At 36.2% G+C, this 121,896-nt stretch overlaps 1 protein-coding gene and 1 non-coding gene across 3 annotated transcripts; one reads left to right on the top strand and one right to left on the bottom strand.

The window, feature by feature from the left end:
• Positions 1 to 6,298: 6,298 nt before the first annotated feature.
• Positions 6,299 to 6,405, top strand: LOC126002211 (U6 spliceosomal RNA). Its single transcript, XR_007492976.1, has one exon. It is a non-coding gene; the product is annotated as a U6 spliceosomal RNA (small nuclear RNA).
• A 4,152-nt stretch (positions 6,406 to 10,557) lies between these two features.
• VCAN (versican) lies at positions 10,558 to 118,743 on the bottom strand. Of its 2 annotated transcripts, XM_049766037.1 has the most exons (15): positions 118,440 to 118,743; positions 108,043 to 108,118; positions 99,392 to 99,769; positions 96,098 to 96,272; positions 95,831 to 95,958; positions 74,917 to 75,210; positions 66,432 to 69,107; positions 46,606 to 51,747; positions 42,934 to 43,047; positions 40,414 to 40,527; positions 33,501 to 33,659; positions 31,832 to 31,914; positions 17,018 to 17,162; positions 11,806 to 11,988; positions 10,558 to 11,668 (listed from the first exon to the last, which is right to left on the bottom strand). In XM_049766037.1, the coding sequence occupies exons 2-15, from the start codon at positions 108,110 to 108,112 to the stop codon at positions 11,547 to 11,549; spliced, it is 9,783 nt and encodes a 3,260-aa protein (XP_049621994.1). In that variant the 5' UTR covers positions 108,113 to 108,118; positions 118,440 to 118,743; the 3' UTR covers positions 10,558 to 11,546. The 2 variants fall into 2 exon arrangements, with proteins under 2 accessions (XP_049621994.1, XP_049621993.1); XM_049766036.1 differs by lacking the exon at positions 46,606 to 51,747.
• Between the last annotated feature and the right edge of the window lie 3,153 nt (positions 118,744 to 121,896).

The following is a 121,896-nucleotide window of genomic DNA, read 5'->3' as shown; positions in this document are numbered from 1 at the left end:
GAATTGAACTTGCCATGACAGGTTTGGGGATGTTGCACTGGTAAAGGGGGATATTCTAGAACCCAACTACAAACATGCTTGTAATTATGGTGCTTAAATAAAGATTTATATTAAAAAAGAAACTGTCATTAATATAGTGGAAATGATCACTCTAGACAAGAACTGCGTGCTGGAAGGAGGTAAAGCGATATGAATGCTACTTCTTCAATAACAATATCTCAGGGGCTGGAGCAGGGGTCTTCAAACTATGACCCGCGGGCCACATGTAGCCCACAGAGGAGTCTGATTCGGCCTGCCAGCAGTAAGCGCTGTTTAGTTGCCAAGATACCTGCCAGCATATACACTTAGTGTCATGGTTTCTCAGGGATGGTCAAACCACCTCCGCCATGGCATGTTGTGTGCTGGGAGGGTGGGCGTGAGGGCGGTGTTGAGAGGGACACTGATGTGCCCTTGCACCTGGAGCTTGGCATCACTGGAAGGCGCCGGAGGCTGTGTGGTGAGGAGTACCACATGTGGGTGACTATATGATGTAAAAAGGCACCTGCTCCACCCCCAGGCAACGTGGTGTCTGTGTGCTGTGCCTGCCTGTCAGTGAGGTTTTCCTCCACTCCCTCCACTGCCAAAGGTCAGTCAAAAGTGCCATAGAAATAAATTTTTTCCAGATGGGGGGTTCTGTCCGATTGGGCTGTGGGTGACTAATATGAAAATTCCCCTTTGGGGGTGGTGAGGCGGTCAGTGCTGAAATCAAAGTTAGGGGGTGGGCGGTGATTGGGAGGTTAGGGGTTTGGTGCTGAATTGCCCATTCGGAAAATTAGGGGTTTGATGCTGAAGCATTTTAAAGGGGTTACATTAATAATTTTATATGCATTTTGCAATTCCTTTTCAGTATTAACATGCTGATTCCGAACATATCAATTTGGGCATTATATAGGGAGATATAACTGAATTATCAGGGACTGAGCTGCTCTGCTTGGAAAAGCCTGCAAGGGGTAAGTGTTCACATCAGGGACTAATGGGGGCTCATACACTGTGTGTATATATACAGACATATTTGTATTTCACTAATATCAGTTTGGAATCCCTAGGAAACAATGATGTCAAGAAAAAGAAAAATTGACGGCGAGTGTAGGATATTCAAAGAACAGTGGACTTATGATTACTTTTTTTATGCGGTACAAAGAAAAAGCTGTGTGTCTGATATGCCAGAATATAGTTTCTGTGTTCAAAGAATACAATTTGCGACGCCACTATCAAACTCAACATAAAGATAAATATGATTGTTTGGTTGGAGAAGTGAGAAAAGATAAAATATTACAACTGAAACATACACTGACAACTCAGCAAAATACTTTTGTGAAGCAGAAGCAGTTAAATACTTCCTCACTGCAGGCAAGTTTTCAAGTTGCCAAGCTAATAGCGTGCAATGGCAAACCAACTGATGGTACTCCTAGCATGGTGGGGTCTAAGAGGGGAGTAATTACTCACATTACACAAGAGATGAACAAACATAACCATCCTCATCCAATTGCCATACACTGACTGCCTCATCCACCAACAAGCGCTGTGTTGTAAATCACTGAAGTGGGACTCTTATAAAAATTGTGGTATCTTGTGTTAATTACATTAGAACTCATGCACTAAACCACAGACAATTTCAGGAATTTCTATCTGAGGTAAATGTTGCCCATGAAGATGTTCTGTACCACACAGAAGTCTGTTGGCTAGAGTAGAGGGAGAGTTTTGAATCGTTTCTATGACTTACTTCTACAGATTACAGCTTTTCTACTTTCAAAAAACCAAGAAGTACCAGAGCTCAATGATGCAGAATGGAAATGGCACCTTGCCTTTCTGATAGATATAACAGAGCTACTCAACAGGTTCAATCTGCAACTTCAAGGCAAGGGGAAGCTCATCTGTGATATGGCATCGCATGTGAAAGCATTTGAAGTAAAATTAGGCCTTCTCATCAAACAAGTACAGGAGGAAAACTTCAGTCATCTAACAACTCAAAACCTGTCAGCGGACAAACCATTGGTTGCATTCCCAAAGGAAACATGTCTGGCTTCACTAGAATTGTTGCAAAAGGAGTTTCAATTTAGATTCAAAAAGCTTCATTTCCATGAACAGGACATACAGCTTTTTCATAACCCATTTTCTGTTGAGATTGAAAATGTCCTTACAATTTACCAAATGGAACTGGCTGAACTGCAGAATTGTGACTCTCTGAAAGACGCATTTAAGTCAAGTAACCTTTTGAATTTCTATGCATCTCTCCCCTCTGAGACATATCCAAATATCAGGGACCATGCACTCAAAATGGTAACCATCTTTGGTAGCACTTATGCCTGTGAACAGACTTTTTCAAGAATGAAACATCTGACTTCTCCAACCAGATCAGGATTAACTGATGCCCACTTGCATCACTTGTTATGGCTGGCAGTGACAAATATGGAACCGGACATTGACCATCTCATTAGCCAAAAGCAGGCCCACAGTTCCCATTGAAATACTGGTGCGTGATCTGTTTATTTTGAAATGGTTTTCATTTTATTTATATAAGATATGTGCAGTGTGAGTAGGAATTAGTAACTCATATAAACCGGCCCTCCAGCTCTCTAAGGGACCATAATCCGGCCCCCACTTTAAAAAGTTTGAAGACCCCTGGGCTGGAGCGATAGCACAGCAGTAGGGTATTTGCCTTGCAAGCAGCTGATATAGGACAGACCTTGGTTCAATCCCTGGCATCCCCTTTGGTCCCCCAAAGCCAGGGGCGATTTCTGAACTTATAGCCAGAGTAACCCCTGTCACAGGGTGTGGCCCCCCAAAAAAAACAAACAAAAAAAATATTTCAAACTAGTATCTAAAATATAAGGTAAAGAAAAAGAGAATGAGAGAGAGAGAGAGATAGAAATATCTGCCATAGACTCAGACTGGAGTATAAATGGGGTGAGAGTGGAAGGAAAACTGGAAACATTGCTGGTGGGAATGTGTGCTGGTAAAGGGAATATTGTACATTCTGTAACTGAAACTCAATCATGAATAACTTTGTAACTGTTTTTCTCAGAGTGATTCGATTAAAAATTTTATTTATTTTTTCATGTGTCTTTTGGCCATTTGTATTTCTTTGAGGAAGTGTCTGTTCATTTCTTCTCCTTTTCAAATTTTATAAGCTGTGTCGTTAAGTAGTTATGTAGGCCAGTTCTTTCTTCCTCATGAATGTTATCAAAACTATAAATTTTTCTCTTATAACAGCTTTAGCCGTGTCCCACATATTCTAATAATTTTTTGTCTTTGTTCTAATTTTTTCCAGGAATCTTTTGATTTCCTCTTTGATTTCATCTCTGACCCATGGTTGCTCAGTAGTGAGTTGTTTAATTTCCAGGTTTTATATTTTTTCCTGTGTCTGCTTGTTATTCTCTTCTAATTTCATTGCATTATGATCTGAGAAGGTAGCATGAATAACTTTCATCTCCTTTATTTTATTTAGGTATGTCTATGGGCTAGTATGTGATCTAATTTGGAGAATGACCCACGTGCATTGGAGAAAAATGTGTATCCAGTTTCCTAGGGATGAAGAGCCCTCTACACTTATCTACTAAACCAATTTTTTCTATTGCTCCTTTCAGTTATAGTATATTCTAATCAGGTTTCAGCCTGTTTGACTTATCAGGTGGGGGCAAGTCAATGTTGAAGTCTCCTACTACTATTGTGTTGTTACTTATATCTCCTTTTAAATTTGTCAGCAGTTGTTTTAAATATCTTGCTGGTCCCTCGTTGGCTGTGTTTATGTTTAGGACTGATTTCTTCCTGTTGTACATATTCTTTAATTATTAAGAAATGTGTATCTCAGTCTCCTATAACTTTTTTCTTTTTTAAAAATTATCTTTATTTAAACATCATGATTAAAAAGAAGAAATACAAATGGCCAAAAGACACATGAAAAAATGCTCCACATCAGTTATCATCAGGGAGATCCAAATAAAAACAACAATGAGGTACCATCTCACAACACAGAGACTGGCACACATCACAAAGAACAATAACAATCAGTGCTGGTGGGAATGTGGAGAGAAAGGAACTTTTATTCACTGCTGGTGGGAATGCCATCTAGTCCAGCCTTTATGAAAAACAATATGTAGATTTATAAAAAAAAACTGGAAATTGAACTCCCATATGATCCAGCTATACCACTCCTAGGGATATACCCTAGGAACACAAAAATACAATACAAAAATACAAAAAAAATCCCTTCCTCAAACCTATATTCATTGCAGCACTATTTACAATAGCCAGAGTCTGGAAACAACCATGATGAATGGCTAAAGAAACAGTGGTACATATACACAATGGAATATTATGCAGCCATCAGGAGAGATAGCTATATGTGGATGTACATGGAATCTACTATGTTGAGTGAAATAAGTCAGGGGGTGAGAGATAGGAACAGAATAGTCTCATTCATCTATGGGTTTTAAGGAAAATTAAAGACTTTACTGTAATAAGGCCCAGAGACAATAGAGTTAAGGAAGGACTGGAAGGACCAGCTCACAATGAGAAGCTCACTACAAAGAGTGGTGAATGCTGTTAGGGAAATAACTACACTAACAACTAGCATGACAATGTTAAAGAATGAGAGAAATAGAATGCCTGTCGGAAATACAGGCAAGGGTGGGGAAAAAGGGGGCATTGTGGTGGTAATGTTGCACTGGTGAAGGAGTGTATTCTGTTTATGACTGAAACCCAACTACAAACATGCTTGTAATCATGGTTCTTAAGTAAATATTTATATTATAAAAATTATTTAATTTAAAACACCATCATTAACAGTATTCTAAATCACTTGCTTCCAATATAAATAGGTTCTGAGGATTTGCAGATTGGGTTTTTGTTTGTTTTTTTTTGGGGGGGGGCACAGGTGACTGTGCTAAGAGTTTGCTCTTGGCTCTGTGCCCAGGGATTACACCTGAAGAGTTCTGGGTACTTTATGGAATGCCAGAGTTAAAACATGGGTTGGCTACATAGAAGGAAGTGTCCAGCTCATTGTAGTATTTCTCTGCCAGAGATTTGTATTCTTTATAATTCCCTAGGCAATGTTAATACTATTAAATATTGAAACCAAATTTTGACAACCAAAGATAATATAATTGCTCTTTTCCCACTTTATAAAGAGCCACCTCTGCATATCTCATATTCATCCCAAGTTTTAAAATGTACTGCCATGGAATGTAAAAACTATGAACAAAAAGACTTTTTGAAATAAATAGTAATTGATAGCACTATACATATCATATCTTGTATATGGTCAGCTGCTACCCCCTAAAATAGTTTAATGAAAGGACCAGAGCGATAGCACAGCAGTAGGGCATTTGCTTTGTAATTGGCCAATCCAGATTCAATCCCCAGAGTCCCATATGGTCCCTCTAGGCAGGAGTAACTCCTGAGCATCACAGGGTGTGACCCCCCAAAAAACAAACAAACAAAAAAGAAAGAAAAAAGTTTAATGAAGTACTTTATTGAGTGAGCAGCTGAAAAGAAAACCTTTGAGATGTTACTATATGATTTTTGACATATAATTCAAAAATTAGTTAAAAATAAGTAGCACTGTGTAATGAAATTATCATTTCCATCTGCTTTAATTGCAAATTGTTAAATCTGTGAAAACAATACAATAATATTATTGATGCTAAGTTATGGCAATTTCTACTTTGAAGTAGTATTTATTTGATAAAGTGTAAATTGAAAAAAATCCTTGGGCCGGAGTAGTGGCATAAGCGGTAAGGTGTCCGCCTTGCATGTGCTAACCTAGGAATCACCTTGGTTCGATCCCCTGGCAATACCCAGCGTCCCATATGAGACGCTCCCCAAGCCAGGAGCAATTTCTGAGCGCATAGCCAGGAGTCGCCCCTGAGCATCACCGAGTGTGGCCCAAAACCCAGAAACAAACAAACAAAAAAAATTCTTTATCATCTGATTGAGATATTTTTCTTTTTTTAATTTTTTTTTTGTTTTTTGGGTCACACCTGGCAGTGCTCAGGGGTTACTCCTGGCTCTATACTAAGAAATCGCTCCTGGCAGGCTCAGGGAACCATATGGGATGCCAGGATTTGAACTATCAACCTTCTGCACACAAGGCAAATGCTTTATCTCCATGCTATCTCTCCGGCCCTTTATTGAGATATATTTCTAATAAATTCTTACTATTTGTATATTGCTTTAATCAATTATATATCAGTAAACTAACATGATAAATCTATCTCTGTTAAATATTTGTACCTTTTGCTTTCTAGAAAAACATTTCGTGATCATTTCGGCAGCACATATACTAAAGTTGGAATGATACAGAGAAGAATAGCATGGTTCCTGCACAAGGATGACACACAAATTCGTGAAGCATTCCAATATTAAAAAAAAAAAGAAAAAAGAAAAGCATTTCAAATTGTAAGTAAAAATTATGATCGATGTTTAATTATTAAAAGTATTTTGGTCATATTTATATATTATACATGTTTTAATAAAGCATAGAATGTTTGGAAAAAATCGTTTGGCATGCTTGTGCAAATTCTGAGAATGATCTATGAAGACACTAAACACTGCAGGACATGAACCTTGAACATGGAGCTGAAATAGTACCCTAGCACTGCCAGCTGTATCATAATCCCTCACTGAATAAATCTAGAAGGGGAACTATTTTTAATTCCAAAGAAAAAATAGATAAAAAGTTTCTTGAAGGAGTACATTTATTCAAGAATTATTTTGTAAATAATGGCAGAGGTATCAAATTACTATGGAACTAAGAATAACTGACTATATTTGAGTGATGTTACACATTTGTTTTAGAAAGGCAATATGTGGGGCCGGAGAGATAGCATGGATGGAGGTAAGGTGTTTGCCTTTCATGCAGAAGGTCATTGATTTGAATCCCAGTATCCCATGTGGTCCCCCAAGTCTGCCAGGAGTGATTTCTGAGCATGGAGCCAGGAGTAACCCCTGAGTGCTGCCGGGTGTGGCCCAAAAACCAAATAAAAAAAAAACAAAAACAAGAAAGGCAATATGTAATATCAAAAAAATAATATCCTTTGTTAAACTTTATGTACAATTTTGACAACTTAAAATTCAATTGGTGTTCAGTTTGAGTCTTTAATTTTATAATAAATACTATAAAAATCATCTAAGATATTGCTTTAAAAGAATAAGCTTTGCATCTTTGCAGTAATCATTTGATAGACTCAAAAAATTTTTAATTAAATTCCAAGTAAAATTTTCAGGCTTTGCTTATTCTATAAGTACCTCAACAAAAACCATTCTTGTTCTTATTTGGCATTTGCTTTTCTCTTAGCTGGGATCCAAACATACAGAAATTAGTAATATTGGGAAAAGATTATACAATTTTGAATGACTCATTCCAAGACCTTTATAACAAATAGCAAAGGCAACCGAGAGAGAACTGCTCTACAAAACTGAGCTCACTATGGTGGGGTGAAGACAGGCATGGGAGGATGGAGAGTTGAGGGAGCAGGGAATACTGATAAAGGGTGTAATGTTGGAATCCAATACAGAAAGCAAGAAACCCTATCATTAACTTTATTGCAAATCATGGTGCTAAAATAAATTTAAAAATTTTTTATAAACTTTCTATTTAGAATTTTTAAGAAAAAAACCATTTGTGTGAATTCTGGTATGGTGAACAAATGGGAATTACAATACAATAAAATAAGAAAATAATGATATGCAAATTGTACAAAGGATCCATTTAGCCTTTTTTTCTGAAGCCATTTCACTGCATATATTACTAGTATATATATATGTATATATATATATATATTACTAGTATATATATATGTATATATATATAGTATATATATATATATACATATATATATAAAACACAACAAAACAATTCTGAAATTATCATTGGGTCCTTAACCACTTAATAATAATCCTTTGCCTTTTTCTATAAGTTATTATTGACACCTGGAGACAAAAGAGACAAGGGAAGGAGGACAGTCCATGGCAGGAGGCTTGCCACAATCACCAGGGGAATACAGTAAAGGCAGAGAAGGGAACCCTATGACAATGATAGTTAGAAATAATCATTCTGGACAAGAACAACGGTGAAAGGAGATAGTGCTGTGCACAATAACCCTTCATTAACAATATTGTAAACCAGTGTCTAAAAGGGAAAAAAAAGGAGAGAGGGAGACAGAGGTGGGGGGGGATAGAAGGAAACTAGGGATATTGATGGTGGGATATGCACTTGTGTAGGGTCTTGTACACTATAAGACTGAAACTCAATCATGAATAACTTTGTAACTTTGTGATTGTGAGAGAAAAAAACAACTGTATCATAAACTTGTAAATTGTGGTTTTAAATAAAATAAGTTGAAAAATACATAGCAAAATAACAAATGTAGATTTTATTTTACCTTATTTTTGAGAAACTGTTGCATAGACCAGGCACAAAATCAGTACTGAACATTTTTGGTAACCTCTTAAATATTACTTGTCCATTTCCAAAGTCCAAATTTATTTTGCACAAAATGACTTCTAGACAAATATCTCACAGTTAATCTAGCTCCTACTTTTCCCAGTGAAGGTCTGATTGTTATCTTATTAAAGTGACATATCCCTTCTGAAACTTTTCTTATTCTTTTTGAGCTATTCTAAAAGATTGCCTCTTCTTAAGAGCCCCTATAATGGGGCACACTCTCCATTTGGTAAGCAACCTAGCTCTTCGAAATGGGCAGAAAACCATTTATGGCTTGAGAAGAGCAAGTCCCAATTTCACCTTCTCTCCCCATATTCTGGATAATACACCCCACAGACTCTATTGTATTTGGGTCAATAAAAATGTACTCGGCACATTTATAAATAACTAGAAATAGTACATATGCACAAGTGATGCAAATTCTCATAACTCCCTTCAGTACATTCTGAATAAAATTTTGTGTAAAAGATGAAACAAACTACACATACTGGAAAACCTCAGCAGCAAAATCAATCTTTTTATGTACCAATATATGCCAACTTCCATTTCTTTTTGACTATTCATATAACAAACTTCAACATATTTTGAACTCACCTTTGTCCTTCTGTACAGCTACAAAAATCATATATTTGTTCTTCCAGATTATCAATAAAAGTACTGACTAGGATAGACTTTAAAATAATTTCCATAAAATGCACCCAAAATAAACCTTTATTTGAGCATAAATCCCCTTAGCTCATTCACTGCTGACTCTCCAGAGCCTAATGCCAGACACATAGTAGGTTCTAAAATGTAGAATAAATTAAATAGTGAAGGATGATGGTCATGCCACACCTGGCCTGGTTTACAGAAAGCACGTGTAAATGCAAGGTATCATTCTTCCATTCTTATTTTTATGAGTAAATAAAGGAATGAAGAAATAATGAATAAATGTAGGTGGAAAGCATTATCAAAGTAACTATTCTAATTCTTGCAAGCATGTGTAAATGCAAGGTATTATTCTTCCATTCTTATTTTTATGAGTAAATAAAGGAATGAAGAAATAATGAAGAAATGTAGGTGGAAAGCATTATCAAAGTAACTATTCTAATTTTTGCAAGCACTTCTATAATAATCCTTCTGCTGGCCACTAAGTCATTTCCTCCAAGCCAGCAGTTTGTTTTCTGAATGGAACCAGAATGTAAAAAATGTTGGTGCACATTAGAATTTAAAGTGATAAATAACCAGACCAGTCACAGTATAGTAAAAGAAAGATTTTAGGTTTCTTTGGTGAAACAAAAACATGTATAAAAATTACAAAGATTTTAGATTTCATTCACAAAAAAAGACATTCACATTTTACACTATACATGTTATAAATACAAGAATGTATTATGTGCATTGTAATGAAAGAAAAAAAAGTAAAACCTAAATATTCAACACTCTATTACTCTGTACTCTAAAAGACCTAAAAGTGGATTACATTAACGCAGTACAATCAAGGGAACTTGCTTAAAGACATTATATGTGATTGTAGCTTATGTTACTCCTTCTAAGCCAAAGGAGCTTTCATAATAAAGAATCAGTGTTGGGTGTGCTTTTTTCCTGTTTGCATTTTATTTGTTGTCTACTCTTCTTAATGTCATTCTAACTAGAACTGGACAAAGACTCCTACATGTCTTCTTTTCCTTACAGATTTTTCTCTAAGCATTCAAATTAAGTGGTAATGATTCAAAGTTCTTCGGCAGTCACTTTATTCAAAAAGGGAGAAAACAGTGAGAAGGGATAGAAATTTTTAACATATACACTCCACCTAACAAGTAAAAATGGCCACACTATTTCTAAATATATGCCCCTTGCTTAGAATGGGCAGATACCATTTGCTGAAAGCAATACACTTTTCCACTCATAACAAACATATGCAGTCTATCCATCACATTATTCAATCAGGGACAAAATACCTAGGTTATAGTTCCAAACTTTGTGAGAAAAGTACTAAAGCTAACATTGAAAACATTAACTGGCATACTATGTTGATTTCAGGTTTGGGGTTTGGGGCACCGGGGGAAATAACATCCAATAAATTAAATCAGTATGGCTTACTTCATTTATTTATGTATGCTTCACAGCTGCAGCATTCATACATGGACATTCAAAACTTTATAAAAGATTAAAATGGTTATATATACAAAATTGCTTTCTTTTTGTGTTGTTTTAACAATCCCCCGCCCTCCAGAGCCCTGGATTGAAATCCGTCGGAAACGTGTAGATTGGTAATCTTGCGAGTTAGAGTTAAGAAATCCATTAAAAAGTAGACCTGGTTGAGTTAATAATTAGCACTTTGACCCCTATAAAATGCTCCTGGTCATTGAAAAGTCCTCCATACAGGCCTTTCTTGTAAGTGAAGAGAAAGGAATGCAGCAAAGAAAAGTTCCACATTGTAGTCCCAAAGTCCACCAGGATTCCATTAGCAAGGCTTTAGCAACACGGGGAAGCGGCTGCACCAATGGGAAGGATGGCGTGGTGACTGCTGGGATTCTGCATTGGTTAGTAGTCCAGAGAAGTTGTCTTTAGTCTTGCTGATGGTCAAGGGGCAAATAAAACCATTTCCAGCCTAAGCACACTACAAAAAGCAGCCGAACTAGTGATTAAAGACCAATAAAGGCCCATAACCATTATTAAATATGCCTGAACTCAAAGTGACTTTTTATTTTATATACAAGATTAAAATCAACATTAAATCATCTTATTTACATTGCCATTGATGCTAAAATCGAGCTTTTTAAATAGTACAGTAGGCTGGTATACATTATATAATAGTCTGCATTGGAGGCAAATAAAAAAACTAAAAAATAATTGGGCTGGAAATGGTTCCTTTATGCCTTCATTTTTTTTTGCTTGCCTACTTTTGAATGCCAACACTTTCAGTTAAAATGTTTTGGGAGCACAGCAACCCAAAATGACTGGACAGAGGTCCAAAAATTCAAACCAACTGGTAATACTTCTCAAGGTGATAGGAAAGGCACAAGAAGTTAGGACTTTGGCTGAAATGATGAAAAACATGTGTTCGCCATTTTAGGGCTCAGCGCCTGGAATCTTGCCACCTCCAACGATGATCATGTTTTGATGTATTTATTGAATTGTCCTTTGCTGATGAGGAATTTTTAAAGTATTTCTTAGAATAAGTCCTTTGGTATGCAGATGCTACATGGAAGGAAAGAAAGAAAGAAAAAAACACAACAATATTACTTGCTCCATACCCTAAACTACCGAAGTTGTAAATGAGGGTGTCTAGTAGTTGTTAGAGCACGGTTGTCCATTGTTTCTAAAGTACCACTTACGGTTCATGCAGGTAATTTTAGGCATAGCCCATCTTCCATTTCCTAGACAACGAATAGTTGGAAGGTGGCGTTGAATGAAACCATCTTTGCAGTGATATCTAATTAGAGAGTTGATTTCATAACGTGGTTTCATCTTTCCAAAGGTCTTGGCATTTTCTACAACAGGGGGTTGGCCGCAAGCAACTAAAGAAAAGTAAATTGAGTTATTTCCAAATAATCTAAATATTTCCATTAGTAGCAATATCTTTCTTGGTAAAATCCAAACAAATATCTCTAGTAATCACTTGGAAATTAAAAATAAAATTCAGAGAATCAAATATTGAGGTACTAAGTCTGTTTAAATCCCAGATTCTGCCATTAAAAATTGTGTTTCATTAAAAAAAATGGGGGTAAGTGATAAAGCATTAATTTATCAGTCTGACAGGGATACTATTTTTTGGCAAAAATTTCAACCTAAAAACAATTAAAAATCACCTTTTTCATGTCAGTCTGTGTTAAGCTAGTGTTATTTTTATAATTATCCCAGAGTACCTATTTCTTTCTTTTTTTACTTAGAACAATAATAGGTTTATTAGTAATTTATTATTATTACCATGAGCTCACTGAAAAATTATAATGATAGTATCATATTTTCAAAATAAGAATATAGGGACCGGAGAGATGACACAGCGGTCTTGCACACAGTCAACTCAGGACAGAACCAGTTCGATTCCCAGCATCCAGGAGCAATTTTTGAATACAGAGAAAAGAGTAATCCCTGAGTGCCACCGGATGTGACCCAAAATCCAAAATAAATATATAAAATTAATAAAATTAAAACTTTGAAAATTAAAAAAATAAATATTCTCCTAAAAGCTAAAAAAGTGACTCTTTACTATTTTATATTACAGAAAGGAGAGGGAAATGAGGATATAGTATTCAGGACTCAATTTTGTAATTAGTTCATAAATGTAACACCTGTCAGAGATAAGTAGCTTAATCTTTAACTATTACTTTAATTGTACAATAAAATTTTCTAAAAAATCAGCAAACCTAAAAATAGTAATAATAAAATATTAAAAATTTAAATCTTAGTTTTGTAATTCAAGAAATAGAGAATTGACTACATTATACTGAGTTATAGTCAACTCAGTATACTTAATATAAATTACATACTTTAAAAATTAGCTTATTAAATGCTGCATTTTATTAAGTATGACTAATAGAAACACAATATAACCTATAAAATTTCTCGGTCATTTACTTTCTACAATTTAAGTATCCTAACATCACAGTGCCATAAAAAATTGCCAGTCATTCTCTAAATAATTTAGATCTTACATAGGAAAATAAAATCGAAACCTTAGTGTCAAGGTATCTGGATGTCCACACAAAAACACTAAAATCTCACAAATATAAAATCTATTTACATATTCACAACTTTTTATTTTATAATGATAAATTAGATTTAATTTCTATTGAGTACTTCTAATTTGCTTCTGCCTGACATGAAAGTTTGGGTCATACTTATTCTATGATAAAGTTTATTTTAATGAAACACAATTAAGCATATATTTTTCATCAAAAAAGAAATTCTCACTGAGATATACATAACCTAAAAATAGATTCTAGGAAAATTGTCATCTATTTGCCCATCTGTTTTTTACAAATTCTTTTGAAATATGATAAGATTTCTATAATACTGTCATGTTCAAAGGATAAATTATACCATGTGTAACTTGCTGAAAACTCCAATATTGTTATTAGAGTCTGTACATTTATATTGTAATATAAAAAGACATGTAAATATGATATATTAATATAGGTACATAAATATATAAATAGAATATAAAAGTCTCATAATATAAGAGTCTATACTAAGATATAGATACAAGTATCAGATGAATGATATCAATGAGTGATGTGATAAAATGATCATGTATTATACTTACATGGTATTAATTATGACATATTAGCAGTTTTATTTATAATTATGAAGGGAAACATTCATATTTATTCTAAAATTATGTGTGATGGTCTTATTAATAATTTAGTGAGTGGTATTGGCAAAAGTAGGCAAACACTAGGAATAAATTCACACATAAATGTTTAGTATTGACAGAAGTAACACAAGAGAGCACAGCAAAGAGGAAAAAGTAACTTGTTTACAACAACAATGGGTATTAAAATTAAAAAAATTTGTACTTGTTTTCTTACCTTAGAAAATACATAGAAACTCAATTAGAGATGGTATAAAGGTATAGATAATGTGTATGTATATATATATAAAAAGAGAGAGGAATTGAGAGAGAAAACTGTAAAACATTTAAAAAACAACAGAATTTCTTTATGACTTTAAAATAGTTGACCATTCTTAAGATAAAAATTAGTTTGAAAAATGGAACAAAATGAATATTTGCTTATTTAGAAAAATCAGAGTTATAATAAAAAATACAAAATGGGGTATGATATTTACAACATATCTAAGTATCAAGGATTAGCAATCAGAATATATTTCTATAAGTTAAGAAGCAGCACATTCAAAACATAAGCAAAATACAGGCACAGAAACTTCACAAAAGAACTATAAATAACATGTAAGCATATAAAAATATATTGAGATAAAAAGAAATCAATATAATTAAACAACAAGAAATAAATATTCATACCCACCAGATAGGTAAAAATTTCAAAGTCCGAAAATACCCAATGTTGAGAAGAATGTAGAATACAGGATCTCTCACACATTGTTGGTGGGAGTACAAACTAGTACAACCATTTTGGAAAGTAATTTGGCATTTTCTAATAATTTTGAAGATATATAGACTATTATTCAGCAACTTCACTCCCGAAAAATCCCTATAAAATCTCAGAAAATCTACCAGGAACAAATTCCGAAATGTTCATAAAAACATTATTATTATAAAAACAAAAACACAGACAATAACCCAATTTCCCAATATTAAGAACTGGTGAATAAAGTGTTGTATAGTTATAGTTATACAATGAAATGGTACACAGCAGCAAAAATAATGACATACAACACATGCATGAACATAGATAAACCTCACAAACACAATACCAGACACAAAAAATCATACAGAATAAAGTTGAGAAATATACAAAACTAGTCATTTATTTTGTATCAATGCAAGTTTGTATTATAATAATGAAGAAAATTGAGCCATTATTTCAGGTAAAAACTAGGGAATAAATAATTTGGATTAGATGAAATTGAAGGATGCATTAAAAACATGTAGATAGTATTATTAAGGGCTTTTTAAAAAAACAGTTTGGTATATGTCATCTCTATCTACAAACATTTCATAATAGTAATAATTTCTTTTTATTATAAAAAGCATAAATTTCTTTGTCTAAAGATATTTGATCTATCTGAAATTTAAAAAATTAGCATCTTTTATAAAAATATTTTATATATATTATTTAAAAATATTTATAAAATTTTTACTATTGGAGTATTGATTAACAAAGAATTAAGTCTACATAAATATCAAGAAGTAAGAAGAAGAAACACAAGCTCTATCTGTTTATATTTTCTCCTTTAATTAAACTCACAATTTAATAAACTCTTTCCCCATTGACAAATGTTTGAAACCTTTTTAGCCTACAGAGCAGTAGGTTCTCAACCTGAGGCAGTTTTCTCCATTCATTCCCTCCCTAGAGACATTAACAATATCTAGGGATAGCTAAGGTTCCCACAAACAGATGAGGAGGATGAGGTCTGGAGAATGATGCAGCTGGATTTCAGTCCACAGAGGACAAAAACATTACTAACCTTTCTGAATGTATAGGCCAGGACCCCTTACCAAAGAATTATGTGCCCCAAATATGTCCTTCTATTGTGAAAACTCTGCTTTAGGGAAACATAACATGGGAAATAAATGAGTGTTTTGATTATAAAATGAAAATCATTCTTTCTAGGACTAATCAGAAATCTAAGATGACAAACATGACTTTTTGATAAAGACAAACAGTTCATTAAAGACATATTGCACTAGAAACACAAAAAACAGCAAATAATAACTTATTTGCTATTTTTGCAAATCCCATCACAGAAGTGATGAAGTAACGTAACATATACATAGTTAGAAAAGCTGCTCAAATAGAAAGAAAATTCAGAATAAACTCTAGGTAAGAGAATTTGAGTGTAAAATTGTCACAGTTAAAAAGAGAGTTTTACCTGAGCTTTGTGTATCTTAGTATCCTCATTATTTTAATAGATCTTTCATTATTGGTGTGTCTTTCATAAAATACTTATAGTGGACACTTTTTATTAATTTTATATTCAAAGACAATTGAATTTTGTCTATGTATTTTGTCCTCTTGCTTGAGGAAGCTAATTTTCTAAATTTTAAAATTTTATCTGTTTAATGTCAACTAAACAAATCTCATTATGGAACTTAAATTTAACAATAAAATTTACAGAACAAACTTTTTAAATTTAATTTCTTGAAAGCATTCCTGACACTCAGAGAATGGCTCTTAGGTCACATTGGCTCATAAGCAAATTTCTAAGAACAAAAGGTGAAAATGCATAAGAAGACCAGGCAGTTGAAAACAAAGGAAAAAGTGGACTACAATGAACTGAAGCCCACATTAGAGAGAGCACTGGTTTTTAAGTCAAATACTTTAATTTGTAGACAAGTGCAAACATGAGTCAAAAGGTATCAACTGTCCTTAATTTAGTTGAATAAATGGGTTACTCTATTCTATAGTCAATTTTAAAATACCAGCATGTGATTTTTAACACTCTATTAAAATTAATAGATCTATGGTTCTTATTTTCTGTAAGTTACTGAGGAGTTTTACTACAAAATGCTCCTCTGTTAATACAAGCACCTGAAATCTATAGTGAAAGTATTACTGAAAGCAAATTTTTCTCTTATATTTGAAGAATCAAAGATTTCAAAAACAAAAAAATAAAATAAAATATATTTTTGAGGAACCAGACCCACTGACACTCAGGGGTTTACTCCTGGCTATGTGCTCAGAAATCACTTCTGGCTTGGGGAACCATATGGGATGCCTGGGGATAGAACTGTGGTCTGTCCTAGGTAAGCACATGCAAAGCAAATGCCCTACCACTTGCGCCACCGCTCTAGCCCCCAAAGAGAAAATATTTAGTCTGTAGTTTAATGAGTGAATCTTAGTATTTCTGAACTCAACAACTTAAATGCAAATTAACTACACATTATTAATATATGATCATTACCTGTTCCTTTCTTGCAGGTATAAGTAAGATGGTAATTGCAAGGAACATCATTCCACTGACCATTTTCATGCCAAATAATTACAACACAGTCTTCTCCAGCAGAAAAAAAGCTGTCTGGCTGATTAGGTCTCCAGTTCTCATATTGCTATAAAAGTGAAGGGAAAAAACAGCTAATTACTTAATATCTAAAGTTAGTTTAAAATTGCCATCTACAGAGCTAATAAAAATAGAGGTTAACTTAGGCAAATCATAGGTCCAATAAGCAATCACAGACTAGTTGGAAGCATATGAAACTATAGGAAAAAAAATCAGTAATACAAAGTCTCAAAAAGTTCCCGCTCTTGGACATCATTATTCTACTAAAATTCTATCCTAAAAATAATCAAATAGAGGGACATTTTATTTAAAATACTATTTATACAACTAATAAATTTAAACAACCTAAAATGTGTTAAACTGGAAAAATAAAGGAATATTATGTATTTCATTACACACTCTGCTCATGAAGAGTATATAAGGGTATAAAGAAAATTATAAAAGCAGTGTTTGATTAAAATTAAAAAGCAAGATGTTAAAAATACACAACACAAATGTTATACATACTCTAGGTGCAATGATGTTTTTGTGTACGAAAAAGGTCAAAAGAAAAAGAAGTAAAATATTATCAAATTTATATTTGATTCAAATGGGACCAAGAGAATACTTTCTCTACATATTCTTACACATTTTCTAAATTTCCTAGAGTGAGCATGAACCATTTTCTGAATCAGTAAATGAAAATTATAAGATGATCAGAAAAAAACATACCAACTTCTTAGCCAGCAATTTAAAAAATCTAACTCACAATCACTTGCCCATCTCACTCGACCACCATTTACTTTGCATCCTGATATAAATAACGGTCTCATTTTTACTCTGACACAAGAGTCAGATTCCATGCCACAGAAATGATTCTTGGGGCTTAAAGAGCTCAGACTCATACCTCTGGCAAAAGATTTCACTGCTTTTGGTGGAAATTGCATTTGGCTTGCAACAGTGATTTAAAACGTGTGTTCTGTGTTGTTGCTTGGCAGAGCTCTGGCTTAATGGTGCAGGACCAAACTCTAGGTTTGTGGTTTTTACAAGAATGTCAGATACCCACAGGCATGTCACACTATTACCTCATATCTGATAGCTCCATTGTGGGGATTTATTTTGGCAAGGAGACTTTGATTTTGCTCCATGTTATTGCCAAAGTGACTTAGCAAAGGAAACCCCAGCTTTCTGAACAACTTTCTTTGTTTCCTCCTAAATTCTTTACAGCCTTACTTAACATCACTTTCTGGGAGAAAGAGTATGAAAATAAATCTTTGGCATTAGGTTCAGCGATATGTATTTTCACTGAAGTGCTCTGTTAGGAAGAAATCTGACCACAAGAAATTTAAGAATTTAACAAAGCTTTTTTACATAGCCAGAAATGCAGGTTCACAGAATGAGTAGAAAAAATGACCCTATTCTTTTTGGGATTACAAGCAAACATTCTGGGTAGTCTCTCCTAGATCAATCTTTATTCTAGAAGTAGATGACTAAGAATTTTTTTCAAAAAATCCATCACAATTTTGAGAGAATTTATTTCAACACCATTGGTTTAAATGCTGTCCCTGCCTTTTTATATTTGACTAGATATCAGAACCTAACTTTTCCCATCACAGCCCCCATACTATTGTTAATTTCCTCAAGAGCCAAAAATTAGATAACTCTTTTGCCTGGAAGAAAAATCCTATATTACTTTAATGTTTATTTTTTTCTGATAACAAAGTGTGACATGAATTTCCATTATTTTACATAGAAAAAAGTGAACTAAGATATAAAACAATTCTTGTCTTACATAAACAAACTTCTATTTTAGTAAGTATATTATTATGGTTAATAAAAAATTTTTGGTTCTATACAGTAGATGATAATGTTACTATATTTTAGAAGTCAGATCAAATACTTAATGTTCTATATCTGTTTAAAAAAGGGCACAGAGAGAGTTCAGTGTGAAGGATTTGTGTCTTGTTCACAGCACCCCAACTTTGATTGCTGGTACCATATCTGGTTCCCTGAGTACTGCCAGGAGTGGTCCCTGAGCACAGCTGGATACGGTAGCCAAATAAAATAAAAACAAAAAGACATCCATTTCAATTAAATTGAATTTAGTAACTTTTCAGCTATTGTTTCCATCTCCTTTTCCTCTAATTAGATTCAAACAAGTCAGATGCCAGAAGCATAAAATTAAGTTTCAAAAATTATATTTTATAATCCATCAACTAAGTACATGAAAATTGTCTCCACAAAACCAGAGAATTCATTTTGAACCAGTTCTAATATTGACAGAAAAACTCAGAGCAGACTAGACCTATTCTTCAAAATCTAACAAAGTTTATAACTGCTCAAGTTATTTTTCTCCAAATAATAAATATTTTATTGTTTACAAATTTATGTCTGGGCCAGAGAGTTAATACAGGGATAAAACATTTATTTGTCTTGGATGTGGCCCACCCTGGTTTAATTCTGGGTTCCTCATGTTTCTATAGGAATGGTCCATTAAGCCCCACCAGAAATGACCTCTAGTGTGGAGCTAGGATAACTTTTAATATCCCTGGGGACAGACCCCAATTCAAAATAAAACAGTATTACAAGTTAAAGAGAGAACTCTTGTGCTAGTCTCTGGCACTCACTGAATTTCCCCATTGCTAAAATCCTTCACCTTTAGAAACTTCCCTCAACTCAATTGATCAAAAAGGGACTGAAATGATTTTTTGCATTCTGAACTGAAGTAGTTTCTGTCATAAAAGATTGGATATAGAGCATATGGTATATATTCACAATGGAATACTTTTCAGCTCTTTCTGAAAAGAGAACATTTTACCTTTGCAGCAAAATGAAAGGCACTTCTGGGAATTAGGTGAAGCAAAATAAATTGGAGAGAAAGAAGATATAAGTATATGATGAATTTGCCCATGTGTGCAATATAAGGATGAAAAAACTGATGAACAGACTACAAAATAAAAATAAATAAGCAGACATGGCAGCAAACAAACTAAGGCTGTATCTAGCAAGAAGAGAAGTGTGTGACTACATGTGTAGGAAAGATAAGAAAGAGCAGTATCCTTCAGAATTTGGGAGGGAATAAAAATAAATAAAATACAGCAAACCTGGTTTGACTTACTGGCATATGGTCCCAAACATCACCCCAGGCATGATCCCTGGGTGTTGAACCAGGTATAAGCCCTGAACACCACTTGATGTAGTCCCAAAACCAAATAAAATAAACAGAATGTATGAGAGTTATGCTCTCCTCCATTAACCTTTCCAAGTAAGTATACACTTAGATTCAGTCAACAGGATGGGAATAAGGGAGAGAAAGAGGGAGAGGGAGAGAGAGAGGGAGAGGAAGAGAGAGAAGGAGAGGGAGGGGGAGAGAGGGAGGGAAAGAGATAATGTATAGGAAGGAGTAGATAGTCTAGAAAGGCTATCAACAACACTGACTTTAGACAGTGTTTAAGGCGGGTCTGATTTAAGTAGGGTCTAGAAATCCCAAGTGTCATTCAAGGGTACCAGAGAATCTTTTATCTTTCAAAAACACAACACATAGACATGATAACAGCCTAAATATTTAACTCAACAGAAAAATAGAATCAAAATCTTGAACAAAATAGACAAAAATGTAACTAACTAATCTTTTCCTTAGGCAGAGATGGATTTATTGCCTTTATTCTAAGGCTAAAAGGGCATCACTTCATAAATAATCACACATCAAAATCAAAGAAATTTCACTTTAGTTTTGTGCTCAGAAGTCGCTCCCGGCAGGACCGTATGGGATGCCTGGATTGGAACCAGTTCCTGTCCTGTGTTGGCCATTTGCAAGGCAAACGCCTTACCACTTGCACCACCACTTCAGCCCCATATTTAAAATTTTTAAGATGATTCCAAAACTTCCAAAAATAATAAGTGAACATTCCATTCCTTCTACATTCTACTTACAATCTTTTTTGTTTCCTCTTTATAGAAAATAAAAATAAAGAATTTTCACAGACATTAGATGAAAGTAAAGATCATCTGCTTTGAAAGTCATAAATTCAAATTTCTCAAACTGAGTAGGGCATTATCTAAGACCTTTAGGGACACCCCATTCACAGAACTGCGTAGCATATAAATCCTAACAATAAGTAAAATTGAGACGATCCAAAATAGTTAATTAGCAAAGTAGATAACAGAGCCCTTGAGATGGGTCAAACTTGAGAGCTAATCAAATAAATCTTATATATTTGACAAACCACCAGGTATAGTTCAACTGTGTGCCTGAGCAAAAAGTGTAAATGACTCTGTGGCTCTCACGTGTGATTGAAACAGCAAATATTGAGTCAGTAACTGCCAAATGCCAAACTATCATCTGCCCACCCATATAGTTAGCTAAAGGTTTTCAGTTTAAATGGAGTCACCTTTATTATTAATAATTCACTATAATTTAGGTCATCTGAAATGGCCAATTGAAGGTTCCATGTTGGGAAACTATTACAAATTTTTCCAAGCACACTCAACAATTAAGCCCACACATTCCATTGAATAAAGCAGTTTTTGACATTAGCGCAGCACAGCTATGCTATGACATAAAATAATATAACAGTTGGGAAACTTTACTAGAGCTTCCAGCTATAATTGAGAGTGTTTTTTTATGAATAGTGCACTCACTTACCTACTTACCTACTCACTCTTTACCTACTCTGCCCTCCCTACAAACACTATATTAATTGCTATAAAATATTTACATAAGGAAAATGAAAGTATCAAATATGTTACCAAGGAAACCAGGCAAGAAACCTTTCCAACCTCTCTCACTGCAATAATGTAAAGATGAGGAAAGGTGGGTTTTAATACAACCACTTCACAGTAGCTTCTATTTTACTAAGGAATAATTCAATTATAAAATTTCTTTTGCATTAAGATAATTTTATCTAACACTCATGCTCACAATGTCACTAAAATTTTTTAATTAGAATTTTGAAACTCAAAGCTATAGAAAAGGAAAGAATTGTATGGACGTCTGAAAATGTGAAGTTCTGAGATGCAAAACATAATATGGCCACTAGGTGGTGATAGCCATCCATCATTTTATTGTAAATTGCCAGGAAAGTCAAATCATAGAATTTAGAATCCTCCAAAAGTACGTTTTTAAGTGGACCTCAGCTAAACAACTTAATTATATTTACCAACCTGATTACATTTATACATATATTTACCAATATATGTTTTTACTCCAGCTGGAGATAAAAACAGGTAAGCTTAGAACAAGGCAAAGGCCCTGCCTGCTATACTATTTCTCCTGCCCCTTGTTTGTGTTTTAAGGCTAGTTTTAACATAAACTAACAATACCTCCATAAAATAAATTGTCAAATATTTGCCTGAAGGTCTCAGAGATGAGCAGGACATAAATGCCTATGTATGCACATGAATGTTTCTGGCGAAATTTCATTAGTTTATTTTAAGGTTAAACATTTATTAGAATTAGTTAGAAAATCATGATACCTATATGGAAAATTTACTTTTCTCCATTTATCACCTGAGTACAACACTGCCTCACCTATGTTCCTAGAACTTCAAATAAAATCCAAGGCTGTTAAGGAAAAGGATAAGCAGATAACCACAAACCTTGGTTAAATTCCCAATAGAAAACACTCTGCCAAGATTTCCTGTTTGAAACATTTGCTAAGAAGTCACCTTTTCTCTATTAAAAAAAAAAAAAAAAAAAGTGGAGGGGACGTCTCAGAAGAGCCAAACAGGGTTAACATCAGCCTCTCCTAACACAGGTCAAGTGGTTATCTGAAAGGCTGAAATCAAAACATTTGCTCTTAAAATGCCTTTTTTCCCCCCTTGGATGTCTAGAGCACACAATAGGATTTATCTACAGTCTGTGGGGTGCACATCTGACTTTGTTTTATTTTTTAACTAGTGAGGGGCAAAATAACCTCCATGTGAGGAAGTGATACTCTCTTTTGATCTTATTACTTCCTTAAGGTTACCCTGGCCCAAGCCCTTATTTGTTTATATCTCAGGAAGAGCTGAGCAGAGTCATTTGCTAATGGACAGTTAACAGACTGGGGCAGGGCAGCTTTGTTTCAAAGGTGAAAAAAGTTTCTCCTATTTGGTGTCTCTGCACTAGGCAGTCAGCAGGAGTCCGTGCCTCCAAATATGAATACGCTGAAGGGAAGAAAAATTAAGTTAGGTCTCCCGATAATTGTTCAAGTGGCAATGTGCCCATTATTTTCAGAGCTGGCAAATCTCTGCAGGAGCAATGATCTGCCAGCTCTTGAGCACAGCACTAATCTTGTGTAATAGTATGAGCTCACTGCCCTACAAAGCGGTAATTATCAACAGCATTTTCTGAAGGATGTGAGCTTCTCCCACTGTGAGACCACTTGGAGACAGGCCCCAGGCAGAGAGTCCCCAGAGCCCCTCGCATTTAATCCCATCATGAGCAGTGCCAGTGGGCTCCCTCGCCCCAAACTTGTTTGCACAGGTCTTCTCTCAGGAAGTGCTAAGAATTCAATGGTAGGACTGTCAAATGTATTCACCCTTTGGAGGCTTCTTCATGCAAGACTTAAAGTAATTAGCAATTACATTTAAATATCTGTATGTGATGCTAAATTTTGCATGGAGTTCTGTTGGGAAGGAACAGCTACACAGAAACTTTTTTTTATCCCTTTCCTCCCTCCTTCTCTTCTGTCTGTCTGTCTCTGTCTCTTGTCTCTTTCTCTTTGTCTTTCCTAATACTGTTTTTCCAGCTGTTTGGCTGCCACTACCTACTTTTCTGCCCTCAAGTTAAAGCAAGGTGGAGAGGAGGGGTTTGTGTTCTGAAGCTACTCTATGACTCATTAGATTTCACACATAGAGTCAGAAGAAAGAGTTCTTGGTTTCAAATCAAACTGAACCACAAACACCAGTGAAAATATCCATTAAGAGCTCGGTGGTTTTCTGCAAAAAAAGAGGCAGAATTCTTCCATTCATGAGTAATGTGCTAAAGGATAAGGAAACAGTATATGTTTTCCTTGGCTTTAAGGTTAATAGAATGAAGCCTGTAAGATTTAACCTAATCAAATTAATCTTGATATGCAATGTTACTTATTCACAGACAAGTGCCATTTGATTTAGAAGCAAGAATGACATTTCAGCCAACACACATTCATTCATCTAAAAATCCTTTATACAAGGCTTTCTTTTAAGGTATTCATGCAGAAGGAGCAAAATTTAAATTTGGTGTTGGAGATGGTGTGTTATATTGTATTCTGCCAAATCACATGTAGTCTTTACAAGGGAGCAGAAACCTACAAACAAGTTTAGAAAACACTAGGAATTAGTTAATACTGGTGAGTTTCTTTGCAATGGCAAATGGGAGATAGTAGAAGGACAGAAGCCTTTGTGTTTATAAAGGGATAAGAGCATTCATTCTTTTTCTTATTCATGAGAAAAGAATAATGGTCCATGGCCTATGATTTGTTGCTCCTTTCCTTTCCGTGAAAGGTCTCTTCCTGAATTAAGGGCTATTTCTTTATTATTTCTATCATTTTGAAAGCTACTTTTTCTCACAATAATTTGCTTGACAGGCTAATGTGTTTGTTTATGAAAAGGGGACTTTTGTATTTAAAGTCAAGTCCACAACCAATCTGGCTCTTTTCATGAATCAGCTCCAACCAAGAGGATGGGTGGGGTGTCCTGAAGCATTGCCTGACCAGCTAGCCAGAGCTGTTCGGGTTATCAAAACTGTTGGATAGGTCTGGATGGTAGGCAGAAAAGCAAAATATTTTTTTATCTCCAGAAATATTTTTTTGGGGGTCACACTCGGCAGTGCTTAGGGGTTACTCCTGGCTATATGCTCAGAAATCGCTCCTGGCAGGCTCGGGGGACCATATGGGATGCTGGGATTCGAACCACCGACCTTCTGCATGAAAGGCAAACACCCTACCTCCATGCTATCTCTCTGGCCTCCTCCCGAAATATTTTTAAAAAGGCATATATATATATATAATTATATAATATATAATGTATATTATATATAACTTATATACATATATATAACTTATATATTTATTTATGTAAAACGGGGATTTTATCATTTATATTAGAACCATCAAGAGGTTAAGATGAGTTGGTCAGAGCCAAAAAAATTAGGACATTTATGGATCTGTGATTTAAGAACTTGTTTAAAAACTTTCTAACTAGATTCAGAAAAATGCTGAGGAGAAAACATCTCCCTGCTTTTTCCAAACAGTAAAGCACAGAAAAAGTCCTAGAAAGCTGACAAGCTGGAATCTCTCTGCACTCAATATGGAGCACAAAGTAGAGGCAGTTGAGATCAAAGCGTCAAGGAGTTAGAGAAAATGTTTCTTAAAAACATAGCTGAGAGTAAAATCAGTATTTTTGTGTTGTTTGTGTTGTTGTTCTTTCCAAATAAACCAAACATTCTAAAAGTTCTTCAACATGCTAAAAGAATCAGATGTCTGTTATGCCCTTTCCTGCTACTCCAAACAAAGCTCTCTAAGGCAATACGTTCCACCTCTGAAGGAACAACTTCTGATCCACTGAAGCCTCATTACCTGGAGTGAAGGATAAGTGGATATACAAAAGGTGAAAAAGAAAAAAGGGCTTACAAGACCATGGAGAATTCCCCTAGTGAGAATTTTATTCATGGGGGCGGGGGAATAAAAGAGAGGAGAGGAGAAAATAAGAGGGTGTCTACTTTAAATCTCCTTTCTGCAGGCTAATTTTAAACTCCTGGCTGAGGAGACGTATTATAAAAGTGATTTGATTAAAGATGTTCCAGCAGGTCCCTAATTGTTAACACTCTATTGTCTGTAGATCAGAAAAATGTTGTGAAAATGTTTTTATAGGTAGTTATTAAGTAGAAAAATATAAACTATTTATCTCTTTAAATGTATATGTATATACATACACACATTATTTTTTATATCTGGTTTCCCCTATACCTGAAAGAACAAACCTTGAGGGTAATAAGTGAACTAATGAATAATAAGATTTTTTAAAGTAATTTTTCTTTAGAAAGCATACTAAAATAATATATGCCTATCTTGAGGAGGGAAAAATGTTTCTTCAAAGTTCCCTAAAACTTCCTGAAAAACCTGCCCTATAAAATTCAAGTTTATGGCAGCAGATGGTGACTTTTGTTTTACTTTTTTCCCCCACAAAACGTATTTCCAAATGTAATCTTAAAACAATCAAGAATAAAATTAACATCGTTTACAATACAAGCATCTGTATTTCTTTGATTAATAACTTTTGCAAGATGCTTTATCTTCAGCTCTATACTTCTGACTTGAAATTATTTCCTCTTTTCACCATAATTGAAAACTCTCCTGTTCTGTTTTAATAGTTTTCATCCTGGTTCAAAGCAAAATTTTAAAATGAGGCTGTGTGTGTGTGTGTGTGTGTGTGTGTGTGTGTGTGTGTGTGTGTGTGTGTGTGTGTGTGTGGTGCTTACATTGGAAGCTTGTATTCTATGAAGTATAACTCATAACTCACATCCTCAAATTCTAAAATACTTAATTTACACATAAAATATTTTAAAAAGACCAGAGCAAATGATAACACAGGGGATAAGGGACACATGTTACATGAGGACTACCCTAACTAAATTCAACCCACAGTCAAGCCCACACAGTCTTTCCTCGAATATTTTAAGTCATGGGTGGCCCTGGAGGTTTCTAAGTACATCCAGGGTGGCCCAGATAATACCCAGAACAGCACTGTGTCCATGGGCCCTCACAATAAACTTTTAGTTGAGCTGGCAAAGATGAGTTGGTGCGGTGACCCCAAGCACCTTTGGGGAAGCTCAAAAGAAATAAAAAAGGTCATAAATAAATTCAGTCAAAACAACTGTTCATTTCAAAGTCAAGAGAGAACAGAGAAGTTGGAGCCATTGTACAATGAGTAAGCATTTGCTTTGCTCCTGGCTGACCCAGGTTCCATCCTCCACAACCGAAAAGGTTCTTTCTTCTGGATGGTCACCAAGAAGTGATTCCTGAGTGCAAATCCAGCAGTAATTCCCCAGCTTCTCCAGGTGTGGCACCACAACAAAAGGTAACAAGATATGTTGAACAATGAATGGCTAATATCATTCAAAAAAATTTAAGTATCGTTTGTTGCTTGTTTTTGGGTCACAGAGGTCATGCTTAGAGGTTATTCCTGGCTCTATACTCAAGAATCAGTCCTGATGGACAGATCATTTAGGATGCCAGGGTGCCAGGGATCAAACCTGGGTTAGTTGCTTGCAAGGAAAATACCCTACCTGCTGCACTATCACTCCAACCCCACTAAAGTTTTTTTTTTTTCCTGTCAACTGCTTCTACTAGAAAAACAAAGGTAAAAGGATACCTCCCTACCTCTGAAAGCTCATTGTCAGGACAGGAACCCCAGAGGGGTCTGTAGTAGGAGGTATGACCAAAGAATTATAGAGAGACTCAGTCACACTCAGCCCACAAGTGCTTGAGGAAGGAGATTCTTTGCTCATTGAAGTATCCATGAAATTATTCTATGAAATTATGGCAAGAATCAAGAACATTCTAAGCAGTAGGGTGTAGTATAAATGTAAACTTATACTAAGTATAAGCAAAGACATAGTATCATGTAATGTCTTACTTATACCAGGAACTGAGATGCCAAAGCTTAAGAAGTGGAAGGTGGAATTGGTAGATCCTATGTGCCAAACTAATAATCAGAACTCTATATTGAAGACTGTAGAAAGACACTGAAGAACTTGGAGAAGGGAGTAATAAAGGTCACAGAGAGGGAGAGGGGGAGGAAGAAGGGGGTCAGGGTCACAGGTATTGAAAAACATATTTGAGAGAAAACACTCCAGACTAGCCATTCATTTAACAACAGGTTAAGGAAAAAACTTAAAAGTCAGCTAATAGTGTAGAAGCTAGATAAGAAGCATTTGTTTAAGTCTGCTAGCTTTAATGTGTATTTAACTTGGATAGTTTAACTTAGTGTCTTTGAAGACATGTCATGGTGACAAGTGAAGTAATTCATTACTAAAGTTATTTGTTAGGATTTCTATTCAAGCACTTGGGGCATTTCACATCAATAGTCAAGTTAAAGAATAACTCATTAGCAGAAAACCAAGTGACAAAGTGAATGTGTTCAGAGAAAATAACTTTAAAAGAAAACAAAAGGGTATGAGCCATTTTATTCAGGATTATATATTCATAAGATATCCGACAAGCACCCAATTTAAATTTAAAAGAAATAACAAAATTAAATGTTTGGTATTTTATTAATGAATTGTATTTATAGTCTATCTTAAGTTCAATAATGCAGAATGGGTTAAAAGTTGAACGTCAATTTAGATAACTCAGCTATTAAACTTGATTATTTTAGTATAAGAAGATAAAGTGAATTAATCTGGCTATAAATAATAGGCATCTTACATATGACATATTATGTAATTATTTTGCAAGAATATTTTTTCAATGAAACATAATTGTTTCAATGAAAATGCAAATGACACCTAAGATAAAGGTACTTGTTTTTACTGAATCTACCACTGAATAACAAAAGTTAATATCTGATAAAAATTAAGGTTACTTTTTTTTAATACTATTCGATCTCCCAAAATAGATAAGCTCTAGTAAATCTTTCCAACAACAACAGAATAGATGAGAGGGGGCAACTTCACTCTAATACATGAACTATGTCTTTAACATTGCACAGTCAAGTTAACACCATTTCCAAGGTAAGCAGATACCGCTTTTCCTGAGGAAGTATTTACTATCAGAGAAATTTTCAAAAGTAAGACATCTGAAGTAAACAGTGAAACAAAGGGTAACTTTTTTATTCAAAGGCCTACACACATGTGGAATACGTTAAGATGATGGTAGCTGAGGAGAGAACTACAAATGTGTTAAGACATACCTAAGCTGTTTGGGAAAGGAAGGATAAAGGAAAGGGTGGCTAAAAAGGCAAGCAAGTGGGCTAAAGATCAGTCAAATGGGAGGGATACACTGTGCTGGGCAGATGTTCATTTCTGGTCCAAAATATTCGAAGTCAAAGGTTACTCCTTTGTTCAATTTGTTTTTATACAAAGAATGAATTAAGAAGAAACCAAGGACCTGGTTTCTTCTACTTTGACTCATGTCATTACTTTGATGAACTTTGATTATTTACAGAATACATTTCCTGCTTCTCCAAACTTGAAGTTTTGACCTGATACTCTCCTTAATTACCCTGAGTATATCAGAGAAATATCAAAATTTCCTTTCTGTTATACTGCAAAAATCATTTATGAATTTGAGACCAAACTAGACTAAGAAAACAATAGTTTTTCAAAATATTTCCAAATTCACTCTACACTACTCCAAAAATCTAACTGACTTGCCTTAGCCTAGTGAATTGATAACTTCACCACTACATGGATGGTTTACTCTTGAATGACACCTGACAGAGAAGATGAATGTTTGAAGGTAGTCTTCAGACTTCACAGAGCTGCTCAATATAAACTAATACTGTTTCATTAACTAACCTTATTCCAGACACTGTGGGAAATAAAATGTACACAAGACACTCAATCCTTTGAACAGCTAAATTGTTAAAGGGAGACTAGAAGAAAACTAAAGTAACACAAGATGCTAAGAAGAAAACACAAATCAATTCTACATAACCAATGGGAAATAGTTTTGACTTAGTCCAGTTATTTCAGCATTTAGCCGATTGCAGACTTTACATATAGTAAACCTAGCCAAGTTCAGCCAGTCTAGGCTCAGGGCCAGAATATACAGGCACCCAGCCAATAGGTACACTTTGAGATAAACCTTTGTCTGGGTGTGCAAAGCATGATTGTCCTGCCAGAAAGGGCCACCTACATCCCCAATATTCTGTTTTTCATAGCAGAAAGGGGAACTCACATAGATCTGCAGTTTTCATAGGATATTTTTGTGGAAAAATTTATGGAAGTTTTAATAGCCAGTATCCTAGAAATGCAACTTATCCTATAGAAATAATGTATATATCAGACAAAGGAGACTTCATTAAATGCCTAAATCCTATAATAAACACTACATTACTATATTTAGGTATATAATCTATATAAATGTCAACATATTATGTAGCATATGCTAAATAATAAGTGATATCAAAATGATTTTAAAGGTTTATCTGTCTATAGTGATTAGAAAATATTCCTTCAAAAAAACACATGTGCCTATGGATATCACACTGATGGTTCAGGTACAGAATCAGCAATGGTTATTCTGGGTTAGCAGCTTAGCCTACCTGAGCTGTCTTTACCAGCAAAATGCCTAAATGTACCCTTAACATTGTTGTAGGGGAATAAACAAATGTGAAGTGCTTTAGTATAGTGCAGAGATGAACTGAGAAGGATGTCCAGAAAAGCCAAGATTTTCCTAGAGAGAGTAAACTTCCAAAAGCAGAGATTACTTTGGCATCCTTTCTAAGATGAACTTTACATCTTGCCAAATTCATTAACTCCCAATGAGTGGCAGCTAGTGAAAGAAATTTAAGCACCAAAGTAAGTCATGGAAAAGAGATCAAGACTTAATTTTTTAATTTTTATTCTTAAACTTATCCAATTTAAAATTTAATTTACACTCAGGTTTAGTTCAGTGGCTCCCAACTTTGGCTGCATTACAGAATCACCTGGGAGACACTTAGTGCTTTTCCCTTTAAAAAATCTGGCCTGAGACATGGGCATCAGCAGTTAATGACACCTCTCAGTTGAGTCTAAAAAGTAGTCGGTATCTAAAACCACCAATTTAACAAATGTCTAATGAATTAAATGTATGAGTTATTAATGGTGACTCAAAACAGCTTCATCAGTCCTGATGAAGTTTCCTGAAAAAATTCATTCTGGCCAACTCAAGGTTGTAGCCAGTATTTCCAAGCCATTCCTTTTATGTAACAAAGCTAAAGAAAAATGATTTAGGTAGTTAGCAATTTGAAAGAACAGAAATTTTCAAGATCATAATTGATCAATTTTTCTTAAGGTAGAAATATATGAGCTATTTTTATATTAATATCTTGATTTAAATACCTTGATTACAAATATGATGGAGCTATTTTGCTTATATAAAATGAGCCAACTTAGGCCAAGACTTGTAGAACAGTTAAAGTTTATGCAGCATATATATCTAACCCAGGATCAATAATATCACATATGCAGCATCTATTCAAGCCAGTTCGATAGCACAACAGGTACCACATGGTACCCTGAGCATATTTGGATGCAAGCTAGAGTCCCTGAGTATCAAAGGTATGTGACTATAAATCACCTACACCTACACCACTATTCCGGTATCTCTAGCATTGCAGGATCTGAGCTGAATTGTGTCCTCTAGACTTTGCTCTGAATTGCCAGTGGTATGTTGGGGCTTCCTCAACACTCCTGGGAAACAACTCACTCACAAAAGCCTCATGTTTGATAACAGATACCCAGTGCAATTATATAAGAAGGCAAGATATTTTAAGGTCCCTTCTTTACATTCTTTCTTTTTGTTTTGCTTTGAAACAATAACAAAGGTCTGAAAAATAGACTAAGATAATTCTGATTGATGCAGTTTTCCTGTTCAGTGTGAATCTCATGAACTCTATGTTTCTGAAAATTGCAGTGACTCCCAAGTTAGAGCAGTGTGAATAGAAATCTCTACTAGTGCATCTCTACCTCATAAGTAACCCTGTCTCCCAGTCAATCACACACTCTATAACATCCAATCAGTGCGCAGTACCAAGTTTCTAGAATTAAGGTATTTTTTATTAGCAACTTACCAATGAGCTGCCATCAGTCCAACGGAAATCATGTTCAAACATCTTGTCATTGAGGCCTATCCACTGATAATCATGGCCCAAGCCTAACAGAAGGGAAATAACACACGTAGTTTATTACCTTTTCTACCTATGGAATACAGGCCTCAAAAAAACCTTTTTTTTTTCAGAGTAAATCACACATCCTCTTTTCTGACCAGAGTTTTGTTGTTTGTAAAAGTGTCTCATAGTTCTCCCCCAATATAATTAGAACTAAAAGGCTAGCTTGCAGCTTCTGTGAAACATTCTGACATAAGTACTTTAACTATTTTTATCTTAATTATTTTTATTACATATCTCATGATAGAAACTATTCTTTTACATTACATCATTGGCAAAAATCCAGTGACCCAATAAACTATGCCAAATCATGACCACTATGTGTCTCACAGTAGAAGGCACAGATTTCTTCTCAAAGCATACAAATAACACCTATATCAGACCTTTCTACAAAACATGCTCAAAGATATTTCTTATAAGATAATATGAGTCACTGCAAGAATACCATGCATAAAAGTTATATGAACTTCTATCCAGAATGCAAGTTAACACATCAAACTCAAAGCATAGCAGCATCATGAGAACATAATTAATAGAACATCGAGCTTATTTCACAAGCAAAATCTTTTTCCATGTGTATTAACAATAAAAGAGCTAGCTACCTCCATTTTCTATAATATGTTATGAGGAGCTATTTTAAAATTCTGGTATTAGAGGGCAATAATGATGAAAGTAGGTTGGGAGGTTGCCTTGCATGTGGCCAACCTGCTCTCAACTCCCCCAGAATTGTATGTTTCCTGAGCCCTCCAGGAGTGATCTCTGAGTACAGAGCCAGGAGTAAGCCCCAGGCACTGCCAGTATGGCTCCCACACCCCTACAAAAACAACAAAAGCTACAATAAAAAGTTATGATGTCAAATTACTTTAGTTTTCAAACTTCATTAGTTCATATGAAGCCACATTTCTCTAGTCTAAAAGTATTTTTTCTCTGGTCTATAACAGTGCACTAGAATGATCCAAGAAATACTATAGTAGTATTGAGTACACATTCATTTTGCTCCACTTAAAGAAGACAGATTTCCAGGAAGTCACTGAGTGATTTTTTTTTCCTGCAAAGGAGCAGAAAGCCAAATAAATTTTGAAACCTCTGGTCTAAAAATTATAAGAAACTTGAATAATATCGAATTACTTTAGAGTATAAGACCTGATGCTGTTAATAATTTATTTTTAATGTGTTATAAAATTTAAAAAAAAATTTCTCTAATTTTAGACAATCTGTTCTTCTACTCAAAAAATGAGGCCAGAAGGTTAACAAGAAGAATTAGATTGATCAACAAGAAGTAACCAGTATCGGTATCAGTCAAAAATATTGATCAATAAGCAAGTTCATATTACAGCTTGTAGCAATGCTGCTCACAAGTTACAGCTGGCCACCCAAGCAATGTTTCTGTCATAGTCAAAGATTTCCCAAGTCAGGGAGGAGGCTCAAGAGAGAAGATTCCAAGTAGTTCAGAGATGAGGGGTTTAATAAGATTAATGGCAATGGAAAAAGCTACTTCTTTCCCTTAGATGTGAGAAAGCTGAGACCGTAAAGGGAGGGGAAGTTCAGGAAACTGTGCACAGGTGGTACATACGATTCACAAACATTTGTTCTTCGTGAGACAGAATACTGGTTAGATGGGCACCCTGCAGACGGCATTCCCTTTCAGCAGCATCCCACGTGCGACGATGAGCAAAGTATTTATAGCACTGTCCTTGGAATTTGTGCCAGCCATAGTCACAAGTCTCAGTGTCTGGGAGGAAACATGAGGTTTATTAAATTCTCCTTCATTGCTTAAGCTTGAACGGTACAGTCAGGTGTTAATAAAAAACCAAGCCAATGGCAATAGTGTCTCAAAGTAACATATTCATAAAATATGGTCCTGGTGACAAAAATAATCATGATTAAAAAGAGGCCCACTGATTCCTGTGACATGAAGGGCTGTACAATTTTTTGAAGGGGCAGTGGCTTTTTGCAATTTCCTTGATTGAAGCCAGTTTCAACAGAAGGGAAAATTGGAAGAGGAGACTGCCCAAATCTCTTAGTTTGCAGTGTCTATCCAGCCATTCAGGCTGATTCCTTACCAACAGGACTTTTCTAAAAAGAATCAGTCAAATGATAAGATAAGAATTTTGACTAAGAGGATTATGAATGCTTTGTTTGCACAAGGGCTTCAAAGACCAGTTATTTCCTACTTCCCAGGGTGATAGGTAGGTGGCCTTAGGTTTCTGTCAGATGAGATTTACAAAAAGAAAACATAGGGAGTTCTGGAAGGTAGTCAGAACTCTGTTTCCTTTTTCCCCAAAGGAATGGGAATAAGGTTAACACTCAATGCAACTGCACCAGAAATTTAAGAGACTTGTTTTATGTTGGTTTTGAGTTGTTTTTTTGTTGTTGTTCGTTTTTTTTTTTTTGGGGGGGGGGGGGGCATACCTGGTGATGCTCAGGGGCTACGCCTGGCTATGCATTCAGAAATAGCTCCTGGCCTGGGGGACCAGATGGGACACCGGGGGTCAAACCATGGCTATCCCAGGCTATCAACGACAAGGCAGATGCTTGCGTCACCACTCTGGCCCCAGAATTTCAAGATTTTTAAGAATGAAAAGCCTGAAGTTCTTTAACACTCTTTATTCATCAATACATATGTACATATATTTTTTCTCTTTTGCAACAAGCACATTATAACCCACATCCTGATATGATGAAAATATTTTTATGAATATTTAAACAATTATTATTGCCACATTTCATATTTCCACAAGAAAGAAGCTTGCTCCTAGCACCATATTCTCATTGGTAATCTCTCAGACTCATCCATTCAAAAGTAGAATTCAATGAGAGGTTTTAGATAATGCTCAATAGAAATAATTTTGATATTCACAATATCTATCTCAGAACATTACTTAAAACAATTATATGTAAAAGCTAAAAAAACTTGCCAAGTTTATAAATTTTAGCTTACAAATAACCATATTTAACTTACAAATAACCTAACAATCTCTTTCCTAATTTTACTGATATGGGCTGAGAGAGGGTAAGAGAGGAATATTGTGTTGTATGAAATCAATGCCTGTTTTACATGTTAGACTGGTGGCCAAACTGAAAGCCAAATTGCTTTTCTATAATTATGCAAAATATATATAATAAAAAAATATTTTTTCTTGACTATGGTGACTTAGGTCATAGTCACACAGCAGATGTAACTTATCTCTAGGAGCAGTTTTATTTCAGTTTAGTCTATTAGGCCTGTTGTTTAGTTATAGCCAGCTGACTAATTGGCTTAAATAGTGTGTATTAGAAGTTTGGAGTTTCACTGAAGTGTTGTTTGGAGATCACCAAATCTCATAGTGTTGTTTGGAGATCACCAAACCTCATAGGAAATGACCCAAGGAACAGCTAGATGATTTGGTATGAAAGTAGCACCCCCAGGTCCAGGGAGCTATCTTAAAGGACTTGAGTTCATAACTGGCAGCATGAGAAAATGAGTTTGATTTCTAGCACCACATGTAACCCCAGCACTGTGTCCCTGTGGCTGCAAAGCTCCACTAAATCCATGAAGTGTGGTATAGTGTCACTTGGCCAAGTAGAGAGACATGAGCCTTTAACAACCAGGCTGACTATTACTGGGAGTGGTGGTGGCAAGGCTCCCCAAGCATTGCTGGGGAAGCCAAACAAACAAACAAAAAAAAAAATGAATAGCAGTCTGTGTCCAAGAATGAATCATATTTTAGTTGCTTGGATGTAGCAATTCTCCTTTTTGTTAAGTTCACATGGAAGGATTTAGAGGTAACATGGGAGGGGTTGAAAAGAAACAGATCTTCATATATAAGGGAGAGGAATTAGGAACATTTTTATAATACCCACTGCCAAAATAAAATGTTATACTGTCTCTCCCTAACCTTGAAAATAATCATTTAATTTGAAACAGAGTTTAAGATTCCAGAGGAATCCAGAGTACTGAATAATATATTAGTAAAAAAAAATAAATATATATATATATTCCTTTTTTGTTATTTTTTGGGGGGGACATACCCAGTGATGTTTAGGGGCCACTCCTGGCCATGTGCTCAAAAATCACTCCTGGGTTGGGGGACCATATGGAACACCAGGGAATCGAATCCCAGTCCATCCTAGACTAGTCTGGACAAGGCAGAAAGAAGCCTTACCACTTGCACCACCTCTCTGCCCATATATGTGTGTTTGTGTATATATATATATATATATACATATATTCTGCCCAAAAGTTTTTATCCCATGTTAGCCCACATGCATTTTACTTCTATGTCTTTTATCATTAAAATAGATTATAATTAGATATTTTCCTCTTAGACATATAAAATTAAAGATTAATTTCAAAAATCAATCTAAAAATAAAATTTAGATTCCTGACAACAAATGTATTGCTGCAGTACATTTCCTGACTAGCAAGTCTGAATGAAACACAGGGTCAGAGTTCTGGTGAACCTAAACAGGGACAACTTATCCTCTGTACTATTTAAAATATTACTTCCAAATAATTATATATTCAAATAACACAGAATGACTTTTCAATTTTGAGAAAGCCCAAACTTCCATATGATTCACTTTTAATTTTTAGTATTCATGAGTACCATAAATGTGTAATCAAGGATGAGTTAAGCCACATCTCCAAGGATACTGTTCAGATAGGACAAATCAGAAGAAGTCTGCAGCATTTTCCAATTTTACCTAAAAATTGTGGTGCACAGGTTTAAAAGGTAACCTTCAGATGATATTGTCTTAACAATCACCTACCTGATGTATGGAACTATGCCTTGTTGCTTTACAATTCCTAGGGGCACAAATTATATTATAAAGTCTCAGAGTGAACTTTTCTCTTTTCTTTATGTTACAAAGGAAATATTTTCAATGCTTTAGACATATAGCTATCAAGCTATAAGGAACTGACATTTTTTTTCTCTCTAGAAAACTGTTTCTCTAGCCAGCTAGGACCACTCATGTGCTTTTTACTGCCTCACCTCCACTTTTCTGGATTGTACATGCTACCATCTCAAGAAAAAAATGTGTTCTGCTCCAGAGTTAGTGGGAGTGGGAAGTTCCTAATAAAGAGAAGAGAAAAGATCAACTCAAGAAACAGCGACAGTCATCACCAAAATTTGGATGTAAAACTGTTTAGACAACAGTGCTGCTATTAATGAAGAAAACATTTGTTCTTAGGCAACCTGAAAAAAGGAGAAAAAATATTTCTATGCCTTGGTAATAAATCATAGGCACACAGCTGCATCTGGTAAACAGACTGGAAGAATTGTTCTTCCAAGTAACGTGGGTAAAAGTCAAACTTACTTTGGGCCAGAGCAATTATACAGCAAGTAAAGCATTTGCCTTGCACACAACCAGCCCAGGTTTAATTCTCTGTCCTCCATATGATTTCTCATCCCTAGGAGTGGATCCAAAGTAGAGACCCAGTAGTAATCCCTGAGTACCCCTAAGTGTAGCCCAAAAAAGTGGGAAAAAAAAGTCTTTAAGTTATTTTTTTTTTTTTTTTTTGGTTTTTGGGCCACACCCATTTGACGCTCAGGGGTTACTCCTGGCTATGTGCTCAGAAATCGCCCCTGGCTTGGGGGGACCATATGGGACGCCGGGGGATCGAACCGCGGTCCGTTCCTTGGCTAGCGCTTGTAAGGCAGACACCTTACCTCTAGCGCCACCTTCCCGGCCCCTTTAAGTTATTTTTTTAAAAAAGGGGTAAGTGGTCCTTAAGCTAGACAGCACCAGAGGTAAAATAAATAAATAAATAAATAAATAAATAAATAAATAAATAAATAAATAAATAAATAAATAAATAAATAAATAAAGCTTTACTTTTTCAGTAATTTTTTAAGACTGGGAAAGGTAAATGGCTCTGAAGTCTCTTTTTAGTGTCTGTCAACACAGAATTCATCAGATGATTATATTCATATTCATATTCATTGTTTTGTTGAATAAGATAAAAAATACTTTTAGGAAGTATGAAGATAAGAAGAAAAATTTGAGCATTTAAAAACCACATCAGGATCAAGAGATAGAACAGTAAATGAGACATTTGTCTTGCACATGTCCCTCTGAAGTCTAATTCCTATCACCACATATGACCTTCCAAAAACCACCAGGAGTGATTTCCTCGGTGCAGATCCAGGATAACACTTGACAACTGCTAGGTGTGATTCCAAAGACCAAAAAAATATTCTATAGGTTCACTTTGTTCTTTCTCTTTCTCTCTCCTCTCTCTACTTCTCTCTCTTCTCTTTCATTCCTATCTCTCCTTTTTTTTCTCTTCTCTCTCTGTCTCTGTATTTGTCTCTCTCTACTGAGTCACCGTGAATCACAAAGTTACTTATAACCGACTTCAGGCATATAATGTACCAAAACCAATCCTTCATCAGTGTACGCCAATGACCCAGTTTCGCTTCCACACTGTTCCCTACCTCTATAGCAAGCACTTTTTATTTCCGTGTAGGCACTGTGTTTTCTAATAGTGATAGGTATCAGGAATGCCACTTTATCACCTTTCAGCACTCTTCTTCCTTCACAGTGACTACTTCCATTCACCAGTGTCTTAATATTCCCACCCATTATAGGCAAGCTTTGTACCAAAGACCAGTTCTCATGTTCTTCATTTATGTTACCTTTGACTTTGCTCACTCTAACCTGCTAGCTGTATAGCCATGAATTCTTCACTCTCTTTCACTGAGCCTCAATTTCTGACTTAATACTGGAATATTCAACCAATAAAAATGATGCGCTTGTAGCACTTGCTATGATAAACTATAGAATATATCTAATAGCTATATTACTTTTTCTTTATTCCTTGTCAATGATTATTTAGAGTTAACAAGATTAAGGACTGCTTAATTCAGAGCATTAACCCTTCCCAGACAAAAGCCTGGAACATAGATGTTCAACGAATACTTGATGATAAAATACTTTCTCAAAAAGCAATATTTATCCATGGAGCTAAGAGAACCAAAATCAATTAAATTTAGTAGAAAGCCTCGACTTTTTTTTTCATTTTCTTAAATTTCTCAAACAAATGACATTAGTTTTATTATTCAAAAATTCTTAGGGTTGGGGCAGGAGCGGTGGCACAGTGGGCATTTGCCTTGCACAGGCTGACCTAGGATGGAGCAGATTTCGATCCCCTGGCATCCCATTTGGTCCCCCAAGCCAGGAGCAATTTATTTTTGTAGTTGTTTTTGGTTGGTGGTTTTTATTGGGGGGGGGGGGGGCTCACCTGTTTGACGCTTAGGGATTCCTCCTGGCTATATGCTCAGAAATCACGCCTGGCTTGGGAGGACCATATGGGATGCTGGGGATCGAACAACAGTTCATCATAGGCTAGCACTTGCAAGGCATACGCCTTACCTCTAGCGCCACCACTCTGGCCCCCAGGAGCGATTTCTGAGCACATAGCTAGGAGTAACCCCTGAGCATCACCAGGTATGGCCCCAAAGCAAAAACAAACTAAATTCCTGGGTAATTTTTATATTTATTTTATAGTAAGTTTTTTAAATCCTAAGACAGATAACCTAAGCAATAAAGTGAAAGAAAACATCCTAAAAACTAAACCATCACCCATGTCCTTCAGTCGGCAATTCAACACAAGCTCTTTTTAGATTGATTTTAATTATGGTGATGTCTGGATTAATACAGCAAACATAATATGGGACCAGACCTATATGTCTGAGTGTCTAATATATTTTCAATGTGTCTAGTCGAATGGAAGCTTGGCACTAAGCACTTTCATTAAAGCCAAACCACTGAAAGTCTTTATGTAGAGGAAATTAATGTTCCTAAATTGAGTGTACTGGGCATCTAATCTGTTTCTGATTGATGGGTTAAGAAATGTTACCATGAACCACTCGGAATATACTCTTAGGTTAGACATAAAATACAAATTGCAGGGATCATGAGATTCAGGCAAAAAGTGATATAAACCTTTCTTTCATTTAGATTATAGTTCTTTAGAAGGAACATGACCTGATGAGTGGATTATCAGTATATTTAATATAGTGCTTGCTATGGTAAAACTAATGTATGATAACAACTATATTACTCACTTTTTAGTGATAGTAACAAAAAATAAGATCTTCATGTCTCAACTGTTTTGGGGGGTAAAGGTTGATAACAGCAACTAACAGTGGTGTATGCCTTCATACAAGTTACATACATAGGTTAAGATCCATACCTAGTCCCAGAAAGATAACATACAACAATATATCTTTAAATGGCCATAAGTCATTAAACTGAATTTTAGGTGTCACCTGTAAATCCATTCTATTGGCAAAATAACAATCATTAATTCAAACTGTTGTTCAGGTAACGTGAATTATAGACACTTGTAAAAGTAATCTGTGAATTTTCTTCGTAGTAAAGTAGATACAGTTTGATTAAAAATACTTAAACTTAAAAGTCATTATAACGAAAAGCAATCTTGAAGCAACACTTAAAATATCAATACAAATTATAATAAATGTTGCATTAGCTCTTACCTTGCTCACAAAGTGCACCAACATAGCTTGGAAGGCAAAGACATCTAAATGTATTAAATCCATCAATACACGTAGCTCCATTGCGACAGGGGTTAGAGTGACATTCATCAAAGTCTGAAATAAAATCATAACAGTAACAGAAGTACTTTCAAATAGTCATAAGACTAGTATATTCTTATACATAAGACACAAGAGAGTATTAATTTTGAATTTCAGTTTTTGGGTTTTGGGGGCCATGTCTAGCAATGCTCAAGGTTTATTCCTGGCTCTGTACTCAGGGATCCTTCCTGGTGAGGCACCAGGAATCGAACCCATGCTAAATGTGTATAAGGAAAATACCCATCTACTGTACTATCACATCAGCTTCTGGAATTTTAAAATTTTTAAAAATAAAAATAAATAAATAAAAACTTTAAAAAAATAATCATTTTAGGACCAAAGAGATAGCACAGTGGTATGGTGGTTGCCTTGCACGCAACTGATCCAGGCTGGACTATAGTTTGAATCCTGGAATCCCATGTGGTCCTGCTACCAGGACTGATTTCTGAGCACAGAGCCAGGAGTAACTCCTGAGCGCCACCCCTGAGTGTGATTCCCCCCGAAAAAATCATTTCCAGTAAAAGTATGTCCTCTATTATAATGAGGGCATACTTATTCTAAGAAACATAATTACTTTATACAAAGCTCAAAAGTGTTTTAAATGTTAATGTTAAAATTAAGAAAAATTCAGTTCTATTGATGGTCATTATATTCAGTGCTTTTAGTTGAACCAAGAGTCCTAAAATTACTAGAGTACCCCTAACCCCTTTACTTCCAGCCTTAGCCCATGCTCTGTATACATCACATATGGAATATGAAAATGTGACCCCTAGCCTCACTGTCTGTGGGCTCTTTCTGCACTATTGCATCCTTTCCCTTGTTTCTTACTGTCTATTTTAGACGTGATTACAGCACTTTTAATTTTTTGCTTCCAAACCTTCTATAGAACCCAGCTGTCTGGAGCAGAGATTCTCAAAGAGTGGTATCTGCAGGAGTAGCATCAGCATTGCAGAAGGATGTTAAAAATACATTCACACCAGACCCATAGATGAAGCAAATATTTAGAGTCTTAGACCAGAAATCTGTGCTTCATCTAACCCGTCAGTTGAATCTCTGAAATCTGCATGCTCAAGTCTCAGAATCATTCAACATAAATATGGAGTGAAACTATTCACTGCACTAAAATCAGAACCTCTCTAGATCCAGTTTTCTGTTATTTTCTTTGTCAATATATTTCTCTCTCACAGCACATTTTAAATTGACAAACATGAAGACAGAATGCAATGCATTCTTCAGTTTGTGGCTCTGTGTTTTAGTTAGCTGTGTTTCAGTGTTCCAATAGTTTTGTATACACTTATTCATTATGCTACCTTAATTTTTTTTTTAATTAAAACAACCTTGGGGTCAGATGTATACTAGTGTTCATATATATTTAAATGTCATATATTTTTCTATATTTATGTTAGAACACAATAGAGATTACAAACTCTGTGGACTCTTTTTAAGGCAAATAATCTTTTTTTTTCTTTTTGGGCCACACCCAGTGACACTCAGGGGTTACTACTGGCTATGCACTCAGAAATTGCACCTGGCTTGGGGGAACCATATGGGACACTGGGGGGAAAAAACTGAGGTTCATCCTCGGTTAGCATGTGCAGCCAAACTATCTACAGCTTGTGCCACCACTCCAACCCCCAAATAATATTCTAATATAAAGTTTGGATTCATTCTACTCATTGTTTCAGTTTAACAGAAAGGGTTACCTGTGAACTTTCTTTCTGCGGTCATTAAAAAAAAAATTAAGCCATTTCCGAAAAGAGCACCTTGCAAGTATATGGAATTACTTCTATACTCAGAGGTGAGTTTTATATTAAAGTATAGAAAAACTGGCACTTTTTAAATTAGGAATCTAAATAATAATGGGAGTAAAAGTAAATGATTGGTAATAAAGAGTCAAATTATATTCCTTGGAACCAAAAACAGGAGGCCATAAATCTCAAGAATTCAGCAAAGCAAAAGCAATTTGGATGCTGGGAAGAATCAGAAAAGATTATCAAAACTTTAAACTAATTTTAACTCATTTTAAATTAATTTAACTTTATGAAATTTTGATATTTAAATTGGTTGCTATTAATGTGTATTAATATATAATGACAAATTCTATTTTGGTTAATATTTATATAATTTGACAATTGGAAGGCCTACCTATAAGACACACACACACACACACACACACACACAAACACACACAAAGAGATAGCTGATAACAGCCTGTCTGACTGAGTTTTATGTTTAACCAAATTCAATAAATATCTGGTCCCACACCCCAGATATTAATTAAAATACTTCATGAAGCAACTTAATTAAAATTTTCCTTCATATGCTGTACTCTAACAGTCTCAAATTGATTCTGATCATGAGAACTCTATATATCTGTATGTCTTCTAAAAACATTTACTCTTTCAATCAATAATATCTTACCTAGTTCACACTGGTCACCACTGTATCCTGGTACGCAAGTGCACACATAGGAAGTTTCAGTAGGATAACAGGTGCCTCCATTAAGGCATGGATTCGTTTTACAACGATCAGGTCCTACCATGTGCAGGAAAGCAAGAAAAGCAATTAGTCTCATTGCCACATATCAACATTTTAGCATAAATGGCACTTATTATTAACACAATATAAGCTTCACTTAACCAGATCAATTTAGTCTTCACAGAAAAATCAGCACTAACTTAGCTCTCTGGAGTGTTTCTTGACATTATTACTAACTGTTTCAATTTTAACTATTCATTTCTGAAATTAAATCAATATTCTTTTAATGTAAATGCTGTACAATATTTAACAACTACTAGACTCTACTGCAGATTTAGTTGGCATGATGATGGCAATTGATTTTAGTCAAAAATGATTACACGTGAATGAAAATGTATTCTTTTAAACAAGGTTAGTTAATGTGAAATGACTGGATACACAAAACATGCATTCTGTTTTAGAGGATTGGCTTGTTACCATCATTTGAATTATTATTGCCTTTTACCACTTAATACTCAGAAACCTTTTCTTCGAAAGAGTGCACTGAGATGTCTTCTGCTACAATAATATGCTCTTTTCCAAAAACACGTTCCAAATGTACTCCTTTAAACTATACTTGAAGAAAAGCAACACATCAATTAAACTCTACTGTATAAAACAAACCCCAGCACATAAACCTCACCTAAAACAAAATCCTGATTTTCATTATACCATTTTTTCTTTAAGACACACATAAAATAGACATTCCAAGCAGAAAAAAATACAAAGGTCAAAACCAAACATATAAAATGAATTATTTAAAATTCATTTTCTTAACACAATAATCTATACTTCTTGAAGCACATTCTTTATTATCTAATATTGTTTGGACAATTTTTACAGCAAGATTATGCATAATTTAAGTGCTTTTTCAAATTTGCTTAAAATTAAATATGTTCAAGAATTCAAATGAGTTGCATTTTAGAAAATAACTGGAACATACAAGTTGTGCATGAAATAAACCCCATATTTCAAGAATATGCCTCAAAGTTCTGAAAGATATACAAAGAAAAAATAAATTGCCTACTTATGAAATATAAACAGAAAATATCTATAGGAAAATCAAACTTTCTGAGTGCTAAGTAAATTCTGGATATTAAAAAGACTTGATAGATGCACATCATGTATATGTAGTTTAACTTAAAATGTAAGTTCAGATGCTTAAACCTGCTTCCTTGAAATCTATTCTAATTTTCCAAACTCTTTTCTTATAATTCTAATATGATCAATAACAAATTTACATGGTATTCTCAGTGCAGAATCAAGTTGAAAATTATGTGAAGGCACTAAAATCTGTTTGCCACAAGGGTAGGAGTGATAGTGCAGTGTGTAGGTCATTTGCTTTGCACATGGCCAACCCAGGTTCGATTTGCATATGGGCCATCTAGGCATGACCCACAGTAATTCTTGAGTGCAGAAACAGGAGTAACCCCAGAGCACCACCGGGTATGGCCCCCAAAAGAAAACAAAAACAAAAACAAAACAAAACTATTTACCACAGATACGTGACGTTCTAATATTATTGCCACCACAAACACTAACCACCATGCTGAGACTATAAAACAAGATCTGGAAAGAGTGTGGGTTTTCTGTAAACCTTAAGAGTTTTCAACTAGGAAAAATCTGTTGTGCTTTGATTTTTTTAAAAAATAAATTTTGTTCTTATCTAAACAGCTTTCATTATTCTGTGAGAATTTAATCTGTAACAGATAGACCAGGTAACCCAGATGAGCTTTATGGGATTAACTAAAAGTGACTATTTATTTTGCAATGAAGACGCAAGTTCTAATCTTGGTAAATATGGACTAGAAAGTTAGTTAATATGCAATTCTTCATTTACCAAGCCCATCATCTCTCCTCTATGAATATAATGATTACCAATGATTTTAAACTGAGATAATATTTTTCATTAACCCAAAGTTTACCTCAACTAAATTAAAAAAGAACAAAAATTGATGCTAGAAAAATAGTACAGCAGGTAAGGCACTTGCCTTGCATGCATTGACCCATTTTAATTCCAGGCACCTCCTATGGTTCCCGGGTCCCCAAGCCCACCAGTAGTTATCCTTAAGTGCAGAGCTAAGAGTTAGACCAGAGCACAACTGTAGACCCCCAAAAATCAACCAAAAAAAATAATGTTACCCATGTTATTAGATTATCACTTACTGATTATATAGAAATTTATAGTAAAAAATATCTTTTAATGACCTTAGATCAACTTTATTAATAAAACATTTTATGAGAACTGAATATCATTACCATTTTATTCCACCTGAAAGTACATCAAACTGAGGCCTGAGTGACACAAAAATGATGTTGATATGATCAAAGAATACTTTATAATTATTCTAATTTAAAACATTGTTTTCAGTTAGCACAGTCTTTGATGTACTGTTTCATATTGTCCCTTTTTCTAAGAAGCAACAAAATAGTTATGACTACTTGTGAATTCTACTGACATTTTAATTTAAATGATGCTCCTAGAAGGCAACATTGATTTTGCAGCATTACAATGCAATATTAAAAGAAAAAAAAATCTTACAAAGTAAACTTCTATCCTTTCCTGTTTACACATTAAAATATAAATGATTAATTTTTATGCTATGCAGGTAGGTAATCAACATAGAGTGCTGGTCTTTATAGTCAGATTGAACAAGATTCGATTCAAATCCTATTTTTTTCTCATTGTGTACAGCTGTGCAACTTTGGGCATATTACAGAACTTCCCTGAGACTTCCATCCTACTTCTTTAAATAAAATCAAATTATAGTTGATACTGAAACTTTATTAGATTTATGTTTTCTGATAATAAAAATAATTCATTCTTGACAGAACATTATGTATGCACTGAATGAATATCAACTATGGCTAGACATTGTATTAAAAGACTATCTCAAGAAATAAAATTAGATAAAGGCTTACACTGATAAAGGCATAACTGTACAAACTCAAATATTTATTAGAGCTATTTTTTACACTCACACACTCAAGATCTACCATACTGCTTTTGCCTATTAAAGAAAGTTTTTTAAAAGTATCTTTGTGTTTTGGGGGCCGGAGAGATAGCATAGAGGTAAGGTGTTTGCCTTGCATGCAGAAGGACGGTGGTTCAAATCCCAGCATCCCATATGGTCCCCTGAGCCTGCCAGGAGTGATTTCTGAGCATAAAGCTAGGAGTTACCCCTGAGAGCTGCTGGGTGTGACCCAAAAACCAAAATAAATAAATAAATAAAAGTATCTTTGTGTTTTTAAATTTGAGATATATAATTATAAATGGTAAAGCAACACTTTCATGGTAAATAAACCAAGGTTTTGCACCATTAAATATTTCTATTCTTCTTCATTGTAATTATATGTTGTTTCCTAAAGTCCAGAAAAAATAAATATTTATAAAAACCAGAAATAAAACTGCACTTACTTTTTCTGTATCTCAGTTAAAAGCTCAATATTGTAGCCTATTATGTAAATAATTTTTAAATCCACAAATTTAACATCACAATCAAAATTATAGATAGAAAGAGATCTGTTAGGCTCTTGGAAACCTTGGAAACAGATTCATCAATGCCGTAACCTTACCTGGTAAATAGATCGCTGTGCCTTCCACTGACTCTTCATTAATGCCAAGCAGGAAACTGGTTTCATTAGAACTTTCCAGAAGGGGAAATGATGATGTTGTAAGCTCAGTATTCAACCCCGAAGTGCTTATTGTTGCCTGGTTGTTGGAATCAAGAATTCTCGCTGATACTTGCTGTTCTGTTGCTGCAATAGTGGGGTCTTCGCCTTTGACCAAAACTGCTTGGGTTTCTAGGTTTATTTTCTCAGAAGGAACCTTGGGCCTCTCAGAAGTGTATGTGCTCATCTGAGGCATCATGTCTGCCTCAACCTGGTAAGTCACAGAAGGAGCAGTAGGATTTGGCCACAGCATAGCATCTTGTACTTTCATTTCACGACCAAATGTGCTAACAGCTCCAAACTCAGGGGTTGTAACACTGGGAAGTACTTTGATTGTTTCCCCAGAAAGTTGAACATTAGCTTTGTTCTGGGAATCTGGGATACTCTCGGTTCCTTCTTTAATGATTAGTTCTGTCGGAAAAGCTCCCATTTGTTCTAATAACTTAACTTGATTTTGATCTTCCGAGGGGTCAGATTCTGTGGTAGGAGAATAAGACAGAGGTTCAAGTATGCGAAAATCCTCTTCACTGGGAGGTTTGGAAGGCACTTCAAGATTTGAACGTTTTCCTGGAGACATTTGAGCTATGCTGGCCTCAGTGCTTTGCAGAACACCTAACTGGGCACCGTCTATGTGTTCAGAGGCTCCCCAGCCTACATGGACAGTAAAAGGAGATGCCGGTGTATTTGAGGACAATGTTGCAAAAGCATAAATTGCTGATGTCTTATCACTGTTATCTGAGAAACTGGATCCTTTCACAAGATTATCTGGTGCTTCTGTTAAATTCTGGGTCATTTCGTGGATACTATCAATACTTACATAGGATGCAGGATCTACCAGTGCCTCTTCAGCTCCTGAGGAGAATTCTGGTTGAAATGAAGGACTTGCATATTTCTTTTCTTCATACTCATCCCGTGTTCTTTCCAAATAGCCCAGTGTTGATATTATTTCACTTTGGTCAGCAATAGCTTGACCATCAGACAATGTGCTAGATTCAAATATGTCATCCAGGGTTTGTGTTTCCATTGCGGCTTCTTCAATAACTGGATTAACTGTAGCAGACTTATTAGAAACAGGTAGGGATGATGCTGTGGGAAGTAAAATATCTGATTCTATTTCTGTCAGAGGAAGTAAAATATCTGAATCTGTTTTTGTTGTAAGAACAGGGAATTTGGTGGTGAGGACAAAGCTTGTGGGATCTAATTGGCTTCTGTCTTCAGAAGTCATCAATTCAGTATGTGTTGCCCAAGTGTAGCTAGTTAGAATTTCACCAGAACTCTCATAGTTTTCCTCCGTAGAAGGAAGACTAACAGCTGCTTCAAGAACCTCTTGCACTTGAGGACTTTCTTCTTTAGTACCACCATGGGACCCCTCTAGATCCATGTCTGTTTGCATTCCGAAGATATCAGAATACATGGGTTTTGTATGATCAATATCGATGATAGTATTCTTATCTGATGTCAATTCAGGTAGAATTTCAAGGATGGGTCTCTCTGTAATTGTCAGCATTAAGTCCTTATCTTCTTTGTCCAGATCTATAATTATGTTTTCAGTGACTTTTCTCTGATCAGGTTTTAAGGTGGACTCCTTGAATCCCTTGAAATTGTCTTGGAAACTATGAGAAATACTTTCTGGGGCTCTCTCGTATGACATTGTATATGAGAGTGTGTGAGTTAGATCAGGGGAGTTTTTGTCTTGTTCTGAATGAAGAGGCAGCACTACCGAAACTGTTGGGAATCCATCAACAGTAACAGTAGTAACATTTGGCACCTTAGAATGTTTTTCCAAGGATCTATCAGAAATAACTGTTGCACTTCCTTGCCTGGTTGCCTGAGTAGTTCCAAAAGTGTGAACTAAATCAACCATATCCAATTCCCCAGACCCTTCCCCAGAATGTTCATAAAACAAGATAGATGGTTCAGCAGATGATGTAATAGATCCTTTGGTCATTTCAAGATCATAAGTTCTACTTAAAACAGTCGGAGCGGGTGTTCTTTCTTTTGTTTCAACTACTGACAAATTCTCCTCAGAAGCTTGTTCAGTCATAATCTGTAGTCTACTAGTTTGGATTTCTTCTGCCCAACTGAAAGTCTGTTTTTGATCCTGCTCAGTCTCTTTGGAGAAAATGAAAGGTGCCTTTGTGGGCTCATTGAATTTTGTGTCACTTAATATTTTCAATATGGTTGTGTTAGATACTGTTTCATTATTTTCAGAGATATTGTCTGTTTCAGTAATAGATGGTCTAAGGTCATTTGACACATGTTCTATTCCTACATTATTTTCAGTTGTGTCACTTAAGATGTTTGTTTCTAAAATTTCCACTTGAGAACTCAAGGGATGTAATGTTTGCAAAGTGTTTTTCATTTCAGGAAAACTCACAGATGCTATAGTGGACATGATTTCTCCTGACCCTTGTCCAGAAAATAAAAGATCACTATCTAACTCTTTAATTGTTGGTCTTGTAAAAGGTTTAATATCTTCTTTTATTGACGAATCTGTCAATACATTTTCAGCTGCCATAGATTGAGTCTCTGAGGTAGTAGGTAAGAAAAAATGGGGGTCTTTAGCAACACCCAGGAGAGTAGGGTGGAGTTCCAATGCCTTTGCATCCGAATATGAAGAGATATCAACTGAGGAAATGTCTTCCTCCTCCATATCCTTAACAGTACTGTAAGTTTTCATTGTTGATAATGCAGAATAATCTGTCATTCTGAGTCCTGTTTCAGTAAATGTTTGAGAATCAAAACGTGCTTGTTCTGGTGCAACAGAGCTCTGAAAGGATTGAAATCGATTTTGTTCTTCAACTATTTCCTCTGATCCTGTTTCACTTTTCATGCCTTGTATCACAGAGTTAGTTTCTTGCCTCAACCATAATTTGGCTGGCTCCATAGTTTGAGAGAAGCCCGTGCCAACTGTGCTGGAGGTGACCACATCAGTACCTTCAGTTTCTACTGTTGGTAAAATGGTGGATCTTTTACCAAAGTTATTTATAATAGCTGCTTGTCCCAAATCTTGGTCAACAGATGGTGAATTTTTATCAAAAACATTACCTGGAGCACTTGGAAACACTTGATCAACAGAGCTGCTAACTGAAGCCAACTGTTCACCTGAACCCTCCGCAGAGACTGTGAACTCTTCCCAAGGGAAAGCTGATGTACTGATTGAGGTCCAGTCAGTTCTTTCCAAGTCAATTATGTAATCTGAACTAGGTAGTGAGGATGACACAATCTGGGAATCCTTAAAGTCTGCAACCCCAGAGCCTTCTGGTATCCCTAGTTCTTCTTTTGGTATGGGGTAAGACACTGTTGAGTATTCTCTAAAGTCACCACTAAAATCTTCCTCCAGTGGAAAATCTGTAGGAAAGTCCTTAATCTCTATCCCAGGATGACGCTCACCTGAACCCTCTAAAAACACATTTTCCTTAGATGTTTGGCTTATACTTTCAGTAGCCTCTCCTCCCAATTCTTTATTCAAAACTTGTTCTGTTGGCTCAAAAGAGAATATACTTTCCACAGAGGGTGACAATGGGCCAGCTGCTTCCTTTATGGTATGAATTTCGGGCTCATAATGTAATGGAAGTGAAGAAACAGTAGTGATTTCTGGGTCAGTGGCTGCTTCTCCAGATCCATGCTCCATAAAGGTGCTCCCTGAAGCAGTAGACAGCCCTTTGTGAACTCCAGGTTGATTGCTAAGGCTGGATTGAGGGCTATGAGTTTCCAGATGGTCTGAAATATATATTTCTGTGAAAACAAGATGAGAACTTGACATTTCTTGTTCAGGCTGTGTGGGTGTGGTCAAGGGCACAAAGCTTCCCCTGGTATCCAATAGTGAATCACCAGGTGTAGATTCATTTTGCCTCTCAAGTTCAGAGTGTAAAAATAATTGGTCTGTTTTTGGGGTAAGTGAAAATACCTCAACTCTTGAAGCTGTGCCAGTAAATCCCTCTTCCTCATTTTTCTTTTCCTTTTCCTCAGGAGATGTGTGGGGCATCCATGTGGAAGTGTCTGTTTCCCTTACAGAGTTGGTAGGTGGAACTTCTACAGAACGCTGCTCAGAAGTCGAATAAACAGAGGTCACAGGAACATCAAAAAGGCTTTCTGTAAGCATGGCATTGCTGGTGTCTAAAGCAGTGAGTGTATCCGTAGTATATTTTTGTGATAGATCAGTTTCTATGGTGAAGATTTTATCCTTATCTTCTTCTGCTTCTCCAGAGCCATCTGGGATTTGAATTGAAGGATTCCCTGAGAATTCTACAATTTGTCGAGGGGTTGCTTCCAACCAGTTCTCTACAGTAGACCCTGGATCACCAGATCTTGGATTTTCTGCTAAGGTAATTGATAAGTCCTCTGAAATATTTGCTGATGAAGAACTTGAAGTTACTTCTGTGGTCCTTGAAAAGACTGTTTTCTGAGATTCCTGGTCAATGGGGGAATCTCCTGAATACTCTTCAGAAAACAAAAGTACAGTATTGGTATGATCAGGCACCAGATGATCTAGTTCAGATGTTCCCTTTGTGACTGATTCTGGCTCCTCTGTGGCTTCTTTTTCCTGAAATGTAGCTGTCGGGAAAGCATCAAGCTCACCACTGGAAAAATGTTCTGGAATTTCAGAGTGAATCTCAGGCATCCATGTAATTTCAAATGATTCTGTTGTTTCTTTAGATTCTTTAGGCTGTAGGCCAGTAGACAATCCAGTTTCAGCTATAAAAAATGGATGACTATTACTTTCACTGTTGTCTGAAAAATTCTGAGAAGGTGCAACACTTTCAAACTGGCCACGCCTGGCTTCTGCCACTTCTGGATCCTTGGGCAAAGCAGTGACCAGATGCTTTCCATTTATGTACTTCACTGATGGAGTGGTGGTTACCTCAGTAGTATTTTCACAGTCTTCCTCTTCCTCTTCATCCTCTTCACTTGGATATAAATCTATTTCAATGTAGTGAGGTAAAATTATTTCGTGTTCTAAAACATCCTCTTCACTACAAGGTGTTTCTTCTTTAGATTCTGAATCTATTGGATGGTCAATTACATTCAAATCACTCATTCGACCTGAAAAAAACAGAAAGTTTTCATAATACTTAAATAGAAGATTTGACAGCGTATGACAGAAATTGATAGCAAATCTGGTTGATCAGACTCAGACAAAAGAAAGGATTAAAATATTTCACATTTAAGTGTCACCACCCTCTTAGAAGCATATACATCACATGGTTGCCAGTCTTCAAATTTACTGTTTTGCATTGACAGGAAAAAATAGAAACAATTTAAGATTGTTGAAATCTCAGATTACAAAATTTCCTATAGGTTTTACAAATAACATTTCAGAAATATTTTGGAAACAAAGCATCAGAGAATTGTACACACTGTAATGATAAAACATGGAAGGTATATTCTGTAAATTTAAAAAATGTTAAGACTACTAAATTATACTACAAAAAGTAAATGATTACTATTCATTATGTGAGGGACATCATCTGTTCAATAAAGAAATCAGAAGATTGGGGCCGGGCGGTGGCGCTGGAGGTAAGGTGCCTGCCTTGCCTGCGCTAGCCTAGGACGGACCGCGGTTCGATCCCCCGGCGTCCCATATGGTCCCCCAAGAAGCCAGGAGCAACTTCTGAGCGCATAGCCAGGAGTAACCCCTGAGCGTCACAGGGTGTGGCCCAAAAACCAAAAAAAAAAAAAAAAAAAAAAAAAAAAAAAAAAAAAAAAAAGAAATCAGAAGATACTCATTTTCTTCTTCTTGGTCCTGTGGTAATCTTTTTGCAAGAAGTCTCTTTTTCAGAAAGATACAAAAGATTTCTTTACAGCTTCTTCAAAGTTCAAGCACTATTCTTCTCCAGGGACAAGATTTAGCTACATAGGCTTCAGCCACATCCCACACACTGGAGCAAAAAACCTGGGGGTAGCAGTGGTCTGTGCTGGGATAGTTCACTGAAAATAGTCATGACAGAAGTACATTCCACCCCTTTACATCTTTATTGTTTGACCACTTTACATCTTTATGAGTTAATGTGTATTGAATCAAGCATAATTTTCTTTAATATCTTCTCTAAAGGAAAGTCAGGGCTTATATCTAAATGTATAAACTAGCATGCCTTATATAATACAACATTCCTAGATTATAAATTGCCATAGGTATCAGCCATTAAACTAAATGGACTTGTAGAGGAGTAAACTCTGGGACTTCACTGCCATTACCATGAAGTTCAGTTGCTCCACAGGAAGGCCCTAACTATAACAGCTATGATACCCCCATCACCACAACAATATGAAAAGATGTCTGTGGGTGCATAGACCCAAGGGAAAACAAAATGGATTAGAGATTATATATCTCCCCCCAAAAGAATACAGCTGCAGTAATGGTTTTCAACCTTCCTCTGTCTACACCAAGTATACTTAGCTGAATCAGAAAACTTGCAAGAGAAATAACTACAAGGGAGCTACCCCTCTTCCCCAAATATACATGCTATTCCCATTGTATAAAGTCTCTCCTCTCTATGAATAAAGGGGATGCATCTTGCATTTCCTAATAAATCTAAAAAGAAAAAAAAATTGAGGTACGAGTATTGCTTTCATTCTTCAGAGTTTGCATTAATTATAAATTAATACATGTACTATCAATTAAATCTTTGGGTCAACTAGAATATAGTTGGTGTTAACTATAAATAGGCAAGTATATTAACAATAAGTCTCTATAGTTTTAATTACATGATAAACTATATGCTTTAACTATATTTACTTTAAAAAGAAAAAAATCATATAAAACTATGTTTTAATTACAATTTACTTTAAAAAAATAATATAAAATCCAGAAGATTCATTAAGCTAGAAGAAATTAATTTATGTTTTCATGTTATCCATTTTTTTTCTCAAAAGCAAATCAATAAGTTCTTCATTTCATCTTATCATAGCTTCTGTAATGTTGGGTTGCTTTAATCCTATCACTTTCTTAGACACATAGTCAAACAGGAAGAATGCTCTTTTTTAAAATTTACTTTATTTATTTAAATAAAGTGTGTCACATAATTGACATAACTGATCATATACATTTGTTCCAGGATAAGTGAAAGCAAAGTTATTAAAAATGCAAAATCTAAAAAATAAAAAATTGAAAATATAATATAAAAAAGAAAAAAGTTCATTAGCAAGTGTATTCATAAAAATTATTGTATCATCAATAAAGTCATTAATACAATAGCAGAAGGTTTAGTAAGCTCTCTTTTAAAAAAAAAAAAGATAGGAGATACAGGGGCCGGAGCAGTGGCAAAGCGGTAAGGCATCTGCCTTGCCCTTGCTAGCCTAGGAAGGACCACTGAGTCCCATATGGTCCCCTATGCCAGGAGCGATTTCTGAGCACATAGCTAGGCGTAACCCCTGAGTATCACCGGGTGTGGCCCAAAACAACAACAAAAAAGATAGGAGATACACTAACAAATCATGTGTGTGTGGAGTTCTTCCTACTTGATTTTCAACACCTCACAGTTCATTTTATCTAGCTTCAGCTATTGACAATTAAGTAAATAAAGACTCATGGGCTTTCAAATAAAAGAAAAAATTGCAGATATTAAGAAAAATAAAATTAATAATTTTAATATAAAATAAAACATAGAGTACATGTAAATTGTGTGCCAGATGTTAGAATCCTTTTTAAATGTCAAAGTTAAGAAACTAATGAGGGGGCCAGAGAGATAGTTCAGTGTTTTAAAGTCTGCTTAATACTATAGAGATGAAAATATATCTATATACATCTATCCACATGCAAGAAACATATATTAAATGCCTAAGCATTGATGTATGACAATTGACTTGGACACACCCCTTGGATAGCCCCTCTGTAATGACAGTTGAACCTTGAACCTGAACATGCTCCCCCCACATGTCTCTTGGGCACCCCACCCATCATGCTAGGTATAAAAGGAAAAACTAGTAGCTTTGGGTGGAGGGTGCAGGATAGTGACCTGAGCAGCACCTGCTTGCTGGCTGGTCCAGACCTCAGGCCTCAGAGGCCAGAGGAATAAGAGATGCTAAATCTCTCTCACTTGTTTCTCTCTCTCTCACTTGTTTCTCTCTCACACTTGTTTCTCTCTCTCACTTGTTTCTCTCTCACTTGTTTCTCTCTCTCTCACTTGTTTCTCTCTCTCACTTGTTTCTCTCACTTGTTTCTCTCTCTCTCACTTGTTTCTCTTTTACTTGTTTCTCTCTCTCTCTCTCTCTCTCTCTCTCTCTCTCTCTCTCTCTCTCTCTCTCTCTCTCTCTCTCTCTCTCTCTCTCTCTCTCCCTCTCTCTCCATCCCTGAATGGGCACTTGGTTCCACGTGGCAGCCAAGTCCAATGGGCCTCTTTGGCCTTACGACAATGGGCCCTAACAGCCTTGGGCCTCTGTAGCCTTGCTGCAGTTGAGCAGCAGGTGGACTTGAAGCTTACTGTAGGTAACCTGCAGAAGCTCAGCACAACCTTGCAGCTTACTGTGGTAGTTTCTACAAATCTCTACACCTAAGTACAAAGGACTCTTGAAAGAACCTATTATTAATAATCTCTAATGGCCAAATTAAGTAGGCTGTCATTGTTTATATTTTTGGGATATAATAAAATTAAGTCAGAATAGGTTAAAGAATTCTGTAGAACTTAAAAAAAGTAATTGAAGTTTCAAAAATATTCAACTGCTTAAATTCTTGCCTTCTATATAACCCTTTACACTAGTATGAATAAAACTACAATTCACAGGGCCAGAGCAGTGGCGCAAGTGATAGGGTGTTTGCCTTGCACGCCCTAACTTAGGATGGACCTCGGTTCAATCCCTTGGCATTCCAAATGGTCCCTCAAGCCAGGAGCGATTTCTGAGTGCAAGCCAGGAGTAACCATGAGCATCACTGGGTGGTGGCCCAAAAACCAAAAAAGAAAAGGAAAGAAGAAAGAAAGAAAGAAAGAAAGAAAGGAAGGAAGGAAGGAAGGAAGGAAGGAAGGAAGGAAGGAAGGAAGGAAGGAAGGAAGGAAGGAAGGAAGGAAGGAAGGAAGGAAGGAAGGAAGGAAGGAAGGAAGGAAGGAAGAAAGAAAGAAAGAAAGAAAGAAAGAAAGAAAGAAAGAAAGAAAGAAAGAAAGAAAGAAAGAAAGAAAGAAAGAAAGAAAGAAAGAAAGAAAGAAAGAAAGAAAGAGGGAGGGAGGGAGGGAGGGAGGGAGGGAGGGAGGGAGGGAGGGAGGGAGGGAGGGAGGAAGGAAGGAAGGAAGGAAGGAAGGAAGGAAGGAAGGAAGGAAGGAAGGAAGGAAGGAAGGAAGGAAGGAAGGAAGGAAGGAAGGAAGGAAGGAAGGAAGGAAGGAAGGAAGAGAAAGAAAGAAAGAAAGAAAGAAAGAAAGAAAGAAAGAAAGAAAGAAAGAAAGAAAGAAAGAAAGAAAGAAAGAAAGAAAGAAAGAAAGAAAGAAAGAAAGAAAGAAAGAAAGAAAGAAAGAAAGAAAGAAAGAAAGAAAGAAAGAAAGAAAGAAAGAAAAAGAACCCACAAAAAAACAACTACAACTCAAATTAAGAAGTATTACTGGATTCAGAGAGATAATACGGTGTGTAATGTGCTTGCCTTTAACATGACTAATGTTATTTACATCCCTGACACCTGTAGGTCCCACAAATCCCTTCAGGAGTCATTCATGAGTGTAGTGCCATGAGTGAGCCTTGAGCATAGCCAGATGTAGTTCATAAACAAACAAAATATCACAAACTGTAAACAAAATTTACTGGCTACCTATTATGTCAGAGCAAATGGCAAACATCTGTTTACCAATTTTCTAAAAACCTCACAACTTCTAAGAACATTATGCAAGTTTCTCACTCTCTTTCTTTCTTTCTCCCTCACACCTATTTTTCTCTGAAAAAAAAAAGTCTTCTTACTTTAGGTTACATACTGATACTAAATCCTCCTTGCTCTACTATAAAGAAAACTTTGTCAGTATGTAAACATACTGATAATTAAATTTAACTACACTTCTTTCTTCCACCTAGCTCTCAAGTAACTTTAAAATAACTTTTACCCTAGTTTTAGCTTTGTTTTCCATAAAGCTAACACTGAATTCCAGAAGCTAGCCATAGAATTTTCTATTCCTAACTTGGAATGCTTTACAAATGCTCATTTGACTGTATTGAAGTAATGAACCCTCAAATCCTCTAAAATACCTTCTACAAAATTCATTAGACCAAAGTAATTGTACTTTTAATTTATGTTATGCATGAGCATTGCTGATGATTGTGTGAATGCCATATCAAATTGATTTTTTAAGTTGCTGTAACACCATAAATATATAAAAATATTATCACAAGAGAAAATATATATGTGTGTGTATATAAAGGTGCTTCTCGCTTGATATGTATTATCAAATTTTTTACCTCGTTGTAATTCTTCAAAAGAATAAAGTTGAATTGATGGAAGATGAATTAATGTAAGTTGAACTTATCTTGTTTCCTTTTTCTAAAATAAATATTCTCACAATTAAGTAACCATTCTTTAAATATAATTTATCAACTTCCCTGTGCTTTTAGTGGGCTTCTTAATATGATCTGAGGGCAAAATAAATATTCATTTTCTAGACCTCTGAAGATAATTCCTCCTGGTTGTGGCTGGTTTTCCACACCTAAACAACCTTTCTCAGGAGGCCAGTGAGTGCCTTCTTCCACCAATACTTTTATCACTACCACCTTCAGCTCACCGTATTTCATGTTGTTTCTCTTAGGTTTGTGTCTGAAATTCCTTCTCCATCTCTTTTTCTTGTCACCATCCACACCTACCACCCCTTTTTACAAATTAGAAGTGTCTTTGTAGCGTGTATGTGAGGGTGGGAGAACCTGTGCTATAAGGGAAACAAGCACCTCTTTCCAAACTCATGATCTGCTCTGGTTTATAATTACAGAGCAACTCAATGAAATAATAATTTTCTCAGAATTCTTAGAGAAATAATCCTCATAAATGCTGTTTTATATTTTTTCAAGGTTAATATAACTCTCATTTGAATTTCAGGAGTCAAACCACAGAACTCTACAGGGTATGTATAATCTTTCTATGTTTACACAAATGTATTTTAACAGCTTGTCTTAAGTATACTGCTACCATAGTTAATAGAAATTTTAATAGTATTTCACACAGAGCTGTACAGCTAGTTGACCTCAAATTATTTATCAAGTATGTTTAAGTACTTCATGGCTAAGACTTGTAGACATATTACAAGTCTCCCAGTCATATCTGCGGACACAAACTATATAGTTGCTAAGATGTACATACAGCTGGCTAAAGTTCATGTTATTTTGAGGGAAATTTATAATTAAAGTTTAAGAGCCTTTAGTTAAACATAAGAGTAAAACAAAATACTTAGCAGAAACATTTCTTCATTAAAGCTGGTCTCATTTTAATGTGAAACAAAAATAATCTTGTTCCTTCCTCTCTTTAATACAATATAAATCATACTGTGGTTTTTAAGAAATACAAAATTTAAATAGAACAATAATACCATTAAAATTTTAAATTTGGGGCCAGATAGATAGCACAGCAGTAAGGCATTTGCCTTGCATGCAGAAGAATGGTGCTTTGAATCCCAGCATTCCATATGGTCCTCCGAGTCTGCTGGGAGCAATTTCTGAGCAGAGAGCCATCCCCTGAGCGCTGCCAGGTGTGACCCACCAAAAAATGTTCAAATTTGGGGGCCAGAACGGTGGCACACGCAGTAGGGCATCTGCCTTGAACACGCTAACATAGGACAGATCGCAGTTTGATCCCCCGGTGTCCCATATGGTCCTCAAGCCAGGAGCAATTTCTGAGTGAATAGCCAGGAGTAATCCCTGAGCATTACCGGGTGTGGTCCAATAAAGCAAAAAAAAAAAAAAAAAAAAAAAAAAAAAGTTTAAATTTTCCTATTCATTTTAGTAGACCTAACAATCAAATAAAAACAAATGCTCCTGTTTTACTCACCTTTAATATGTTCATGGGAGGTGCTTTACTAAAAAATGTTTCTCATAAATATATGTATGAGAGACCTTAAGAGTCCTCCAATCAGTTACTAAGCTGAATTTTTGCCAAACACCATGCTATTTTTAACCATACTACTGCTTTCTATAAAGCCAAAGTAACTACTTTTCTGTCATCTTTTCTACAAGACCTGTTTAATAGCATCCTACTACTTGGTCCACATTTATTTGCATTTTTGTGCTGAATCCTAGAAGCCAGTCCCAGGACTTTCTCTATTCCTAATTTGGAATGTTTCACAAGTGTTTATTTGACTGTTCTTGAGTATTGAATCCTCAAGTCCTCCAAAATATCTTTTACAAAATTCCTTAGACCAAAATTATTGTATTTTTAATTTATATGCCAGGTCTGAGCATTGCTGACAACTGTGTGAATACCACTTCAAATTGATTTTCTCAGTTGCTGTAACGCTTACCAAAATCACACTAATTGCATCTAAAAACTAAAATATGTAGTAGCAAAACCAATCAATGAAACCAGTTTAAGAAATAAATACAAATGTGTGTTCCTGACCATTAGTACTTTATATTCAGTTTGCCTGGTTAGAAAGTAGTGATATGGGGTAGTACAAATGGTAGATAGGTCATGAAGCTCACCATAAACAGAGATGAGTTTAGTTAGAGAAATAACTACATTTTGAACTATCCTAATAATGAGAATGTATGAGGGAAATAGAAAGCCTGTCTAGAGTACAGGTGGAGATTGGGTGGGTAGGAGGGAGATTTGGGACACTGGTGATGGGAATGTTGCACTGGTGATGGGTGGTGTTCTTTACATGACTGAAACCCAAATACAATCATGTATGTAATCAAGGTGTTTAAATAAAATACATTAAAAAATGGTAGATAGGGTTGGAAGCATTGTGGATGATATTTATGTACTAGAGGATTTACTGGTGTTTCTCAAAGTCCCTCACAGAGTGTCACCCTGGTTAGTTGGCAGTGAGTGCCTACCTAGTTAGTGCTGTTGTAGGCCTCCCATGATGAATATACAATTTCCTTTTAGGCCAATTCTAAAATTTTTCCTGCTAAAGATATAGCCATGCTACCACTATTTTTCTTTATACTAAAGTGAGAAATTAGCATATATAATCTATTGCTTATTAATTATTCTAGGTTGCCTTCCTAATTTAATTTCAAACATTTCATATCATTTCCATTCATAAAGCACTTTGATTCAATGATTCTATTTCAGCAAGGTTTAAAGATCTTCTGGGAATAAGTATAAAGAAAGGAACAAAAATGTCTTCTCTATACTTCACAAAAAAACTTCCCATAAAAACTGGACCAAGATAAAGATTACAACAAAGTGATCAATGTGTTGTGTTCCTTCAAGCCCTGTGATATATATTTTAGCATACTTGTTTCTCCCTTTCTCAATTCAGAAAATAATAAACTCCAGGAATCTATTCTAGAGAGCATAAAGCCAAAGCAACTAAAAGGTTCTTGTCAGAAAGTAAGAGAATGTACTTTGAAGCCAAGAGATGACTCATTAGAAACTACTCTACCTGTGCACAAGTTAAGTCTGGTTATAATACCACTACGCAGAATGTCATATCTTTATAGACATAGAATCTATTACATTATTCAATTTTTCCTCTAACTCTCTCCAGATATTCTTTCTTGATATTTAAAAATGCCCTCATTTTGACCTTATGTAAAGGGAAATACTTCATATTCTTCCCCCCAATAATTCTAAAAAGCGTATAGATGTTTCACCTAATTTATTTCTTCCAAAGAGTCAAATCATTACTTTTTATAACTGACTTTCTCACTTTTATATAGATGTGTTCCTTATGGTTAATACTCAAAATGTTTAAATGTTAGCACTATGTAAGAAATAATAATGCAATAAAATAGACCCTTTGTTGCCCACATATTTCTTTAGGCTGATATATTTCATATGTTCTAATGATTCAATTATATTAAAACATTAAAAATGTTTTTATACAAATTAAAATTGGGTCACATCTGACAGTGTTCAGGGCTTACTCATGGTTCTATCCTTAGTAATAACTGCTAGATAATAAAATTCTATTGTGTATATGTAACACAGTCTCTTTAGCCATTTATCTGTTGAAGGGCCATATGCAGCCATCAGGAGAGATGAAGTCATGAAATTTTCCTATACATGGATGAACATGAAATCTATTATACTGAGTGAAATAAGTCGGAGGGAGAGAAACAGACACAGAATAGTCTATCTTACTATGGGTTTTAAGAAAAATAAAAGAAATTATTGTAATAATGCCCACAGAAAATAGAGATGAGGGCTGGAAAAACCGGCTCACGATACGAAGCTCACCACAAAGAGTAGTGAGTACAGTTAGAGAAATAACTACACTAACCACTATCATGACAATGTTAATGAATGAGAGAAATAGAATGTCTGTATGTCTGTATCTCATACAGGCAGGGGTGGAGAAGGTGGGAGATGGGGGGGGGGAGCATTGATGGTAGGAATGTTGCATTGGTGAAGGGGGTGTTCTTGTTATGACTGAAACCCAACTATAAGTATGTTTGTAATCATGGTGCTTAAAGAAAGATATTAAAAGAAAAAAAGAAAGAACTTCTAGAGATGCTTAGGGAACTATATGAAATGCCATGGATTGAACCAAGTTCATGATACATACAAGAAAAGTGCCCTACCCACTGTACTGCCTCTCTAGCTCCATAAATAAAAAAATATTTTTCAACCAGAAATCCAACACCCAAATGATGTTTAATTATTGAAATCATTTTGTCAGTGACCTAAAAAAACCACTCTTTATGTAAGTCAAATTTGTCTATAATGCTACAAATTTTGTACACTGACAAATATAGGTAATGCCATTTTAAAGGGATTTAAACTTTTTAAATCCCATTAAAATGAAGTTTTGAAAAACATTTCTTTCTTTTTCTCTTTTATCCTTACTGTTCCTCTTACTATCACAAATCTCTCCCATTTGCTATACCCCTCCCATTCCTCATTCCCCCTACAAAAGTTCTGAATACTTTCTGGGACCATGAATACAATTTTTATTCATTGCATAAATGAGTGATCTAAGAACTATGAAGAAAGAAGAATGTAATCCCTGTGTTGAGAACTGGGGAGTTTCCTTGACAACAACAAAAAGACAGCAGGGAATGTTTGTGCAGTCTATAAATGTGAAAAGAAGAGGCTGGGCTGATACCTGGAGAAAATGATAATAAAGAATTTTCAAAAGATCTTTTTCTTTGAAAAAAGTTAACATGATAGTTACCAATTTAAAAAAGCATAGAGCTAGAGAATTGTATATTATGGTATCATAGAGTCAACATTATGTTTAACTTTTAAATATGGGCTACAGCTTTTTATGATTTGTAGCCAAATTACCATTACTACAGACAAATACTATTGATTTTGCAAGATGCTTCTGCAGTCAAGAAGATACTATATGCAGTTACCTTTGACTCCTTGTGTTATGGCATCTTGAATTTAAAAGAATTTATATTTCACTTAGTATAAAACCCATTTGTCTACACTTAGAAGTTCAGAATAAAGTCAATCCTAAAGCTGAAAGGGGATTAATTTTTACTTAACAGTCCCTTCCTGCCAGATACAATATTTGGACCTTATAGTCACTTAAAGAATATTCAACGTGTATTGGATCTGTAGTAATGACTGACAAGACTAGAAGTGACTCCCTTTTCTCATGAGTAATTTGGTGAGCTCATAGTGATATTACCCATATAGAAAAGGCATATTAAAAAGAAGTAATTTACTCTGACCAAACAGTCCACCAATTGTTTTGTTGACAATGATTGCAGGTCTGTTTCCAACAGCTTTTTGCACTGTATCACTGACTACCTGCTAGTGTAATTCCAGTTCTTTTGAGAAAAATAGCTTGTAACACTGGAAACTTCCTGGCCCCACTGGTAAACAAATACCTGGAATCCAGCAGTTTTTAAAAAATTTATTTTCCAATAGGGGCCATCTTAATTATCTTTCTCCTCATAAAATATTCTTGAACTCTCCTGCCTCAATTGATTCCTTTCTTTCCTGACCACATCTGCCATTCACAGTACCATATTTGCCTAGTGTGTAATTATGCTCTGTTGTACCACAATTACACTTGATTTTATTAAAATTAGCTCCATGGTATAACTTTAAAGTGCTTGGAAGCATGGCTTATATTTATTTTGTACCTCTTTTTATGTTTATTAAAAGACTAGAGATGTCACAGATCTACCAAAAGGTAATCTCTGACTAACTGGAGGACAGTGTTCTTTTTTCACATTATCATTCACAATGACAGTTGAGTGCTGTTTGGTCCTTTATGGTCTCCAGGGCAGTTTTGAAAGTGTTTTTAACAGTAAGTTGTCATTGCAAGTTCCATCTTCAAAAGGACTAGCCATTCAATTATATTAGGAAGAAGATTTGAGAAAGTCCTTTTTCGTTATTCATGGAAAACATCTTTTATTATTAAACATCAACCTATAAAAAAAATTCCAATTTATTATATATTTCCCTCAAGTTAGGGGATTAATAAAATATCTAGGCTTTGCTCTCTCTCTCCCTCTCCTCACATCTCTAAATTTCTTTCAAAAAACTGTTTTGTTTCACTAAAAGCAAATACATAAAAATAAAACATCTGTAGATGATTTAAAGAATCAAGGCATCTTTACGCTTATGTATGTATACATGAGTGTATATAAAAATGTTCAATACTTTGCTATGCATACAATTTTACTTGGGAGGGTGTCTGTTTTGTTTTTATTTTTGTTCTGAGACCAAAAATGGATACATTAATAGTGGGTTTCAGAATTATCAAAATGAAACCTCAACATTAAATTTTAACTTAAAGGTCAGATTTATCATTCTCAAATTATCATTCTCAAAATATCATTAATTTTTGATATCATATAAATGACTTCATAAAAATATTCATATTGTTATCACTGTCCTTAAAATGGGTTTATTTCTATCTTACTCTTAGATTTATAAAGGCTTCAATTAGTAAAAAGGAGCACCTGTCAAAATAATAACATAAAATGAACTTGACAAAATCTATAGGTATATGTAAGTTTGTTCTTTTTAAAAAACTAATTAAGTCACCTATTTTAAGGTTACAACTCTGAGCATTCACATAATAGCTCCATTTAATATATGTATATTTTCAAAATTACTCTTTAATTTATAGAGACAATATGCTCATTTTAACAAGCATTCACAATTCTATTTTACCCTAAATTGTAACACTGAAGAAGCTTGGGAGGAGAGAAAAGTTTTCTTTCAAAACTAAGTTCAGAATTGAGGAAACTCTTCCACACACTTAAACCATATAGACCTCATAGACTTCATACACATTAACAAAGAAAACGTTTCAAAAATTTTTCAAGATGCAGGTGTGCAAATTACTCCTGAAATAGACAAGAGTCATGTTTTTGGTATCCCCTGAGCTCCTATTAAGTGCACCCATAGCATTTTTCAGCCCATAAAACTTTTATGAGCTGAAAAGTTCCCTCAGATATTTTAACTACTAACTACATTTGCCCTCTAGCAACAGCACCCTAAATTGTTATTAATATCCATTTGAGCAAATCAAACACAAAAGTATCCTAAATAGCATGTTTTGTTTCATAGTAGTAAAAAAAAAATCTAGATTTATATGATTTTCTGAGCACAGAAAAATATATAAATTTCTTTGTTTGGTGTAGCCTGGGTGGTATTTTTGCTAACCAGATATAGAATATATAGAGAAGTTGTTTCTAAGTTTGTGAATAGATTTATGCAAGTTCATACATATAACAAGGATTTTCCAGTCTGGAAAAACGTGCCTTCATATATAAAATATGTTGGTTTTTACATTCACATTATGTATTTTTCTTTATTACTATATACACCTGCATTAGAATCATTAATTTAACTATGACTTAGGGTTATTCACTCAGTTCAACATGCATTACAAATCCCAATTTCTTAAAGAAAATAAACAAAATGTATAGGATATACGTAAGTACACTTTATCAAACTCCTTCATCCTCACCATAAACACTGCAGCATACAAATACATCCTGTTATATTAAAAATAACCACATATTCCCTTTCCAGAGATATTTTTTATCTACTTACTGCTGAATAAAAATTAGAAAGCAAATTATATTCCCATGTTTTAAAATTAGAAGAAACATTCAAGTCTTTCAGTCCAACTGAAGTACACAACTCAAATACAAATATGCATCTTTATAGAATGGGAAAACCTTAAATCTCCCTACAAAAATTGGCAACCATCAAGAAAAAAAGTCTATCTATAAATGGACACTCAAAACGAAACACAGAAATTCATAAGTGTTCCCCTATAACACTGCAAGTCAGCCTACTTGGGAATAGAGCTTTCTATTCCAACATGTGCACTTTCAAAATACTTTCATTAGGATAGCATCATTCTTAAAACAAAGAAAGAAAAAGAAAAAGAAAGGGTCTGGAGAGATAGTACAGCAGGTAAGGCGCATGCCTTGCATGCAGTTGACCATGATTTCAATCCCTGGCATCCAATATGATGCACCTGAGCCTGAATGAGTGGGTTCTGAGTGCATAGCCAAGAATGACAACTAAGCACCACTGGTATTATCCAAAAACAAAAAAAAAAAAAAAAAAGAAAGAAAAAGAAAATGACATCCCAATAGTAAGAGAGAAAAATCAGGTCAAAAACATTCTGTTAGTTCGACTTCTCGGAGCTATTTCAAAAAATGAGAATTTATTCATTTATTTATTTTACTAATACAATAATTTAACAACTTAAGCATAAATATTAATCTCAATTTAAAAAGCAACACACAGAACCTCAATTCATGTACTACATATTCTCAACTCAGCTTACCAACTGTAAAAGATGATGTGGTCTCACCTTTAAAAATAAATGTATTATTTTGAACAATGAAAATTAAATATAATATTCAATATAAAAAACATTTACGAAATTTGCCAGAAAAAAAGGTAAAATACGTGAACAGAATAGATAACATTGCAAATATTCCTATAGATGTGGCAATTAAAAATAAATAACATCAGCACTTCGTTCAAGAAGAAAAAATAATATTGGCATATCCCCCTTCCAAAATTATATTTGATGTGGATTCCCCATAACTGAATTAGATCTTGTTTGTTCTAAAAATATAAAACATCTTTAAAATACTCAAGAACAATAGTGTAAAATATGTCAATCATATGCTAAAAAATACATTTAAACCACAAACCTATTGTTACCTACCCATATGTCATATATTAAACCTGCAAAATTCTGGAAAAGAAAAACCAAAGCAAACTTTTAGATGTCACTCTGTCAGCCCTAGGTTTATACAATAGGGTTTTATCCATTCACAATGTAAGTACAGAAGGTTAATAGTTAAAGACCAATGGAATGTTAACAGTCTAGTACTACACTTAAGTAGTAACGCATGGAAAGACACTGAAATTAAAACAGTTGTTCTGCATGTTCACGAGTGATGTAACAGTGATGATTTGGTTATATTAGATGACAAAGCAGAGCTTCTTAACACTTTTTAAATTAAAAACCACATCTAACATTCTTCTAAATTGTTTAACATATTCTTCTACTTCTTGTAAAATATATGAAGCTAAGAAACAGAAAATTTTCACACTCCAGATATCTTCTAAAGGCAGCATTTTGTATGTTGATTTTTTTCCCCCAAAGTAATTTTCTAGTTAAAATGCTGATTGCCTTGATTGGTATGTCTAGAAAGCAAAGACTTACCTGTTTTGTTTTCTCTGACCTCAATAATATAAACATTTATTTCAGGTTGGAGTTTTGTCCCTGTGGGGTGTTCTGTAGTAGAAACTTCCTGAGGTCTTAAAGTCTCTCTTTCATCCACAGTGGGTGGTCTCGTTGGCTGTGTAACAAGAGAACTTGAACTTGTGAAATACTCTGTGTCAACAACACCTTCTGTTTCCTTGGTTGCAATATCCTCAAAGGGAGTGGGAGAGATATAAGAAGTTGATTCTCCAATAATGGTATCACTGGTTGTTTCTTCACCGGGTTCCCTATCAATAAAAGGTGGTTTCTCTGTGGATGCTGAAGATGGCTTGAAAGCTGAAATGGTGTGAAGTTGGTCTCCTAAACTGAAAGCAGTGGTGATATCACTAGAAACAGTGGCTTCACTTGGAAATTCTGTGACTTTGGGCTTTTCAAATAATCCTGAGCCTAAATCAATATAATCTAGGGAGGTTTTCTCTTTTTTCGCAGTAATGGTGGCCTCCATAAACTGGGTAACAATGGTACTGAAAGGGGATAAACTAATATCATCGGTTGTTTCAGGTCCTGGACTTAAAGACCCTTTTGGCTCCATACTTGGGGTTAATGTGACCACTTCATCTGTTTTTCCATTTTGTTCAGTGACAGTACCAGGCAAATAAAACGTACTTTGGTCCATTTTTTCAACTGAAGTTGTTTCTAAACTTGGGACTCTTTCAGTTGCAGACACTGAACTGTCTTCATAGACTGTGTACGTTGATTTAGTACTATCTGGTTTATCCAGAGATGATGTTGTCTCCTGGGTTGTGTCTGTAGTTAAACTGAAATCAGGAATTGTCATCTCAGGAGACTGTTCTTCTTGATCTATTCCCTGTATAACTTCTGTTGCTGTTCTTAGCGTTTTTGGAGATATAGTTGATTCAAAGTGTGTCTGATCAATAACACGTATATCTTGAGAGGGCTCACCTAAAACTTCACCTTCTGATGAAACAGAAGGTACTAATGGTCCCCATTCTGTTTGGGGAATTACAGTAAGAGTAATGGTTTGGGAAGTATCTACATATGTAGTAGGCTCCTGAGTACTACTACTGTAATTAACAAAAGCTAATCCTTCAACATTTGAAGTGTAAGCAAACTGGGGCACGGTAGATGCGGATTTAGAGACATCCACATCTTCCCCTTCACTAGAAGCACTACTTTCTACGGTTGAATAATCATGGCCCTCTGTTCTTGAGATAGGAGAACCTCTTTCTTCAGTTGTAGCTGTAGTTGTTGTTGACTTTTCTGTGATACTAATAGGTACAGTTGGCTGAAAACTGACTGTGAACTTCCCAAGATCCGCTGTGACTTCCTCAGTATGTTCTTCTACTAACGTTTGAGTACTATCTGGGGTCTGAGTAAAATCATCCCCTCTATCTTCAGTGAAACTTGGGGTTTCTTTATCCTTTTCACTAATCCTCATAGTGGTGTGCAAGGCAGAGGACAATTCCGGAGAGTCTGTATACTCTGTGGATCCTAAAATCTTTGATGTTGCGTTATCTTCATCCCATGACCATTTTGATACAGTAACCACCTCTACACTTTGAGTGCGGTGGGTCAAATGCACAGTTGTAGTACCCTCATCATACTTGGTCGTATCTTGATATCCACTGGTTTCTAATCCAAATGGAGTTGTCATAAACTCTTCCTTCAAATCTCTTGCTTCTGTTTCTGTTCTTTCTGTTTCTTGTGTCACTTTGGTTTCTAGATAGGGATAAACAATTGTGCTCTTTGCTCCAATTAAATGTTTATCCTGAGAATAAGTAAGTAAATCAACTTCTGTTTGATGTGCTGGCAAAGGTGTGCTGGAAACCGATTGGTCAAGACCATTTTCAGAAACCCCACCATTAGTTTTTTCCTCTTCCCAGCTCAAGGTTGATCTATCACTATCAGACATAGTTATAAGTGAAGCAATTGTAGATGCAGCGACAGACTCTAAATGCTCCAGTTCTGTGGGGGTAGTGTCTTCTGAAATCTTTGATACAGTGATAACTTCAGGCATTTGGCTGACAACCAACGTGCTCTGACCAGATCTAATTGTTCCGATTTCACCATCATCTTCACCCAAGCCATTGCTTCTTGTGGTCACTGATTCAGAAAAGGGGCTTACAGTTTTCTTTTCAGTTTGGGATTCTGGGGTCATTGTTGTAGATATAAATGGTGTTTCAGTTACAGATGGAAAGTGCTTTGAAATCTCCATAGATGTTACCAACGGACCCACTTCTATTTGCTCAATTTGTGTAACTGATTCTTGAGTTTTTATGTCTTCTGTGGCACCATCCTTTGAGTTTGTAGTGTAATGAGAAGTGACAGTTGAGCTTGGAAGTAATTGTTCCTTAATTTCAGATATATCTGTCTTTTCAAGAGGTGCTGAAGAAGGTAAATAGGAGGTCATATCCAAAGGCGTTTTGGTACTTGCAGCAGATGTAGGTGACTCAGTGTACAACTGAGACTTAACTGTGCTTTTCTGTTCAAAATTAATTATATTTCCCACAGGGGGAAACCCTGTTGTAATCATAGGTAATTCAGTGACTAAAGGAATGACAGGTGTAGTTTCTTCAGGTACAAATTCTGAAGAAAAACTGGGTGATGCAGTTTCTTCAAGTTCGAAGGTTGTAGTCTCTGTTATATTCGGTTTAGCTAGAAAAGTAATTTCAAAGAATTAGACAAGTCACTAATAAAAAAAAAACTGTATGACCAGTGTTTGCTAAATATATATGTGTGTTTGGGGGTGATCCAAAAATGTTTTGTGATGAAGTGGAATCTAAAAACTACACTTGAGGGGCTAGAGCAATAATACAGTAGTATGCTTCCTTCGAATGTGGCCAACCCAGGTTCAATCCCTGACATTTACATAGTTCCCGAAGCACAGCCAGGAGTAATTCCTGAGTGCAAAGCCTAAACATTGTCAGGTAGTACCCCTAAGCCCCCAAAAATAAAAAATTAAACTATATTTTAATTTGGGGCTGGAGCAATAGCACAAAGGGTAGGGATTTTGCCTTGCACACAGCTGACCCGAGTTCAATCTCTGATATCCTATAATGGTACTCTGAGCCTGCCAAGAATAATTTCTGAGTGCAGAGCCAGGAGTAACTCTTTAGCACTGCTCAGTGTGGGGAAAAAAACTATACTTGAGTTAATCCAAAGACTAAAATTTAATAGTCACAAATTAATATCTTGATTTATATAGTAAGGGTTTAATTGGTTTAATAGATATCAAAGTTTGTGTTTAAGGAAGATGAGCATTATATATTTTTAAGATAAGGGAAAAGTTAAAAACAGCATAGTGAAACAGTAGATACAGTTTTAATCAGAAACTATGGAAACATCTTGAAGTCTAGCAGGACAATTCATTCTAGAAGCTTCTGTACTAGGAGTCGAGCTTTCTTCTTCCTCAGGCTGCAGAGCATCTCAGGGGACAGGGAGTGAATCCAGTTGCAACATAACAAAAAGCCACATCAAATGTAACTGAGTGACATATAAACCATTATATTGTGGTTATTATAATGTGAAGGCTTTCGTAAAAACAGGATGTAAAAATTTTAATTACAGCTCCTCACTTGATTCCTGGTGTTGAACACTTTTCTCCCTGTTTTTATCAACTTTTTTTTATGTGCCTTCTAGCAAATTATAAAATGTTTCTGGCAGAGGCTATCTGATATTTTGTTTTATATTCTACATAGTATGTTTGAAATTTTTAAAGGCTTTGGTTCCAGGTTTACTTGGGCATGAAAGACAAATGTCAAACAGGAAGAAAAGTTTCCACATGCTATATTTCAGGTGACTAATTTTGGTGATGCTTAAGACAAACAGCATTAGAAAGAATAGATTCAGGCAATAAGAAGTAACATATCATTATAAAATGCCACATTATAGTTGCCTCCACAGATTTACAGAGAAATATCTGACTTGTTTAAAAGTATTTAAAGTTTACATAAAAGTGACAGCATTGTCAACAAGAATCTTTCTCAACATAGAGAAACTAATAGTCTAACACATAAAGCATTGCCTTTAAAACTCAAATTAAAAAAGAACTAGTTGCCACTAAATTCATAAGGAACTTTACTAAGGAAACTGGTTTTGCTCTATCCTAAATGACTTAAAGTTAGTTGCATGGATAACTCTGATAAGAGTTATGCTATATAGCAGCTATACATAATAATCATAAACAGAAGACCTTGGAAAAAATCAATTTTCATCTTCATCTACTTTGTCAAAACCTAGTAACATTAAATTGTAAAATTGTATGATTCTAGAAAAGCAATACTATGTCTGCACGATATTAGAAAGACAAATGCATTACATTCTGCATTTGCCCAGAGCACATTTAAGCAAGACAAAGAATGAATTCCCCTGGTAACTCCAGACTTACAGTTGCTATATTGTGACCAAGTGAGTTTGTTACAACTGTTGTGCTACTCTAAGATGAAATGCTGATAAATATGGAGTAATATGTATGAGTCTAAACATAGACATAAGGTAAATTTCTACTTTCCACTCATGTGCTATGAATTTAAAACTTCTTTCTCTAAAATAAATATATTTTTAAAAATCCTTGATAAAATCATTTTCTTTTCATTTAAATTAGATTAAGGTTAAAATAGGACTCAATTTTTTAGCTTATTATGAACTGATACTAGTTGTGATTAGTCGCCAAATTATTTGAAAGCCTAAACTCATCCATTTTTTAAATGAATGACTGGGAACAGTTATATTTTTACATTTAATTATTATTTAAAATCTCAGACTATCCTGTTATAGTAAAACAAGATTAGAGAAAAACTGATCTCTCAGAACCAGGGTGTGGCTAAAGAGTGGGAAGACAGACTTCCTGTGTAGTAAGAAACAGGTTTCACACCTCAGTACAACATAATTCCTCAAATAACATTAAGGCAAACACCAACCACTAAGTCAGAAAAAATTAATAAGTACTGTTAGGTGTGGCTTAAAACCAAAAGTAAGGACTGGAGAAATAGTACAGCAGGTATTTTGCTTTGCATGAAGCAGGACTAAGTTTGATTCCTGGCATCTCAGATGGTCCCCTGAGCCTACCTGTGTGATTCCTGACTGCAGAGATGCAAAGCCAGAAATAACCCCGGAGCACTACCAGGTGCGGCTCAGAAGCCAAAACAATTGTTTTAAATTAAAAATAAAATAAAAAGCAAGGCTGAACCCTTCAAAAACATGCAATATAAGTTTGTTCTTCCTTTTCAAGAAAATACTGTTCTATATTCATTCTTGTAAGAAATATTCACATACTTGATTGTCACGAACAACTTAAGGAACCACTGACAATTGTGTTTTAATTCAGTTTCCAATCCTCCAAAATTCCACAACTGTTACCTCATTTAACTGCCAAATATCAAGTTTGCCTTATAACTGTATTCTTTGGGGAAATAGTAAAATGTACGTAAAGAGAAAGTTCCCATGGAAACATAATAATAATACAGCTTACTGCATATTAGAAAAAATTTAATCATGTTATTATTAATAAGAACAAAAAAGCTAACTTTGCCTTTGCCCTCTCAGTAGATCCCTGGATGATGAAATTAATTTGAAATGATGTGATAGAGGGCATGTGACTATGATCTTCCAATCTTTCTATTCAAGTTCAGAGTTAGCAATCTTCTAGAGTGTTATGAAAATATCTCTATAAAGATAAAAAATGAAAACTTAGATTTTTAATAAAAACTAAACAACTTCGGGCCCAGAGAGATAGCACAGCGGTGTTTGCCTTGCAAGCAGCCGATCTAGGACCTAAGGTGGTTGGTTCGAATCCCGGTGTCCCATATGGTCCCCCATGCCTGCAGGATCTATTTCTGAGCAGACAGCCAGGAGTAACTCCTGAGCACTGCCAGGTGTGGCCCAAAAAAAAAAAAACAAACAAAAAAGAAAAAAACAAAAAACAACTAAACAACTTCATATGGTTTATCACTCTACTCCTTTAGTTTTTCTTTATTTCTTTAGCATAGTAAAGGGACAGCAATCTGTTTCAGAGAATATGCTTTATAAAACCAAAATGTACACAAATATGTTTTCAGAGATAAGGTTTACACTAATTTTAGAACCCATTCAAAAGATTGCTTATAATTAAGTATTTAATTTTATGCCTTGGAAAGGAAAAACCTCAGACTTTTTTGGGGGGTTGGATAACATTTTCATCAATTTAACAAGCTGCTGATCCCCATCATAATTTAGATTACCCACCAATATGCCATTTGATCTAACCGTTCCTATTCCCCCCAAAAAAAAAATCTTAAAAAAAATCTATGAAGAGGATTTAAGAGTAAATATAACTATATTAACAAAGACTATTGTAAAGGTGAAAATATGCTTCCAGGCCATTGTAAAAGTACTCTTACTCGAGTATAAAAGTTTTTATCTTGGAAAAATATCAGAGTCCAACTTCATTATTAAGGAAGAGGCAACAAAAGTCAACATGCTTCTTTTCCCACAAAAGCTCCTTTTCAATGTCTGCAGCTGTCAGCCACAGATGTTTCAAATCACTGTACTTCTGGTGTTTTATGTCCTATGAACTATCTTCTCCATGCTTCTGTTGCACAATGTGTGGCATATTTTCCTAATAAAATAGGAAAACTTGATTGACAGCATGATAGTTGATATAACTTATAACCTGTATAGAAAAATAAAATTTGTTCCTCTATACTAAACTTGAGTCAAAGTTTGTACGAATTTTGACCAAAATCAAATTTGTTCCTCTATGAAACTTTGTCATATGTAGCCAGAGGAATTCACAAATTGAGTGGATAGTCAGAAGCTGATTCTGGGTTCATAGTTGATCTGTTTGCGATCTACTACTAATCACATAGACATCCAACTCTGTCTTTTTGTTTGAGAAATATTGCCTGTATATTTTACTTTAGAAACCAATTACACAGCAATGTAGTAGTTTTTTTTTTTGGTTTTTTTTTTTTTTTTGGTTTTTTTGGGCCACACCCGTTTGACGCTCAGGGGTTACTCCTGGCTATGTGCTCAGAAATCGCCCCTGGCTTGGGGGGACCATATGGGACGCCGGGGGATCGAACCGCGGTCCTTCCTTGGCTAGCGCTTGCAAGGCAGACACCTTACCTCCAGCGCCACCTACCCGGCCCCTCAATGTAGTAGTTTTAATTCATTTTAGATGAATTATATATAGCTTTTAAAAGTCAACAATCTGTAACAATAACGGGGTACTAATTTCAATAAATTCAAGTTTACCAAAATTCTAGGAAATCTTTGTTTAATTGGCACAATACAGGTCTTAGATAAATGTTAAAATAAAATTCTGGGCTTACATGCTTGTTTAATTAAGTATTCTGCAAGCATGAGTTTGAATCACTAATTACTATTATTAAAATAAAGAATAGGGCCCGGAGACATAGCACAGTGGCGTTTGCCTTGCAAGCAGCCGATCCAGGACCAAAGGTGGTTGGTTCGAATCCCGGTGTCCCATATGGGTCCCCCGTGCCTGCCAGGAGCTATTTCTGAGCAGACAGCCAGGAGTAACACCTGAGCACCGCCGGGTGTGGCCCAAAAACAAAAACAAAAACAAAATAAATAAAATAAAATAAAATAAAGAATAACTGAAACTAAATAATTTATCATCAAAATTCAGGAATAATACTTAATACTGAATTTTAAATGCAATATATTAAATTTATTAATATTATTTAATTTTTAAATACTAAAAAATAGCCTCTTAACGTTATACCATGAAAGAACAGATATTTCAATGTTCTTCTGGTGTTTTATATACCAGATAACTAAAAATTAAAAGGCACTTATCTTTGTTTCTTAAAATAAAATAAGAGAAGTGGAGATTTTTATATAAAGCTTGGTTAACTTTTGCATGCTAAGACATTCATATCAACACCAACTACTCACCTGCAATTACTGAAATTTCAGTTCTCTGTCGTTTTCAAGAGTGGTAACAAATGAATGCAAAATAAAGCGAATTCAAAGATTCAACTCAGCGACAATGGCTTTGACATGACACAGCCAATTCAATTGTTTGAAGATTACGATTAATATGAAATAACTACTCGGAAATGTTTCAGTGATTCTAGTTGCACCAGGGCACAAGGCTTTAGCCTTGTAATTCCTCATCCCTTCCAAAGAACTGTTTGTCAAATTCCCCATACAAATGTCTATGTACTAAATATGTTGTTTTTTTTTGAGGTCTTTCTGTTTGTTGGCTTTTGCAGTGCAGGGCATAGAACCCCAGGTTCTTGCACATGCAAGGCAAATGCTCTAGTGTTGATCTACACTTGCAAACCCTAACCATAAAGCTTCTGTCCCATTTTCCCTATGAGGAAAGTCACTGAGCATTTAGTGCTCTGAGCACACAATGCAAAAAACATGGAAGCCATTGATTCCAGTGGCTAACTAAATGCCTGCTTTTGAATTTTTTTTTGAACCTATAATGTTTAAAAAGAATTCAAGTACTTACGTTTATAGCAGTAGGCATCAAATCTGCTATCAGGGAGAGGAAAGCAAGTCTGGTTCTCAAAACGATACAGGGTTCTCACCCCAACTAAACCACCTCCACACTGAGCCTTGGCCACAGTCACAGGGTGACGCACGCTGGAGTCCGACAACCACCCATAATCGCACTGGTCTAAGCCGCTCCTCCAAGCCGCGTGGAGCTCTCCCACCGTCGCCAGCCGGCCATCCTGGTTTTCACACTCTTCTTTGGCCTCATCAAAAGTGAATTTATTGGGACTAGTGATGTGATAAACGTCACCTAGAATACAAAGGGAGAAACGCCTTAATTTTAATTATTCATTCCTTTCCTGTTATGGGGAAAGGTAGAAAGTTGTCATAATGTCTTAATTAAGTTTCAGTTTCTGAAACTTTGAAGCAGAAAATTAAAGTTACTGATTTTTTTGATTATTATTACTGTATAAATACACATGATTCTGAAGAAATAATATACAAGAGGCATTACTTTGGTAGTTGCAGGGTGCAATCACTTTGTACATCAATACCATCTACTTTAACACCATTGTGACCATCTTAAACCATAATCCATTACTTTAAAATAATTTTAATAAATAATAAATTTAAAATTAGCGCCCCAAAAAGGTTTCATCATCTATCTAGATCTACCACTAACTATGCAATCATTTGATAATTAAGTCATAACAAATGTTTTAATGGAGAATCTTTTCCAAAGATCTTTATTTTATTATCCTAGAAATGCTTTGGTGCTGTTGTGGTCCATACTGGAAGGGCATAAAATAGGCATATTAACATTGCATACTAGAAAGAAAACTATGTTATGCTATTTTATTTTGTTTATCCTAAACGCACATAATAATCTGACACTCTTCATATAGCACTACCAACAAAGTGGATTAATTCCCATCAAAACATTGTCAAAACAAGAAAATCCACAGGGTTTCAAAATAGGAAAGGATGCGAGCAGTAAGTAATCCTGTTTCCTATTTCCCTGCTAAGGTACACAGCTGACATGGGAGTTCTGCAGGTCAAGGACTGAGCATGACCATGACCAGGAGGGAGCGGGGGAGCTTCCATGCAACCATATTATCCAGGCAAAGTCCCCTTGAGGAAGGGATACATTTTTCCTATTTATTGTGCCCAAATCAGGTAACTCTTTGTGATCTGTTTTATACTAGGAAAACTAATGTTTTACACTAGGAACTACTGCCTTTTACACAGCTCAAAAAGATGACATATGAGTAACAGGGGTTCTAGCTAGAATATAATTAATCAAGAAAGGTGGGACATGTACAAATAGGAGAGTGTGTTCATCAGTATGGGAAAAGTCACGATAAAATATTCTGAACATACTAAAGAGTGTGTTGACTAGAATTTTTTTGGGTAACTAATAAAACAGTTGTTGAAATAAAGTTCAATGCTACATAAAATATGCATTTTATAGAGGTATAAAGGTGCCCGAAGTCAGAAGAAGACTTAGAGAACATCTAAGGAAACAGAGCAGGAATATAAAATGGAATAGAAAGAAAGCTAACATATTGATAGATCCGTATTAGAGCTGTTTCCGTCTTACCAAAGCTGCTCTGTGAGCCTATGACTTATTAGTCATCTAGGGATTGTTTGGATATTCACCTGACTCAATCCAGATGAAACAGGCAATGGTTGAAAATGAGTAAAGTCATTATTCTTTCGAGTGTGTGTGATACTTTATAAAAAAAAAAATAGTCACAGAAAAATGGTCAAATAACACATATTAGCTTTTCGCACTAAATTAAATTGCTACTGATGAAACTAGGGCAATTCTCAGTAAGAGTTCTTTGAAGAAAGAAAAGTAAAAATGATTTTTACCTAATTGATGAATAAAGGTTAAGTATAGATGGATTTTGCCCTCGATTTACCAGATTGGCAGAGAACAATCATTGCTTACATATAGATACCCTGTAAGGAAATAAGTTTCCTTTTCTACTGTAATAGTTACATTTATAAGTTTTAAATATATACAAGTGATATCAGCAACACCATAGATCTATGTAATATATTTTGTTTGTTAAATATATATCATTTCAACTTCCTTCTCTTTTTTTTTTTTTTTTTTTTTTTTTTGGTTTTTGGTTTTTGGACCACACCCAGCGGTGCTCAGGATTACACCTGGTTATTTGCTCAGAAATAGCTCTGGCAGGCACGGAGGACCATATGGGACGTCAAATTCCTTCTCTTTTATTCTTGTGTTTGTTTCTTGTTTTTGGTGGATGGGGGATTCTCCATTTCCCCCAATTTTATTCCAGGGCCTCAGATCAATATTACTTGGCTCAGTAGAGCAGTTCTTGAACCCTAAGGAAGTCATAACATTCAGGGGATCAAACTCTGAGACTTGACTGAACTGAGGAAAGCATGTGGGTCTCTCCCATTTGAACTCTCTGCCTGACCCTTCAATTCAAGTTCTACTTAAAAAACATGGTGCACTGGGGCCGGGCGGTGGCGCTAAAGGTAAGGTGCCTGCCTTACCTGCGCTAGCCTAGGACGGACCGCGGTTCGATCCCCCGGCATCCCATATGGTCCCCCAAGCAAGGAGCGACTTCTGAGCGCATAGCCAGGAGTAACCCCTGAGCGTCACCAGGTGTGGCCCAAAAACCAAAAAAAAAAAAAAAAACATGGTGCATCAATGGAGAAAAACTGAAAGCCTTTCCTCTAAATTCTGGCACAAGACAAGGCTGTCCTCTCTCACCACTCCTATTCAACATAGCACTGGAAGTACTTGCTGTAGCGATCAGGCAAGAAAAAGATATCAAGCGAATCCAGATAGGAAAGGAAGAAGTCAAGCTCTCGCTGTTTGCAGATGACATGATACTCTACCTAGAAAAACCTAAAGTCTCTACGAAAAAGCTTCTAGAAAAAATAGACTCATATAGTAAGGTGTCAGGCTACAAAATTAACACACAAAAATCAATGGCCTTTCTATACACCAATAGTAATAAGGAAGAAATGGACATTAAGAAAACAACCCACATGTCAACTAACAGGACTGAAAAAGTCAGTAAACGAAGTGAATGACAAAATGGATAAGCTCTGGGACAGGGTATCAGAAGCTGAGAATAGACTTGGTGCTGTGGAAGATGAGATACATAACAATTCCATACAGCAGGAGAGATTGGACAAAAAACTTAAAGCAAATGAGCAGACAATGGAAAAATTAGTCAAAGAATGGGAACAGACGAAAATAGAAGTCTATGATAAGATCAACAGAAACAACTTAAGAATCATTGGAGTCCCAGAGACCCAGGAAGAAAATTTCCAGGAAGAATCAATGGTCAAGAACATCATTAAAGAGAAACTTCCAGAGCTAAAGAATATATGTGATCAAATCCTGCATGCCCGAAGAGTACCAACCAAAAGAGACCCCAGAAAAACCACCCCAAGACACATCCTAGTCACAATGACAAATCCCACAGATAGAGACAGAATTCTGAAAACAGCAAGATCAAAAGGGGAAATCATGTTCAAGCAAGCTTCCCTGAGATTTACAGCAGACCTGTCACCAGAAACGCTCAATGCCAGAAAGCAGTGGTGGGATATTGTGACAAGACTGAATGAAATGAATGCTTCACCCAGAATACTATACCCAGCAAAACTCACTTTCCGGTTTGATGGAAGAATACATGGTTTCACAGACAAAAAACAGCTCAGAAACTTCACAGACACAAAACCAGTCTTAAGAGAAAAACTGAAAGACCTAATCTAAGACAAGACTACCCAAAAGACACACCAAATTTTGAAATAAAGATGGCGTTAAATCCCAGGACAATTCTTTCTCTCAACGTCAATGGACTAAATGCACCAGTTAAGAGACACAGAGTGGCTAAATGGATCAAAAAACTCAATCCAACCTTCTGCTGCCTACAAGAAACGCACCTGAATAGTCAGAACAAACATAGACTCAAAATAAAAGGCTGGAGAAAGTTATCCAAGCAAACAACACCCATAAAAAAGCTGGAGTGGCCATACTAATATCAGATAATGCAAACTTTATACTCAGGAAGGTTGTAAGGGACAAAGACGGACATTTTATATTAATCAAGGGGTACGTAGAGCAGGAAGAATTCACTCTCCTAAACATATATGCACCGAATGAGGGGCCAGCAAAATATTTAATACAACTGTTGACAAATCTGAAAAATAATATCAACAACAACACAATAATTGTGGGGGACCTTAACACGGCTTTGTCAACACTGGACAGGTCAACCAGACTGAAACCCAACAAGAATATACTAGACCTGAGGAGAGAAATGGAAGAAAGAGGCCTAGTGGATATATATAGGACACTCCATCCCCAGAAACCTGGATACACATTCTTCTCCAATGTACATGGGACATTCTCCAGGATAGACTACATGCTGGCACATAAAACATACCTCCATAAGATCAAGAGGATAGAAATTTTGCAGACTACCTTCGCTGACCACAAGGCTCTGAAATTATTTGTGAACTCCAAAGGGACTCAGAAGAAACACTTTAACACCTGGAAGTTAAACAGCCTCATGCTCAATAACCAGTGGGTCCGAGATGAAATCAAGGAGGAAATAAAAAGGTTCCTGGAAACAAATGACAATAAAGACACAAACTCTCAGAACTTATGGGACACAGCAAAAGCAGTACTGAGAGGAAAATTTATAGCTTTGCAAGCACACATCAGGAAGGAAGAAGGAGCTTACCTGAGTAGCTTAATGACACAGCTAATAGAACTAGAAAATGCTCAACAAAAGGACCCAAGAACAGGAAGACAGAAGGAAATAACAAAGCTGAGAGCAGAAATCAACGAAGTGGAAACTCAAAAAACAATCCGAAAGATCAACGAAAGCAGAAGTTGGTTCTTTGAAAAAATAAACAAGATTGATAGACCACTGGCAAACCTAACAAAGAAAGAGAGAGAGAGAAACTTGATAACTCGTATCAGGAATGAAAAAGGAGAGATCACTACTGATATGACAGAGATTCAAAGGGTAATCAGAAACTACTTTGAAAAACTCTACGCCACTAAAAATGAGAACCTGGAAGAAATGGATAAATTCTTGGACTCTTATAATCTTCCACGGTTGAAGGAAGAGGATGTAGCATATCTAAACACCCCCATCACCATTGATGAAATTAAAACAGTAATCAAATGTCTGCCGAAAAACAAAAGCCCAGGTCCAGATGGATTCACTAATGAATTCTATCAAACTTTCCAAGAGGAACTACTGCCAATCTTGGCAAGACTCTTTCATGAAATTGAACAAACAGAAACACTTCCAAATAGCTTTTATGAAGCCAACATCACCTTGATACCTAAACCAGACAGAGACGCTACCAAAAAAGAAAATTACAGACCAATATCACTGATGAATGCAGATGCAAAGATCCTCAACAAAATCCTGGCAAATAGGATTCAATGCCTCATTAAGAAGATCATCCACTACGATCAAGTAGGTTTCATCCCAGGAATGCAAGGCTGGTTTAACATCCGTAAATCTATCAACATAATACACAACATCAATAACAAGAAAAATAAAAACCACATGATCATATCAATAGATGCAGAGAAAGCATTTGATAAGGTCCAACACCCATTCTTGATCAAAACTCTCAGCAAGATGGGAATGGAGGGAACCTTTCTCAATATAGTGAAGGCCATCTACCACAAGCCAGTGGCAAATATTATCCTCAATGGAGAAAAACTGAAAGCCTTCCCTCTAAATTCTGGCACAAGACAAGGCTGTCCTCTCTCACCACTCCTATTCAACATAGCACTGGAAGTACTTGCTATAGCGATTAGGCAAGAAAAGGATATCAAGGGAATCCAGATAGGAAAGGAAGAAGTCAAGCTCTCACTGTTTGCAGATGACATGATACTCTACTTAGAAAACCCTAAAGACTCTATCAAAAAGCTTCTAGAAACAATAGACTCATATAGCAAGGTGGCAGGCTACAAAATTAACACACAAAAATCAATGGCCTTTCTATACACCAACAGTAATAAAGAAGAAATGGACATTAAGAAAACAACCCCATTCACAATAGTACCACACAAACTCAAATATCTTGGAATCAACTTGACTAAATATGTGAAGGACCTATACAAAGAAAACTATAAAACTCTGCTCCAAGAAATAAGAGAGGACACACGGAAATGGAAACACATACCCTGCTCATGGATTGGCAGGATTAACATCATCAAAATGTCAATACTCCCCAAGGCATTATACAGATTTAATGCCATCCCTCTAAAGATACCCATGACATTCTTCAAAGAAGTGGATCAGACACTTTTGAAATTCATTTGGAACAATAAACACCCTCGAATAGCTAAAGCAATCATTGGGAAAAAGAATATGGGAGGAATTACTTTTCCCAACTTTAAACTGTACTACAAAGCAACAGTTATCAAAACAGCATGGTATTGGAATAAGGATAGGTCCTCAGATCAGTGGAATAGGCTTGAATACTCAGAAAATGTTCCCCAGACGTACAACCATCTAATTTTTGATAAAGGAGCAGGAAATCCTAAATGGAGCAGGGAAAGCCTCTTCAACAAGTGGTGTTGGCACAATTGGATAGCCACTTGCAAAAAATTAAACTTAGACCCCCAGCTAACATCATGTACAAAGGTAAAATCCAAATGGATTAAAGACCTCGATATCAGCCCCAAAACCATAAGATATATAGAACAGCACATAGGCAAAACACTACAGGACATTACAGGCATCTTCAAGGAGGAAACTGCACTCTCCAAGCAAGTGAAAGCAGAGATTAACAGATGGGAATATATTAAGCTGAGAAGCTTCTGCACCTCAAAGGAAATAGTGCCCAGGATACAAGAGCCACCCACTGAGTGGGAGAAACTATTCACCCAATACCCATCAGATAAGGGGCTAATCTCCAAAATATACAAGGCACTGACAGAACTTTACAAGAAAAAAACATCTAACCCCATCAAAAAATGGGGAGAAGAAATGAACAGACACTTTGACAAAGAAGAAATACGCATGGCCAAAAGACACATGAAAAAATGTTCCACATCACTAATCATCAGGGAGATGCAAATCAAAACAACGATGAGATACCACCTCACACCCCAGAGAATGGCACACATCACAAAGAATGAGAATAAACAGTGTTGGCGGGGATGTGGAGAGAAAGGAACTCTTATCCACTGCTGGTGGGAATGCTGTCTAGTTCAACCTTTATGGAAAGCGATATGGAGATTCCTCCAAAAACTGGAAATCGAGCTCCCATACGATCCAGCTATACCACTCCTAGGAATATACCCTAGGAACACAAAAATACAATACAAAAACCCCTTCCTTACACCTATATTCATTGCAGCTCTATTTACCATAGCAAGACTCTGGAAACAACCAAGATGCCCTTCAACAGATGAATGGCTAAAGAAACTGTGGTACATATACACAATGGAATATTATGCAGCTGTCAGGAGAGATGAAGTCATGAAATTTTCCTATACATGGATGTACATGGAATCTATTATGCTGAGTGAAATAAGTCAGAGAGAGAGAGAAAAACGCAGAATGGTCTCACTCATCTATGGGTTTTAAGAAAAATGAAAGACACCCTTGTAATAATAATTTTCAGACACAAAAGAGAAAAGAGCTGGAAGTTCCAGCTCACCTCAGGAAGCTCACCACAAAGAGTGATGAGTTTAGTTAGAGAAATAACTACATTTTGAACTGTCCTAATATTGAGAATGTATGAGGGAAATGTAGAGCCTGTTTAGGGTACAGGCGGGGGTTGGGTGGGGAGGAGGGTGATTTGGGACTTGGGTGATGGGAATGTTGCACTGGTGATGGGTGGTGTTCCTTTTATGACTGAAACCCAAACACAATCATGTATGTAATCAAGGTGTTTAAATAAAAAAAAAATTAAAAAAAAAAAAAAAAAAAAAGAATTAAATATCTGGTGACATTTTACAAACATCTTAAATTTGGGAATAAACATCACCAGAAATACTAAGAAAAATAATATTTTAATTTGAAAATTAACTGGGGCAAGACTCTGAAAATTGGAACATGCATATTCTTTTCCACACTTCTGTGTGGTAAATGGAAAAGATAGTTTTTGGCAGATTTGGAAATGACATACTGGAAAAATAAGCTATGATGAAACAAATTAAAATATTCAAAATAATACAATGGTATTCAAAATCTAGAGTTTATATAAAGGAGTAACTCAGGAAAATTAAAGAGTCTGCATCTAGAGGACAAGTTAGGGTCTTTCTATATGATTATCCAGATGAAAAGGGGAATTTACCTCAGCAGATCATAAGTAATTATTTAGTTCTTTCCTCCACTGTTTTCTGTTGGTAGGCAAAGCTGATATCTCATCACTGTTTTTAAGTGCATTATAGTTTTTGGGTGAGGTAATAAATGTTTATGTTTCATTTGTTTATTTGAGTCCATAGTCTTTCTGTCTTGAACTGTCTGGTCTGAGATTTAGTTTTTATGCAACTAACTAATCTTAATTTGCTTTGCTTATTATTTGCGAACAGCAAATCCATCATAGGGAAAGTTGAGATTTGTAAAAAGTGTTTTCACATTTCCTTGCTGCTAGGGTCAGAAGGGTATTTAAGTAAGCATTAGAACAGCACCTTTTGGGGCTGGAGAGATAGCATGGAGGTAAGGTGTTTGTCTTTCATGCAGAAGGTCATTGATTCGAATCCCGACATCCCATATGGTCTCCAGAGCCTGCCAGGAGCGATTTCTGAGCGAGGAGCCAGGAGTAACCCCTGAGTGCTGCCGGGTGAGTGACCCAAAAATCACAAAAAATAAAAATAAAAAAAGAACAGCACCTTTTAAGTTTCTCACTTGGTTTAGGCTAAAGTAGAAGCCAAAAGTGCCTTTGGCAGAGACTGAGACATTTGTAACTTCTATATATTAGAGAATTATCATCAGTTTTCTTATATAATATTTAACATTCTTTAGATCAGTTAACTTTCATGAAAACAAACAAACAAAAAAAAAGAATCCAGGTATTTCTCAATGATTATTCCAAAAGCTCTCAAAAATATCAACTTGAAGAAGTCTCATTAAAATGCAAACATTATTTTCAAGATGCTTGATTTCATTCTTTCATCCTGACAGCAGTAAGATTTTAATTAGAGCAAGAAAGGGGTCTAAATCTTTTCTGAGTTTCTGAGTCCAGTGACCCAACAACCATGGTGAAGGGCTTTGACACTCTCGTGTCAGTGATAGTCCAGCAACTTTGACCAAAGCATAAATTTTAACATTATGTTACTATGTTACCTCGATAATAAAATTTTAATTTTAAATATGCATGTATTAAATTGAAAATGCTATTTGGTTTGATAGGTAAAGTATGAACATCTGAGATCCCAGGTAGCTTTCTGCCTTTTCAACTCATTTTTTTTTAAAAATCATCTTACAAAAGAGAAGTTATGACTACTTTTTTCCAAAAAAGTTCATGATTCAGAACCTCAGGAAATCCTAATATCAAAAATTAGACACAAAAAACTAACACATGTTTCAGGGTGCTTATATTAAGACATTTCTATTTATTTAAGAAACAGGTTATAAAAATTGAGAGATACTAATAAATAAAATTCTACTGATTCAATTCAGACTAAATAACAAATTCAGCTATTTGAAGGATATGCAAAACAAGATTAATTTATAGCTAGCAGTTGTAGTCCATAAATCTGTTTAAAAGAGACTTAATTTTTATTTACCACAAAGAATAAAAGTGCTGCATAATTTAAATTCATAATGCTATATTACTAAAAAAAATTCAAAATAGAAAAAAGTCCATATTTGTAAAGATGAAAATTTGTAAAAATGAAAATGCACTTTAGATTGATCTGAAGTTCATGCAATTACTATAGAACTTCCAATTGAAATTTAGTTATAGAATTTTTGTGTGAATTCAAGGGACAGAGAATAACTAAAGCAATTTTGAAGAACAATTTAAGTAGTCCTATTCTTTTCCATGTCAAAATTTGATATAAAGCAACAGAAATCAAGAAAATGTGATATATATGAACACATATACTGCTCAATTGAATAAAGTGGAAAGTTCAGAAATAACCTGTGTCTAAATCAAGTAATTTTCAACAGAGTTCCAAACCTGAAGAAACAGTCTTTTTAACAAATGGCGATGAGACAAAAAGCAAACAAACATCCAAGGCCTAAACACTAGAGCACTCATCTTACATATGTGTAGAACTGGGTTTGAGCCCTGAAGCCAAATAAATAAGAAAAAAACCACCCACAACAAACAATAAAATGGAATGCTTAAATCGCATCATAAAAATATTTAGCTTAAAACAAATAAAACACATTTATAAATCTTCATAACTGGGAATTTGCCATGTTTTCTTAAATGTCACAAAAAGCACAAATAACCATAGAAAAATAGATGTCATCAAGATTAAAAACTTTGCTTTAAGGGCTTTATTAAGAAAGTAAAAAAAAAATCTAAGTATGAGAGAAATATTTAGAAATCATAGATTCATTATAATTTAGTAAAAAAATTATAACTCAATGACATAAACTCAACTAACCAATTAAAAATAGGAAAAGATTCCAAAAACGTATGTCCAAGAAAATAGGCAAATAGTCAATAAGCATATGAGAATGTTAAATACTGTGAGAAATACTAACTAAACAATGAGTCACATACACACTCTATTCTAAAGATGTCCACATCCCAGTTAGTGTCTTGGTGTGAAACGGTTTCCCTGTACAGTGTATTACACTGGAATCACCAGCATCTTTGGTTCTCAGTTCTAGAACCATCACTCCTTGAGAGCACTCCATCCTAGGGTTGTCCATTTCTTTCTTAAAGGTATGCATTTCCTTTACTTTTGTCCTTTATTTCTCCCTGTGGATAATTCCACATTTTTCTTGAAATTAGCATAATAATACTTCAATAGTACTATTTACTTGGCATATATGTATATATGAAAAAAGCACAATGAATTATCATTACACATGCTTTTGGATAATCCTAACCTAAAAAGACAGATTAAAAATAAGTGTTGGCAAGAATATAAGGGATTATGAAATTAATATGCTGTTGGCAGGTAACTGAAAAAAATAAGACCCTAATACACAGCTATTGAGAATTTTAGATGGTACAGCAAAACTGGAAATGTCTAACAGCTCTTTAGAAAGCTAAAAATAGAATGACTTAACCCAGCAATTCCAATCATGTATCCCACAGCAATGCAATTTTTATTTAGATAAGAATTAGGATACATTTAAATAGTCTTCATGAGAATCAAGATATCCAATAATGCAACCATTCAATGACAGTGTTTTTCTTTACCTTATCCTTGGTGCCACTGCAATCCAATCTATTGAAGCCACTGTACAGAATGAGGCTGTCATATTCCAGAGGTGCTGCCAATGTATTATGCTTACTTACATTCCTCAGTGGCTGTTAGCTAGACCATAAAAAAACATTTAAGCAGGAATAATGCCAAGTTCTGTTTCAAACTCTGGCAAGACATTCATCTTCAAGGCCTATGTATGTGTCTCTCTAAGAAGCTACATTTTTGAAATAAGCAACATGAAATAAATTTGCCTGAAAGAGGGCAAGCAAAGATGTAGTCAGGAATCTGAGAACATTGGTGGCGACAAGGGTACACTGGTGACAGGCAGGTTACACTGGTGGTGAAATTAGTGTTGAAATAACTGTTTTCTGTCTTTGTTTTGGGGTGATATAAGACCAGTTTAATGATATTTAGCCCTCTATAGAAAATAATAAATATAATTTTAAAATAGGTTGGCTTACGATCGCGATCTACAGATGACTGGCTGATAGAACCATGACCGGGCAGTATGTATCCTGGGACCAAGAAAAAAACCCTAGACTAGTGTTTGATCTACGACCTGCACAAAAGCCATAATCTCTAATTCCAGAGGTCTGACTGAGAGAGACAGTAGCAACTGAATGGGTCTTCGGGTAATATAACAAAAGACGCTATTCCAAGCTCCATCCTAGGATCAGCTCAAAGACCAAGACCACCAACCACAGAAGACGGATTAAAATGACACTAAGGGAACAGAACTTCTAGAACCACAAAGAAATACTTCACCATAAATTCCATCCTTGACCTGAGATCTCTAGATACAGAGACCTGGTTTTACACCCAGGATGGAGCAGAAGTCATACACCACAAAAGTACCAACGGGAGAGTAAATGAACTAGAAAGGAGTCTATAGTTAATCCCATGACAATATACTCCAAGGGTGAAAAAACCCTGTATCTCTTAGGCCAAGGGATTATTTTTCGAATGACCCCAATGTTTACTGTGCCTATGCAGGAGAGGAAGAAAAAAAAAAGAGACAAAAAGCACAAAATAATCTTTTTTTTTTTTAAATCTATCTAGCTTTTGTCGATTTCTTTGATTTGGTGTGGATATTCAACTGGTTGTCTCCATTTTTATTTATTATTTCTTTCTTCTTTTCTCTTCTTCCATTTTGTGCTGTCATGTTTTTTATCTCAAGACCATGGAAAGTATGTAGTGCCTATCTTTATTGCTGTAGTGCTCACAGGATTTTTTTTTTTTAAATATGAAACGCTTCATTTTATTCGATACTTATCTTTATACTGATGTGGTATTCCACCTTCTTTTTCCCCTTCGTCTCTCAAACCGAGGATGAGAGCCTCTAGAAGGACTCCACCCATTTTCAGCATATTTGATTTTTACCCCATTTTATTACTTCTTTCCTCTTCAAACAAAACCACAAAACTTTAACTATCTAGTCCCGCCTCCCAATTAGAGGGGGATATAATGGAGGTACCATGACCGAACAGTTGAAAGATCACTAAGTAGTAAGCTAGGCACAGAAGGGACCACCCATTCTAGCAGACCTGGGGGTGAGGGTGGAGGATATGGGAGGCAGGACGGGAATGGAGGTGGAGAGAGGACATTTCAGTGGTGGGAATTCCCCTGATTCAATGTTAATATGTACCTAAAATATTGCTGTGAATGATATGTAAGCCACTATGATTACAATAAAAATTATAATTAAAAAAATAGGTTGGCTTGAGGTCCGGAGCGGTAGTGCAAGCCATAAGGCCTCTGCCTTGCACACACTAGCCTAGGTCAGACCCAGGATTCAATCCTCTGGCGTTCCATATGGTACCCCAAGCTATTTCAGAGAGCATAGCCAGGAGTAATCCCTGAATGTCACCAGGTGTGGCCGAAAAAACAAAACAAAACAAAATTACTGTGAAAGGAGAGATGGGGGAAAGATGTATCTTTTTGTTTTGATTTGGTTTTTATTTTTGGTTTTGGGGCTACACATGGCGATGCTCAAAGATGACTGCTGGCTCTACACTCAGAAATTACTCTTTGTGGTTCTTGAGGGATTCATATGAGGTTCTGGGGATTACACCCAAGTCAACCATGCACATAGGCAAAGACCTTATCCACTGTACTATCACTCTAGCACCAGAAAGGAGTACCTTTAGAAAAAAAAATTTTTTAAGAGATGCCGCAGAAAAAGAGAGAGAAGTGCTTGAAATGAAGCTCAATGGTAGAACACTTTCTATAAATGTGTGAAACTGCCAGCACCACAAAACTTAAAAAGAAAGAGTTAAAGGAGAAATATAATTTAAATAGAAAAGTTAGTATCATGGTGATTGAATAAAAGTAAAAAAAGAAAAAGATTTTAGTAGATTTGGCAAACAGCAAAAACAGTTTTAACTCATTTCCCTTCTCACACATACACATATTATCGATATGTGTTAGAGATATGTTAGAGATAATCTATAAAAGAATCAGAATTTGGGAATACCTCAATTATCTTTCAAAGTATTTCTTGAGTTTCAGTCCCAACTACAATCATGTTTGTAATCATTGTGCTTAAATAAAAAAAATTTTTTGTTGTTTTTTTGGGCCACACACGGCATTGCTCAGGGGTTACTCCTGGCTATGTGCTCAGAAATAGCTCATGGCTGGCACGGGGGACCATATGGGACACCAGGATTCGAACCAACCACCTTTGGTCCTGGATCAACTGCTTGCAAGGCAAACGCCGCTGTGCTTCCTCTCTGGGCCCAAATAAAATTATTTTAAAAGAAAAGGAAGTATTTCTTGAATAAGTGTTATGTGACTATTAATGAAATATATCCTTCACTGCCATTTGTAAAGATAAAAGGAATTTATATGACTTAACTCTATCCGGCTCTCCCATATGTTTTTACAGAAATAAAATTAATATATAACATTTTGAATTTGATGACTATAAAACAGTGAGATTACAATTAAAAGCTGACTATACCAAACTATACCAAACTAACTCTGAGAAAGGTGGCAGCTATAAGACAAGAAGTAGGAGTACACTGAGATAATTAAAATATGAACTCTTAGAGGTCAGAGAGATAGTAGTGGGCAGACCCTTGCTTGTGATCCCTTGTATAACATTTGGTCCCCTGAGTACCACCAAGAGTGATTCTGAGTACAGAACCAGGAGTGTTCCGTAAACAAAGCCAGATGTGGTTCCAAAACAAAATTAGTTAATTCATTAAAAAATGAACTCATGCTCTTTCTATCCTCTCTTGAGCTGGAGGCTAGCTCAGCTGGCATAGGGTTTGGGAAGACCCCATGTGAAATGCCTTCTCCCTAACTTGAGTGCTCTGGGAGCCTTGATAGGCCCCCAGCCTTCCCCTCTTCTGCCCCCCGGCCTCCAGGCCTTCTGGGGTGGCAGCCCAGGTGGCCAGACAAGGTGGGTGTCGGGGGGGTCCCTCCTGGATGGGGTCCCAAGCTTTCCCCGTCCTTCCCCCAGCTCTAGGGTGGGAAGGGCACAGGCTGTAGGGCGGGCAGATCCTGGCTTCTGGCTCTCTTTCTTTCCTCTCTTGAGCTGGAGGCTAGCTCTAGCTGGCATGGGGTTTGGGGAGACCCCATGTGAAAGGCCTTCTCCCTAACTTGGGTGCGCTGGGAGCTTTGATAGGCCCCCAGCCTTACCCCTTTCTGCCCCCGGCCTCCAGGCCTTCTGGGGTGGCAACCCAGGCTACCAGAAATGGTTGGTCCTAAGTTGGGGTGTGCTGAGATTTGCTCGGTTGCGCTGTTTGTCACTGGCAATTTCTGACCACTCTGCATATGGAAAACAGCACTGCATGTATTAAGAGTATTCCTTATCTTTATGTTGTTTTGCGTATCCAGAATATCCATTTTGTATTCTGCCTTTTCCCACATCCCTACAAAGCTCATTTTTAATCCTTAACTCTCTCACCCCCCCAAACATCACTAACCCACATTACTCTTTTTAACTTCAGTACTGCACAATCCTAATCACAGACCAAAGCCGTGCATTGTGTGTAACAACCCCAAACTGTTTCAAAAGACATAAAATGGACACGTATTTCTTTAGAATATTTTGTGTTTTTTCTCTGACAGCTAAAAGTCTTACTAAATATTCTCTTATACAGTGATGATTCTAACCACTTTTTATCTTCTCTTTATGAGCTGTTCAACAAGGAATTTTGGTGAAAGACTCCCCCAGGTTAATGCTTATGACTGAACCATGTCATGGGGATTATTGGACGTGTTCTTATGGCCCTCATATGCACCAATAACGCCACGTGGCATTGCTCCTTTTTTGCATAGGCACATTAAAATGGGAAAATACTATACATACAAATAAGATCCTATCTAATAGAGATTGGAACACACAAACCTTGTAGTGCAAAGGAACCTTACACCCTGAACATTGACATAACAACCTGGCACAGACCTCAGAAGAAAGGGCATTTTCCATTCACCCCTGAACCAGGGAAGCCATCCACGAAACATCCAGGTTTGTCTATAACATCACCTGGAAGCAATCCTCTACCACAGAAGACCCTACCACTGCTCAGACATCGACCTGCTCAAAAGAGACTTCCCTGGGGCCGGAGAGATAGCATGGAGGTAAGGCGTTTGCCTTTCATGCAGGAGGTCATTGGTTTGAATCCCTGCGCCCCATATGGTCCTCTGTGCCTGCCAGGAGCAATTTCTGAGCCTGGAGCCAGAAATAACCCCTGAGCACTGCCAGGTGTGACCCAAAAACCACAAAAAAAAAAAAAAAGAGACTTCCCTTAACACTGAGAAGACTTAACAACAACAATGACCTGCTTACAGGATAGGGCTTCCTGCATTGCCCTTTAATGTTGAGGTGAAACGAGAGGACGCTCCACATCCTAACTTCAATATAGGCTATGCAGATTCCAGGATCTTTAATACAGAAACATGATACCAACAACAGAGACTGTGTGAAAAGTGTGTGGGCTCTTTGGACAATGTCTTGGATTGTATGTTCTAGCTTGCCTGGAGCCTAGAGTTGGTCTTATGCCAGGAAACTTCAGGGGTAGGGTCTCTTTGTATTTAGGCCAAGGTTATTCCTTTCCATGCCCCTCATATTTTGGTGGGCCTATGCAAACAACAATTGCCACTCTAACACCGTTTTTACTGTGCTCCTTTGACTCTAATCCTTAAAAAAAAACCCACTTAAAATTTGAGGTTAACTTAAGCTAATATGCATGTACATGGAAATGTAAAAAATACTATGCCTCTAATGTTTAAGGAGTTACGTAAGTTTTATGGCTTTAGATTGCCTTGTGTGCTGTTAAGAAATATTATAATGTAAAAAAAAAAAGAAATATTATAATGTGTTACAATCTGGGGACTTGAGGTACAAAGTAATTGTACATGGATTCTGTTTTATTTATCTTTGGCTGAAAGTTCAAAGTTAAGATATCAGCAAGGGGACTTCTGAGAATTATGTTATGGGTGATTGTCCTTCCACTGTAACTTTACCTTGTCCTCTTTCTTTGCATCTTTGTTCTCATAATTAAAAATAAAAAAATTTAGAAAAAATGAACTCATGGAATCAGTAGGACAGATGCTGACATTAGACATATAAAGTTTAGAAGCTGGAGAGATAGCACAGCAGTAGGGCGTTAGCCTTGCATGCTGCTGACCCTGGAGGAACCCTGTTCGATTCCCAACATCCCATATGATCCCCCAGCCTGTCAGTGGTGATTTGAGTGCAGAGCCAGTAGTGGCCCCTGAGCGCCACTGGGTGTGACCCAAAAACCAATCAATCAACCAATCAATAAAGGTTTTTGGATGTTTGTTTTGGTTTTGATTTTGGTTTTAGGCCTCATCTGGTGACGCTCAGGGGTTACTCCTGGCTCTGTGCTCAGAAATCGCTCCTGGCTCTGGGAATCATATGGGATGCTGGGGGATCGAACCCAGGCCAGTTCTGATTCAGTGGCATGCAAGGCAAACACCCTACCGCTGTGCTATTGCTCTGGCCCAATAAAGTTTAAAAAAAAAAATATATATATATATATATGTGTGTGTGTGTGTATATATATGTATGTATGTATGTATGTCACCACAAACAGGGATGAGTTTAGTTAGAGAAATAACTATGTTTTGAACTATCCTAATAATGAGAATATACAAGGGAAATAGAAAGCCTGTCTAGAGTACAGGCGGGGTTGGGTGGGGAGGAGGGAGATTTGGGACATTGATGATGGGAATGTTGCACTGGTAATGGGTGGTGTTCTTTACGTGACTGAAACCCAAACACAATCATGTATGTAATAAAGTTGTTTAAATAAAAAAATTTAAAAAAATACTACTGTAATACTTACTTTTCCATGCTATTTTAAATTATATAAATTATATAACAATATTTATATATTGCTACTCATATTAAAAATGCCTAGCATATATCACATCTCATGGTGTCAGGAAGATAGCTCAAGCAATATTGTATATTATAGTTTCCTAGCCTTTGCGTCCTGGTGAGTTCAGGTCCCTGCATGAAATGCCTCCTATCCACGCCCTTTGGACTCCAGAGCATTGAGAATCACCAGGAGTGGCCACAGCCTCCCTTCCCTTCCAACTAGGCATTACCACCCTTCTTTGTAAAATGACCCCCTTTCTTTTGTTCTCCTTATCTTCAAAAGGACACTAACTCAAAAATAGCACACAGGAACACAAGAGAACACAGCATTCAAAATATCTCAGATCAATTCTGAACAAGAAAACTCACAGAGCAGTGCTCAGGACCTCACTAATAAATGACAGAGCTGGGACTCCCTCCATTTAGTCCTTTATTATGAGGGACATACTCAAAAGTACTCTCAATATCTGTCTTTATCATGTTTAAATTAATCAGTCCTTTACCCATTTTCCTCACGTCTTTACTCAACTAAACTCTACACTAAACCTTCACAAAGTTTTCCAAATGCCAGGAAACACAGATTAAATTTCCTACTAAGGATGACTTGTGGATCTTAATTCTAAATCCTCACATTATATTCTTAAGCTATTAATTTCTAAGAATATAGTAGATGTAGCTCATTGGTAGAGAACATGCCCCCAATATGTGAAGTCCTGGAATTAGTCCCTGACACCACAAAAATAGAACAACATTAAAAATAACCTACTTAAAAAAAACTAACCTACTTTAAAAAAAAAACTTATATTACCTATATTTAGCAAACATATAAGCTTGTTCTTAGAATTATTTAGATGTTAAAGTGACTTGTTAGTTATAATTCAATAACAGAGTATTGCTCCTAAGACAACGGTTATTTTCAGTCAACTGCCCACTAGTTCAGTGCAAAGACCCAAAGATGTGAAACTGCTCAGATGCTGCAATGCCAGGGTTACTGGCCAGCCTGAAAATGCAGGCACCTACCTCAGAGGAAGATGACTGTGTTGGGAAAAAAGCCCAAGTATACACTGCTATCTTCTGGACTCTGCATCCATAATGTTTTAAATAGAAATGAATATTATATTCATATGTATAATTAACATAATTACTTTCTTGGAAAAGATTAAGAATTCTTTCTTCATCAAACTAGCTGCATTTCATCTAGTGAAAATAATTTGAAATTCCTAGAGAAACACATCTATAGATAAATAAGAAACTAGAAGACAAGAAATAGGGAAAAAACAGTGGGATATTCTATTGATGAATTATCAATTATGACAACTTAGAAAGAAAGTTAATTGCATTTATTGTCTAGAACTTCATTGGCTTTTTCATTTTACTATCTGTACTTCAGGGGCTATGATATCAAGTAATTGCATGAAAGTTCATAATTCCTATGTATTGCTTCATCACTATGAACTAAGAACACCAATATATCCACACACTGCCACAAACACAGTAAAATATAGATAGGAATTATTATATCTATGGTTTTGCCAATAAAAAATCTCTTATGAGGAATGTTAGCTCACCCTTAAATAATTTTTCCATCAATGTGACACTCGAAATACCAGATGTAATTTTATAGTTTCCTAGCAATGATTTTTATCAGTTCACAGTTTAGCCAATGGCTTTTACTTCAAAGAGAAGTCATATACTTCAGTAAAGAAGGGAGCTTTATGAGAATAATATTCCTTTTACATCACCAGTTATAAAATGTCTCTTTAACCCTTACTCCTGTTCAACATCAAGCCAAGACAACAAAGATCAATGTCTAAGATTTGCCAATGATTCCAATGGATACTATAAAGAGGAAATAACTTCTCTACAACATTACATAAGCATAATGGCCATCCTCCACAACTGCCACATTTTTCCCATAAAACAAATAATAGCCCTGTTACTTAACTAACACAGATTTTAGTCAGTGCCTGAATTAGTATTTATATATTTTTCTTTTTTTTCACAATTGCCTTCCAGCCTTGATGTTTAAAACAAATTTTTCAATTTCTGCTGCTCTGATATAACCCAACTACAGTTGTGTTCTTTTACATGCTACAAGTTTTCAGTCATCAAATACATGAAACATTTACTTCATGTAAATATAAAAAATACACTTGAATTAGCCACTTAGTCCAAGACTGGTTTTATGAATCACATTGTTTTTTTAGCAGCAAAGGGATTCCTAAATGACTAATAAATCCTCCCTGGTGCTGGGCTATGCACATGGTTTCTTAGTTATTCTTCTAACAGAACCCAGTTCCCCAAATACTAGTCATGATTCTTTAAGCAGATGAAAGAGCCAGCTCTCACTGAGTGTAATATGACTAAGAAGACCTACAAATTGTTACCACCAAGACTTATCAAAGCTTTGCGAAAAGTTTTTGCAGAGTGTATTGAATTTATAGAACTCATGCAGAAACAAAATTTCTCTAGTATTCTCCTGGTTAGGCGCCTATTGCCTTAAAAAGTTTCATAGCTCAATCAGAGCAAGATTAAATAAGAGACACACAGAAGGACCTAAGCTCCCTTGGTGGTAGTATTATGAGAAAACAGAGCTGGTTTATTTACCTTCAAGGAAATTGATTGGGAATACTGCATATCTACATCAAGCCATGAATTTAATCTAAAAGATACCATTTCAATGACATTTGGCAAAGACCTATGCAATTAGGTATCTATCTATCTATATGTTTGTATTTATATATAGCTAATTACATGATAACAAAATAAAATAATATTAAATATGATAAATTAGTCCATTTTGTGTCCATTTATGTTACTCAGGTGCTCTTGGATGCATTTATCAGCAGATTCACAGTCATTTGTTATAAATATTTTTTTACCTAATGTTTTTAGGAGAATAGAAATCACCCTTACAAGATTTCTTTTGGATGCTCTAAATGTATATTTGACATGACAACGGCATGACTAAAAGAAACCCTTCTATTAACTAAAGGTATTTCTCACCTGCATAACCACTTAACTCACTCCTTTCCTTTCCACTTTAATTTAAGCTTATTTTACCACAGAATCACACAGTCATTAAAACTAAATGTTGTAGCTGGGAACCTAAACAAGGATGAACTCTTGTGCTATTCCAAAATGCTTCCAGTCTTGTCAGTTGGCTGAGTCCTAATGTAGCTAGGAAGAGAAATTTAAACATCTTACCATCCAGACTGTCCACGTAGCAATACACATCATAAGTTTCAAGAGGTGAGCGGAATCCATAGGTCCGAACTCCCTCTTTCCCCATCATATCTCCATAACACCCTATACGAGGGGCTCGGATGGGATACCTAAATCAATAAAAAGCTAGTAAGGATCACTTTCTTTTAACTCAAAAAGTTATATTATATATACATATATAAAGTTTATCTTTATATAATTCATATATTAGTTTATATATGTTAATCTTATTTCTTTCAAACCTCTTACCTTACAGTCTGATCGGAGAGCCAGCCTGCATCACACTGCTCAAATCCATCCTCATAGGCTGCAAAGAGCTGCTCTGGGGTAGCTATGACTGCCCCATTATCCAAACAGGTCTTTTTGGCAGTCTCAAAGTTCAGAGTATACCTGCTGGTTGATGCCCGATAGTGAAATACAACTCCTGCAAAGACAGAGCAAATCATTCCTTCATGGTCTTTCCAAATCTCTCCATCATACTAGTTTCCCTCGTTTCCTTCCTGACCTTTCTGGATATGCCAGAACACAGAGCTCGTTAATTGACTTGCATTCTCCCCAGAAGCACTGCCAATGAAGTATAATTGGGGGGGGGGCAGAGTCTCAGGCTAAGTTCCTGCCATTGAATGATCTAGCACGCTAAGCCACACCAATGTGACTCCAAGGCAACAAAAATAGAAAGAAAAGCAACTGCAAATGTCATTTCTGTTTTTTACTTGCTCCATTTAAAGTAAAAACAATAGGTAATATTGATTTTATACTTAACCACAGCACAGCAAAATAGCTTCCTCTCACAAGTATAAAACATATTCATAAGATGTTTTACATTTCTGTATAAATTAAACATTTACCTCCAGAGACAATATGCTGAAAAAGAACAGATAGGGGCCAAACCAATAGTACAGCGAATAAGATGCTTGCTTTGCACACAGACAACCCAGGTTTGATCCACAGCATTTCATAAGGTCCCAGAGTCTTGCTAGGAATAATTTCTGAGTAAAGAGCCAGTGTGGAACTACACTGCTGAGTGTAACCCCAAAACAAAAACAAATCCTCAAGACTAGTGAGAATTCTTGCTTCACTTCAAATTTTGTTCCTTAAGTACCTATAAACCATGGTGTAATTTCATCCCTCATAAAAGTAGAACTAATAGTAGTTATATTATCAGATGGATGTTAAGGTCAATTACATATGATATGCATACTATAGATTATTAAAAAGTACTAAGTATTTTTATTCATTATTTGACAAACATAATAGCTTACTTGCTAGGACATGACATGTATAATTCTTATATCAAAAAGAAAGCTTGAAATAAAGTTCCCCAAATTCCTCAAGTAGAAATCATTCATCCAGTATTTACCTCAAATTTTATTTATTATTATAGTTTAGGAGTTGCCTAACCTAGTGATTTTTGTTTTGTTTTATTTTGGGGTAATGTTTACCTATATTCAGGTCTGACTCCTGGCTTTGTGTTTAGTGAGCACTCTGGTGGTGCTCAAGGAACTTTATATGACACCTGGGCTTGAACCAGGGTCAGCTCCATGTGAGGCAAGTTACATACCTACTGTACTCTCTCACTGGCCTCTTGTGATGTTTAATCTCAAGGAGAAAAGAGCAGCAAAAAAGCATAGACTTGGATCCTTTCCTCCCATTTCAACAAAAGCATCTCTATTTAAAGTTGTTAAATTATTCCCCAAAGTGTACCAAGTGAGTCATGAAGTAACAGGTAAATAGTATTTACTGCCAGTATGTCTCATGGAATGAGATTTTTATTAAAAAATTTTATTATCATTTCATACTACTTTGTTGTGAAGAAGATTTGATTTCCACTCTCTTTTCATTCCAAATAATTTCCTTGTTATTGACAATAATATATTTCTTACTTATAAAAAGAGTATAACATGTCCATTCTTAAATTTTTTTTCTCTCTTCCAAAAGAGATCACATGCATACAGATCAATATTTATCTTTAAGAACTGCTCTGAAATATGGTGCTTTCTAGTAAGCCCAAGAAGTAATTTTTAAGATTTTTATAGTTTAAATAAATATGAATTTAAATGTATTTAAATTAGCCAGATAACCATCAAAGATTCAAATAGTTTGCTTGGTGATTAAAAGTCTTTTGTGTGCATTGAAGAGAAGCAGTAAGAAAAGAGAAAGAAACCTCCAAGACCAAGGCAGAAAACAGTAGACAGTACACTTTCTGCAATATTTTAAATAATTTGATGATTTCATGTGGCTTAGAAGGTTGTAGAGGTTCATTTTCATTATTTTAAGAGTGTAAGGAGAAAATTTATAATTAATTTTTCAATAATGAAAATTCTAAGGAACTCTGAACTTCTATTAGAATTTAAAAAGCTTATACATATGTTTTAGTGTATATGTTTAACAGCGTGTATATCTATCTACATGTATAAATGGAGAGTATTGGTATTCCTATGTGAACATATGCATGTAGAAGGGGAAAATATAAATAAAATCAAATAATTATAGGTTAGCTAATATAAATGATGAGGAGGTTAGCAGAGCCAAGGTTCTAAGAGATTTAGTGGCTGTGTAGACAACATAAAATAGATTTATAGAAGGGAAAAACAGACTCTGAATGCAAAAAAAGTTCAGGAAGTTAATGTGTTGCATCTGAAATTCCAAGTATTTCCTTTTGGCCATGCTAGAAAGAGTTTTAATAAAGCCCTTTGTATGTATTTCTGAAAGGTAAATATTTTATAGGGAAATGGAGGGTTGGAAGGAAAATCTGTTCCATCATGCCTGGTTATTAAAATTTTGCTTAATAACTTGCCAAATATTATGCCTTCAAGAGCTATGGCATGCATATACACAACTAAAAGAATTTATCTTTGCTGTCTCCTAATTTAAGTTCAAATGACAATGAAACTTTCTCAGAAGGGGGTCTAAAACTAAATTGTGTCATTTGTAAGACTTAAAAAGTAAAAGCTAGTATGTATATATGTATATATAGTATATATATATGACTTCTTATAATCCAATTGAAATGTTTATTGAGACCCCCGTGTTTTAAGGCAATGTTTATGATATTTTTCATATTAATTAATTTATTTCACCAATATAAGTTAAGAGAGAATTTATATTTATTAAAAAATACTCAACAAAAAATACTCAACAGTTTTGATAATCATTCAAGAATAGTGAGAAAAAGAAAGGAAGCATTTTCATATGTAGTACATGTGTATGCATATAGGCAAAACTGAAAACAAATTGTAGATCAGTCTTTATAGTCATGCAAGTAATCACTGATAACATAGAATAATGATTTTTAAACACTATATCTTAAGATGCTCATGACTGATAGTATATTGACTCAATAAAAATGCTACCCCCAAATCCACCTGTGTAGGTCCCTGAAAAAATAAAACTTAAATTTTAATGAAAATCATAAACTGCTAGATTCATATTTTTCCTTTTGTCCAAACCCTCACCAGTTATTACTGCTAATTGTTTTACAATGAGCAGCATAAAACAGGCACCAATTCATACATTAGTCTAAAAGATTTAAGACAAACTTACCTTCTACAGCCAATGATACAGTATGTTGTGTGTCTTCAAGCCCATACATGATATCACAGCGGTAGAGGCCAGCATCACTTGCAAGCAATTTGATCATGGTGAGTGTAGCATCTCCTTCATTTTCAGGATGTATTGGCACTGAGACTCTGCCAATGTAACCCTCACCAACCTTGATATTTCCATTTTGGGCCACAAGTACAGTGGTCTCCTTTAAATCCTTTCCACTTTTGTCCACTTCAATCTTAGACCATTTGATTCTAAGAGATTCACTGGTTGTGCTGTAGCTGGGTGATAAGGTTGGCATGGTTGAAAAATGACATGGAAGGTTGACTTTTCCAGAGAGGGAGCCCTTAACAGGTAACCTTTTGTCCACTTTGACTAAGAAGAAAAACAAAACAAAATAAATTAGCAGTTCTCCAATAAAAAATTAATTAAGTATATAAATATAAGAAACACAGAAATGCATTACATCATTAAATATGAGCATAATAAATGACCTTATGTAAAGGATAATATGCATTTTTAGTAATATTTTATAATAAAGTAAGGAATTATGGTAGTCATTTCTATAAGAGGAAATGTCATTTGTTTTAAAGTACTTGTAACATATATTGCATGAACAAAACAAATACAAATAATAAAAGAACATATTAGAAACCATTTAATAAAAGGGAAAACGATGAGTACAGACTAGAGTCAACAATTCAGGCTTAGAGTAATATGGGTAGAAATATAAATTGGTGCAGCAACTCTAGAACGTTTATATATATGTATATTTATAAGATACTTTATGATTCAACTATTCCACTACTGGGCATTTATCAAAAAAACACAAAAACATTAATTTGAGAAGATAGCTAAACTATGTTTATTGAAGCACTGTCAACAACAGCTTAGATGTGGAAATAGCTTAAGTGCTCACTGATAGGTGATATGATAAAGAAATTATGGCATACACAAATACACAGGAATAGTACTCAGCTATAAGATGAAATATAGCCATTTATGACAGCACAGATAAACTTTGAGGAACTTATACTAAGTAAAATAACCCACCAGGAAAAAAATAATAATATGATTTCACTTTTGCAAAAGACAAAGAAAACAAAAGAGCAGACTCAGATTCTAACTACAGAAAGGCAGTTGCTAGAGAGAAAGAGGGTTGTGGCAGGAGAAATGGCTAGAAGGGGTTGATTGCAAGGGTGGTAGAGAGAAAAACCTGACTTGGGGTAGCAAAGTGGTATGGTATATACAGATGTCGAGATGTACAACTGAAAATCATAGTGTTGTAAAGATTGGGGGAGGAAGGAAGGAAGGAAGGAAGGAAGGAAGGAAGGAAGGAAGGAAGGAAGGAAGGAAGGAAGGAAGGAAGGAAGGAAGGAAGGAAGGAAGGAAGGAAGGAAGGAAGGAAGGAAGGAAGGAAGGAAGGAAGGAAGGAAGGAAGGAAGGAGAGGTAAGGAGGGAGGAAGGATGGGAGAGAGGAAGGATGGAAGGGAGATAGGAAGGAAGGGAGGTAGGAAGGAAGGGGAGGAAAGGAGGAAGAAAGGATGGAAGGAAGGGAGGAAGGAAGAAAGGAAAGGAGAGAGGAAAGGTGGAGGAAGGAAGGAAGGCGGGAGTGAGAGAGAGGGAAGGAGGGGAAAGGGAGGGAGGGTGGGAGGACTGCAGGAGGGAGGGAGAGGGAAGGCGGGTGGGAGGGAAAGAGGGAGAAAGGAAGGAAGGAAGGGAGGAAAGAAGGGAAGAAGTGAGGAAGGGAGGAAGGAAGGGAGGAAAGAAGGGAAGAAGTGAGGAAGGGAGGAAGGAAGGGAGGAAAGAAGGGAGGGAGGGAGGGAGAAAGAAAGGGAGGGAGGGAGAAAGGAAGGGAGGGAGGGAGAAAGGAAGGGAGGGAGAGAGGAAGGGAGAAAGGGAGAAAGGAAGGGAGGAAGGAAGGAAGGAAGGAAGGAAGGAAGGAAGGAAGGAAGGAAGGAAGGAAGGAAGGAAGGAAGGAAGGAAGGAAGGGAGGGAGGGAGGGAGGGAGGGAGGAAGGAAGGAAGGAAGGAAGGAAGGAAGGAAGGAAGGAAGGAAGGAAGGAAGGAAGGAAGGAAGGAAGGAAGGAAGGAAGGAAGGAAGGAAGGAAGGACTAATGATAGCCTAAATACATTTTATTAACAGATTGATTAAGAAGTATAAGGCACATCTATAGAGAATAATCAAATGTGGTTTATAAAGGGTCTTTAGCGCAAAGATACAAATTCTCATGTAAAAATTTACTGAAGAAAAAAAATAATAGAAAGCATAAAAAAGTCATTTTGGAAGCTATTCTGAATAGTGTAATTATATAAAATTTTAATACTTTCGTTTTTTCTAAGTTACAAAATAATTTAATAATTAGAAAATAAAATACAGAGAACCTATTTTTTTAATGAAAAAGTAAGTTCTCAATCATGTACATGTTAAATCAGAATTCAAATAATACAAGATGTAAGGGTGTAGTTGGGGTGGGGGTAGCTAGACCTTGCCAGGAGTATTATTTCATTGACATTGTTTAGCATTGCTGGTATCTGATGCTAATAAAAACAGACTGACTCATCCCTGGGAGGAGAAAGCAGGAAATGCAGATTTGAAAGTCTGATTGATGATGGAGAAGACAGTTGAAATTTAAATTGTGTCTACAGGTCAGGAGATAAACAATGTTTGTTAAGATAACTGAAGCATTACTTTAGAGGAAATGAAAATAAAGTTCAAAGAGGAGGGGAAGTTTTCAAAAGTACTTAAGTAGACAAGGATAGGGGGAAGTCTGACACTTGAAGGACCTGCTGTGGTCCAGTGTTTGAACCAAGGCTTTCATCATAAAGACAAATCCAGCAGAGTCACTTTGCAGTGAAACATTACTTCTTGATTATACTTTGGGGGCCAGAAGGGGAGTTAGCTTCTGTTCACTTAATCCTCTGAAATTTTCAACCTGTACAGTGTCTTTCTTCAGTTTTATGGGAATATAGATCCCATCACCTCTTTTTACCTATCTTTAAATCTCTACTAATTATATTGGCGATGCATTGATAACAACTATAAAAATTTTAATATCCAAGCAATTTCCATCTAATGAAGATATAATAAAAGAGTTAATAGAAGTTTCTAGATAAAAGGGTGGTTGTTAATTAACAAAATAATGCATATCTAACATTTAATGTACCAGTAGTAAATATGAAATGTTGTTATGTGGTCAATAACACCTGTCAATATCACTATCAATATGAATCAGCAATGAGAAAACTATCATTGTAGTCCTATATATTTAGTATATAGGACATTTATATTTAGTATATAGGACATATAGGGTATAGGACATTTTGAATACTGTAGAAACATAGAAAAATAACTTTTTCTAAAAAAGTACTTTATAATATTAAAAATTAACTTGAACTTAATATTTGCTAAATATTACATTTTACCTTCAATAATACTGGCATGTAGACTATTTTATATGTTATAAGTAAATATAATATGACTTGTATTGATTGTATGTGTAATAGAAATCACTAATATACTCCAAATTTATAATGATTGTGTGGTTATCATTTAATCTATAGTTTTCCAAAATGGGATCAAGACACTTAACAAGGTTAAATAAAAATGAAATGAAGTTTGCTATTAACAGTACTTAGCTAATCTTTAAGATATTAAGGTCATTAGCATTTTGTACTTTAACAGCAAGTGTATCATTTTGTTTGTAATCACCTCCTTGACTTAAAAAAAATAAACTTAAAATTCACCCTCAGAATGTGACTCATTCAATCCCTTAGTAAGATTGGTTCATTGAGAAGTGACACTAAAATTCCCAGCTTGCTAGTTAGATCTAAGCCAGAACAAATGTATGTTTAGATATAATCAGAGAATTCGTTAGTTTTTATGTTAACTGGAATTCTTCTTGCATCCCTAAATGAAATCCTTAAAGAATTAATCTTTGGGCCAGAGAGGTAGTGCAGTGGGTAAAGTGTTTGTCTTACATGCAACTAAGCAGGATTTGATTCCTGGCATCACATAGGGTGCTCTGAGCAATGCCAGGAGTGATCTTTTTTAAGCAGAGAGCAAGGAGTAAGCCCTGAACATTTTATGGTCAAAATGGTTATGGTCAAAAATCAAAACAGGAACAACACCACCACAACCAAAGTTCTTTATTTTAGTTTCTTTTTTATCTAGACCTCCCTATTTCTTTCAGAGGAGGGGCTCCCAAACAATGTCAGGAATCCTGTAGTCCACTCCTTGGAAAACTAGGTCCAGTGGTGTAGGGCCTGATGGTTGAATATTCAGCCTCAAATGATAGGGCTAAGGATTCCTGAGAGGGGACTAGGGATAAGGCCATGATGTAGCTCAGGAATCAAAGGTGAGACCTGGAGTAAGGCAGTGCTTCTCAATTATTTTCTGCCATGCCCCCTAGGAAGAAGAAAACATTATTTACACCCCCCGCGCGCCTGTAAATAAGTATCTTTATTAAAAAAAAAAAACTTTAACCTGCAAAATATATATATATATATAAACTAATTTGAGATGATTTTTTTTAATCATCTCATTAATCCCCTCTGGACTAATGACTACAATGAGCACGTTTTGCAAAGCATAGCTTTTCGAAGCGGGGTTTGAAGCAGGACACAGCAATTCTCAGCTCCAGAGATATACAGCGACATAAACATGGGGCTTAGCTTGTTATGACAGTGTTTGCCGAGGTCAAATAGCGCGCCCCACTCTTTGAGAACCACTGGAGTAAGGTAAACATGTTAGCCATTAATGCTTTCTCCCACAATTCTCCTTATCCGATTTTTCAGGTTGTTCTCTGAACATATGCCTACTGGAAATGTTATATCTTTCAAATAAATCAATTAAGTCCACAGTGATCTCCTGTGCAAAGTAATTCAAACTTGACTCATATACTTTTAATATAGATTTCATTATTTTATAAAAGAATTTTTAAAAATTCTTGCATATTTTGGATAATAATAAGTGTGATCCCCAATCTCCTAATGATACTCATTATATTTTCCAGAAAGTCTCATCTTATCTCCTGTAAATTATTTAGGTAATCAACTAGATGACAAATAAAATATTGCTATTTTAAGAATGAGTAATTTTGTCCTCAAACTCAGTTACGCTATAAATCATGAATCTCTATTAATTCATTTAAAATTATTAAAATTTAAATAACTTAAGTGCTTAAGAGTAATCATAAACTCATTATTCTTTCACATTTGTAGAGGTCTAGGGAGAGATAGGAAGTTCAGTTCAGGGCTGAAAAAATAGACAGTATATCATTTAAGAAAATTGATCTATATTTGGACCACCCTAGTTCAGTTCACATATGGTCTGCATATGGCACCAATCCACCAGAAAAACTATGTGAGCAGAAATGGAAGAAAGGGAGGGAGGGAGGAGGAGGGAAGGGGAAGGAAGGGGGAAGGAGGGGGGAGGAGGGGGGGAGGAAGGAAGGAAGGAAGGAAGGAAGGAAGGAAGGAAGGAAGGAAGGGAGGGAGGGAGGGAGGGAGGGAGGGAGGGAGGGAGGGAGGGAGGGAGGGAGGGAGGGAGGGAGGGAGAACTCAACCCAATCTATCCAATCAAGAGATTTTTGAAATTAAGAGCACTATTCATCTATATATTAGAACAAAATTATGTCAAAAGGTAAATTTTCCAATAATTATTTATTGTTCTGGATGCTTATAAGCTACAAGAAAATTAAAAACTTCAGCTAGATAGAGAAATGTAGATTCCAGTTTTAACAGGATTAACAAAAACAGTGTGATCAAAATTGTTTTGGGTGATATCATGGTTCTTAATGCCATGGATCATAAGAACTCATAAGAACTAAGTCTAAGTCCACTAACTCTATATATTTAGTAAAGAAATTTAGTAGTTCAAAGGATAAAGTTTTAGTCATGCATTATTTATAAAAGCAAAGAGAAAGCCCTGCTCCCTGTAAGAACTTGTCTGTAACTGACAATGCAAGTAACAGAAAGAATACTAAGAAGAGAATTTGCTGCTTACACCAAATGGGCTTTAGTCTGAAAGTGAGTAAAGGGAAAAATCTTTAATTAGTAGTTCATCAGTTATTATCTTCACTCTGTCAGTAAATGCTGGAGAACAAATATGACATAAATTTCAATTATACAATTTGATCAAAGATATAAAAACTTGACCAAATGTCAGATTGAAAAATGGGAATTTCACACTCTCTCAAGTACTCTCTCAATACTGCTCTTTCACCCATTAACTCATGGCAATGTGTGACTCCACTTTTCAAAATTAGAATACTCAATAATTAGGTCAATGCTAGATATTAAATGTAATACATCTAGCTATAGTAAATAATTCTTTGAGTTAAAACCAATAATCAGACAAGATGTTCGTTAATGTTAATTATTGACCTTTTATATGCCTAGAAATAAGCAGAAAAACCTTAAGATTTCACTTTAAACTACAAGAGTTAAGATTAAAGTACTTGAACTGAATAAAACAAACCTACATCTGTATATACCACTCTGAACTTGACAAGTATTTGACAAATAGGAGTCTTCTATTTTCAACATTTGGTCCTCATAAGGAAAAAAAATCTTAAATTCACCCCGAACTATTTATCTTAGTAGTGATAGTACATGGAAAGAGATGTCTGTGACCCCTCTAGGTTCTATCACTAACAGAAAAATTACTGTTTAATTTCTACATTAGCTAAGCCTTCAAACTTTTGTGATATTATATTGTCTTCATCTGCCAACCAGGGAGGATTAAAAACAACTTTCTCACTGGGGAGATAAGGTAAATAAAATAAAATAAATAAATGATCTATAGAATTAAACAATAAAAATAAATATAATTAAGTAAGTTATCCATATAAATTAATGATAAAAATTATTACTAAAAAATTCTAGATACTGTTTGATATTTATACTCTTAAATATTATATTGGGACTAGAGAAAAATTTAGTGATTGTAGTATTTGCCTTGAATGTGGCCAATCTCAACTCACTTTTTGCACCAATCTGCCCAACAGTAGCTCCAGAGAATAGAGTTGGAAGCTGGCACCAAGCTCCATAGAGATGACCCCCAAATCCCAAAAATAATAAATTTATTATAATGAAATATTATCCAGAAGCTATGTCACACATATTTCCTCCATAGTGTGAGTGAATTGATTTTCTTGTTCTAAGTTGGAAGTCTAAACTTTAGTTCTAAGTGAAGGACAGTTGCAATGTTCCTCAAGGATTTTTCACTACTTTTCTTATAAAGAAAAGTTAAATGTTATTGCCAGCCATCTTAATCTTCTTTTTTTTTTTTTCAAACTCTATCTCCCAGAGAGTGATAGTATTTCTATTAAAAAAAAAAAAAGATATTTCAAAGTAGAATGTCTGTCGTGAATACAGGTAGAGGTGGGGAAGGAGGAGGGTATTGGTGGTGTGAATGTTGCACTGGTGAAGGGGGGTATTCTGTTTATGACTGAAACCCAACTACAAACATGCCTGTAATCATGGTGCTTAAATAAAGATTTAAAATAAATTTTAAAAAATAAAGTAAGAAAAGAAAGAAAAAAGACCTGTGGATTCTGACTACAGAACTAATATTATCAATGTGGAAGTAGTCCAATATATTTGGTGGAAGACTGTGACACTAAGGTGATGAGGGTGTTATGGTAATACATATTTTGAAGAACTATAAAATTGCAGCCTGAAACAGGCTCCTTTTTAAAAAATTATTTAACATCCTTGTTCATAATACAGTTGTTTCAGGAATTCATTATTCCAACAAATGTCACCATTTGTGACATTCTCTCCACCATTGTCCCCAGTTTCCTGCCCAACCCTCAAGTCTGCTCTTGGCATGCACAATTTCTTTTATATTTCTTGTATAACAAAATGGCAAGTGCAATTATTGAAAAATAGTTCAGTAAAAGAAAATGTGTGAAAATTGTTATATCTCACAATGGGGCTATTAAAGTCATTTTCTGAGTTTAAAAACAGATATTTCATTAGTTAATAAAGTGAGAATCTTTTTTTTCCTTCAGGGTTGAGTGTTGGGCTATACACATCAGAACTCAAGAATTATTCCTAGCTGTGCACTCAGAAATCACTCCTGGAATACTTAGGAGACCATGTGGAAAGCTGGGAATCCAACAAGGAAAAGTCAGGTGCAAGGCAAGTCCTATAGCTACCATATTATCTCTCTGTTCCATGAAAAGGGACTGTTAAAATAAATTCAATGCCATAAATCAACCTTTCTTGCAGTATGGATGTAATTAAGTAAACACACTTGTTTCTTCAGCATTCAATGAATTATTTTGACTTGATTAATTTCCTGAAGAGTACTGTTTTCTACTCAGTAATACTTTTAGCTTGTTCAGCATTAAATAAGTCACAAATTAATCTTGTGTGTATTTTTGTTTGAGGCCTCCCCTGGCAATGTTCAAGCCTTACTTCTAGCTCTGCACTCAGATCATTTTGGCAGGGTTTGGAGGGACACATGGGTTATTAGGAATCAATCTACATTAGCCCTGTGAAAGGCAAGTGTACTACATGTTGTAATACCATTCCCTTTTTGAAATATCACCCCACAATTTAATCTTTTATCTAGAGATTCCCCTCCAATGCTCTGTACATAAATTTCAACAAAGCACCAAAGAAATCATTGAAACTCACCATTTTGTAGGACACTGGTTGTTATTAAGGTAGAGGATATCCATAAGATGCTCTTTATATTCATCAACATCTTGTCCTAGAAATGAAAAAGGCAAAGTAAACAATAAGCATTCAGATTAGTATGTAGGGTCATAAATTCCATGCTACTTGTGCATTGAATATACAAGAAAAACAAGAACACAAAGTACTAGAAGCAACAATCCATTAAATTGGAAGAAAACTTACAAAAGTAGTTGTCCCAAAAATTTACTCTTCTATGTAATAATTGCTAAAATAATTACAGTCTAAGACATATTATACTGTCCTACCAAAACTGAATAGGCTTGAGAAGAATAATAAAGAATACAATCTAAGTAGGTACTGGCTAAGTGCCAGAACAAAGAGAGAGAACTGACCACAAAGCCTACTTAGGCACAGGAAGTTTGGTTATGAATGAAGAAAAAAAAAAGATGAGGAGCAACAAAGATAGTGAAAGGCATCTGCGTGGAATGTGGAGTAGGGAAGTCACAAAACAGAGAATAAAGAACAAAACAAAGAATAAAGATCTTAGTAAACTTACAAAAGCACATCATCAAATTTTCAGGAACTTATTAGGTGTAGTTATACATCTATATGTAAATATAGATGACCCTACACTGAAACCTCTGTCCTGGCTTTGCCTATAATATATTGTATGACTTTGATTAAGGTAGAACAAAGTAGTTCTCAGAATGCTCTCTTCCAGCTAGTTTTCTCTGAAGGATGAGGAAAATAAGTAATAGTGCTGGGAATCATCTACAAATCAAAGAACCAACCCAGACCAAAATGCAGATCATCTTTGCAGATGATCACTTCCCAGCTACATTTAGTATAATTCTATGGCACTCATGTCTGGTTAAATACCTGAGTGCCATTCTTCTATCTTTTTCTGACAAAACTTTAACTCTATTTCTATTATCTTTCTTCATACACATTATATATACATATATATACATATCTGTGTATGTACATATGTGTGTGTATAAACAGTTTATCTCAACCTTTTTTCCAATAGTGCCCTCTTCCAATTGTGCTTCCTTCTCTTGGTCCCTTTTCCTATCTCTGGGGCCCCTAATTTTGTGCCATTTGTGTGATTTTTTTGGGGGGGGTCACACCCGGCAGCGATCAGGGATTACTCTTTGCTCTATACTCAGAAATCACTCCTGGCAGGCTCGGAGAACCATATGGGATGCTGGGATTCGAACCACCGTCCTTCTGCATGCAAGGCAAATGCCCTACCTCCACGCTATCTCTCCAGCCCCATTTGTGTGATTTTTCACCTGTGGCCCCTTAGAGTATCTGGGGGTAAATTTCCCTATACATTAGACATGCGGCAAAGAGTCAAAAGAGCAAGTATATGAAGGTCTTGGGATTTAAAAATTGAAAATGGATTAATTTCATATTATCAGTGTACAAATTTATGCTTATAGTAAAATTGTCTTTAATCGCATTCCTATGTGCACTGAAACATTACTTGTTTTATCTAGTTGATCATTCTGAGAATACTAGGCTTCTGGAAGTCAGCAGTAGTATAATTTTCTTGTTCCTAATTTCCATGATGTTTCCACAATGCCAGGTTCAGAATAGATCACTGAGGATGTTTATTCACCAAATACATGATTAATGCCTTTATTTTCTTTTCTACTCAAAAACACATTCTGAAGCAAAGCAAAATGCCAATGTTCAATTAAAAATATGGGTAAGTAGACTAATAGTGGAAATACATTTAATAAGTCTGGTTGAATATTTATCTTGATTAAATAATATGGTATACTGGTCAATATCTAGAGTATTATAACAACACCTGAAGAAAAAGTGTGATCTATTACTCAGAAGACCTTCAATAATATATCTCCTGAACACTAAATTCATCTCCAAAAAACAGGCTCAGTCTAATTCTGTACCCTACTTCATCCCTATTAAAGTGTTCTCACCCCTTACCCACCATCCTTGAAAATGAGAACATAATTTCTCTTTGTTTTAGGATCACACCAGGCAATGCTCAGGGACTACCCTAGCTCTGTACTCAGGAATGACTCCTCTTGGGCTCAAAGGACTATAGGAGAAACTAGGTATCAAACATGTATGCATGGTAAACATCCTACCCACTGTACTATCACTCCAGCCCCTCATTTATATAAAAATATACTTATTACATGTCCCAATGTTGCTTGTAAAACAAGGCTAGGGAACAAAGACAATTAACTAAAAATGTAAAGAAAAACTAGCCATTATTTAAATATGCTTGCATAAATATATTTTAATGTCAATGTTCAATAACTGGAATATTCACTAAGTCTGAAATCTCCAACCTCCCTGAGAAAAAAAGATCTAGCAACTCAAGTTCCATATTCGAAATATTTCAGAAAGTTTTTACTGACCTCAGTTGTCTGAGAACTACATTTACCATCACCAATTTTCGAAGTCTATGGGACATTCATTAAACTTAAGATTTTCTTGATTTTATATCGCGCCCCTGACTGTTATGTCACACTATTTAGCTTCTGCATTTGAAATTGCTAAAAAGGAAGTGTTTCTAGAGTCTCTTTGTTTGCTTTTAGCAACACTTAAATCCCCATTTAGATTCTCCAGCTCTTCCGAATCTGTCCTATAGAGTAATCTGTTTGTGATAACAATTCTGTCTGCATAGGAAGACCTAGAAGATATGAGAGACAGCATCTAAATTTAGCTTTCACTTCTGTGAAATCAATGAGGAGAGGAGAAAGTCATTGAACAGTCAAAGCACAGCTGAGACTGTTTAATTGCCAAGGAGACACAAGAGACAAGGTCAACAGGACCTCTATCCATGACAAATGTCTGCACAGATGATAAGGGTCAGGCCAAGGATGGGCATTCTCAGAAAGAGAGAGAGAGAGGGAGCCAATGTCCTAGTAAACACATATTTAGTATTCTCTCTTCATCTTTGGGAAGCCCTGCTGAGCAAAGGATGACTTAAAGGAAGCAGGCATAATGGTTTGGTCTTCAGTCTTCAAATTAGTAACCCCAGACAACCAATTGTCTAGGTTACCAAAGCCCCAGAATGGATATAATGAATATTTCCAATCATATTGCTCCTGGGTACTTTCTTACAACAGAAACTGTCATAATGTGGAGAGAAATCTAAAGGTTAAACAGGAAATATCAGTAGTTGATTTCACTGGAGTAAAGGGATCGTGTGAATTTATCACTGATCTGCCCAAGTTCATTGAACCTGAACTTGAGGTTAGACTTTTTTTATGCTAATGTGCCCTCTAGTACTGATCAGTTCTTCGCCTGACAAACTTCTTTCTCATTATTCAATTTTTTTAAATAATGCATATATTTCCTTTCCACATATTTTCCTCATGAACATATTTATATATATGCATATATTTTACTTCCTCTACCCAACGTATTATAAATTTCAGAAGAATAGTCTTTGATCTTTTGTACATTACAGTATCCACAATGTTCAGGATCCTTGAAAATATTTGTGAATAAATTAATATGCTCATTTTCACATAACTATATCATGCTTATATTATTTATATCACTGGGAACATTGTTTCTTCGTGTAAAATACAATATATTGGTTCTTGGAAATGCTTCATGATCAGGGGCAGTTGTTTTGGATTGCACCAGTTTGAACCTCAACATGACATGCTTCTGTTACAACTGTCAGATATAATGTTGGAGACCCATTGAGCACCGCTAAGGTGGTCCTTGTGATCCCAGAAACCAGAGACACAAGCTGCTCTGCATCCATAGACCCTAGTCTGGTTCAATTGTCTAGCCTGGTTGGCCAAGCATTGCTGGGAGAGACCATGGATTCCCTCAGTGCTGCTTGGAAGCCTCCCCCCAATATGGTACAACTTAGAGAATATAACATATCTTCACTTAGCATGTACCACAATTGTGCTACTTTTGGCTCCACAATCTTTTCTAATATGGTATCTAGATTTTATGTTGTACTGAAAATGGATTTCTCTATTCCAAACTTACTATTTCAGCTTTTCCTCTTATCATGATTCACAAATGCCATTCCCTACTTTCACATTTGATGTATTTGATCTTGTTTATTTTTTTTAAATAACTAGATAGATTTTTGACTTGGATTTTTAGAAGACTCCTAAGTTGTCCCCTAAATCACCTATTAGATAATTCTTTCCCACTGAATTTCCATGTACAGTTGAGTCTACTTCTGTTTTTGTTTTTGTTATTTTTAGTTTTTGAAGGTGTTATTTTAATGGAGGAAGGGGTTGAGGCCATACTAGATAAATTCTGATAGGATTTATGCCTGAATCTGTGCTCAGAATTACACCTTATTCTGTGCTTAGGGATTACTTCTGGTGAACGTGTGGGACCATGTTGTTTGCCAAGGGTTGGCCATGTACAAGCAAGTACTCAACTGGCTGTTCCATCCTTCCTTGAGTCTATTTTTGTAATGTATTTTCTGTTCAAAACAATAGGCAATATGCTCTTAAAAACAATGTGCTTCTGAATAACTCATTTTTAAATTTTGTAGAAAATATGATTGGTTAATACTATTAAGACACAGAATTATATCAATATGAGTCCCAGAGAACTTAATATAATCCCTTATGTGTGTATTTATTATAACCTATGCCATCTCATTTTTATTTTCTGGGGTTTTTTTGGGTCACACCCGCCAGCACTCAAAGGTTACTCCTGGCTCTATGCTCAGAAATTGCTCCTGGCAGGCGCGGGGGACCATATGGGATGCCGGGATTCGAACCACCATCCTTCTGCATGCAAGGCAAACACTCCACCTTCATGCTATCTCTCCGGCCCCCCTTTCTTTTTCTTTTTCTTTTTCTGGGGGGGGGGGTAATCTCATTTTTATAAACACAAATATCTCTTAATATTTTAGAAAAATAAGGTAGGGTGTCTACAAATAGAAAAATAAAGTACATAAAACCTGTCTACATTTCTAACTTTGGGGGGTTCTTTGTTGGGTTATTTTGTTGCTATTTTAGAGCCACATCTGGCGTTCAGTGCTTACTACAGATTCCATGTTCAGAAATAACTTCTGACGGGGTGAAGGGGCCTATATCAGTACCCAGAAACCTTGATTGGCTTTGTACAGAGTAAGCACATTACATCAAGTGAATTTACAGTTCAACATACATAACTTTATAAAGAAAACACAGATACACTGAGAAGCATTTCAGAAACTGTAATTGGCAAACATATAAATCAAAAATACACTGCACTGGCCATATAAACACATCTGTCCCTGACTCAATAAGAGTACAATTGAATAATAATATTAAAAGTAGTGTTTAAGAAAATGGAAGTCATGTGTATTCAGGGACTGGAGAGCTTGGATAGCAAGTAGGGTACTTGCCATATATATAGCCAACCCTGGTTCAATTCCTGCATCCCATATGGTTCTTGGCCAGCAGGATGCCTGAGCATAGAGCCAGCAGTAAGCTCTGAGTACAAATGGTTGTGGCAGGAAAACAAAGGGGGGAGGGTAATAAATGTGTGTATTTAAAGCTCCAGGCATATATACACATATTACACATATTACATGTGTGTATGCAATTAAACAAATTTAGGCTACCAAAGGAAGCTGAAAAGAGTCCATTAATTAAAGTGAAGCTTGGCCAAGACATTTACTCTCTACTCCCCCTTGATCTGATTCCAAATCAGAGAATACAGGACCTGTATTTTCTGAGAAGTATAGGACTATATCAACATGTTTACTTAGATCAGGGCAAGTAAACACTAAACAGTGAGTGTTAGTGGGTCCTAGCTGATTTCTCAAGGTGGGTGGTAAAAGAAAACCCTACTCAGTCAGTCATCCACTCTTTTCTTCAAAAGAAATGTGTGTCTTGAGTAATTATGCTCAGTCACATGACTATGTCCCATTTAAAATTCAGTATCTAGAGAACTTTCATTCATAATAATATAAAAATATTCATATTCCCCCCGACCCCGTGCCTGCCAGGAGCTATTTCTGAGCAGACAGCCAGGAGTAATCCCTGAGCAACGCCGGGTGTGGCTCAAAAACCAAAAAAAAAAAAATATATATTCATATCCCACTAGAAAAAGAGAACTTATTTTAAAGGTAAGGCTGAGAAACTACATAGGTTGATCTCCATGCTTTCAAAAAGCTTTGATGGTCAATTAGTGACCATTCATTAACCACAAAATACTTAACCATAATAACATGAGGAAAAAGTAAACAAAGACGATATCTTTAGCATTAACCATATTCACCCTTAAATTAGCTTTTTAGTTCCTTTCCAAATAGAACTTACAAGTATGCATATAGACTATTGGAGGCATTCTCCTCCAGATTGCAAGCACAGAGGATAACAATAAACCTACCTCTGTAAATATGTAAATCGGGGGGGGGGGTTTCTTTTCAAACCTCACTTTTTAAGCAGGAAACATAAGTTAGGGATTACATTTAATTTCTTCTCTTTTTTTTTATCTATTAAGAAAAACAAGACTTTGAACTCATATAAATCTTAGTGATTGCTTTGAATCGCATCCCTTTCCCACCGCCCACTAAAAGATTAAGGACTGTGGACTTCCTGCTGGAGGAAGTAATTGCTCAATCACACTGGAATCCATTGGAACTCTTGCACTATTTAGTCCGGACAAGCATATACAATTGTAAGACAATCCTTTCTTTACCTAAGAGCTCCCAACTCTCGTGTAGCCTTATGTCAGCCTCAGAGAGCTTCAGCTTAGTAATATAGTCTTATCAGATTACAGGTTCCCCAAACTGGGAACAAATTCTGTTGCAGAAAACTAGTTGTTACATCCATCAATGCCTACTGGCTTTCTATTAAACGCACAACATGGTATTCTAGGGTTTTCTATGATTCTTTTATCAGGAGGTTTTGACACAATTGCCAACCAGTACTTAAGAAAATTTACTTACCGCCGGGTGTGGCTAAAAACCAATCAATCAATCAATAAATGAATAAAGCTTTAGATGCACAGGGTCCTGAATTCCCTCTGCATAGTTATTTACTGTTTGTAAATGAATCCTAGATTCATTTCGACAGTCCCTGTCCAATGGCAAATAGTTTATCCTATAAGACCATCTAGAAAATGATCGTTCTGGAATTGACTATAAATTGCCTTTAAACAGACTTGAGCATTTTCAAAAAGTCAATACATGGACAATAATAAATCCGTTTCACTTCCTTGTCCCTCCAAAAAAAAAAATGTCTTTGGGGTAAATTTTGACTTTCTCCCTCAAGTATGTCACATGTCTACTATTCCCAAGAATCAAGAAAAAAAGAAATCTCAGTGAGTCTTCCAATAGTGCTTTAAAGCCATCTGGACAGAAGTTTGCAGCGAGTCTGCAAACGTTGGGGCGCTCCGGGGGCGCAGCCTTCGTAGCTCCGGTTCCCAGGGTGGTGCCAAGCCCCACCCCCCGACTTTGGGCGGAGCCCCAATAGGCGCCCCGCCAGCGACAGAGGACCCGCGTGTTCCGCGGAGCAGCTGTGTCGGAGCCCGACGAGTCACACCAAGTCTCCGGCTGGGAGCTGACGCCGCAGCCCACGTGGCGGCGTCTGGAGAACCCTAACTTCCCAGGGAACCCCCTCTCCGTGGTTCCTCCCTTCTTGGAAGCAGTTCGGCTAGCTGATTGCCCGGGCTTCTCTCGGGAGCGAGTTTCTCCCCTACTTTTTGCAAGCGTCCACGCAACTTGAGTTACCTATCTCTAATTCAATTTAAATCAGAAGAAGAAAAAGGCGAGAAATTCTGTCTTTAAAAAAACTCGAAACAAACTCATCCGGCCCTTTCCAAGATTTTGCTTGCATCTGTCCCATCCTGTATCTCATATCCTTGGGTCCCTTCCTTTCTCTTCTTTTTTTCCTCCCGGCGCTCACTTCTCCCAAATGTGCACGTTCAGAGTTATGTCCAGAAACTGAGGACATTTAAATTTCGGATTAAGAAGGAGGACACATGTTTGCCAAGAGGAAATATATATTTTAGAGCATTGGCCTTGGGGGGGGGGAGGGAGTCCTAGGCTACCTGCTTTAGCGCCATTGAGTTTTAGTAATATTTGCAAAAGATACGCTATATTCTTTCTTTTTTTAAGGAAGGAAGGAAGGAAGGAAGGAAGGAAGGAAGGAAGAAAGAAAGAAAGAAAGAAAGAAAGAAAGAAAGAAAGAAGGAAGGAAGGAAGGAAGGAAGGAAGGAAGGAAGGAAGGAAAGAAAGAAAGAAAGAAAGAAAGAAAGAAAGAAAGAAAGAAAGAAAGAAAGAAAGAAAGAAAGAAAGAAAGAAAGAAAGAGAAGAAGAAAAGAGAAAGAAGAAAGAAAGAAAGAAAGAAAGAAAGAGAAGAAGAAAAGAGAAAGAAAGAAAGAAAGAAAGAAAGAAAGAAAGAAAGAAAGAAAGAAAGAAAGAAAGAAAGAAAGAAAGAAAAAGATGACAGTGTTCCCACTCCAGGGGCCTTAGCTAACCATGTGTGTGTTCAACCATCGAGATAAAATACTTTTGCTGTCGGCCCAGAAGAAAGAAAAATAAAACTGTCTTTTCTGGGTCCACTAGACACCCATATTTCTGTCATAGATTCAGAATACAAAACTAACGACTAAAGAGGGAGTGGGACGGGATTCATCTCTCGCCATTCATCCCTTACTTCTCCAGTAAGGGGCGCCCACGTCCACGACAAAAAGCTCCCATTCCTAGACATCGGGGAGCTGCAATTCCGATGCACGAACCGGTGGGCGGAGCCCCCCGAGCTTAGTAGGGAGCCTCTGGGGCTCCTCCCTCCGGTGCCTGCCTAGGCGGACCCCGGCGGCGGGGATTTCACACTAACCATTCATTACTCAGCCCTGGGGGAGGGGATGCAGGAGCAAGACCGGCTGGATCTGGCGGAGGGGAAGAGAAGCCAGAAGATGGAGCAGGCGGGGACAAAGATGGGAACAGAGGGACACAGACAGCGAGACAGTCTTTTTGTCCCAGGGTCTGCGCGCACGCGGCGGGTCCGCACCCCAGATTTCCCCGTCCCCTCCCGCAAGCATCTCCCTGGGACCCGCCAAGACGTCTTGGCCTTGGCCCGGGGACAGCGGACTCGGAAAGCGAATCCTTTAAGCTCTCTGCTGCCTAACATCACACACAAGAACTGCACCCCCCGATTAGTATGAGAAAGTTTGCGAGGATCGCTTGGACACCCCTCTAACCTACAGGCAGTTTCAGTACCCCCATGCATCCTCCAGGCGCTGGAATACTTCAGCCTAGGGACACGATTTTTTTTTTGCAGCCTCTCGAACCGCCAGTAAAATTGCTCAACAGGGACCGAGAAATGGGAGGAGATAGAGATAGAAAAAGAAAAGTGCATGCAAGAACCACGGTCAGGGGACTGTTTCAAAAGGCCCCAGATTCAAATCCCAAACCACCTTTTGTCTGGAGAGAGAGAGAGCTCAGAGCTCCGGTTTGTTCCCTGAGACCCGAAAGAAAAAAACTCCACTTCCCTCCTTAGGGTGAGAGAAAAATCTTGCACACCCTTGCTGGTTCAGGATAGGGGGTTTCCCGCCCTGGCGCCCCACGGCGCTTCCAAACCCCCCACCCCCATATGGTGCTCGGTGCCGGCCGGTCCCCGGCGCACTTCGCGTAGGACAAAAGAACCCAGAAGCACCAGGGATGGACTTTGACAACCTCCAAGTGACACACACACACACACACACACACACACACACACACAAACCCTACTGGGTACTGTACACGCACACCCTGCTGGACCTCCACCCAGAAGGCTGCGAGAAAAGGGGGGTCACGCCTGCACAGGTCCCGATTTCCTGGGGGTGCCGGTTCCCCATGTCAGGAGCTGCACCCGAGCTTTCCAGGAACGCTGAGCACTGACTACACGCACACACACACACACACACACACACACACACACACACACACACACACGCACACACACCCCAGGAACCAGGTATTCAGGACTTGTAAGTGAGCAAATCTCCCAGTCCCCATTCAAACTTTTGCTTCTAGCAGGTTAAGGAGGGGTATAATGGGGGGGGGGAGCATGTATCATGATGCCTGGGGTAGCTCAAGATGCCATGACTTTTCTGCAGGTTCTCTACCATCCCGATCCCCCAATTCCAGGAGTCCCCTAATAACCCACCTTACCCCACCCACCCCTCGCTCTCTTTTGTCTGGATCCTTTTCAGCACCACGGTTCCTCAATTGAAAGGTCTTTCTGAAAGTTACCTACCTATTTTTCCATGCATCTATAGATTGCCTTAACTTCGCCTTTACAACTAATTCTTTCAGCCCTTACAAAAAAAAAAAAAAAAAAGCCTTCTGCTCAATACAAGATACTATACCCCCATAAAACTCGGTCCCCACCCCATCCCCACACCCCATAAGTTTTTATAAGGGGAAACAAAAGAAGCGTGATTACCTTGGAAGGCGGCTTAAGAGCAGTTTGGGGATCCAAAAAAAAAAAAAAAAATTCACCGCAGCTCTGAGCGAATGATCTCGGCGTGGCCGGAGTGGATCATAGAGGAGACGCGGTGGACCGGGGCCGGGTGCGCGCGAAGGATGCGGGAGGATGCGGGAGGAGCTGGTGGCAGGCGGATCGCGGTCCCCAGCGCCCGTTCTCTGCACCTACACTTCTCTCTCGGCAGGCTGTTGCGCCCAACCCCGCCTGGAGTTCTCCCCCAGAAAGACTTGGGTCAGCTCGCCTGCAAGTTCAAATGCGGGTTGGGACACCCATCATCATTATATCACAGTACCGTCAGCACCGAGGAGGAGACTTGGCGCGGAGGAGGAGGTCGTGGAGGAGGAGGAGGAAGAGGAGGAGGAGGAGGAGGAGGAGGAAGAAGAGGAGGAGGAGGAGGAGGAGGAGGAGGAGGGTTCATTCACGGGCTCCCCAAGTGTTCGGTTAGTTCCAGCCCCTCCTAAGAAAAAGAGCTCAAGCTTGAAAGCAGGCAGAGGGGCGGAGAGGCAGTTCCCAGGGCGCACCCCGGGGGTACGCACTGCCAGCCTCCTCCCTCCCCAGGCACTCCCACCTCTTGGCGTTTCTTCCTTGCAGACCAGAAGTTCCCAGCAGCTTGGGGACTGAAGCGCTCCCCCATTCAGCGACTCCCCGAGTCACACTGCGCGGGGTGCAAGAAAAGCCAGACTTCCCTCCCCTTCCCTACCTCCCCACTTCCCCGCCCCCGATACAGCCAGTTCTGGGTTAGGGGGATGGAAGGGATCCCCCTGGCTCCGGTGCAGCGGGGCAGCACTAAGACAATTGGGTCCCATCCGTTCTTTTGTCGAGCTACTGAAAACTCTGCAAAAACCAGAAAAAAAGAACTTGATTCTAGTGTGTTTACGCAATCGCCCAGCCTCCTTGGTCTTTTGGAGGGAAGTGTCAGGCTCTTGTCTTCTGCCAACCTCAAAGCACTGGGGAAATATGTTAATAAATTAATAAATAAAAGAGGGTGGGGGGAGAGAAGAGAGAGGAGGTTCCTCCCAGGACCTTGAGGGAAAGTGTAAGAATTCCCCCACCGCTTTTCCTGGGAACTGCCCAATGGGGAGGTTGGAGTCATTACACAAATCACAAAGACCCTGGTAATAAAAGACCCGACAGGAAATTTCCTAAGCAAATCCCTAGTCAATTCAAATAGATCCATCTCTTCCCTTTGCCATAAAGCCTACTCCCGTCTAGAAGCTCCTTGCCCTCAATTTTTCAAGCTGTTCTTCGAGGTAGATCGGATATATTCAATCTTTTTTTCTTCAGGAAAAGAGTACTGGGGTGCTATCCATTATTTTTGTTATCATCAGGAAGGAACCATAATCTTTCTATGTTTTTTTTTTCTTTTCTCCCATTCATGCCCACCACTAAGCAAACAACTTCAACACAAGGAAGAGCCCTCCAGGCATTGTGTTACAAAAGAGTTCCAATAGGGCTTTCCAGAGCCAAGGGTCAACCAATTGACACAAAGGATTGGGCTCTTTAGAAAAGAGCGACTTTGTGTTATCCCTTTCTTTGATGTCCAGAAGGGGCTTCTACACTGGGAACCAGATAAATCCAAGGTGCATATCAATTTAACGTTGGGGAGACTGAAATGGGTAGCCAAATTTCTTCCTACAAGACACAATATAGGGAGAATCTTCGTGATTGTCTTTTCTGAAGTCTTCACTTAGAAAATTAAATTCAACAATACCTCAGAAAGATGATGATAAAAAGAGAAATCCATTTGCAGTCTGAATTTGAGTTGTTGGCTTTATACCAAAATTTAAAGTTTGCAATAGCTTAGACTGTTGTGAATGGTCATTTATATTTTGTTTCACATTAAGTAAATTAAGTGTATTATGAATAATCTTAGATTTTAAGTAGTAGGTAGTTTTGTTAGTATTTTCATTCTCCAAATATGCAACTTTCATTTCTTTCTGTATTGGCCTGCTGTAGTGAATTATTGTCATCTATAGGAGTTGGTGATCATTTTGTTTATTTCGATAATTTTTATTATTAGTAAAGCATATCTTAACTGTGAACCTCTATTCCACTAAATATTTAAAATAACAGTACTAGAGCAGAATTGACCTCTAATCTTCATATTCAACAAATAAGCAAATTAAGACTTATTAATTGCCTAAAATCTCAATGCCAAAACTGTCACCCACATGTCAGAAATGACACAGTGGCTCAGGCCACTTGCATGTGACCAATCCTGGTGAGGTCCCTGGCATAGTATGTGGTCTGGTCCCAGAAGTAGCACCACAAGTGACCTTTGAGCATAGAACCAGGCATTAGCCCAGAGCATTGCCAGGTGGCCCAAAGATCAAAAAGGAAAAAGACAAAACAAAACTGTCACTAGAAAACAATTCCTGGTTCTTTTTTGGGGGGGTGGGGCAGTTGGGCCACACTCAATGGGGCTCTGGGTTACTCCTGGCTCTGCACTCAGAAATTGCTCCTGGGAGGCTTGGGGGACCATATAGGATGCTAGGAATCAAACCAAGGTTCGTTAGGAGTTGGCCGTATGCGGCCCCAATACCTAATTCTTAAACAAGTAATAACCTTAGCACTCTTCAGAGCAATTTTAAAATCATAACTATTTCATCTTTATTGAAATGTATATTCTGATTATTAGTATAGATCTCCTTCTGAAGTACTTCAAGGTACATAATATTCTTTTCATTCTTAAATGTGAGTCTCATTGACTTTCAAAGAATTTATGTGATTTTTCCAATTGTAAGATAAGCACAACCTGAAAAAGTTATTACTTCATTGTGTTGTTTTTGCTTCATAATAAAGTTTAAGTAAAATATGTCCACAAAGGAAAACAGGATTAAAAAAAAAAAAACAAGCAAACTAAATAGTTTAAAACTAAATAGTTTAAAAGAAACTTCAATGTTCACTCTAAATATGCTATCTGCACATGATGGAAGATGATAAATTTTATACCATTAGATGGTCTCCATTATCTTCCTAAATGTGTTTTTCTAGTTTTCTAAAAGTAAATAATTTGTTTTAAAGCTCATAGATCTTTCAGTCCTTGACAAAGAAGGTTCCACAGAGTAAGGGCACTTCCTCAGCAGGCTTACCTAAACAGTCTACCTAAACAGGAACTAGGCAATGTTGAAAAGTGTATTTTATGCTTTACTTTTGCTTGTAACATTATAATTTTAAATATTATATAATTCCTTGTTTTATGTATTTATTTTTCTGGGGGCCACACCCAGAGGTGCTCAGGTGCTCCTGTTAGGGCTCTGAGGACTATATGGAGTACCAGGGATGAAACCAGGACTGATACATGTAAGACCAGGATCTTATCCACTCTACTGTGGCTCTGCCCCGAAATTTATACAACTCTTTAGGCTATCAAATCACATGAAATTAAATAACACTCTTGAATATCTAGTTTCTT

The sequence above is a fragment of the Suncus etruscus genome, chromosome 2 (assembly GCF_024139225.1).
Source record: "Suncus etruscus isolate mSunEtr1 chromosome 2, mSunEtr1.pri.cur, whole genome shotgun sequence".
Taxonomy (NCBI): domain Eukaryota; kingdom Metazoa; phylum Chordata; class Mammalia; order Eulipotyphla; family Soricidae; genus Suncus; species Suncus etruscus.
The sequence above is the reverse complement of the archived record's forward strand: the minus strand, read 5'-3'. Positions and strand labels throughout refer to the sequence as shown.

Bases quoted from the DNA above. Each gene is read 5' to 3' on its own strand.
- VCAN (XM_049766037.1), bottom strand. From the start codon at position 108,112: ATGTTGATGAATATAAAGAGCATCTTATGGATATCCTCTACCTTAATA. The intron at 51,748-66,431 runs GTAAGTCTTTGC...TGTTTTTTTCAG, and splicing joins GGTCAGAGAAAACAAAACAG to GTCGAATGAGTGATTTGAAT. The intron at 40,528-42,933 runs GTAAGATATTAT...ATTTTATTTCAG, and splicing joins TGGTGACCAGTGTGAACTAG to ACTTTGATGAATGTCACTCT.